The sequence below is a fragment of the Eptesicus fuscus genome, unplaced genomic scaffold, assembly GCF_027574615.1.
Source record: "Eptesicus fuscus isolate TK198812 unplaced genomic scaffold, DD_ASM_mEF_20220401 scaffold_77, whole genome shotgun sequence".
Lineage (NCBI taxonomy): Eukaryota > Metazoa > Chordata > Mammalia > Chiroptera > Vespertilionidae > Eptesicus > Eptesicus fuscus.
In genome coordinates this window covers 1-103047 of record NW_026557640.1, presented here as the reverse complement: position 1 = coordinate 103047, position 103047 = coordinate 1, and the positions used below count along the sequence as shown (strand labels likewise).

The following is a 103047-nucleotide window of genomic DNA, read 5'->3' as shown; positions in this document are numbered from 1 at the left end:
GGTGACATTTTGGTTCATTGGATAAAACTAGTGGCCCATTGCATGAAATTCATACACATTAAAAGTGAATTAATTAGAGAAAATATTTTAATATTTCTATTTGCCCCTTTCTCTGTAATAGAAGTGTCTGACCGGCCCCACCCCCCATTAGGAGACACCAAGACCTGGCCGGCTCCACCCCCATCAAGCCCAGTCTGTGGGGGACTCAGCCTCACATCCTGGCACCAGGGCAGGGGGCAGGACCCTCAGTCCCCCCAAGCCCCAGTGCCAGGATGCAGGGTTCAGCCTCAGGTCCCCAGGCCCTGACCCTTGCCAAGCAGCTTCACCAGACCTACCACGCCATGGGACCCATCAATGCACCTTCTGGTGACCCATTGTTTGGTCATTATGGATGGAAGTAAAGTCATGCCTTGTAAGCATGCACATTCATTTTCAATGCCTGATTTGTCTAAGTTCTCTAAATTGCAAAATAATCTTCGATCTTCAGCCAGATAGCATCATAATGCCGAGTTTGTTATATAATGACACATACCATTCTCTCCACTCAGTATTGTTCATTTTGAATGGATTAAATATTTATGACTCATATGATAGACACTGCTGCTTGCTCTTAATAGAGGAAGCATTAGCTCATTACCTAATGCCATAAAGTGGTTTAATAAATGGAATATACAGACTTGAAGAACATAAGGAAAATAACAAAAAACAAAGTTCAGTGCTGTGGACAGCAGAATCCTCTCCCTTTCCCTTTGTGTTTATGCTTTTTCCCAGGAACCTATTTGGGCTCTGTCTCAAAATCAACACAGAAGACAAAATCAGATGCTGTAATCTGCATTGTATAGTGCCATTTGAGTACAAAGAGGTGTTTTTTCAATCTTTACTTTTTTTTTTTTTTTAATCAATGCAGCTCAAACTTGCTTCTATGTTCCAAAAGCCAGGCCAACATGGCTGTGTGGACACACCTTTGCTAGGTGCAGTCAGGCTTCAGGGCTGGGGCAGGGAACATGCCAGGTGTTGTGGGACACAAATCCACTCTTCCTCTCTACATAGCAGGAATCTTTTCATTATGAAATGCAAAGCACCAGCCACTTTCCATTACCCCTCCATACCCCCATCCCACCCCCCCTGAGGCTTAGGAAGGGGCTGGGAGGATATTTACTCTCAGCTCTTTGATTTCTCTTATTCAACTGAGCCCAGTGACAGCTGCTTCTCTGGAGCACATCGCCAGCCTCTCAGGGCTAGCCACACCTGGAAGGCAAGCAGCAGAGCTGACCAGGGGCTTTGACCAAGACTGAGCACGCAGGTCACAGCAACCTGGGCAGGTGGGCTGCTCCCAAAGACGCTAGGCCCCTCCCAACTCCGCACCCTCAGCTCCCTGCTCTCCCCCCTTTCACCCACACCACAGGCAACCACAGCATGGTGTGCCCCGAGGCTTGGTGTGCAGATGCCAGGGTTGCAGGTTCAAGATGCTCTGCCTCCTCCTGGCACTTTGAGCCCTTAAGTCTCGCAGGGGACCTTTCCACTGGGTCTTGGTCTTTGGTCACTGCTGAGGCTTTCTGGACTCTCTAGGCCAGGGACAGCCAGGACCTTTGGCTCTGATCAATGCCCTGTCTACAGCCTGCCTATAGTACCCCCAGCTCCAGGAAGGTGTGGGGGCGTGGCCAGCCTGGGTGAGGGGCCTAGAGGGGGTGTGGGGGGTTGGCTAGCTGCACCCACACTGATCAGGAGTAGGGCTGGAGGAGGGGCTGGGCAGGGCATAGGAACTCGAGGATCAATTTGCCCATATTACCTCTTTATTATATAGGATGATATGTTAATTTCAAATCCATTTGTCTCTCACAGCCAAGTAGTGACATTTACAATGGCACTCATCAAAGGGGAGGCTTTAATATTTTCCATTGTCCATGATCTCAAAGGTATTGTCACTAACAACAGATGTTCCAAATTTGGGCAGTGATTTTATTTTCTTGATGTATCAGTAGAGAGGTTAGTTTTCACTTCCATTGATGGAATGGAGGAGGGTATAACCGGTTCAGAGATAATATTTTAGATGTCATTCTTCTACTTTTGAGAAACATAACAATTTGTTTCTAGTAGTATCCCATTTTAATACAAGGGGCTTCTGAAGAGAATGACAGGCCATGATATATACTTAGTGATAATTTATCGGTAGGTATTTTATTCCTGGTAAAGTAGCTCAGTGTATTTCCCCCGCTTTTCACATTTATTACTACTTTAAACATCATGAAGAAGAAATATAAATTGTTCTGTTACTACATCAACAACAAAATCTCATGATTTTCTAAGAAGAGCTCTGTAAATTTTATCTTATTCATCATTAATTTTTTGAAACATAAGCTTCTTTTGTGTTTTATATCCACATTGGAGAATAACTACTATGGATTGGTGCAAGAGCATGAATTGTGGAGTCTGAAAACCTGGAAAAAATCCTGAACTTGCTTATCTTTATAAGCCCTCCATTCTAGATTGCGATAACTGAATGACTTCATTGATGGATGTAGGAGTGCTTAGGAAAATGCTTGGTTATTAATTATTAGCAGAGGGTAGTTTTTATAACTAACTATAAAAGTATAAGGAAATTGGAATATCTATGGATTAATATTGGGGGCAATATAATTTTAGGAAATTTAGTTTATCCTAATATAAGCATGGTTAATACTCTTACTGTGGGATAGCTATATGTTCAGACTGTAATCTCAATTTATAAGTGTAGAGTTATTAATCTTTTACTTAAATGCATTCTGGGCTTGTGATAATTTAGAAAAACTCTCCCTAATTCCGAGACTCTTAAAATTCTCTTGTGATTTTTTTCACTTAAAATTCATAATCTTATATTAAATTTTTGAACTTTGGAGAATTTATTTATGATTGGATAAAGTTAGAGGTTAGGATCCAACTATATTTTTCCAGTGGGATATGCACTTGTTGCAACATTTTATTATAAAAATAGGTCATTCTTTAGTTTCAGAGGCTATCGTGACATGTCATTTCAATGTTTTAGCTAAAAACCTCCTTTGTATTACTTAGGTTTCTGAGAGTTCTGACAAAGAAAAAAGTCTATTGCATGAAAACCGCATGTTGTGGGAAGAAATTGCCAAGCTACGACTGGAAATAGACACATTAAAAAATCAGACCCAGGAAATGGGAAAAAAATATTTTGAGGACATTGCAATTGTCAAAGAAAAGAATGACTGTCTTGAAAAGACAATAAGAGAAGCAGTATTTCAAGACAATGCGCAGCTTGAAGTTCTGAGAGCTGAACTTACAATGCTAAACTCTAAACTGGAGAATGAGCAACAAAAAAGAGGAAGACTGGAAATAGAAGTTGAATCATACCAGTCTAGACTGGCTGCTGCTGTACATACAGGATCATGAGCATTGTCAGGCATCAAAAAGAGACCTACAACTTGCTTTCAAGAGAGCACGAGATGAATGGCTTTGTTTATGGGACAAAATGAATTTTGATATGTCCAACCTAAAACATAATAATGAGATTCTTTCTCAACAACTTTCTAAAAATGGAAAGTAAAAGCAATAACTTAGAAAATGAGCTTCATCACACCCAGCGAGGCTCTCCAAGAAAGGACATTGGTTTTAGAAAAGAGTCGTCAGTCAAAAACAGTGTCAACAGGAGGAAACTGAACATGTGTATCAAGAGGAACAAGGAAAAGTGGATAAAGACGTTGGAAAGCAGAAATCCTTACAGGAGAAGCTATCTCATCTACAGAGTATAAATAAGTTGCTTCGACAGCAACTGGACCAGGCTCACAACAAAGCTGACAGGGAAGGAAGACAGTAATTAACATCCAAGATCAGATTCAGGATAAAATAAGCATATTTAATGCTGAAAGTATAAAGCAAATTACTATGCTGAATGAAATAATTAAGAAGCTAATCAACGAATGGCATCATTTTAAAGAAAGAATACATCGGCATGAAAATGATCATGTAGAAAGAGATGTAAGTATCCAGGCAGATAAGTATTTTTCAAATTTTCTAAGAGAAAATTCAAAGTAACATTTAATGATGGCTAAATGTTAAATCTAGTTGAATATTAAAAATGTATAGATTTTAAGCTCTATCAGCTTAAAAGCAGACATTGTATCCAGCAAATGAACATTGGACCTAAGAACGTTGTTTTTTTTTTTTTTTTTTCCTGAGTATTTATTACCGTTATTTTTAATATAATTTATTTAATTATAGTTTTTCATTCATTTTTAATAATGGCTGCAAAATTCCTGAAAATGTAACCACAAGGTCTGACTGAGCAGGCTCTGGCCTTCATGGTTCACGGCTACCATATTCCCAGTGTTTACTACTCAAAAAGTGCTCATTGCATATGTGTGGGAACAAAGTATAACCCTGCAGTGACCTCACTCCTAAGCATCTGCTAGTCCAGAGGCCATCTAGACTCTCCTGCAAAAAGATTTTCCTACAGATGGAATTTTTGAAAGCTACAGAAAATACCTATATCTTTCATAAAACACATTATCTTTGAAAAGGGGGTGGGTTTTTAATTTGTAGTATCAGCTCAAATGTAAGAAACTGTCTGATAAATTCTCCTTGAGGTATTTCTTCCACAAAAACTCTTCGGCCCTGGGAAGTTCATTTGAAATCCGTCAACAGTCTGATTTGCTTTAGACCACTGTGGCATTATTCCCAGGGTGCTCCTTAGTTCTGGCTCCAGCTCTGGAAAAACAGAGCCCAATCAGTTCCTCCAGGCCCCAGAGAGCACTGAGCTGGTACTGAGAACAACTGGGAGATCTTACTCCCTGGATTTTATTCCGGCTCCCTTTGGGTCCTCTTTCTTTCTTTTTCTTTTTTTTTGGTTCTTAATCTTCATCAGAGGATATTTTTTTCCCATTGCTTTTTTAGAGAGAGTAGAACGCAGGGAGGAATGGGCAGAGAGAGAGAGAGAGGGCAGGAGGGAGAAAGACAGAGAAAGAAAGAAACATTGATGTGAGAGAGATACATTGATTGGTTGCTTCCCACATGTACAGCAACTGGGGCCAGTAATTGAACCTGCAACCCAGGTACATGCCCTTGACTGGACTCAAAACCTGTGACCCTTTGGTGTGTGGGCAGACACTAACACTGAGCCACCGGCGAGGGCTGGGTACTCTTCCTTAATTTTATTTCTATTCTTTTTTTTACATTGCTACTGCTACCCTCCCTGTAAGCTTCTTCATCTGGACTGGACTCCTCCTTGTCTCCCTATTGCTTCCCCTTCCTAAAGCTGGTTTTGGTCCTTGGCTTCCCACCATCCACCCCACCTCATCACTAATACCCCTACCTAGATAACGCTCATCTCTACTTACTATCCTCATGACAGAGCATAAAGTAACCAGCATCTGCAGTGTCCTTCAGACCACACTGCATCTCTAAGCCTTTGACAAGCACAAGCATGTCCCACTGTCTCCGTGAAGAATGCAGATGTTTATCTTCACAGTCTCTCCTTATCTCTCTATCTGATCAGTGTTCTCCAAAGGTCTCTGGCATCAAGTTTCATTCTCTCTCTATTTTCTATCACCCAACATCTTGTCCTATTTCTGCTCATGTCACACCTGAACATCACCAGTTGCTCAGGTTAGGCAAACCATGAGCTGTGGGCCAAATCCACCCATCCACCCAGAACCCCACAGCTCAGGCTGCCACAGCACCTGCTTCCTGCTAACCCCCGGTGAGCCTCTGATCTAGGTACAGGGCTCCTTGGGGTGATTTGCAAAGAAGGAATTTCTAATGTGCCATGCAGACCTCCAAAAGCAAGGTCTGGTGAGGCAGTTTAGGGACGCGGGAGGGGAGGGGCTCATAGGTAAGTGATGCATGCGGCTGCCATCAGCTCACCCTCCGCCTCATGCTGCTGTGTTCACCCCGGGCCCTGAGTACCATCTCTGTCCAGCCCTGACCACAGCCCAGCAGCCCCGCAGCATTCGGCATGGGCCACTGCTTAGAGCGGGCAGCCCCTGGCAGCGGGGAGGCTGTGCCTGAGAGTTGTTTTGTTTTAAGTAAAGACAGTGAATTGCCCATGAAACTTTAAGAGGTTAAGTTATAGATTGTTAATAGATATAGATTGATATTAATAAGTTAGTTTTACACTTACATAATAATAATTTCAATCTTCTTTCACCACATTTCAATACCGTTAGAAAGCAGAAAATGCTCTAACTAAACTGAGTATTTTGAAATTAAGATTCAATTAAGTTCTGATTTCTCAAATGAACTGAAGTGTAGATGCTGTATCTCATAGTATCTTTCCTCTGTAGCATCTGATACATTTCAGTTGGTATAAGGTTATTTATTTTTATTTCATGCCAATTTGAATAAAATTTCAAAATATTTTAGACTCAAGTAATATATTCATATTACAGGCTCAGTGCACAAAATTCATGCACTGGGGTGGGTGTCCCTCAGCCCAACCTGCACCTTCTCCAATCTAGGATCCCTCGGGGGATGTCCCAAGTCCCCCCCCCCCCAACTGCCTGTTTAGGCCCACAGGGATCGGGCCTAAAACACCAGTCGAACATCCTTTTCAAATTCAGGACTGCTGGCTCCCAACTGTTCGCCTGCTGCCTGATTGTCCCTAATTGCTTTTGCCTGCCAGCTGATCACATCACACCCTAACCACTCCCCTGCCCACCTGATCAATGCCTAACTGCTCCCTGCCAGCCGGATCGTCCACAACTGCCCTCCCCTGACAACCTGGTCACCCCCAAATGCCCTCCCCTGCATATTCCCTCTTTATTAGATAGGGTTTTTTTCTTTAACATATCGGACAGCTCTAACTGTACTGTTTGTTGTGTGTCAGTGGATGGAGCATTGGCCTGTAGACTCAAGGGTCCCAAGTTCCATTCCAGTCAAGGGCATGTATCTTGATTGGGGACACATACCAGTGGGGAGTGTGCAGGAGGCAGCTTATCAATGTTTCTCTCTCATAAATTTTTCTAGCTCTCTATCTCTTTCCCTTCCTCTCGGTAAAAAATCAATAAAAGTATATATATATTTTTAAAAAGAAATATTTAAGATTCCTCCATATCTGCCTGGCTGTTGTGACTCAGTGGTTGATACCCCAGGCTGCCGCCGCTAGCAGGGGGATCATGCTGTGGGGGTGTACACCCCTCCCAGGCTGAGACCCTAGGCTGTTGCTGCTCAGAGGGATCGCGCAGTGGGGAGTGAATTTTTTTTAAAGGGTCAGGAGGGCCTCTTGGCAGCATTCTGCCAGGACAATTATTCAGCAGGCTCTCAGCAGTAGCCCTCCCTGAGACTGGGGCACTCAGGCGGGGTTTGGAGAGGACTGGGCATCACCATCTTGTGGCTATGGGCACCGCCACTTTGTTTTGGAGTGATGGTTAATTTGCATAATACTCTTTTATTAGATAGGATGACTTCTCAACCTTTTTAAGGCATCTACTTAAATCATAATTTGGGACAAATGTGATGAGTTTTAGCAACTCTACTTGATTTAATCTTTCCACTACTAGTTTCAATTTTCTTTGAATATTTTTACAAAATAATTTGCTCTTATTTCTCATTTCAAGGCCTAGTTACTATCTTTTGGAGATAAATTTTTCCAAAACAAAGAGAATTGTAGCTCTCTGTGATTTCCTCATTTGGCATTGGGTCTCTATTTTAGACTAGGGAGGAGTGGCAGGGTTTATGTGTAGTAAGAGTCTTGGTGAAGGCTGTTTAACTAGGACTTGAAGGCCAATTGGAATGACTTCAGTTTTCTTCTAAGATAGGAACCTATTGGGAGGATTTGAGCAGGGGATTGAATATGTGATGTTAATTAAAGCCTCTGGTTGAAAACTAAATAAAAAGAGAATAGTTTCCACATTATTGAATTTACTACCAGTTGACCCCATCTCACTTGCTCTATTGTCTTTGAGATGTCAGTAGATTTAAAAAGCTTTGAGATTTCATGGTGGGATGGGAAGGGGAACAGAGAGTGGGGCTGTCTAAATAAATACTGATTAGGCAGAAGGATTACGTTTTCTATGTCTTTAACCTAATAAAGCAAAAGCAAACAGGAGTATGTCCATATGAGGAAAAGAAGGCAAATTGATGTAGACTGTGATATTTTTCCAGTTATATATTATAACTAGAGGCCCGATGCAATGAAATTCATGCAAGAGTAGGCCTTCCTTCCCTGGCTACCAGCACCAGCTTCCCTCCAGCTCCTGGGATCAGGGCTTTCCTCCCTCCAGCTGCCAGCAGGCACCTGGGACCCTGGCTTTCCTGGCAGCCCTGGCTTCATCCTGAAGGACGTATGGTCTAATTAGCATATTATTACACTTTTACTATGGTAGATAATAATATATGACTCTAACAAAAGTACATCCAGGGTATGGCAAAAAGGTGGTTTATAGTTGTTTGTATGGGGAATAATATAATAATTAGTCAATAACAATACAAGAATAAACTCTGTAAACCTTTTGCCCAATTCTTTATGTGACTTATTACAGTATATTATTAACATAATGTAATAATAATGTGATTAATAAAATCAGTAACAGAAATATCTCACTAGGCCATTGTGAGACAACTTCAAGAAGAACTGGCCGTTGTGAAACAACCTCAACAAAAAATATCTATGATAGAGGCTTCACTGGAGGTTGAATCATGTCACCCCTGTGCATGTACAAGATAAGACACGTGACTTCAAGAAGGAACTAGATCAAAGCAAAAGTCAAGTATGTATGATATTTAATCTGTCATCAGTTAATCTATAGCTGGTTAAATAATAATAGAGTGTTTTAGGATACTACTTTGCATGGACAACTTTCTTTTGTATTTTCATTGTGCTTAATTTATTATAATTGTATTATCTTTATAATTAATGATTTCTTAAACCTAGCTATTATTCTGTCATTTGTATTTATGTTTCTTATAATATTTACACTTAGGAAAGTTGATAATTATGCATCATTCTTCATAAAAGCCAAGAGGGGTTTTTTTCTACTAAATAATAGTTTTAGTGACATCTCCATTATCATGATGAGGCATCCAGACAAAATCAGAGGATGATGCTTAATGGAATGTTCTGGAGTTGTTTTTTTTTATTTCTTCATTTTGGTGAATGGATATGCAATAGATTTCAGAATAATTTGTATGAGAAGGTATTCTACAAACCACTTGAAATAGGCATATCCTTCATTTTCTCTCACTTAGAAATATTATGAAAGCATGGAAATGTTCAGATCATTGTAATATGTACATCCACAACCAATAATTAAGAAAATTAAACCTAGATCCACTAATGGATATATATTTTTAAAAACTGTATTGATATAATTCACACATTATACAATTTGCCTATTTAAATTATACAATTCAATATTTTTAAACATATTCAGAGAGTTGTGCATCTACCACCTCAGTCAATTACATAATATTTTTATCACTCCAAAAACAAACTCCACACCACTTAGCAGTCACTACCAGCTCCTCATCGTGCCCTGCACCAGGCAAATAACAGTCTCATTTCTGTCTCTGTCTCTATTGATTAGCCTATTCTGGATATTCTGGATATTTCATGTTTATGCAACCACACAAATTAAAGTCCTTTGTGACTGGCTTCTTTCACTTAATGAAATATTTTAAAGGTTCATCCACATTATGGCACATAACAATATGTTTTATTTATTTATTTGTTTTGTTTTTATTGCCAAACAATACTTCATCGTGTGGCTCTTCCAATTATCCATTCATCACTTGATGGAACTTTGCATTCTTTTCACTTTTTGGCTGTTAGTAATTCAAAGAAGAGCACTATTGTTCCAGTCATTGTGTGAACATACGTTTTTCTTTTCTTGTCATGGGATTTTTATCCTCTGAGATACCTGGGCTGATTTCAGCATCTCTCAGACTTTACTCATGCCTGTCCATTCTGTTCTTTTTTCAGTTTTCTGTTCCTCATGCTAATCCTATATCTATTTGACCTGGCTCTCAATCTCCCCTCCATGAAGTGTTCTCTGTTCCAACTCTCATTTACCTCATTCATTTCAGCACTTGTCATCTCATCTCTGTAGAATATTTTAGCCCTTAATTCCCCATTGTCTTAATTTTCTTCACAAGAGATAATCTTGTATTTCTATGTATTAATTTGTCTGTGGGGCATATTGTTTGATACTTGAGGCCCAATGCATGAAATTTATGCAAGAGTAGACCTTCCTTTCCCCGGCTGCCAGCAACGGCTTCCCTCCAGCATCTGGGACCCGGGCTTCCTCCCTCCAGCCACCAGCAAGCACCTGGGACCTGGGCTGGCTTCCCTCCAGCCACCTGCAGGCACGCGGCACCTAGACTTCCCTCCAGACCCACCAGGTTTATCCAGAAGGACATCCAGAATGATGTCTGGAAGGATATCCAGACTAATTAGCATATTACCCTTTTATTATTATAGATAAGGGTACTTATCTTTGTATAAACTGAACATATTTGAGCTTAACTATTGTTAAGATACAATTAAAAACTTTATATCACTGGGGGTCTTGGAATTCAAACCCAGATATTTGATGAACACAATGTTAAGGTAAGAGTCTGAATTGGCAAGAAGAAGATAGCTCTAGTTTTCCCAAGCCTTCAAACAATATAATTGAGTAATACCTGTGGAAATAACGTCAGAAGATTTTTATAGATCAGGTATCTATGAAATAAGAAATTATTATTATTATTAAAGGCAAATAATTGATAATCTGACACTTGCAAAAAAAAACGTTTGCATTGTAAGAGGAAAATAAGACAGAATGCTGGTCAATATTCTAAGGGTGAAGGTGCCCCCAAACTCAGAACATAACAGTAGTACATTCAAAGTAACACTAATAAGAATCAACATAATATGGACAGGATTTGTTTATCTATCAGGACGATCATGTCATTCATGGTTTATGAGTGTGTGGTTGAGGATATTGTTTATGAAGAGGCAAGAAGGGAGAAAGAAAAGTACAGATGGACCGCAGTTAAGGGGGTCAAGGCCAGAAATGTGAATAGGGAATCTGGTTTGAAGTGTTGAGATTTAAGGATCTCTGAGAAAATTATAAGAAGGGAATAGACTGCTCTCTAGAAATCTGAATCTTTTTTACTTGAGTCTGAGGGCCAACGCTCTATCCACTGAGCCTAACTGCTTAGGGCTGAAGCGAGCACATTTTTAAAAATATATTCATCATTTGATGAACCTTTGGGTTACTTCCACTTTTTGGTGTTGTTACTAATACTTCTATAAACATTCATGTCCAAACTTTTTATGTGAACATATGTTTTCATTCTCTTGGGAATATAATTCCAAATGGAATTGTTGAATAAGATCGTTAGCCTTTTGAGAAACTGACAGAGTGTTTTCCACAATGGCTGTGCCATTTTGCATTTTCATTGACAGTGTATGAGTGTTCCCATTTCTCCACATTCTTGCTAACACTTGCCATTACCTGTTTTTTGATTGTTGTCATCCTAGTGGGTGTGAAGTGGCATCTTATTATTGGTTTTGATTTTGCAATTTTTTTAATGATTAATGATGTTGACCATCTTTTCACATGCTTATTATCCATTTGCATATATTCTTTGAAAAACTATCTATTCAATTCCTTCACCCCATTTTTTATTGGATTGTCTTTTTATTATTGAAGTGTAAGAGATGTTTAAATATCCTACATACAAATCTCTTATTAGATAAAGAATTTTCAAACATTTTCTTCCATTCAGTAGCTCACCTTTTCATTTTCCTGATGGTGCCTTTTAAAGCACACAGAAGTTTTTTATTTCGATGAAGTCCAGTTCATCTATTTTTGTCTTTTGGTTTCACATCTAAGCTTGAAGTAAGGCAGAGGAAACATTGTATTTAAATGGTGCCAAATCCAGTCATGAAGATATACACCTATATTTTCTTCTAAAGGTTTTATAGTTTTAGCTTTTATTTTTTGAGTTTATTTTTATTTATGGTCTGAGGTAGAGGTCTAATTTTATTCATTTGCAAGTGGATATCCAGCTGTCCCAGTATAATTTGTTAAAAAAGACTATTCATATCTGATTTAATTGTTGGGCACCATTGTCAAAAAACACTTGGCCATAAAGGTGAGGGTTAATGTTTGAATTCCCCCTTCTACTTCACTGATGAATAAGCTTTCCTCATGCCAGTAAAAAATCAAATTTTATGAGTATCTTTCCCAGTCATCTTGCATAGTACCAGCTGTTCTATGTAATAATAATAAAAAAGTCAGTGTAGTGTAGTGGAATGTTTCTACCTCTACTTTTATGAGATGTCTTGTTTCTTGATAAAGCCTATGGCCAGCTTATGTTTTGCTGATTCTGTGACATGATGGGAAAGTAGGCTTACAAATATAATACCAAGCCTTTTTTCTCCATTCAAACCCTTAAACCTCTAACCCTGTGCCTCCCACTTCACTTCCATTTCCATGAAATCTTGGTCACAGGATCTGCTGGCTTAGCCATTTTCTTAATTGTGTTTAACTCATAATTCATAGACTTGCCAGTAGATTTCACTGCCTGGGGAGGAGTAGGTTAAAATCTGGACTGCTACCTTTCCTCTTTAGAAAGACCTGAACTTGAAATCTCAAATCGTTATATATATATATATATATATATATATATATATATATATATATATATATTTCAGAATAAGAGAGAGAGAGAGAAACAGCAATGAAGAGAGAGAATCATTGATAGGCTATCTCCTAAACACTCCCTACCTACTGGGGATTGAGCCTGCAACCCTGGCATGTGCCCTGAATTGAACCTGGGAATTGAACCTGGGATCCTTCAGTCTGCAGGCTGATGCTCTCTCCACTGACCCAAACCAGCTAGGGCTGAAATCTCAAAATTTTAAGCCAATTTGTTTCCCATGGAGAAAAACTGTGGTATAACATAAGCAGGCTTAAAATAAGATAGAGGAGAAAATGTATTTAAATGGTGCCAAAAGGCATTGCAGTTGTTTTGCCACTGAGATGAAAATGATTTTATAATCTTATGTTTCCTCACTGAGGAAAGGAAAGCTTACTCCTAACTTTGGAGTGCTTCTCTGTAGCCCTTGGCTTTTGGCTCTGAGACTCTGCTTTGTTCTTTTCATAAGAAACTAGTGGCCTGGTACATGAAATTCATGCACATTAAAGGGAATTAATTAGAGGGAATATTTTAATATTGCTATTTTGCCTTTCTCTATAATAGAAGTGTCAAGATGGAAGAAAATATTAGTAAAATGTACATGAAAATCTCCCTCCTGTCAGAGTCTAGGGTGCGCTGTGGTACCTAGAGTCAAGGACGGGCTCACCAGCCATACTTGCTTTGAAAATGCAGGTGACCCAGACCTGGCCTGCCTCACTCCCATTGGGTCAGACCCAGGATGGCCTGCAATCCCTCTACCTGCCCAGGCTCCATGCAGCCTCAGGTCCCTGCTGTTTGGTCGTGACGATACAGAGTCCCAGATAATTTGCATATTCCTCTAATATATCGATAGATGACCTGTGCTTGCAGCTCTTTTTGCAGCCTGCTTCCTCCCTGTGGATCATCTAAGGCCCACAGGCTCTTTTGATTGTGTATTGTCCTTGGTCTCTCTTAAAGAGGCGGAGCTAGCAGGCAGGGTTTCCCTTACTAAAATTCTCTTAGAAGCTTTGAGTGTCCAGTTAATTTTTTTGGATTCATGGCATTCGAAAAGCTACCTGACAACTAGTTTTCAGATAAGCTCTTCACCTTGGGCTTCCTGGAGGTGTTATAGCACAGTGTCTTTAACATCCTTACATTCTGAAAATCCTTAAAGGACTTTGAGGCACTACATAAATGTTTTCTGAGGTTTTAAGGAGTTTTGTAAATGTTGGCTTCATCCTGAGACCATGTTTTCCTGGAACACCCTGGATTTGAATGTTACCCCAGAGCCATTTCTTTATTTTAGCATTATTTGACAAATGGACAGTTGGAAGAAGGTATAAATGGGAAATGGATATTTGAAACCCATAAATCCAGGTTCATTTTTTTATAATTGTCCTTCTTCAGCTTATCTTTCTCCTTGATTTCACTTTAAACCAGCTTCCTAGCGAGAATACCTGTCACCTTCATTTCATTGTCATTGTGTTCACTTGCCCAGAAACCCTTGCTGTCAGCCTCCTCGGGAGCCATCAGGCCTCCACTCAGCGTTTCTTAGAGGCCCTTTTTGGTTATCATTCTCACACTTCTCTACATTATGTCAGGTTCCCCCCTGCCTCCTGTTCAAAGGGACTCCCACACGTGTGTGTGTTTCTTTTTAGTGTCAGCACCCTGTTTTTAATGTCAGTACCTGTGCCAGTTACTTATTGCTGCTTAATAACCCCCTCCAAACCTCGTGTCTTAAAGCAGCATTTACTTGTTCACAAACTGCAGTGAGGCCAGCTCATTCCTTTTCCACTTGCCAACCAGCTGGGATGACCTGAAGCTGGGAAGTGGAATCATAAAGGCTTGTTCATTCATGGGTTTGTCAGGTGCAGCAGGCTTTTATCTGGGAGGTTCGCTGTGCAGTCTCAGCTGGACACAGTGTGAGGACTGCCACGTGGCATGGGCTGCTTCCTTCTTCACAACACGGTGGCTGGGTTCTCAGGGTGAGCTTCCTGAGAGAGAGAGTCAGATGGCATCCAGACATAAAAGTCACACAGCAGTCACCATATCCTATACACCAGAACCCAGTTAGCACTGAGGCCAGCACCTATTTCGTGGACAAGTGCCAAAGAATCTGGAGATGTGCTTCAAAAACTTGGCATCCCTCACCTTGTCTTATCAATAACCATTGTATGTGAAGGAAAGTAGTTCTTCCCAAGTCATGATCACTAACATTCCAGCAGGTTTGTTGTTGATGATGATGATGTTGTTTTGTTTACTATGTTCCCTTATTTTGGGAAGTAACAGAGGATTTCAAGATAGGACTATTGGATTAAGCCCCCACCCCCCTTTTTTTTTTATTCTAAAAAATGTAGGGCTCATCTTGCTGGAGTTTTACAGTGAAAAATGTGATTTATCTGTAGCCCAGGGAATCCTTTCTTCTTGGAATGCAATTCAAATGAGCATCAAACATTTGTAGTTCAGTACAAGACTTACGGCATTAGAGTCTATATTTATAAGACTAATTAATTATTCTCCTTTTGAAAGTCTTTCTTTGGGAGGCCATGTTGTGTTGATTCAGTCCTGAATACCTCAACATGATTATCCTAAAGCTTTTTTTAAAGGTTACAAAGTGTTAAGATGGGGGAAGAGGAAAGGGACTTTCTCCTAAACGGCCGCATATACATATTTTGTGGAGGAAAGACATGAAACAGTCATAGAAAAAAAAATTATAAAATTAAGTGCAGACGTTTTGTGGCAAAGATGACAACAGCAAATATACTTTTGTGACTCCTGGTCATTTTAACTTTGGTCTTGATTCTGAATAATTTAAGGTTCCACATTTGAAGACTCTACCAATATACAGGTAACATTTTATTGCAACTGAATTCATTTCAAAATTTCATACTTACTGGTGTCCACACCTTCATAATCAAACTATATTCTTTTATTCATGCAGAATGACGAGCTTTTAGAAAAACTGCAACCTGCATCTTCAAAATGTATAGATCAGGATGAAGAAAAGACACCTCAACAGCAGTTACAATGGAAAGCACTTCTAAAGGAATGTGAAGAACTAAAGAATACAGCAGAGAAATGGAACAAGAAACAGTAAACCTCAGAACACATATGGAAACGAATATGGTAGAATCCTGTGAAGCAGAATAGTATAAAAAGAAGATTGAAGAAAGAGCAAGACACGGATGTAGCAGACAATTTTAAACAAGTCTATTCATTTTTACAGGTTAATTTATTGATTTAATGTGCTTTAATTCATTTCACTGCAAATTACCTTTGGATAAATACAGTATTTTTGCCTTTCCTCTTCTTCCATTAATAGCAATTTATTGTGTATATTTCTGGAAGGAAGGTGGCATTTGTTTTTCCTTTACAGTATTTCAGTTTCCATCCTTATTATCACTAAATTGATATTTCCAAATGATTCGAAGTAGGGGATCATTTTATTTTTAAGACCAGTTGATGTAAAACAAGACTACCAGGAAGAATTGGTAAAAAACGTGATTAAGTTATATTATATGTTCTACTTTTAAAATTTTAAGCTAATTCTATTATTCTTTGAATGATCAGATTACATGTGTACTAATAGAAGAATATTAATTTTATAGCTCAGATTACATTCAGTGGACATTGTTGATAACTTTTTAAAATTTCAGCTTTGTTCACACTTAAAGCTGATCTCTGAGTCATTGACTCAAAACTAAAGAAAACAACTGTAACTGGACAGGGTATACTTACTTTAAAAACGTATCCTTTTTATTTGCTCTAGACAATAAGAGAATCTCAAGAAAGTCAGAGCAGATGATAAATAAACAGGCTTCAATAAGAAGACCTTTGGAACTCAGAAATAAAGAACTGGAATTAGAACTCTCCAGAGTGCAAACTTCTCGAGATGATAGCAAACTAGAATAGGAAATACATAAGCAACTCTACCAAGAACAGTTGGAAAGAAGAAAGCGATTGGAAAACAAAGTAACTGAGTAAGTCAAACTCAGAATCAGAGAAAATAAATTTAGCTCATTAATTAGCTTCTAAACTTAAAATATAATTACTATTGTGCCAGGTTCATGAGATGAGCAGGACATGAAAGCTAACTAAATAGTTTAACTTTAGAAAGGGATGTTAGTAAATAAACTTACCTTTCAAAGGTTATTCTAAGTCAAGTTTTATCTCTCCCCCTTTTTTGCTTTTACATGCCTTTACTTTTCCCCTTAATATTTCCATGTAGTTAACCGGGTCAGTGTCCTGAAGCTCTAAAATTTAGAAGGTGATATTACTATAAAACTGCTTGTCACAAGGCCCCTAAATAGAAATACTTAAGATAACAACTTAAACACAAAGAGTTAAGTGACACCAACACATTCTGCACTTGGTAATTTTACTTTCTTGATTGTGCCCTTTGTTATTAACACTAGAGGACACCTTTAGACAAACTATCCTTTATAGTTTTTCTACTCTATAAAAAAGACATGCATGTTAAATTGGAGGCCTTGTGCCCGAATGTATGGGAGGAAGGAACTCGGGAAGTTGGCTTGTAGACTCCATGCGCCCCCTCCCCATACCCCCATTGAGGGGAGAATTTGTATATTAGGCTTTTATTATATAGGATAGAGAAATATTCACATAGGGGTGAGGGGCAGTGTAATTGACAAAGTATCTAAAAATAATGTGATCTGTAGGAGGAGGGTGTGGGGAAGACAGAAAGGGCAGATCCCACCTCCATCGCTTTGGTAACAATGTTATAAGCATTGGCCTCTGGAGCTGTTTTTGGTGATTTGATCACCAGCCAGCCTATCTTGTTCTCCCTTAGAGGCTCTTGCTCTAAGTTATGCCTTGGTGTCAAATGATTACTATCTCCAAGGTAATGAATGTATTGTACAAGGTGGTGAAGGCAAATCTTGGCAATGTCTTTGAGGGATATTTTTTTTCATCTCTAAAGTGGCTACTAAGTGTGTCCAAGGGCATCTTCAAGGGTCTTGTAAGTACAGCCAGCCCTTCCAGAGGCAGCAAGTATTACCTGATAAGCAGTCTGCATCACTGATAGCATTCTACTTTGGCTTCCTTAGCTGGGACCCCAACTTCCTACTGCCTGGAACATAAGTGCTTTTTAAGAAAAAATGAAAACCTATACTTAAATTGAGTAAGTCTGCTCTGATACATTTTCATTGCTAAAATGCTACTAAATGGGAAATTCCACTTACTATCCTGGCTACTTTAAAATAATGCAAGTCACTTAGGGAAAAATAAAATACTAAGCATTTGTTGTTCACAGTTTTCACTGGACTAAGGAGAGGCTAGCTGAGGTCAGCACCGAACTTCTCCAAAAGGAACAGCAGAACAAACTTTTGCTCAACGCTAAGATGAGGCCAGTTCTGGAAGCACCTCCTGTTGGAAATCTTAACACTAGTTTTCTGCCCAGGAGAAATTCTACTAGAAAAGAAAACTTGGACAGTCTACCTCAAGATCATATACTTTAAATTACCAAAAGGTTAGCTATATTATCTGTTTTCCCCTTGGATTTTAGATTTCTGATATAATTCTTGTGTTTAATTGGGGGAAATTTTGAGTTGCTTAATTGACTTAAGTAAAATTGCTGAAAGTTGCTTAAATAAAAATCTTAATTAATGTGCTAATATAGAAAGGAGATAGAAATTTCATAATCACTTTTAAATCCCTGGATCTCTCATTTTCAAGAGATATCTATCAGTAACTTTATTCAAGAAAATAAGACTAACATGACACAATTTAAACTTCTTAAAAAGCTGCATTTCAGTTTGATTTTCAAAATTATGTATTACTAGAGGCCCCGGTGCATGAAATTTGTGCACTTGAGGTGGGGGGTGGGGGTCGGGGGTTCCTCAGCCCAGCATGTGTCCTCTTGCAGTCTGGGAGCCCTTGGGGGATGCCCTAAGGATGGAGGGGAGTGGGCCTACACTGGCAGTAGGACATGTCTCTTTCATTCTGGGAACACACTCGCTCCTTACCCTTGCCTGCTCAATACTCCTTACCACTTGGCTCGCTGCTCCCTGAGTCCACTGGCGTATTAAACAGTGTCCCTTCTTTTCTTTAAAGCATGGCTTGGTTTTTCTTTGGTCTTCTAAAACAGTTTCTCCTTTCAGTTGAATTGCATATTAGCCTTTTATTATATAGGACTAGGGGCCCGGTGCACGAAATTCATGACTGGGGGTCAGGGGGTCCCTCAGCCCAACCTGCCCCCCTCTCACATACTGGGAGCCCTCAGGGAATGTCCTACTGATGGCTTAGGCCCATGCCCCACGGGGAGCAGGCCTAAGCTGCAGTTTGGCCTCCCTTTGTGGGAGGCAACCGTGCTGATCAGGGGAAGGCACCTGCCCCATCACCCCGCTGCTGCAGCCATTGCCAGTCACCACAGCCACCACGGTGTTTTCATCAACACGGACTCCAGTTCCTTCATGAAAAAATGACAACTTTCTTTAGGCATTTTCAAGATGTGTCTTTCATAGGCTATGCATTTATTTATTTATTTTTTTATCCTCACCTGAGGATATGTTTCCATTGACATTTAGAGAATGTGGAAGAGAAAGGAAAAGACAGAGAGAAACATCAAAGTGGGAGGAACACTTTGATTGGTTGCCTCCTGCATGAGCCTTGATCTGGGCCCCGGGCCAGTGAGGAGCCTGCATCCTAGGTACATGCCCTTGATCAGAATCACACCCAGACCCTGCGGTCTGCAGGCCCAGGCATTATCCACTGAGTCAAACTGGCTAGGGCAGGATATGACATTTCAAAGCCTTCCAGCAGCTGACCTTCATTTTTTTCTCCAGAAGTGTGGTGGAAAAAACCTAGATCACCTTTTTGGATTCTTATTACCCAAGTTACAAAGAATATTACCAATGGAAAACAGAAAGGTTAGCCAATGTGCAGTCAGAAAAGGTGTTTGTTTCCTCTGTAGTTCACACCAATCACAGCCTCTGGCCGAAGCTGTAGGCTGGGCAGGCCCCTCAAGCTGCCTCTGATTACCGGCTAAGCCTCTGTCCAGGCCTGCCCAGACCGAAAGCCTCTTGGGCAGGAGCGGACCCCCAGCTCCCTGTGATCAATCGCAGGGGGTCCCCTCCTGCCCAGGCTGAAAGCAGACCCCCAGCTCCCTGCCCAGGTGATTAATCGCAGGGGGTCCACTGTGGCACCAGGCCGAAACAATCCCCAGCTCCCTGCAATCAATTGCAGGGGTCTGCTCCGGCACCAGGCCAAAAGTCTCCGCCAGAGGCTTTCAGCCTGATGCCACAGCGGACACCCAGCTCCCTGCGATCCATCGCAGGGGGTCCACTCAGGGCACCTATGTATGCAAATTAACTGCCATCTTGGTTGGGTTAATTTGCAAACTCACCCTGATTGGCTGGTGGGTGTGGCTTTGGCATAGCGAAGGTGGGGTCAATTTGCATATTACTCTTTTATTAGGTAGGATTGTCTAATAACCAGTGGTATACTTGGAGATGCTTTGGTTTACTTCCTAATGGATTTTAAATTGGTGATGCTTCCTAACAATTTTTAAGTTTTGCTGAACCCTGACTTTTCCCCTCCTAAGCACAAGTGCATGATTGACGTCTAAATACTTACCCAAACATGGATGGTTGCTACTTAAATGAAATGGAGATAAACCCTTTTTATGAATTAAGTAAACTTGTAGCAATAAAAGGATTACTTTCTGTCTTAAGTGAAAATATTTGTCACCATCTTAGTTCAGAGAACAGTGTTAATTGTTATTTACTTCAGCATTTTTATTTCAATTGTTATAAAATGTCTTGCTGAGCAGCTGTACATTTCATAAAATAGTTAATTTAGCAAATATTTGGATTTTATTTTAAAATTTATGTATTAATATTTGAATTTTTAAATGAAGTTTACTTATGTCTGTTTATGTTGACAGCACTTGAATGATTGATGACTAAGATGGCAATGATAGGGAGTCTTGAAATTGCAACTAGCTTTCATTGTGTATCAGTTCTATTAAAATATTCCTTCTTCATCTTATTGTTGAGTTCTTCAGCAACAGAATTCCTGTTTGGTTCTTTTTTATACTTCTCATCTGTTCAGTAGAGTACTCCTTCTGTTCATTAATTTTATTCCTGAGCTCATTGGACTGACTTTTGAGTTTTCTTATATCTCACTGAGTTTCTTCATGACTATTTGGCTATTTTGATTTCTCTGTTCATTTAGATCACAATCCTCCATTATTTTGAGATTCTTTCTGGAGAATTGTCATTTTCTTTCTGTGTTAGTGTTACTACGGTGGTCCAGCCTGCTTGATGCGTTGTTCCTCTGCTGGCACATTTGAAGTGGTGAACACTTTTCTTACTTAGGAATGTGGTGATTTTCACAATTCGGCAGGTTGATAGTTTCAGGTCTTTCTTTTATATTCCAGTAGATGGTGGTATAGCGCATTTTTTCTTTTCTCTTACCTGTACTACTGAAGCTTAGGAAGGGTGTGCAGTGAGTCAAGGTGTGTGAGGCTTACCCTTGGACATGGGAATGGCAGCCTGGGTAACAGGGTGGTGGGTGCCAATGCTGCATTCCAGTCACCTGGGCCTCAGGGCACCCCATAGTAGTAGGTGCGGGTGTGTCTAGTTGAGGGGAGCCAGTTTGTGAGCCCACTGAGCTGCTACCTCATTCTCTTTGGCCACTGGCAGCATTGTGCTGTGGCCTAGAGGCTGGAGACTTGGCTCTGCTGCTGCTACTGGTCTGTGGTGGTGTGAGCACAGCTGTAACTGGGGAGGGACCTGGACTTGGGGAGCAGGAGGGAATGCTGCTGGGCAGTGGTGTGGGCACTGCACCCTGCCTCCCTCACTGCTACTGTGTGTGCTAGGGCTGTACCTTCAGCCTTGTCGTGGGAGAACTGCAGTAGGGGCCTGTCCTGCTCTTCTCTCCATCCTCTCCTGCACATCCCAAGACGCCCACTTTCCAGGTTGAGCAGAGGAGCCTTTGTTGGGTTCTAGATGTCCACTTGTTGTAGATTTAAGGGGAGACATACTTTGTCAAGATGCTGATGTCACATGCTAAAATATCCATTTCAATCAATGCACGATGGTTTATGGTTTTAATGATGTTTTTATGGTCTTTTTCATGCAGAGAAAGGTAGCACAGGCCTGTGCTAAATGAGACTTCAACCAGTTTTTTCATTTTGCTTCATCATAACATATCATAGAAGAGCAAAGTTAAGAATTTCTAGACAGCCTTTTGGGAAAAGAAGGTCTCAGTAGTACCAAATTTGTGAAACTGGGCTACTGGGTACAACAACAACAAAAAATCAAATGGTTTTGTAAATTGTTAATCAAAACTATGATGCAGAGCTGAAATGTTTTCACCAGAAAATGTGTCGTTTTACAAAATGAAGAGGAATGAGTATGTAGATGTAGAAGCAACGCAAGGGAAGACTTTTGTGGATTTTTTTGTTTGTTTGTTTAATTAATTTTTTGGGAGGAATGAGGTGTTTACTTTTAGTATTTCAATATACATTGAAGAAAATAGTTGACTTTAAACGTAACATTGTAGTTTAAAGATAGACATAGATTCCTTGAAGGGCATTGGTTTGCCAAATCATGCTAGACTCAGTAAGAGAGAGTATGAAGCACCAATCTAACAAGATATAAAGATGGGTCGACAAAATTTCTATAGCAATTGTTGTTTACAAAATTCTTAGACCTAAAGAAAGGAGGTTTTTTTAGAGTGGCTGGAAATGTTATTGTTGCCATTAGGAAAACAATGAATTATATGAGAAGTGGTAGCATGTTGTCTAAAATAATAAAAAGGGGTGGGTTTTGGGTTGGGACATTGCAAAACAATAGATTTCTAAAGATTTTTAAACTATGGTTCTAAAGAATAAGTGTTAAAAATACATCAATGTTAAATTTGTTTATCAATCCCCTTTATTTGCAAAGTTTAAACACTTTGGATTATTCCTACTGTGGAGTTCTGTGTTATTCAGCATTGTTTTTCTAACTTTAAGAACAATGATTTGTATAACAAAGTATCGCTCTAATCTGTGATTTCAGCTCTCTCCATGTTCATGAAATTTAGGTTTGTTGCCTTTGTCATCATTACATGAAGTTTAGCCTTGCCCGATTGATTCCATTGTACTGATTCCATTGTACTGATTCCACTGAATCTGTACTGGTATAGCTTGCTACATATCTGTTTTGCTAATTCTTACTGTTAGTTTTCACATTCTAGATTAATTCTTGATGTTTGCCCAATACATCAGAAGTGATTTGACAGTTTTATATAACTGTGTTATTTAATGACCCTATATAATAAAGAGCTAATATGCTAATTAGACCAAACAGTGTAATGACAGTCTGGACATCCTTCTGGATGAACATCTGGAAGACCTTCTGGACTAAGCCGGGCTGCCAGGGGCGGTGGAGGCTGTGAGGGGCTGGGAGAGCCGGACCCCTTGCACAGTTTCCGTGCATCGGGCCTCCAGTATTATGACAAATTACAGAAGTTAAGTTAGCTTGAGCAGACATATCACTAGATTTTCTTGCTCATAGAATTGTTTCCTTAGAACTGAAAACGTAAAAATTTATTCCAGACAATTTTATAACGATACAGTTCCTCTAATTTCAACATTTTTTATGTTCAAAAATTTTCCTGTATTTGTGTTCCTAACACAATGTGTGTCATGATAGTCTCTCATTGTTTTTTTTTAAATCTCTATTGCATAGGGAGACTCAATTTTACATGGATTTTGGAGTTTTGGTCCATTTCTAATACTTTCAGAGAATATTAGAATTCTAATGATTTATTTAAGTAATAGTTTTCCAGTTCTCAAATTTGTATTCAGTTAGCAATTCTTTGTATACAAATACATGAAAGCTAAAACAGTACTATGCCTAAGTCTATAACTTTGTACGTGGCAAATAGAACATTGTGTCTCACAGAATCTTGAGTCTCAGTGCTACCTGAGGAAACACAGACCTCATGTTTACATCACCAAGGCAGTGCCTTTCTACTCTGCATTTTACCTCTATTCACTCTCTCACAGCGGGTATGCTAGTTTCTCAGAAGGCAGAAACAGAGCTTAGTAAACTTTTTTATCACATCAATTATACACTCTAGATAATTCCTCATGTCTTCACTTTATTTTGTCCACTTAAAAATTGCTCTATAGTCATGTTATCTTTTAAAGGATACAGATAATTGCTCAATTTCTTTCTATATATTTTTTTCATTGTTTTTTTTTTTCTGTACTTAACTTTTCAGCTCTCTGGTCAGCAAATTTATCCTCAGTTCTTTTCTCTGCAGCAAAATACATGTTTTTAACATTACAAATTGATAATGTATTTCCTTCACTCATTAACATATTTACAGGTGGATAATGAATTGCTATGGTGTAAATGGGCAAATGTACTTGTCTTTTTTATGTTTATATTGCATTTAATTTATAACATTTAAGAATATCAAAATTTAACTTAAAAAATCTATATTTACTAAAAATATAATAAATATGGGAATGTGCATGTGTGTGTGGTTTGTATGTGTTTATCAAACTGGTCTCAAAAAGCAAAGGCAACATTATTTTCTAACCTGTAATATCAAATATAATTGGATGGTAGCCTATTAATAAATTAGTCTTAAATGAATGACATATATTTGTATTTGTTGTGTTTTGCTGTGTTGTTGTCTTCTCTACATTTTTCTTTCAAAAATATAACTTCCCCTCTTTAAAGTGGGGGTTGCTTTGAACAGTGTGCATTAAGTATAAAGTCAAGGAAGAAGATGTTTCTGTAAGTGTAGAGTAGTCACCTTTCTTGATGGAGCTGTGGTGGGGTAGGGGGCAAATGACAGCCCTGTTTCCCTTTTGAGATTAGATCAGAGGAGTCAGGCAGATGAAGATGGACTTACTAGCTTGCTTACTCACACATGGTAAGGCATAGGAAAATGGGGTTTAGATGTGGGGTCACAGGGCTTCTGAACATTCATCCCAAATCTGTGAGTGGAGGAAAGAAATACCTGACACCTGTCCCTGGTCAGGCTGCTTCCTGCAAGGAGAGAGCAGACCCAAATTCATGTGACTGTGGGCAGACATGTCTTTTCAAAGAAGTGTTTTGGAGCTAAGCAAGCATCCTTAGTTCCTTTTCTCAAGTGCACACATCAGGTAAATCTCGTGTCCTCTCATGAGGAATGTAGAGAGAATCTAAGGCCTCATGTGGAGACTGCAGGGCAGAGAAGTGAAGGTGCTCCTATACTTTGTGATGGGGTTAAATCATAATGGAAATTAAGTTCATGGCTTGTGTACAGACCAACTAAGGATGAAAGAGGGTGGGCAGAAGTATGCTAGATGGTAAAGAAAATCTGTTTTGTGTTTTAAATTTTGCTATAGATAACTCCCAACACAGTTAATTTATTTGTTGATTGATTTTGGTAAGCCACGTTTTATTTGGAGGGAATAGATAGTTCCTTTAAGGAAGAATTTCCTTAGTTTAACTAAAGATTTTCTCCTTCAAGTTTCTTGTCCTGTGGCTAAATAATTTGTGCTTTATAAATTGAGTGTAATGACTGCTATTAATAGGATTTATGATATTAATTTCTGTTCCTTAATTTTTGCTCATTGCTTTAAAACTTGAAATTGACTTAGAAGCTATTATTTTGCATCTCATTCAAAACATTGAGCTACATGACAGTTTTTCATATTCTTTTTCTCTGAGTTATAATTAAAAATTTGTTATTTTTCTTGAATATGAGGAAGGAGCTGGCACAGAACCTTATGCTCAGGGAGAAGCCTTAGTGCCCACTTTGGGCCTGCAGCTCATTGGTTTGTGACCTCAGGCAACCTCTAATCCCTCTGAGTCTTTGTTGCCTCTTAGGTCAAATTGGGCACTTGGACTAAATCAGTGATTTTCATACCTTAAATTTTTTTCAGACTAGAACTTTTATTATAAATTTTGCATAAAATATTTTATATAATTAGACAAATCAAGCTGCCTAACTGAAGGGCGATGGAGACTCTGAAGCTCTGCAATCCTGCAGGTGTCCTCAGGGGAAAACAGATTCCTATGGGACAGAGTTTGGGAACTACCAGTTCTGAGAAAATTCCTTCTAATGACAAATCCTTTGAATTGAAAATTGCTGGCACATTGTTTTCACGTGTATACTGTTCTCCCCTTTCTATATTGTTGAAAATGACACAATAGAAATAAAATGTCAGATGTGTTCTCCTTATTATCGTTGGAACTTCAGGCTCTTTCCTCCATCTGGACACAGTCCTCACCTAGAAATAAGCATAATCATCACAGAAGTAAATATTTCGGAAAGGAGCTTTTGTGGGAACAGATAATAATGTTCCATCGGTAGTTTCTTTCTTTTTTTTTTTTAATGTGCCTCAGGCATGAAATAGCTCTGGCCACTGACACAGGCATCAAGCTAGGATGAACTAAGGACTGTACATCTGTTTTGCCCCTGATTGACATAAGAGCAACATCACCAATCAGATGTCTCCTTGCCCCCATCGGTAGTTTCTTAATTCAAGTTGTATAAAAATGGGCTGCCACTCCCATGTCCAATAAAATAATACCTATTTTGTTAATGGTAACATAAAATTGATTCAATAAAGGCCTTGGTCTTTATCTGGTATGGAGCTATTTATTTTACAAAGTCTGTCTAGTGTTGTTATCACATCATCCATTTAAGAAGTCCTGTCTATCATGCTATCGTCAAAAAAGTGTTATGGAAACAGTCTTTGAAAACACTGGGGAACATGTTAGTCAACAAATTTGTCTTCACGCCTAACATTTGTAAAGGCATTGGGTATCACATGATAATGATCACCACAGTGTTTAATGTTTAGTGTATGATTTTAAACCCTGTGTCGGGCATTGAGTGAGAAGGTACCTTTTATAAGACATTTTTTTTTCTAGATCAGGACAGTCTGTAATAATAAAAGTGTAATATGCAAATTGAACAACTGAACACCAGAAGGACCATCCGGACGATTTTCCAGATGACCACGCTATGACACTCACTGGCGCCAGGCCAGCCAAGGCAGGTGCGATGAGATGGCTCCAGGGACCCTACCATCTCCCCAGGATCATCCTAATGAGGGAGACCCAGGCCACCCAGCTTGTGGCGCTGTGGCATGTGAGCAGGGCCTCCCTCTGTGGGGCTATCCATCTGGGGGCCCTGAAATCGATCTCCCCACAGAGGGAGGCGCATGACACCAGCCCAGGACACTGTGGAGGGTGTGCAGGGTTGGCCAGCCACTGACTCGCAGAGGGAGGCGAAGGCCAGCCAAGTGATCCAGCGCACACCTGTTGCCTGCAGAGAGAGGCTACAAGTGGTGCTGAAGCAGGAACAGTGCAGCACAGATGGCAAGCAGTGGCAGCGGCCAGGGTGGGGCCAGCTGGCGGCAGCCAGGGGAAGGAAAGCCTCAATAGGCCCTAATTGCTGACCAGGGCTAGGGACCCTCCCCGAGGGGTCCTGGATTGTGAGAGGGTGCAGGCCAGGCTGAGGGACACCACCTCTCCCCTCCCCACCACCCACTTGCATGGATTTTGCATATTGGGCCTCTAGTTGTAATATAATTTGAAGTATTCCCACACATTTCATAATTAAGAAGACTGTAATTATAATTGGTTGAGTTTCCAAATTTAGTTCTCATTTCCAGAAATGAAACAATATTGCAATTACAGCATTATATATTGATTTTTGTTGTTGTTGTTATTAATCCTCTCCTGAGGATATTTTTTCCACTGCTTTTCAGTGGAAGGGAGGAAGGAGGGGGAGAGAGAGAGAGAGAAACATCCATAAGAGAGAGACATATCCACTGGTTGCCTCCTGCATGCAACCGGACTGGGGGTGGGGGGCAAATCTGCAGCCCAGGTATGTGCCCCAGACCAGGAATGAAACCTGCAACCCTTAGATCAATGGACCGATGCTCTAACCACAGAGGGAAACCGGCTGGGGCTATGTATTGATTTTTTTATTCCTCAAATCAAACATTTTCTGAAACCTTTGTTGTTCATATGAGTAAAGAAATGTCTAGGCATAATAACAGACAGCAACATAGTTTTAGTTGTGTTTTGCCAGTAGAATTCTCATGTGATTTTATGAGAGTACCCCTTTTCTCATTTTAGGTTGAAAAATTAATAGCATAGAACATACCTTAAGATTTTAATTTTCTAAAAATATAAGAATAGAAAGCTCATTTTAAAGAAAAATCAATTTAAGTTAAAAAAAAAGCTAAGCTTTTATGAATAGCAGTTTTTATTGGAATTGCAAATTAATGCATTCAGTGTGAGATACGACTTGATTTGCTTAAACTTCTTTGAACCAATGGTATCAAATATCACTTTTCTGAAGTTATGCTTATTCAATAGACCAATAACAATTTTATTTTTATCAGATTAATCTAAATAGCATTATATATGCCTATTCTCTATAATTAAGATGCATATGAATTAATTTTATTTATGTGATTATTTTTCTATTTGTTCAATCCCGATTGCTCTAGTCCCTAAAAGTGGTTTTTAAATGACACATTTCATAAGGTATATATATCTTTCCTCTAGTAATGTCTCTTATTTAACTTAAATACTACTAATAATATTTGACCTATTTCAGATGTTGCAGGAGTTTGAAGAAATTCTAACTAGAGAATTAAAAGAAGGTATGTGGCCAAAATGTATTAATAATTTTAGATATCCTTGATTTTGTAAATAAACTGAAAATAGGAAATGATATATCTTTCCATGTTTGGATAGTATATACTGCATTCAATATTTTATTATCCATGCAAATTAAAAATGTGAAATGTAAACAGTCGTGAGGAAGAATATATTTATTCCACATGGAATCATCATGTTCTACATCTCTAAAGATCTCAGAAATCCATGTATCTCTCTTCATTTCTGGCTATTTTCTTCCTTCCTTCTGCTCTTTCTATGTACTGTTGACTTGCACACTGAAACTATGGTCAGAAAACTGGCTTCATCCACTTCTCATGTTTTTTTCTAGTGACATAAGGCCAAATAACCAGACTCATCTAGTAATACTGAGTCAAGCCGTTACAGTTCATCTAACTGCCCGCTGAGGGGCAATATTTAAAACTCCAGTCATTGACTTTGTCATTGTTTTACCTTTTACCCTCATGAAAGACTCCAAATTCCTTTGCATTGGCGTAAAAAACACTGAAATCCACTTAGTTCTTGGCAAATAATTCAGCCTTATCTTTGCTACTTCCACTACTCTGTCCCTTTGCTCTAGAAGCTAGCTAAACTAGACATTTTTAGTTCCACAAATGTTCTTCTTCACATCTAGTCCTGGCATCTGCTTCATCTGTTTGTTCGTCAGATATCAACTTACATATCACATCCACCAAAAACCAACACAAAACTGTGGTATCTCCTCTGTGTGCTCCAGTAGTGCCCTGTGTTATACTTGGTGGTGGTATCTATGACTCTGAGAGAAACTGCCTGTTCGTTTGTGTTTTTTTTCTTGCTGTTGCTCTCTGCCTGCAGCTGCCATGCACCATGCAAAGGAAGCCCCAATGCCCTGCAGTGTTCTCTGTCTGCCAGGCCTGGGGGCTTCGCCGACACCAACACACTAAGGAAGCCCCCATGCCCTGTTGTCCCAGCTCTGTGTGCCTGGCCTGGGGCTTCCCTGCTGCCACTGTGCTAAGGAAGCCCTTATGCCCTGTTGTCTGTGCTCTGTCTGCCATGTCTGGGGACTTCCCCGCCACTGCCCCACTAAGGAAGCCCCCCAAGCCCTGCTATCCAGGCTCTGTCTGCTGGCCCTGGGGGTGTTCCCGCCACCTCTGTGCTAAGGAAGCCCCCATTCCCTGCTTTCTGGGTGCTGTCTGCCAGGCCTGGGGGTGCTCCCGCCACCAACATGCTAAGGAAGACCCCAAACCCTGCTGTCTGGGCTCTGTCTGCAGGGCCTGTGTCTTCCCCACTACCGCCACACTAAGTTAAGCCCCCAAGCCCTGCTGTCTGGGGTGCACGAATTGGTACACGGGTAGGGTCCCTATGGGTGGCCTGCAGGGATCACATCACCTGCAGCTCCTACCTACCCCTCGTGCTCATCCCAGCCCCACTGTGCCTGCTCGGGATCGTGCCCAGTCAGTTCTGATCAGGAGAGGCTCATACTGCAACAGCAGCGCTTGCCAGCCATGAGTCCCGCCTCTGGCACCCTTCCAAGGGTATCAGACTGCGGGATCAGACTGAAACTGACTCTCTGATATTCCCTGAGGGGTCCCGGATTTCAAGTGGGTGCAGGTGAGGCTGAGGGACCCCACTGGTTCACGATCAGGCCAGAGAGGGACTATGGGAGGGCTCCAGGGTGTGTCCCGCCCATCTTGCTCAGTCCCAATCAGCCGGACCCCAGCAACAAGCTAACCTACCAGTTGGAGCATCTGCCCCATGGTGGTCAGTGGAGGTCATAGCGAATGGTTGAGGAGCCTTCGCATTATCAATAGCATATTACACTTTGATTGGTTGTTCTGTTGTTCTGCCATTTGGTCTATTTGCATATTACCCTTTTATTACATAGGACTGGAGGCCTGGTGCACAAAATTTGTGCCCAGGAGATTCCCTAGCCTGTACGGCTCCCTCTCACAATCAGGGACCCCCTGAGGAATGTCCAGCAATCAAACATCCCTCTCTCAATCTGGGACCTCTGGCTCCTAACCACTTGCCTGCCTGCGTGCCTACCTGATCACCCCTAAACACTCTGTCTGCCTGCCTGATTGCCCATAACTGCTTGTTTGCCTGTCTGATCACCCCTAACCACTCTACCTGCCTGCCTAATAGGCCATAACTGCTCACCTGCCTGCCTGATTGCCCCTAACCACTTCTGCCTTGGCCCCCTTCAGTGGCTTCATCCAGAAGGACATCCAGAATAACATTCAGAAGATCATTCAACCAACTGGGATAATTAGCATAGAATGGTTTTATTTTTATAGATGACTGTTCAAGGGCTGTGTCATCTTCATTTTGTAACTCCAGTGCTTATCAAATTACCTTCATTCATGGTGTTTAATTATGAATGAAGGACGGGAAAACCAGAATGTCTGATACTTAGCCATGATAACAAGTAATTCAGTGTGCAACCATTGGCAAATTATATTTCATAGTATTCTTGTATTGTGTATTGTAGTCAGATATAGATGTTTTTATTCTCTTTAACACTTATTCTTAGTTGTAGTTTAGACAAAGAATATAATTCTTTATCTTTCCAGATGCTGCTAACTTTGAAGCTGAATCCTATAGAGCTTGTCCTGTGGCATCAACCTATCAGTCAAGTTCATCCCAAGATCTACTTTTGAAAACACAAAAAGAATATAAAGAGATTTTGCTGAAAAATTACCAGATCTAAAACATAAACATTAAAGTTTATTTACCAGACTGTTGGCATAGCATTTTAATTCCATTATACACATGATGTGAGATATTTATTAAAGAAAAAATTTTGATCATATGTGTCTGATGAAAATTTATAGAGTATTTTAAACTGTGTTTTTTGGGGGGCATCTAAATAAGTTTTAAGCACATTTTGTACATGAAAGCCAGCACTATTGAGTTCTACATACTCCAACTGCCCAAATGCCAGCTGTTCAAACAATACCCAAACAAACAACTTGTCACTTATACTTTAGTGATACTAGTTGATTTTTTTATATATTCCAATTTTATCACAATATTTAGTCCTAAATATTTTGATATCTTCTGCTATGGCTACTAAATGGATGCATTAAAATTATTATAGTGCCATTAGACTTAAGTAATTTTAAATACTGATTCCAAAATTTTTCCTCTGGGAGAAATAAAGTTTGCCTAAGGCTTTTCTACTTTTCCATATACTGATCGATTTTTTTTAGAAAGAGTCTTAAACGTATAGAAAGATCCAAGTTTCAGTAAAAAGAGCTCTTTTTCCCTGAACCATTTGAGAGTAAATTGTTCACACCATGCCACCATTCCTTATTCCTTTAGTATATTCCACTTGTCTACCATACCACCTTCACAGTCAGAAAATTCACCCTAATATATTCCATAATTTCATCCTCGCATTCTTTTCAATTTTTGTCACTTGTCTGTAGTATCTGTTATAGCATAAAGACCCTGTTCAGATCCATGGGCTACACTGAGCTGTAGTGTCTATTCTCCTTCAGTCTGGAACAGGTCCTTAGTATTTCCTTGACTTTCATGACCTTGAATCTTTTGAAGAGGAAGTTCCACTAATACATGTAGAATGTCCTACAATGTGGATTTTCCTGATGTTTCCTATGATAATATTTAGATCAGACATTTTTAGCAAGAACATCACAGAAGTAGTCCTACACTCTCCTCATTGCATCCTGTGATGTGACCTGCAATTTTGATTTGCCATTCTTGGCGATGTTAATGTTGATCAGTGAAGTACTATCTGCTGGGTTTCTCTTCTGTAATGTTTCCTTTTTCACTTCACAAGTTTAGCTTTATAGGGAAGTTTATGGAGTCAGTGTAAATATCTCCTCTTCATTAAACTTTTGATTTATTTATTAATACAAACTCAAGGTTTATTTAATTTAATGGGTTGTAATTTGTTAAAAATAATTTTAGAATATTTCTTTTAAGAATATTCTGTATTGGAAATTTCAGTCTTATAGAAAAGTTACAAGAATAGTACAAAGAATTCCTGGAAACCATTCTCTGAAAGTTAACATTTTGCTACATTTACTTTATCCTTTCTCCCATCTTGTCTATTACCTAAATAAATGTAAATGAAGGTTGGTTAGATATAATATATGAACCTTTTGCAAGTTGCAGACATGGTATTTCTTTACTCCTAAATACTTTAGTGTTCATTTCCTAAGAAAAGGGGATTATTTTACATAATTGTGGTATAATTATCAAAGTCAGGGAATTAAAATTGGGTCAGTATTAATATTTAATCTTGGATCTTATTCAGATATTTGCTATTGTCTCAATAATAACCTTTATCATCCAAGTAAATCCAAGATGATGTGTTATGTCCAATTGTCCTGTTTCTTTAGTCTCTTTTAATCTGGGGCAGTTCTTCAGGTTTCCTTTGCTTTTCCTGAGATTCACAGTTGGAAGAGTATAGGCCAGTTATCTGTAGACTTTCTGCTTAGGTTTATTTGAAGTTTCCTCATGTTGCTTCACGTTATGCCATGTGGGCAGGAATGTCACACAAGCAATGCTGACTTCTTCCCATGCAGCAAATCTGTAGGCACATGCTCAGTTCCCTGACTGCCAGTGTTGACTATGATCATGTGGTTAACAAGTGTCTGCTACGTTTGTCCAGAGTAAAGGTACTATTTACCTTTGTGTGTCACAAATACCTTATGTGGAGGTACTTTGAGGGTCTGCAAACATTTTGTTACACCTCACAATTTCACCTACTAGATTTAGCAACCAGTGATGATCCTTACATGAATCAATTATTATTATGTTGTTTGCCAAATGATATTATGTTGTTTGCCTTGTTATAAGAATAAATGCAATAGAATAATAAGAAGAATGCAATGACAAAAAATAAGGTTGATTTAGCTGGAGGAAGCAACAGATTCCTTCATGAGAAAAGCTAAGAGTTTGAGGTTCAGACTCAGCAAAGTGAAGGGGGATTGAGCTCTGTAAGGCCAGGATAGACACATGTGAATGATGCGCCTGCTTTTAAACAGGGTTTGGGGAAATGAGTTGTGTTTTCATTGTCACTAGATCAGATAGAGTTCCTGGGCCCCATCAAATTTAGTGAGGAAGAGAGGCAGGATCCCAGCTGCCTAGAGTGATCCCTACAGGGTGTGTCTGAAAGCTGCAGAAAGACTCCCTAGTGAGAGCAAGGAGGGCCCTCCAATCACTTAGTGGGACAAAGACATGAATTGGCTACAGAATATCATGCCAGGTTTGAGAGGGAAATCAGGATAGATCAGTGTAAACATCCAGAAGTTAAGGACTTCTAAGGAGATCATCACTCATTGATTGGAAGAAGGCACAGGAAAGGCAAGCTATAAGGAAGGAAGAGAAAAGGAAGACTATCATATTGATTGGTTATTGTTTTTGTTATGGATGTTGGTCTGATGGAATGGTCTCTTCTGGAGGGATTATCTAACCCAGGTCTGACCTAATTTATTTTTAAATTCAATTTAATTTTTTAAAAACTTAATGAAATTATAACAGAATCAAAAAATTTAAAGTACTCTCACTACCCATTCCAGTATTAAGTCATATCAACTATAGGAAAGATAAATTCAGTAGAGTAATTATGTTAAAATACACTACTTCCACTTTTGTCAATATTTCACATTTATGTATATATTCTATAGCGGAAGCAGAAATTCTTTCTAAAAACATTATCTCCTTAAAATCTTGAGTTGCATATTATAGCCACAGGCAATATTTGACATATAAAACTGCAGTATAAGCCTTTCAAATTAGGCATTTCACTGGTACAATACAATGACCAACATATATAATCACTGTACAGTGCCTAGACATTCCAGTAAGAACCATTATTTTCTTTAATGTAGAATGATTAAAATATATTCTACAAGTGGCCATGAGGTGAGTAATTCTATAGAGTGTATCCCAACATAATTTTAAAATTGTATAATAACACAACTTTGTTAAGGCCCTGTTTTATTTGCTGATTAATGGACAAAAGGCAATGTAATTTATCTTCAAGTATTTTCTTGAAAGTCTGTGCTCATAAAAATCATGAAAAGTTGGAAATACTGTTAAATCACTGAGACTTTAAATCTATCATACACAATCTTGTTTGTACAAAAGTATAAGTTAAACATAAAGCCATCATGATAATTTTATGCAAATCTGATTTATGTGATCTTTGTGTTTTTTATGAAAGTTTCTCAGTTCTGTTGAGAAAATATCAATACCAGATTAAATTGCTATATTTTGGCCAAGGGCCCTAAAATGCTTACTTTAGCATTAATCTTTTATGTGGTCAAGTGCATTGCCTAATTGAGATTACCTAAACACTATGGGGGAAAAGGGCAGTATGTCTATAAACCAACAAATAATTTGGTTGTAATGTATCAGAAAATAAAGAAACCCCACACATCTGTACAATGAACATTATGTATCACACACTCACCCACACCGGAGTATACCTGTGTGCATGTACAGGCACACGTAGAGGCAAGGGCACACACCCAGTCATAAAACAAAGCCTAATGAGGTGCTGTTTCCAGTTCAGTATTCAGCTTTGCATTTTTTTCTTTCTTAATCACATGGATAGTTTTTTGTCACCTTCTCATTCTTGAAGACAGTATGGAGAAGATCATTCCTCATGGTCTCCTCTTCCTTCCTCAAGTCTAACAAAAGCTGCTGCTGGTGTTTTATGTAAAGACTAGAGGCCCGATGCGTGAAATCTGTGCAAGGGTAGGCCTCCGTAGCCCCAGCTGCTGTCTCGCAGCCCTGGCCGCCACTGTGACTGCATAGGCCCTTGCAGCCTGGCTTCATCTGGAAGTTCATCTGGAAGGTCGTTCGGAAGGACGTCTGGATGGTTGTTCTGCTGTTTGGCCGTTTGGTCAATTTGCTTATTATGCTTTTATTATTATAAAAACTAGAGGCCCAGTGCATGTATTTGTGCATGAGTGGGGTCCCACAGGCCCGCCCTGATCAGGGCTGATCAGCTGGGCCGGCCAGGGGGTAGGACCGTGGGTGGTTGGTGAATTCTGTGTTGAATTCTGTGTTGAGGGGACAATTTGCATATTAGCCTTTTGCTATATAGGATAATTGACCTTTTTGGAACTTTTGTTTGGATCAGCAACTGGGTCCTTTACTAAATTATTCCCAAGTCCATTGGTTACCACATAACTACAGTTAAAGGAACAATTCAAGAGATCTCTTGTTAAGTTTTGTAGCAAAGATCCACCAGAATCGAAGGCAACATTTTCAATACTCCATTGGTTTTGCTTCAGGCCTTCTACAATCTCTTGTAAAGTATTAATATCTAATCCATCCCCTTGAATAACTTGAAGATATGGTGGCAGCAAGTTGTAGCCCTTTGAGTTCTTATTAATAGGGGATTTCTTACTTAAAGTATCCACAACCTTTAATACAGTGTCAAGAGGATTTCCAGAATTAGGTCTGATTATTAGTGGTGCCTCTGAACTTCTTGATACTATTAAATGTCTTAGATCTTCAACCCATATTTTCCCACACCCATTATAAATGTCATAACTATCGCTGACCACAGATACAGGCACTGATGAAAACTGTGTTACTATATGTTCAAAAGTAACATCTTTTTCATGGTCTTTCCCCCAAGCTGTTATGGTACTATGTTCTGCTGTTGGAATAAAATACCCTGGAACAGGATCTCTTGTTCCCAGTATGTATTATTGATTTCAGAGAAGAAGGGAGAGAGATAGAAACATCAATGATGAGAGAGACTCATTGATTGGATGCCTCATACAAGCACCCAGGCATGTGCCCTTGGCAGGAATCAAACCTGGGACCCTGTGGTCCACAGGGAAATGCTCTATCCACTGAGCCAAACCAGCTAGGGCACAGTATTTTTTAATTAAAACAATTCCTGTTACTCTATCCATTCCTTTGAAGTTAACCAAATAAGCAGAGCTCCTATGCCAGCAGTCTCTTGGGAAGAGATTTTCTGTAGCCAAAATACATGCAACTTGTATTCCAGACCAACTAAGTTACCAGATGTTTCTAACAAATATTTGGCCAATATTTTCTTCAGCTCTCTAGAATTTGTGGCCACGGTGATTGGATACCAGGACTGAACAAGAATAGTCTCAACCCAATGTGTAAGCCAATTACACTCTGGATCTGTGTTTTCCACTGTGAAGAGAACATTTCCTCTGGGAATGACAGAGCCCTCAGGGACAGCTTTTACTTCTACTGGAAGATGCCCATGGTATTTCTCAAGAATGCAATTCCATCCTTTTCATTAAATGCATCATCTGGGAAATGCTCTATGGACACGTCTTTGGCTTCCTGGATCTTCTCTTTGGTCACTACTTTATCTTTTAAGTACTTATTAAGAAGGTACTGCAACCCATAAAATACTGTTTCCTTGCATTTCACCTTCCTTATTTTGGAGTTTTCTGTCTTCTTTTCACTGCATTCAGAGTAGGAATAATCTTTGCTTGTGTTGGGTGGGTATTGTTTATAGTGAGTAACCTTGTAGGAGTCGGTGGCCAGGAGGATGTTGAACTTGGCTTCTGCCTCAGCATTCACCTCTGGCCGGATAAAGGGGGCTGCCTGGCACTGCTGCGAGGAGGGAGAAAAAATGGGCTTCACTTTGCTCTGTCCCTTAAGTCACTGCTGGTCAGAGGGAGAGGTGAGGGGGAAAAGGAGCTCAGAGGCAAGGCCTGAGGAGGGCCAGTGGCTTGAGGTGACAGGGGTGGCAGGGGCTAAGGCGCATGCAGCTGGCAGTAGGATGGCCTCACCTGAGCTCCCTGGCCTAATTTTTAGTGACCAAATGCATTGATGATACATATTTGGACCAATGGATTTTGATGTGAGAGTTGGAAACATTCATAACATTTTTTTCAGTTTTTACATGGCTGCTAATCTTTAAAAAACTACCACTTGTTATGTTTTATTTTATTTTATTTTTTTTTAAGTATACTTTTTTTTTTTTTAATTTCTTTATTGATTAAGGTGTCACATATTTGTCCTCATCCCCCCATTCCCATCCCACCCCTCTCCCCACGCATGCCCCAATCCCCTGTTGAACTTAACCGTTGGATAGGCTTATATGCATGCATACAGGTCCTTTGGTTGAACTCTCCCCCTCCCCCCCACCCTCCCCCTACCCTCCCCTATCCTCCCTCTGAGGCCCGATAGTCCGATCGATGCCTCCTTGCTTCTGGTTCTGTTCTTGTTCCTCAGTCTATGTTGTTCATCATTTCCCCTAGATGAGCGAGATCATATGTCACTAGATATATACTAATAAGCACTGAATGTGAGACGAGCAATAATAGTTATGCTGACAGGCAAATGAATCAGTCTGTAGCGAGCTTCCCCCTGGACCAACAGTTCTTTTGAGACTCAATATCAATGTCCAGTAGTTCCTTATGTGTACATGTCAGCACTGACCCCCCAGCTCTGGATGGTGGACAAATGGCGGTAATGGAGGTCCGACTCCCTCTGGTTTGGTCTCGGCCGAACCCAGGGGCACGGCGTCACCCGGACTAAGGGGCACGTGGCCTCACCCATACCCAAGGGGCGCGTGGTCTCACCCGGGCCTGGGACCCAGCCTCACCCGGATGGATCCAGGGGCACACGGCCTCACCCGGACCCAGGCTCTGGCTTCACCCGGACCCAGGGACACTTGGCCTCTCCCAGACCCAGGGCCACTTGGGCTCACCCGGGCCTAGGTGCATGAGGCCTCATCTGGATCCAGGGACACATGGTCGCACCCGGACCCAGGGACGCTTGGCCTCTCCCAGACCCAGGGCCACTTGGGCTCACCCGGACCTAGGTGCACGAGGCCTCATCTGGATCCAGGGACACATGGTCGCACCCGGACCCGGGAACGCTTGGCCTCTCCCAGACCCAGGGCCACTTGGGCTCACCCGGGCCTAGGTGCACGAGGCCTCACCCGGATCCAGGGACACATGGTCTCACCCGGACACAGGGACGCTTGGCCTCTCCCAGACCCAGGGCCACTTGGGCTCACCCGGGCCTAGGTGCATGAGGCCTCATCTGGATCCAGGAACACATGGTCTCACCCGGACCCAGGGACGCTTGGCCTCTCCCAGACCCAGGGCCACTTGGGCTCACCCGGACCTAGGTGCACGAGGCCTCATCTGGATCCAGGGACACATGGTCGCACCCGGACCCAGGGACACTTGGCCTCTCCCAGACCCAGGGCCACTTGGGCTCACCCGGACCTAGGTGCACGAGGCCTCATCTGGATCCAGGGACACATGGTCGCACCCGGACCCAGGGACGCTTGGCCTCTCCCAGACCCAGGGCCACTTGGGCTCACCCGGGCCTAGGTGCACGAGGCCTCACCCGGATCCAGGGACACATGGTCTCACCCGGACACAGGGACGCTTGGCCTCTCCCAGACCCAGGGCCACTTGGGCTCACCCGGACCTAGGTGCACGAGGCCTCATCCGGATCCAGGGACACATGGTCGCACCCGGACCCAGGGACGCTTGGCCTCTCCCAGACCCAGGGCCACTTGGGCTCACCCGGGCCTAGGTGCACGAGGCCTCATCTGGATCCAGGGACACATGGTCTCACCCGGACCCAGGGACGCTTGGCCTCTCCCAGACCCAGGGCCACTTGGGCTCACCCGGGCCTAGGTGCACGAGGCCTCACCCGGATCCAGGGACGCATGGTCTCACCCGGACCCAGGGACACTTGGCCTCTCCCAGACCCAGGGCCACTTGGGCTCACCCGGGCCTAGGTGCACGAGGCCTCATCCGGATCCAGGGACGCATGGTCTCACCCGGACCCAGGGACGCTTGGCCTCTCCCAGACCCAGGGCCACTTGGGCTCACCCGGGCCTAGGTGCACGAGGCCTCACCCGGATCCAGGGACACATGGTCTCACCCGGACCCAGGGACGCTTGGCCTCTCCCAGACCCAGGGCCACTTGGGCTCACCCGGGCCTAGGTGCACGAGGCCTCATCCGGATCCAGGGACGCATGGTCTCACCCGGACCCAGGGACGCTTGGCCTCTCCCAGACCCAGGGCCACTTGGGCTCACCCGGGCCTAGGTGCACGAGGCCTCACCCGGATCCAGGGACACATGGTCTCACCTGGACCCAGGGGCGCTTGGCCTTTTCCAGACCCAGGGGCACGTGGCCTCACCCGGGCCTAGGTGCTCGAGGCCTCACCCGGATCCAGGGACACATGGTCTCACCCGGACCCAGGGACGCTTGGCCTCTCCCAGACCCAGGGCCACTTGGGCTCACCCGGGCCTAGGTGCACGAGGCCTCATCTGGATCCAGGGACACATGGTCGCACCCGGACCCAGGGACGATTGGCCTCTCCCAGACCCAGGGCCACTTGGGCTCACCCGGGCCTAGGTGTACGAGGCCTCACCCATATCCAGGGACACATGGTCTCACCCGGACACAGGGACGCTTGGCCTCTCCCAGACCCAGGGCCACTTGGGCTCACCCGGACCTAGGTGCACGAGGCCTCATCCGGATCCAGGGACACATGGTCGCACCCGGACCCAGGGACGCTTGGCCTCTCCCAGACCCAGGGCCACTTGGGCTCACCCGGGCCTAGGTGCACGAGGCCTCATCTGGATCCAGGGACACATGGTCTCACCCGGACCCAGGGACGCTTGGCCTCTCCCAGACCCAGGGCCACTTGGGCTCACCCGGGCCTAGGTGCACGAGGCCTCACCCGGATCCAGGGACGCATGGTCTCACCCGGACCCAGGGACACTTGGCCTCTCCCAGACCCAGGGCCACTTGGGCTCACCCGGGCCTAGGTGCACGAGGCCTCATCCGGATCCAGGGACGCATGGTCTCACCCGGACCCAGGGACGCTTGGCCTCTCCCAGACCCAGGGCCACTTGGGCTCACCCGGGCCTAGGTGCACGAGGCCTCACCCGGATCCAGGGACACATGGTCTCACCCGGACCCAGGGACGCTTGGCCTCTCCCAGACCCAGGGCCACTTGGGCTCACCCGGGCCTAGGTGCACGAGGCCTCATCCGGATCCAGGGACGCATGGTCTCACCCGGACCCAGGGACGCTTGGCCTCTCCCAGACCCAGGGCCACTTGGGCTCACCCGGGCCTAGGTGCACGAGGCCTCACCCGGATCCAGGGACACATGGTCTCACCTGGACCCAGGGGCGCTTGGCCTTTTCCAGACCCAGGGGCACGTGGCCTCACCCGGGCCTAGGTGCTCGAGGCCTCACCCGGATCCAGGGACACATGGTCTCACCCGGACCCAGGGACGCTTGGCCTCTCCCAGACCCAGGGCCACTTGGGCTCACCCGGGCCTAGGTGCACGAGGCCTCATCTGGATCCAGGGACACATGGTCGCACCCGGACCCAGGGACGATTGGCCTCTCCCAGACCCAGGGCCACTTGGGCTCACCCGGGCCTAGGTGTACGAGGCCTCACCCATATCCAGGGACACATGGTCTCACCCGGACACAGGGACGCTTGGCCTTTCCCAGACCCAGGGCCACTTGGGCTCACCCGGGCCTAGGTGCACGAGGCCTCACCCGTATCCAGGGACACATGGTCTCACCCGGACACAGGGACGCTTGGCCTCTCCCAGACCCAGGGCCACTTGGGCTCACCCGGGCCTAGGTTCACGAGGCCTCACCCGATCCAGGGACACATGGTCTCACCTGGACCCAGGGACGTTTAGCCTCTCCCAGACCCAGGGCCACTTGGGCTCACCCGGGCCTAGATGCGCGAGGCCTCACCTGGATCTATGGACCCCTGGCCTCACTCGGACCCAGGGGAGCGCGGCCTCCCCCAGACCCAGGGGCGCTTGGCACCTCCGCAAGAGTCCCGCCTCTCCCCGCAGGCATCTGGGTCTCCCACGGGTCCCCAGAAGCTGGATTTCAGTGTGATGGAGAGCTAATCTCCCCTAGGTTTGGAACAAAAGCCCCTTTCCCCCGCCACCAACCAGACCCACGCGCCTCCACACCTCATCCCCTCCGATTTCGCTGGTTTCCTCTTCCCTCTTAGCTATAAATCTACCATTCAGCCATCTCTCCTGTAGTTCTGGATGGCAGAGGCTCTGTCCTCCATTCGTGCCCCTGAAATTGCTGTGCGCGGTGGAGTTCGCAGTTCCTTTGTTTAACTTAGCCGCCTTCTTGATTCTCCTCTGTCAAAATGGCTTAAAGGGCTTGAATGTAAGATGAGAACTCCTAAGAATCCTCCAAATCGGTGTTGGCGGCCTCCGGGGCCTCGAGGATCTCACTGCGCAGTTCGGCCAGGTCGGTGGCGCGGATGCGCCCCTCCTGCAGAAAGATGGTCTCTTCCTTCACAGAGAGCCGCTGCGCCGAGTCCGCGGCCGCCGCCACCGCAGCTGCTGCGGCGCCCACGAGCCCATGGCCCCGGCTGCGGTGCTGACTGAGAGGAGCAGCCGCCCGGTCTGGGGAGACGCGAGCAGCAGTCGCCACCCTCACTAGTCCATGTTCCAGTTGTATTTCCGAAACTGCCATGTGAGGCAGCACATCAGCCTTCACCTCCGCCGTCATCTTTTTCGAATTCCCCAATTTGTTCTTCTTAATCCCTTGAATTCAGTCAACTCTACTGAGGTCTAGTGGCGCTGGGAGGTGCACGGAGAGGGCGCCCGGGCCTCCGTCCGGTGTGCGGGGCGCGGCCCGCGGAACCAGGCGCGCGGGGGCCTCGCGGCGGGGATGGGCGCTGGGCGGCCGCCGGGCTCCGGGCGCCGCTGCCGCCGCGGCGTCCCCAGTGCCCCGGGCCGGGCGGCCTGCGGGGGCGGCGCAGTTGCGAAACTGAGTGAGTATCTACAGTTAAGTCTTGATTGTTGTTGGTGTCACTAGGAGGAATTGTCCTCCAGGCCAATTGTCCATGAGGACCCTCTTTGTCTATATAGGAAGAGTTGCTGTGCAGGAGACATGAGGCTCCTGTGTCTGTGTCCCTCTGTATTCTTTGCAAACACCTCTGAGAGAAACGCGCCCTGGAGTTTCGCCCGCTGCCTGGAACTGGGTTTCAATGTAGTTGGAACTGGGTCTCAGCGCAGTCTGGCGCCTTTGTCTCCTTCCCAGCAGGGCCATTCAGTGGCGCAGGCAACAATCCCTCCTCTGCGCGCCCTCCCGTGTGCGCCTCTGGAGCCGCCGCTCCTCTGTGCCTCTGCCCCACAGGCCAAATTCATTCCCCCAGCATGTGCCTGGCTTCCCAGGGTTTCGCCCGGAACTGGGGTTCAGTGCAGTCGGAACTGGGGTTCAGCACGGTCCGGAGCCCTTGTCTCCTTCCCGCTAGGGCAGTTCAGTGGCGCAGGCAACAGTCCGTCCTTTGCGCCCCTTCCTGCGCGCGCCTCTGGAGCTCTGCCTTCCGCCGCTCCTCTGTGCCTGCGCCCCACAGCCCAGATTCATTCCCCCAGCCTGCGCCTGGCTTCCCAGGGTTTCGCCCGGAACGGGGTTCAGTGCAGTCGGAGCCGGCGCTCAGCGCAATCCGGAGCCTTTATCTCCTTCCTGCCAGTGAACGCCGGCCAGGCCGTCAGCCGCCCCCTCCTCTCCGGCTCCATCCTCCCCGCAGGCGCGCGTGCTCGTGTCTCCGTCCGTTTCTCCATACCTCAGGCTTTTGCGGCTCCCCCGACTGTCCCCGTGGCCTTCTCCTTCTCCCCAGCTGTGGGCATTTCAGTCCGCCAGCTTTCCTGTGGTTCTGGACGATGACCGTTCTGACCTCTAGTTGTATTTTTGAAATTGTTGTGCCCGGCTGCGGGTTAGGTGTTTAACCTATGGCACCATCTTGGTTTCTCCACTTGTTATGTTTTAGTGTGGTATCAAAGAATATCCACAATGATCTGAAAAGGCTATTAAAATGCTCTTCTGTTTTTCAACTATGCATATGTGGGATGTGGCAGAATTTTCTTTATCTACTCAAGCACAACAGAAAATTACAAAAGATTAAGTACAGAAGTGGATATGTGAGAATCCACTATCTTCTATTAAGGCAGACATTACAGAGGTTTGTAGGAAAAATGTCACCTTTTTCAATGTGGCACATGTTAGGGTTTTTGGCCAGTGATGCAGACTGTGACGGAATTCACAACTAAAAGAAGTAGTTTTTACATTTCCCAAAGGGAAAGAGCCCTTGTATTATTAATCAATACATAAGCAAAGAACAAACACTTCCCTCCCCAACCCCTCTTCCCCTCTTTAAAGCCTTGTCTGCTGTTGCTAGGTGACAAGGAAGGGTTTGGGCTGAAATTGAGCATTCAATAGGGGCATTGTCCATTGATCCTTCAGGAGATAGTCCAGATAGATGTCTTAGGGAGGTGTCTTATCAGTATTTTCCCTAAGGCATAGGAACCTCCATCTTGTATAAAACTGCTGTTTGAACCTCTCTGGTATTGTTAGATAGTCCCTTAGTACTGTAAACTCTGTCACTTTAAGACAGTCTCTTTCTATAAAATGACTTTGTTTTTAGTTCAAATAATAGAAAATGATAAACTTAATTGTGTGACCTTGCAAGTTAGCCATCAAATGTAATAGACTAATATAGAATAATACTGATAATAATTCCCATATTCTTATGACAAGTACTAACTCATTATGTATTCAAGGTTACAACTGTCTGTAACAATAACTCACATAGAGCACTTTGTAATATCTGCAAACAAAGAAGCTCAAAAAGTATAAATACGGGAGACTTCCTGTGTGTGTTGCTCAGAGATTTGGAAGAGACACCTCCCTCTGGGCCACCTGAAATAATCGACTCCTAATTAATTGGCTCATTAAGGCGTCTGTATCTCCAAGTCTATAAAACATGCTTAGAGTAAAAGTTATAAAATGTTCAAAGGCAGCTTGTTTGAAGGAGAGGGGAAAGGGAACTTTTTAGTAATTATCCCTGTGTTATAAACCAGCAGGGAGGAGATGTATGCAAGAATGTAGCCTTGAGAGTAACTTGTCTTGCAGTTTGAACAGAGGGGTTGTTTGAATCAGAGGAGCTACAATCTTGGGGATTAATTACAAGGTGCTTCTCATAAATTGTGGAAAGCTACAGTGTTACAGAAGACCAGAGAAAAACCAAGTCACGCTCAGAGAAAGAGAGTTACATTTTATTATGTGCAGGGCCAGAGAAAAATGTGCCTTTCAAATTCTGAGCCCCCCACATGGAGGAAACTTTTTCTATTTATACGTTTTCTAGATCTTTTGTCTCACACATTTGGAATGAGACTTCCAGGCCTTCTAAGAAAGAAGGCTTGCATGCTGTGAAGGGGCCATAAGACCATATCTCGGGTGAGGCCTAGTGCACCTAGGCCCGGGTGAGGCCACGTGCCCCTGGGGCTGGGAGAGGCCAAGCGTCCCTAGGTCCAGGTGAGGCCACGTGCCCCTGGGTGTGAGAGAGGCCACGCGCACCTGGGTCCGGGCGAGACCATGTGTCCCTGGATCCGGGTGAGGCCTCGTGCACCTAGGCCCGGGTGAGGCCACGTGCCCCTGGGTCTGGGAGAGGCCAAGCGTCCCTGGGTCCGGGCGAGACCATGTGTCCCTGGATCCGGGTGAGACCTCGTGCACCTACGCCCGGGTGAGGCCACGTGCCCCTGGGTCTGGGAGAGGCCAAGCGTCCCTGGGTCCGGGTGAGACCATGTGTCCCTGGATCCGGGTGAGGCCTCGTGCACCTACGCCCGGGTGAGGCCACGTGCCCCTGGGTCTGGGAGAGGCCAAGCGTCCCTGGGTCCGGTCGAGACCATGTGTCCCTGGATCCGGGTGAGGCCTCGTGCACCTAGGCCCGGGTGAGGCCACGTGCCCCTGGGGCTGGGAGAGGCCAAGCGTCCCTGGGTCCGGGTGAGACCATGTGTCCCTGGATCTGGGTGAGGCCTCGTGCACCTAGGCCCGGGTGAGGCCACGTGCCCCTGGGTCTGGGAGAGCCCAAGCGTCCCTGGGTCCGGGTGAGACCATGTGTCCCTAGATCCGGGTGAGGCCACGTGCCCCTTAGTCCAGGTGAAGCCGTGCCCCTGGGTTCGCCGAGACCAAACCAGAGGGAGTCGGACCTCCGTTACCACCATTTGTCCACCATCCAGAGCTGAGGGGTCAGTGCTGACATGTACACATAAGGAACTGGTGGACATTGAAATTGGGTCTCAAAAGAACTGTTGGTCCAGAAAGAAACTCACTACAGACTGATCCATCTGCCTGTCAGCATAACTATTATTGCCTCGTCTCACATTCAGTTCTCATAAGTATATATCTAGTGACATATGATCTCGTGCATCTAGGGGAAATGATGAACAACATAGACTGAGGAACAAGAACAGAACCAGAAGCAAGGAGGCATCGATGGGACTATCGGGCCTCAGAGGGAGGATAGGGGAGGGTGAGGAGAGGGGGAGAGTTCAACCAAAGGACTTGTGTGCATGCATATGAGCCTATCCAATGGTTAAGTTCAACAGGCGGTTGGGGCATGCGTGGGGAGGGGGGGGGATGGGAATGGGGGGATGAGGACAAATATGTGACACCTTAATCAATAAAGAAATTAAAAAAAATAAAAATAAAAAAAAAATAAAAGACAACAAACATGCAAAAAAAAAAAAAAAAGACCATATCTCGAGGCCTGGCCTGGTGTCAGCACTGACAACTCTGTCTGAGGCATAGTTTATGGCCTCTCTGAAATGGGAGTAGTCTTATTTTCCTTATTATTTAAGCAAGCAAGCATTTACAGAAGCCAAAACAGCAGGGTTAAAATTTCAAGCAGTTTTTATATAAGATGGATGCTTCAACAGCAAAGGAAAAGAAAGGTCATTTTTTCTGTCCTGACAGTACCTATTCAACATTATTTTCTGTCCTTACAGTACATATACAATATTATAGCTGAATATTACTCAGCCACAAGAAAAGATGAAATACTGACATTTTCAACAACATGGATGGATCTTGACAATATCATGCTAATGAAACAAATAAACAAAGAAGACAAACAGAAACTCATAGACACAGACAATAGTAAGGTGGTTACCTGATGGAAAGGGGAGTTGGGGAAGTAGAAACAGGTAGAGCGGTTCAAATGTGTGGTGACAGAAGGAGATAACTTTGGGTGGTGACCACAATGCAGAATGCAGATGACCTATTATAGAATGGTACACTTGAAACATATACATTTATTGACCAGTGTCAACCTAATAAATATAATAAAATCTTTAAGTGCCATCTTTTTCAATGTTTTTATTTTTCAAATATAATTATTTTTTTCATTAAAATAGTAATCATGCCCTAGCCAGATTTGCTCAGTGGATAGAGCGTTGGCCTGCGGACTGAAAGGTCCCAGGTTCAATTCTGGTCAAGGGCATGTACCTTGGTTTCAGACACATCCCCAGTAGGAGGTGTGCAAGAGGCAGATGATCGATGTTTCTCTCTCATCGATGTTTCTGACTCTCTGTCGCTCTCCCTTTCTCTCTGTAAAAAATCAATATAATATATTAAAAAGAAAAAAGTCAGATTATTATAAAAAATAAAATAAAATAGTAATCATGTTAACACAATAGTTTTATAATAAATTTAAATGAATTACTAAAATAATTTAAAAAGTTTTCATTTTAGCTTTTAGTATGCTAAGTATCAGTAGAAATGATTGATGTAAAAAATATCTATTGGGTATTCTGAATAATTCATTTTTTCCATTTTTTAAAATTACTTTATTGATTAAGGTATCACATATTTGTCCTCATCTCCCCCATTGCCATCCCAAACCCCTCCCCACGCATGGCCCCACCCCCATGTTGTCTGTGATCACTGGTTAGGCTCATGTGCAAGCACACAAGTCCTTTGGTTGATCTATCTCCCTTATTCCCACCCTCCCTTACCTTTCCTCTGAGGTCTTTTTTTTAAATTACTTTATTGATTAAGGTATCACATATTTTTCCTCAAACCGCCCCCATTCCCATCCCAAACCCCTCCACACTCATGCCCCCAACCCCCTGTTGTCCGTGATCACTGGTTAGGCTCATATGCAAGCACACAAGTCCTTTGGTTGATCTATCTCCCTTATCCCCACCCTCCCCTACCTTCCCTCTGAGGTCTGAAAGTCTGATTGATGCTGTTCTTGTTCATCAGTCTATGTTGTTCATCTTTTCCCCTAGATTAGTGAGCTCATGTGATACTAGAAATACACTTATAGGAACCGAAAATGAGACAAGCAATAATGGTTATACTGAGAGGCAAATGAATCAGTCTATAGTGAGTTTCTTTCTGGGCCAACAGTTCTTTTGAGTCCCAATTTCTATGCCCAACAGTTCCTTATGTGTACATGTCAGCAATGATATTTCAGTTCTGGATGGTGGGCAAATGGTGGTAATGCACATCCCACCCTCTCTGGTTTGGTCCTGGGCAACCTGCAGTGACACACAGCTGCTGACTGCTAGTATGGCAAGGCATCGACAGTGTCTTCCATCTCTGGACTGTTTCCTCTTCTGTCTTCATGGCTGGAACACTCCTGTCAATTCCTTTCTGTTGCAGAAATCCACATGGTCTCGGAATTGTTTTCTGAAAATATACAAACATATTCTCGACCAAAAGTTAATAAAGGAATCTTTTCTATAAATTTGACTTGCGATCCTTTTTCATTTTTTGCCCAAACGATTTCCTTTGGCTTGTTTTGATACCATGTATGTTTTACCTGGGTGTCTTGCTGTTAGCATTACAAATGAAAGTTAATTTTCTAAAGTAAAAATTTTCTAGATGTAATTTACTTACAGGATATTTTTCCTTACATGATATTCTTCTACTATCTCCCCTTTTTTGGTTTAAATATTAGGAGGCTTTTGGAAATTTTATGCTGTAATCTTGATAGCTTTTAAATTTTACTTTTTTGCACTAAAATGTGACTGCTTTAGGTTCATTATAGGTTATGCAATTTTACCATGAGATGAACTACCAATAAAAATTTTAGTTAACACTTTAGGAACAGCTTTTTTGTCCAGTACAATTGATTTTTCTAGAATATCCGCTTATTTTGATTAACCAATTTAAATTAGTCTGAAAACTTGACTACTATTTTACTGTCAAATTTAATACTCTAACAACCATCTTATTTTACCCTGTAGATATTAATGGAAAGGATTATTTGCCTTCTTGAGTAGGCCCTGAGCATTCTTGGTGCTAGGCTGGGTTTAGATATCAAAGACTCCAGTTCCCCGCATCATGGGTACAAGACATCTCCATCAAGTCTTGTTTCAGTGAGAGGGCATCTGCTGTCGTCCAAGTCTCTGTTACCTGGGTCCCGATTTGAGCTGGGCATGGGAAGCTAAGCAGCCATGGGGGCAGGGGACCTCCCTCAGCAGGGGTGAGGGTTCAGGCCCCTGCAAACTTGGGGGGTGAAGGTCTGTGCCCCACCTCTGTTGACCCCCAAGTTCTCTCCTGATGGCCCCTTTGCAACTGTGCCTGTCTTAGGTTGTTCCTTCCTTGAGGAATCTTACCCATCTCTGGCTAACCAAGCAGGGTGATGTGAGGTTTAGTTCTGTCTCCTTGGTCGCCTATGCCCCCATGGCCTCCACGCCCAGCACCTGCCTTGGGATCCCCTCACCTGTTGACAGGGTCCCAGCACTGATCACATATCTTATAGAACCCAGGTTTCTTCTCCAGGTAGGCCCAGCTCACCCCATTAGGTGAGAGACAGATCCATGGTACCAGCCATCACGAGGCTTCAACCTTGGCATGAACAGAAAGCTCAGGCAACAGCTGTGGACAATTGGATTGTGAGAAGAGGGTCCCTCTTGGCCAAAAGGGCAAGAGGGGCCAATATAGAATGCTCAGGTACCTTCCCTAGGGGCCCTCTACACAATGGAAGGGATTACACCCTTTCATGTCCTTTTTAAATTGCTGCCAGACATTCAAAGAATTAGTTTGTAAGTTTGTTTGGGTTAATTATGTATCATGCTGTTGTAATCCTAAAATATCTACAGATGTGTTACCTTTGTCTCCAAGCACCAAAAAGATGATTTTTTATTGATACCTAAGGGTGCGAGGTACTATTATAGGTAGTGGGGATAACACAAATCTGGGAAAAAAATTATAATGACATTGTAGAATAATATCATGTAAGGATATTCTTTGCTCTAGGCCATGGCAATTCCTTTTCAAACTGGCTGCCAATTTCTTTTTGTATATACAAGGCCTTAGTTACATTTTCTGCACCTCTCCCAGGAGCAAGTAGTGATAGTCCCTTTCTTTGTTATCCACACAAGCCAGAAACCTCTCTTTAATTTTACAAACAAAGGAGCAATGGTTTGATTTGGTGTCATACAAAAGGGAAGCTGGTTGGAGACCCCTGTGTAATTATACTTCCTTGCCCCAACCATGGTCCTCCTGGATGACCAAGGTGTTTGGTATTATTGGTGACTACATTAGGATGTGGATCATCCCTCATAAGGGCCCTTACCCATGAAGAGTCAGGAACATAAGTCCAAAACACTTCCCCATTTGCCCCAGGTAATCTTACAGTACAGCTGGTGACTACTAGCATGGCAAGAAAGATGTTCAGGCATCCTTGGGGTTCTGGTTATCTCACAATTTCTTTTTTAATTTTTTATTTTTATTATTTTTTATATGTGTCCTTATTCCCCCATTACGCCCCATCCCCAATTCGTGCCCCACCCCCCTGTTGTCTGTGTCCATTGATTAGGCTTATTGCACGTACACAAGTCCCTTGGTTGATCTCTCCCCCTTTCTCCACCAACCCCCTCCTTCCCTGAGGTTTGAGGTTCTGATCCATGTTTCTCTGTCTCTGGATCTGTTCTTCTTCATCAGTCTATGCCGTTCATTATATTCCACAAATGAGTGAGATCATGTGATATTTATCTTTATCTGCCTGGCTTATTTCACTTAGCATAATGCTCTCCATCTCTATCCATGTTGTTGCAAATGGTAGGAACTCCTCCTTTTTTACCGCAGCATAGTATCTCTTTGTGAAGATGTACCACAGTTTTTTAATCCATTCATCTGCTGAAGGGCATTTGGGCTGTTTCCAAATCTTAGCTATGGTGAATTGTGCCACTATGAACATAGGGGTACATATATCCTTTCTGATTCATGGTTCTAATTTCTTGGGATATATTCCTAGGTGTGGGATCACTGGGTCAAATGGGAGTTCCATTTTTAGTTTTTTGAGGAAATTCCATACTGTTCTCCACAGTTGCTGTACCAGTCTTCATTCCCACCAGCAGTGCAAAAGAGTTCCTTTTTCTCCACATCCTCGCCAACACTTGTCATTTGTTGATTTGTTGATGATAGCCATTCTGACAGGTGTGAGATGGTACCACATAGTTGTTTTGATTTGCATCTCTCTGATGATTAGTGACTTTGAGCAGGTTTTCATATGTCTCTTTGCCTTCCTTCTGTCTTCTTTTGAAAGTGTTAATTAGATCCATTGCCCATTTTTTGAATGGGTTGATTATCTTCTTTTTGTTAAGTTGTATGAGTTCTCTATAAATGTTGGAGATTAAACCTTTATCGATGTCATTGGCAAATATGTTCTTCTATGTAGTGGGCTTTCTTGTTGTTTTATTGATGGTTTCCTTTGCTGTGCAAAAGCGTTTTATTTTGATGTAGTCCCAGTTGTTTATTTTCTCTTTAGCTTCCATTGCCCTAGGAGCAGTATCAGTGAAGAAGTTCTTTCGGCATATGTCTGAGATTTCTCTGCCTGTGGATTCCTCTAGTATTTTTATGGTTTCCAGTCTTATGTTTAAGTCCTGTATCCATTTTGAGTTTATATTTGTGTATGGTGAAAGTTGATGATCTAGTTTCATTTTGTTGCATGTATCTGTCCAATTTTCCCAACACCATTTGTTGAAGAGACTATCTTGACTCCATTGTATGTTCATGCCTCCTTGTCAAATATTAATTGGGCATAGTGGTTTGAGTTAATTTCTGGGTTCTCCATTCTGTTCCATTGATCTATATGTCTGTTCTTGTGCCAGTACCAGGGTGTTTTAAGAACAGTGGCTTTGTAATATAGCTTGAAATCTAGTATTGAGATCCCACCTACTTTGTTCTTCTTTCTCAGGATTGCTGCAGCTGTTCGGGTCTTTTTTTATTCCAGATGAATTTTTGGAGAGTTCTTTCTAGGTCTGTGAAATATGCCATTGGTATTTTAATGAGAAGTGCATTGAATGTATAGATTGCTTTGGGTAGTATGGACATTTTGATTATGTTGATTCTATCAATCCATGAACATGGTATGTTCTTGCATCTGTTTATGTCTTCCTCTATCTCTTTTTTCAGTGTTGTGTAGTTTTCCATGTATAGGTCTTTTACTTATTTAGTTAAGTTTATTCCTAGGTATCTTAATTTTTTTTGGTGCAATGATAAATGGGATTGCTTTTTTAGTCTCTCTTTCTGTAAGTTCACTATTGGTGTATAGCAATGCCATAGATTTCTTGGCGTTAATTTTGTATCCTGCTACAGTGCCAAATTCATTTATTAAGTCTAATAATTTTTTGATGGAGTCTTTAGGGTTTTCTATATATCATATCATGTCATCTGCAAATAAGGACAGTTTTACTTCCTCCTTTCCAATTTGAATGCCTTTTATTTCTTCTTCTGGTCTGATTGCAATGGTTAGTATTTCCAGCACTATGTTGAACAAGAGTGGTAAAAGTGGGCATCCCTGTCTTGTTCCTGTTCTTAGGGGAAATGGTGTTAGTTTTTCCCATTAAGTCTGATGTTGATTGTAGGTTTGTCATATATGGCCTTTATTATGTTGAAGTATGATCCCTCTAATCCCACTTTGCTGAGAGTTTTTTTCAAGAAAGGGTGTTGCATTTTGTCAAATGCTTTTTCTGCATCAATTGATATGACTATATGATTTTTATCTCTCAATTTGTTTATGTGATGTATCACGTTTATTAATTTGCGAATATTGTCCCATCCTTGCATCCCTGGGATAAATCCTACTTGGTCATGGTGTATGATCTTTCTGATGTACTGCTGGATCCAATTTGCAAGAATTTTGTTGAGGATTTTGGCATCTATGTTCATTAGTGATATTGGCTTGTAATTCTCTTTCATTGCATTGTCTTTATCTGGTTTTGGTATTAGGGTGATGCTGGCTACATAGAAGGAGCTTGGAAGTGTTCCTTCCTCTTCAATTTTTTGGAATAGTCTGAGGAGGATAGGTTTTAGTTTTTCCTTGAATGTTTGGTAAAATTCCCCTGTGAAGCCATCTGGCCCCAGTCTTTTGTTTGCTGGAAGCTTTTTGATGACTGCTTCAATTTTTCCAGAGTTATCAGCCTATTGAGATTTTTAGAATCTTCCTGAGTAAGTATGGAAGGTTGTATTTTTATAGGAATATGTCCATTTCCTCCAGGTTGTCTAGTTTGTTAGAATAGAGTTGTTCATAGTATTTTTTAACAATATTTTGTATTTCGGTGGGGTCTGTTGTTATTTCATCTCTTTCATTTCTGATTTTGTTTATTTGGGTCCTCTCTCTTTGCTTCTTGGTGAGCCTGGCTAGAGGTACATCAATATTGTTTATCCTTTCGAAGAACCAACTCTTGGTTTTGTTGATCTTTTGTATTGTGTTTGTTTGTTTGTTTTTTTGTCTCTATGTCATTCATTTCTGCTCTGATCTTTATTATTTCCTTTCTTCTGCTCACTGTGGGCTTTCCTTGTTGCTCTCTTTCTAATTCTTTGAGTTGTTTAGTTAGATGATTTATTACCATTTTTTTTTTGTTGTTTTTTTTTTTTTTTTTTTTTTTGAGGTAGGCCTGTAGAGCTATAAACTTCCTTCTCAGGACTGCTTTCATTGTGTCCCATAGGATTTGCAATGTTGTGTTATTATTGTAATTAGTCTCCAGGATGTTTTTAATTTCTTCTTTGATCTCATTGATAACCCAATCATTGTTTAGTAGCATGATATTCAGCCTCCAAGTGTTTTGTTGTTTTTTTTGGGAATGTTTTTGTTGTAGTTTATTTCTAATATTATGCCATTGTGGTCTGAGAAAATGCTTGATAGGATTTCAATCTTTTTTAGTTTGGGGAGACTTTGCTTGTGACCCAATATGTGGTCTATTTTTGAAAATGTCCCATGTGCACTTGAGAAGAACATATATTCCGTGGTTTTGAGGTGAAATGCTCTGAAGATGTCCATTAGGCCCATTTGATCTAGTGTGTCATTTAGAATTGCTGTTTCTTTGCTGACTTTTTGCCTAGAGGATTTATCCAGTGATGTCAGTGGTGTATTAAATTCCCCTACTATGATTGTATTGTTGTCGATCTCTCCTTTGATATCTTCCAGGAGATTTTTAATGTATTTTGGTGTTCCTGCATTGGGTTCATATATGTTTACTAGAGTTATATCTTCTTGTTGAATTGCTCCCTTTAGTATTATGTAGTGGCCTTCCTTATCTCTTATTATGGTCTTTACTTTGAGGTCTGTTTTATCAGCAATAAGTATCGCAACCCCAGCTTTTCTCTCATTTCCATTTGCCTGAAAAATGTTTTTCCATCCCTTCACTCTCAGTCTGTGTGAATCCTTTGCTCTGAGGTGGGTCTCTTATAGACAGGAAATATATGGGTCATTTTTTCTTATCCATTCAGCTACCCTATGTCTTTTGATTGGTGCAAGTAATCCATTTACATTTAATGTTATTATTGACAAGTACATGTTTGTTGTCATATTTTTCCTTAGTGTTTGTGTTTCTTCTTGCCTTTCTCTTTCTTCTTTTTACAGCAGTCCCTTTTATCATTTCTTGCATTGCTGGCTTGGTAGTGATAAACTCTCTTAGCCCTTTTTTGTCTGTGAAGCTCCTGATTCCACCTTCAATTTTGAATGATAGCCTTGCTGGGTGTAGTATTCTTGAATTCAGACCATTGCTTTGCATCACTTTGTATATTTCATTCCATTCCCTTCTGGCCTGGTGTGTTTCTGTTGAGAAATCAGTTGGTATTCCAGTAGGAGATCCCTTCTGGGTAACTTTCTGTCTCTCTCTGGCAGCCTTTAAGATTCTTACTTTGTTATTAGTGTTCGCCAATTTAATTATGATGTGTCTTGGCGTCGGTCTTTTGGGGATCAAGTTGTTTGGGACTCTATGTACTTCTTGAACTTGCATGTTTTTTCCTTGCCAATATCAGAATAGTTTTCTGTCATTATTTCTTCAAACACGTTTTCTATCCCTTGCTTCTCTTCCTCTCCTTCTGGTATCCCTATTAAGCAAATATTGGTTCACTTTGTGTTGTCTCAAAGCTCCCTTAGGCTCTCCTCTTGCTTTTTAAGTCTTCTTTCCAGTTGCTGCTGTGTTTGTGAGTTTTTTCCTACTTTGTCTTCTAATTCGCTGATGCGGTCCTCAGTCTCTTCTAGTCTACTGTTTAAGCCTTCCATTGTGTTCTTTATTGCAGCTATGTCATTGTTCATCTCCTCTTGGTTCTTTTTCATGCTGGCGACAATCTCATTCAGCTCCTTAAATTCTCATTGAGTTGTGTGTACTTGTCATCCATCCGTTTAAACATCCATATGTATTAAACATCCTTTAGTAACAACCATTACTCTGAATTCTTTCTCTGATAAGCTGCTAGCCTCAATTTCATTCAACTCCCTTTCTGGTGATTCCTCTTTTTCTTTCCTTTGGGGATTGCTTTTTTGTCTTCCCATGTTTTCCTGTAAAGTTTTAGTTGTAGATCCACTTGCTTTGCTACCCAGGTTCTTTTGGGGATGGTGCTACTGGTGTAATCTCTCAGTTCTCCTGGGCTTGGTAATCTAGTGTAGCTCCCTACTTGAGCTATTTGGGTTCTCTTGATGTAGGCCTGCAAACTTGAGAGGCACAACTGTAGTGTCTAGAAGTCAGCATCTATGGAGGGGAGTGTCCCAGTTTTTGCTGTCTTGCACCCTTAGTTTAAATCACGTGTGTCCAGCGGGAACTCACAGTGGCACTGAGGAACCATCTGTTGGGAGAGCTCACAGTGGCTCCCTGAGTGTAGATGGGCTCAGGGTGCCTGCCTGTTGGAAATTCGCTTCTGTGGAGGTGTGTATGCAGGTGCAGAGCTCTGATGCGCTCTGAGGGGTGCTGGCACTGAGGTTGAGCAGCTAGGGTGAATGTGGGCACTTATTCAGGAAGATGGGTTTCAGAATTTCTGCTGCGGGGCAGCGTGTCCTTGTCTGTACACAATCACACCCAGAAGGGGCTGAAAGCAGCTCCCCAGAGGACCCTGTGGATATATGGGCTCAGGCTGCCTGCCCTTTGGAAATGTGCACGTCTGTGGTGGTGAGATTGCTGGCACTGAGCTCTGACACACTTTGAGGGGCCCTGGCACTGAAGTTACCCTGCTGCGGTGTCTGTGCAGGTGTCCAGGATGAGTGAATTCAGAATTTCTACTGCCAGGGGCAGTCTGTCTCTGTTTGTCCAAGATCACACCGAGCCAGTTCTCACAGTAGCTCCCACAAGTGCCCTATGGATAGATGGGCTTTGGAAGTCCAAGCGCGAACTTTGGAAGCGCCTGCCCTTTGGAAGTGCGTGCACGAACTGGTGGTGCATTTGCCTGCGCAGAGCTCTGACATGCTTTGAGTGGCCCTTGTACTGAAGTTAAATAGCTAGGGTGTATGTGGGAAGTTATTCAGGAGAAAGGAGTTCAGAGTTTCTGCTGTGGGGTAGCGCGTCCTTGTCTGTACAGAATCACACTCATCAGGGCCTCAAAGCAGTTCCCCAGAGGACACTGTGGATATATGGGCTCAGGGTGCCTTCCCTTGTCTGTGGCCATGAGTTTGCTGGCTTTGGAACTGGTGGTGCGTTTGCCTGCGCAGAGCTCTGACGCACTCTGAGGGGCCCTGGCACTGAAGTTGCACAGCGGGGGTGTTCGTTGGCATTTATTCAGGAAGAGGCAGTTCAGAAATTCTATGGCAGGGCTGCACGCCCTTGTCTGTGCAGAATCACACACTTGGGGGCTCTCAGTGGTTCCCAAGCACTGCCTGGGTAGTGGAGTGCCTGGGTGTCTAGGGGGCTAGGAACGCGGCGAATCCTGAGTTCTGGTGCTGGGGAGGGGGAGGTTGTACTTACTGCTGTCAGGCGGTGAACCTTTGGAGGTGAAGGTCCCAGGGTCCATGCATCTGCAGCTGGGGTGGCAGGTCTTCTACCAGAGTGGTTGTAATGTCCTGGTTTGCTTCGGAGACCAGACTGGTTGGTGACGAGGCTAGGATTCTAGTCCCAAGCTGTTCTGTTCTTCAAGATGGCGTGGTCTCTGTGCCACTGGTGTCCTCCTCAGAGTGTTTGCAGCGGCTGTGGGGTTTTTCCATCTAAGACTGCCCAGATTGGAACCCCCCTGGAAGAACTGCAGGGTCTAACTGTCCCTATTTCACTCACACACACACCCACACACGTCCACACACACCTCTATCACTCCTTCACTTGATCACACACTCTCCCTCCCTACCTTCCTGCCAGTCACCATCTTTTCCCCCTCTGAATAATTCTTAATAGTGCAAAGAGATTGTGATGATGGTCTAGACCAGTGATGACGAACCTATGACATGCGTGTCAGCACTGACACACGTAGCCATTTTTGATGACACGCGGCCACTGAGGCGGCCACATGCCGAGGATGAAACATTTGCTGCTCCTGAGGATGAAACATTTGGGACTAGAGTCTTGGAGTTAGAGTCTAGTCACAAGACTCTAGTCGCAAATGTTTCATCCTCCCCTATTAGACACTCTGTGCTGGAGGTCTGTAGGCCAAAACAACAGAAGTCCGGCATAGAGTGTCTAGTTCTGGGACTTCCGGTTAAGCCGGGATCTTTGCCCTCACTTCTGCCAGCAGAGCAGGGAGCAGCGGATCGCAGCAGGGGACACATCTCTGGGTGCCCTGCCATTACCAGTAACCAAATAACAGTTAACCACAGCAACCATTATCTACTGTTCTGGGGTGTCATGGATTTCTAATCCATCATTACTGAGATAAGTGAGGGGGAGGCTGGGAGAGGCGAGGGTTTGTGGCGTGCTATGGGTGCCATTTCCCACCATTAGAAATAGCAGCAGCCATTTTAATTCACGTAAGGAACACCATCTTGCTCCATAGTGCAGACTCCATTTCACAACTATTACTGTTGTGCATCCTCGTTAACCCCTATTTCTGCTTATTAACCCTGCCCTTTCCTAAAAGACAGTTATATGCACCATTTTGTGGTTAGTTAGGCTAGTCAACCCCTAATTGCCTGCAGGACTAACAAGCTATCTATAATTCTATCTTCTGTCACTGACCCCCTGATGGAGAACCCAAAAAATAAAAAACTAAGGTTAAGTAAAGGAAGTGGTAGTAGCAGTGGCTGACCCTTTCAAGAGACATGGACCCAGATGTATGGTTTTATAGAAAAAATGGCAGATCATTTTGCGTTCTATGTACTGAAACGGTAGTAAGAAGAACGTGGGATATAAATAGACATTTTGAAACTAATCATTCCCAGCTCTTGAAAAAAAGTGAGGATGAAAGGAAGGAATACATTTCCAGGCAGTTACACCTTTATAAGAGCCAATCTAATTCCATCCTTAAATTTATGAAAGGCTCTACAAATTTAACATCTGCAAGTTTGAGCATTGCTCACTCAGCATGGAAAAGCGCTCAGTGAGGGAGAATTTATTAAAGAAACTCTCCTAAGATGTGCACCAGTTCTATTTCACGATATGCAGAATAAAGTTGCAATTATTAAGAGAATATCTGAATTACCACTCAGTAGAAATATCATAAAAGACTGAATAATGAGACTGAACACAAACGTACAACATCAATTAAAGAGAGACATAAGGAAGTGTAAATATTTTTCGATCTCTCTTGATGAAACTACTGATGTCACATCACATGCTCAATTGGCCATTATTGGTCGATATTCTGATGGTCTCACAATGAGAGAAGAGTTGATAAAGTTAGTATCAGTGTCAACAAGTAAATCAGGAAGCGAAATATGTAAGGTTGTTATACAAACATTTCGTAACCTAAGCATTGATATCTCTAAAGTTGCGTCAGTGATGACAGATGGGGCACCAAATATGGCGGGGAAAAAAGTCGGATTTGTCAAATTGTTTACAGAAGCTATTGGACATCCGATTGTGCCTTTTCATTGTATTATCCATCAGGAGGCTTTATGTGCCAAGGCAGGATTCACCGACAAATGACTTAATGTCAGTTGTTACAAAAATAGTTAATTTAATACCTGCTCGCCCCCTTCACAAGCAAGAATTTTTGGCACTTTTACTGGTGGTTGATTCCACCTAAAGTGGATTGCTGATGTACAATAATGTAAGATGGTTGAGCCGAGGCAAAGTTCTTGAACGCTTTGTGGAGTGCTTTGAAGAAATTAAGGTATTTCTTGACGATAAGGATCTGGGAAACTTTCCCAGCTTAATGATGATTAGTGGGTCAGCACCCTGATGTTTTTTATAGATCTCTCTGTTCATATTAATGAACTGAACTTAAAGTTACAAGGTTTTGGCAAAAGTATTGACGTTATGTTTGGATACATAAAAGCTTTTGAAAGTAAAGTTAAAATTTTCAAGTGATATATATAAACTAAAACTTGTAAGTATTTTCCTCGAGTAACAAAGTATTTTGAGAAGGCCAGTGCAACTCCACAAAATGAAATGGAATTCTTGCATATGAAGTACCAGCATGTTTTAGACTCGTTACTTGACCAGTTTAGTGATAGATTTAGTCAATTTAGAAGTCTAGAACAGACCATGAAAATAATTAAGTATCCTGATGTAGTAGTCTACAGTAGTTTGGAATTAAATGGTTTCCAATGGATGCAAATTGATGATTTGGAGATGCAACTTGCAGAATTTCAAGACAGTATCTGGGCTCAGGTGTTTGTCGACTTGAGGTCAAAGCTTGAGAATCTGGAAAGGTGCCTGCTTGGAGAATCAAGAGGAGTGCCACTACGAACAGGAAATTTGGAGTGCCTGGAACCGACTACCAGACACTTTTAGCACCCTGAAAAATATAGCAATGGCTTTACTCACAATTTTTCCCTCTACATACTTTTGTGAAGCCTTATTCTCAGCATTAAATAATATCAAAACCAACAAAAGAAACAGATTGACAGATGAAGTTAGTAGCGCTTGCTTGGGCCTGAAGTGTACAAAATATCAACCTTCAATTGAAGATTTAGCCAATGAAATTCAGCAACAAAAAAGTCACTAATAGGCAGGTTAGTTAAAGAATTCCCCTCCCCCTCACTTATCTTAGTTCACGGCACCCCACACAAGCTAAATAATATCAAGACCAACAAAAGAAACCGACTGACGGATGAACAAAGAAGTCACTAAGCAGGTAAGTTAAATATTTAGTTTTTGGTTTATTAAATACAATTATGTATAGCAATTATATATTTATGTTATTTAAACTATAAATACCGTGAAATAACGTTTTTTTCTTCAAAGTGACACACTACCCGAGTTATGTTCAGTTTTTTGGCGAAGTTTGACACACCAAGCTCAAAAAGTTGCCCATCACTGTCCTACTCACAACCGTGCCCTGAAGCCTGTGAACCTATGAACAAAGACCTAAAAAGTTAAATTGACTACCTTGAGGAGGAAGGTGGAAGTCCCGCCCTAAACGAATGCCCAGAAACAAAATGCCCTTTAGCACTGCCCACATGAGTGCAGTTTCTTCTGGGTAATGCAGTTTTCTTAACCGCCCAGGGGAGTACTAGCATCCCAGCCAATGACAGGTGAGTAAAGGTTTTGTGCCCCAGCAAGTGACGCCTGGGGAGGGACTAGATGGGACCAGAGGCCTGGCTAACTGGAGCAGACTAACAGATCTCCAAGGGGAAGAAGGTGGGGAGGAATGCAAGAGATCCTCCAAAGCATATACACAGAGGGGGAAATGGGAGACATCTATAATACTATCAACAATAAAAAAAATACGTGTACTTTTTTACATTTTAAAATAATGTAACCTAGCTGTGTAGCTCAGTGGTTGAGCCTTGGCCTATGAACCAGTAGGCTATGGTACTTTTTATTTTATTCTTATTTTTTATTTTCCAAATTATTTATTATTTAAATTATTACATATAATATGACATATAACTCCTTTTTCCCCCATTGAGCTCTGCCCAGTCACCCCCACACCTCAGCACATGCCCTTACCCCCTATAGATTCTGTGTCCATTGGTTATGTTTATATGAATGCATATAAGTCCTTTGGCTGATCCCTTACCCACCCTGTCTCTCTTGAATTCCCTCTGAGGTTTGACACAGTCTACTTTATGCTTTTATGTCTCTGAATTTATTTTTGTCCATCACTTTATGCTGTTCATTATATTCCACAAATGATGAGATCATATGTTACTGGATCTTTTCCTGGTCAGGGAACATACATGGGTTGCAGGCTCAATTTCTGGTGTATAGGTGGATTCATGCATGAGGCAACTAATCAGCAATTCTGTCTCATCATGGATGTTTTTATCTCTCCCTCTCCATTACACTCTCTAAAATCAACAGAAATATATTAAAATAAGTATATACATATATGCATAGGCTATGGACGTAGACAATAATGTGGTGAGGGACTAGAAGAAGTGGGGGCAGGGTAGATGGAGAAAAGAGGGAGGAGTATGGGGAAAATTGGGAACATCTGTAATAGAGTCAACAATCCTATCTAATAATAGACAAATATGCAAATTGACCATACCTCCGACACACCCACAAGACATGCCCACAAGCCACACCCACCATCCAATCAGAGCGAGTATGCAAATTAACCCAAACCAAGATGGCTACAACCAGAGAGAGCAAGGTTTCCTAGGTAACAGAGGAGGCCAAGCCTTCCGCCTGCCCTTTCCAGGCCTAAGCCTCCACTCAAGCTACAAAGTTTCAATTATAGAAGGTAAACAAATTCAAACAAATGGCAGCAGAATGGAGCTTGAGAGAGCAGGCCAGGGTTGCCGCAGGCAACAGGGGAAGCAAAGCTTTCCGCACACCCTGGCCGGCCCCACCCACTTAAGGCAACAAAGTTTCAATTATAACCCCAACACAAATGGCTGCCGGCCTCAGAGGGAGTCCCAGGCTTGGCTCCGCTCCAGGCTACAAAGTTTCAATTGTAGAAGGAAAATAAATTCCAGATACCAGGGCCTCTGCTTGGGTTGCCAGGGGGCGTGGCCGGCCTGCAAACCACCACAGGCCCCTCGCTCAGGCCGCCCCACACCCCAAGGGAACTCCCACCTGATCCGGGACGCCCTTCAAGGCAAACCAGCTGGCCCCCACCCCTGTACCAGGACTCTATCCTATCTAATAAAAGAGTAATATACAGATTGATCATCACTGCAACACACAATATAGCTGCCCCCAAGTGGTCAAAGATCATGCCCCCATGTGGACACAAGATGGCCACTACAAGATGGCCTGCAGGAGAGGGCAGTTGGGAGGCACCCAGCCTGCAAGGGAGGGCAGTTGAGAGGGACCAGGTTTGCAAGGGAGGGCAGTTGGAGGTGATCAACCCTGCAGGAGAGGGCAGTTAGGGGTGACCAGGCTGGCAGAGGAGGGAAGTTGGGGGCAAACAGGCTGGCAGCAGAGTGGTTAGGGGGTGATCAGGCTGGCAGGCAGAATTGGTTAGGTGCAATCAGGAAGGCAGGCAGGCAAGCAGTTGGGAGCCAGCAGTCCTGGATTGTGAGAGGGACGTCCGACTGCCCATTTAGGCCCGATCCCGGTGGTCGGGCAGTCGGACATCCCTTGAGGGGTCCCATATTGGAGAGGGTACAGGCTGGGCTGAGGCTCAACCCTCCTCCGTGCACGAATTTCGTGCACCGGGCCTCTAGTAAAAAATAATAGTGTGCACAGCCAGTGGGGTTCAGTGGTTGGGCGTTTACCCATCAACCAACATATTGATGGTTCGATTCCATATCAAGGCACATACCCAGCTTGTGGGCTCCATCCCAGAAAGGGGAATGCTAGAGGCAGCCTATCAATGATTATCTCTCATCATTGATGTTTCTTCCTCTCCCTTTCTCTCTCAAAAATCAATAAAGACATTTAAAAAATGAACAGTGTTAAGATTGATTTGACTCAACAACAACAAAGTGATTGTGGGCCGCCATGTTTTCTTCCAAGTCTTGTAAGCAAAATCATGCCTTGTTCTGTCTTTATACAGGATGTCCCAGGCATACCTTTTAGGTAACAGGAACCAGCCTGGAGCTGGTCTGCCTCAGATTGGCTTATAGTGTTTGAGTTCTTGACTTCATGTAGAAAATATTTCACAACAGGAGTTCAGAGATTTTGAGGAACATTTATTAAAGATGGGGATAATGAAAAAATCTAGGGCTTAGAATAGTACAAGGAACAGCAGAGAGACTAGGTGGGGCTCCTTTGGTTCTCTAGAAACACTACTGTGAGCTCACTGGAGAATCAGAGAAAAGAAGCCCTTGAACACAGGTACAGGGGTTTAGCCTGGGATGAGCTGTTGTTGCTCATTGATACCTAGGTGGAAGGTCAAGTGGGATCCCTTAAAAGCTTAGGAGATCCTGGCTGATGTGTCATTCAGTGGTTGACTATTGACATATGAAACTGGAGGTGATAGTTGCATTCCCAGTCAGGACACATGCTCAGGTGGTGGGCTGGATCCCCATTGTGAGGCATGCAGGAGGTAGCTTGTCAGTGATTCTTTCTCATCATTGATGTTTCTATCCCTCTCTCCACCCTTCCTCACTGAAATCAATAAAAATATTATTTTGCATATATGTTTTAAATCAATTATACTTACATCAAAGTTTAAAAAATGATTAAAACTTGCCACTTTCCAATTATTTTACTATTTTATTATGGAAGTTCTTGAGCATGTTTATACCTAAAGTATCAATAAGTTGGAAATAAAATACAATTATTTACTACTTAAATATCTCATCAGCCCATGTTCAGTACTATCACTTTGGACGTTTGAAAGTGATAATGATGAGAATATTTACACCAGAAAAATTGAAAATACTACAAACCTTGACTTCACTTAATATACTGTTGGGAGAGAAACTAAGATGGCGGCATAGGTAAACACCTAAACTGCTGCCTTGCACAACAATTCAAAACTACAACTAAAAGACAGAAAGGTCATCATCCAGAACCACAGGAAAGCTAACTGAGTGTAAATTCTACAACTAGAAGGAAAGAGGAAAGCACACTAAGACTCAGAGGATATGCAAAAGGCTGAGGTATGGAGACGCACAAACAGCGAGGACTGACTGCTAAGTGCGCGGCTGGCTTTCTCAGGTGGGAGGGAGACAGACGATCCCAACTGTGCTGAACTCCATTTCCGGCCAAGACTCTGGGGACCCAGACTCATTCAGGGAGAAACTAAACTGTCTGGCAGTGGGCAAAACTTGAGGGCGACTTTCTCTCAGAGGTACTTGAAGTGATTACTGAGCGACACTGAGTCCCAGGGGCCTCCAAGGGCAGGGCTGACAGGAAGCCAAGGCTGTCTTCTCCGCCCTGAGACTCTGCCCCATCCAAGCTGAGCACAGAGGCTTTTGTAATTTTGCAAGTCTTGTCTCATAAGGGTGTCTCCAGGACAGAAGTTCTCCCAGTGTAGTTTGGCCTGGAGATCAATTCTGCCCAGTGATACCAACAACAATCAAGACATAACTACAACAAGACTGTGCACACAGCCCACAAAGGGGTGCATCAAGAGTGTCCACCTCAGGTAACTGGGGAGGCTGAGCCACTGGGTCCTATAGGACATCTAGCACACAAAGCTATCCTACCAACTCAGGGAAGCAGTGAAAATGCAGAGACAAAGACACAGGTCACAAATGAAAAAAAATGGAGGAAAACAAATGACTGGATATAGAGTTCAAAACCACAGTTGTAAGGTTTTAAAGAATTGCCTAGAAAAGGCCAATAAATTTAGTGATATCCTCTAGGACATGGGTCCTCAAACTTTTTTTTTCCAATTTTTTATTAAGGTATTATATGTGTACATATCTTACCATTGCCACCCCCCACCCCACCCCCATATATGCCCTCACCCCCCAGAGTTTTCCATCCGTTGGTTATGCTTATATGCATGCATACAAGTCCTTTGATTGATCTCTTATCTCCCCCACCTCTCCCTAACTTTCCCCCTGAAATTTGACAGTCTGTTTGATGCTTTACTGTCTCTATATCTGTCTTTTTGTTCAACTTTATAATGTTCTTTATTATCCATAAATGAGTGAGATCATGTGGTATGTTTCTTTCATTGACTGGCTTATTTCACTTAACATAATGTTCTCCAATTCCATCCAGGTTGCTGCAAATGATGAGAATTCCTTCTTTTTTATGGCAGCATAGTATTCCATTGTGTAGATGTACCACAGTTTTCTGATCCAGTCATCTGCTGACGGGCACCTAGGCTGTTTCCAAATCTTAGCTATGGTGAATTGTGCTGCTATGAACATAGGGGTGCATATATCCTTTCTGATTGGTGTTTCTAGTCTCTTCGGATATATTCCCAGGAGTGGGATTACTGGGTCAAATGGGAGTTCCATTTTCAGTTTTTTGATGAAACTCCATACTGTTCTCCACAGTGGCTGCACCAGTCTGCATTCCCACCAGCAGTGCACGAGGGTTCCTTTTTCTCCGCATCCTCGCCAACACTTGTCGTTTGTTGATTTGTTGATGATAGCCATTCTGACAGGTGTGGGATGGTACCGCATTGTTGTTTTGATTTGCATCTCTCAGATAATTAGTGATGTTGAGCATGTTTTCTTGTGTCTCTTGGCCTTCCTTCTGTCTTCTTTTGAAAATATTCTATTTAGGTCTGTTGGCCATTTTTTTATTGGATCATTTATCTTCCTTTTATTAAGTTGTATAAGCTGCCTGTAGATGTTGGAGATTAAACCTTTATCAGTGATGCCATTTGCAAATACGTTCTCCCATGCAGTAGGCCTTCTTGTTGTTTTGTTGATGGTTTCTTTTGCTGTGAAAAAGCTTTTTATTTTGATGTAGTCCCATTTGTTAATTTTCTCTTTAGCTTCCATTGCCCTAGGGGCAGTGTCAGTGAAGAATTTCTTTTGGCATATGTCTGAGATTTTGCTGCCTGTGGATTCCTCTAGTATTTTTATGGTTTCCCGTCTTATGTTTAAGTCCTGTATCCATTTTGAGTTTATTTTTGTGCATGGCGTAAGTTGGTGATCAAGCTTCATTTTTTTGCATGTATCTGTCCAATTTTCCCAACACCATTTATTGAAGAGACTGTCTTGACTCCATTGTATGTTCATGCGTCCTTTGTCAAATATTAATTGAGCATAGTGGTTTGGATCAATATTTGGATTCTCTATTCTGTTCCATGGATCTATATGTCTGTTCTTGTGCCAGTACCAGGCTGTTTTGAGAACAGTGGCTTTGTAATACAGCTTGAAATCTGGTATTGAGATCCCTCCTACTTTATTCTTCTTTCTCAGGATTGCTGTGGCAATTCGGGGAATTTTTATTTCCAGATGAATTTTTGGAGAGTTCTTTCAAGGTCTGTAAAATATGCCATTGGTATTTTAATGGGGAGTGCATTGAATCTATAGATTGCTTTGGGTAGTATGGACATTTTAATGATGTTGATTCTACCAATCCATGAACATGGTATGTTCTTCCATCTGTTTACATCTTCCTCTATCTCTTTTTTCAGTGTCCTGTAGTTTTCCGAGTATAGGTCTTTTACCTCCTTAGTTAAGTTTACTCCTAGGTATCTTAATTTTTTTGGTGCGATGGTAAATGGGATTGCCTTTTTTAGTCTCTCTGTCTATAAGTTCACTATTGGTGTATAGAAAGGCCATAGATTTCTTGGCGTTAATTTTGTATCCTGCTATATTGCCGAATTCATTTATTAAGTCTATTAGTTTTTTGACGGAGTCTTTCGGATTTTTTATGTACAATATCATGTCGTCTGCAAATAAAGACAGCTTTACTTGTTCTTTTCCAATTTGGATGCCTTTTATTTCTTCTTCTTGTCTAATTGCAATGGCTAATACTTCCAGTACTATGTCAAACAGGAGTGGTGAGAGTGGGCATCCCTGTCTTGTTCCTGTTCTTAGGGGAAATGTTTTTAGTTTTTGTCCATTGAGTATGATGTTTGCTGTGGGTTTTTCATATATGGCTTTTATTATGTTGAGGTATGAGCCTTCTATTCCCACCTTGTTGAGAGTTTTTATCAAGAAAGGGTGTTGGATTTTGTCAAATGCTTTTTCTGCATCAATTGATATGACTATGTGATTTTTATCTCTCAACTTGTTTATGTGATGTATCACGTTTATTGATTTGTGGATATTGTACCATCCTTGCATTCCTGGGATAAATCCTAGTTGGTCATGGTGTATGATCTTTCTGATGTACTGCTGGAGCCGATTTGCTAGAATTTTGTTGAGGATTTTGGCATCTATGTTCATGAGGGATATTGGTCTGTAATTCTCTTTCATTGTGTTGTCTTTATCTGGTTTTGGTATTAGGGTGATGCTGGCTTCATAGAAGGAGCTTGGAAGTGTTCCTTCTTCTTGAATTTTTTGGAATAGTCTGAGGAGGATAGGTTTTAGTTCTTCCTTGAATGTTTGGTAAAACTCTCCTGTGAAGCCATCAGGCCCCGGGCTTTTGTTTGCCAGAAGCTTTTCGATGACTGCTTCAATTTCATCCATAGTTATTGGCCTATTGAGCTCTTTAGATTCGTCTTGATTGATTTTTGGAAGGTTATGTTTTTCTAGGAATATGTCCATTTCCTCCAGGTGTCTAGCTTGTTAGAATAGAGTTGTTCGTAGTATTTTGTAACAATCCTTTGTATCTCAGTGGGGTCTGTTGTTATTTCACCTCTTTCATTTCTGATTTTGTTTATTTGGGTCCTCTCTCTTTTCTTCTTGGTGAGCCTGGCTAGAGGTCCATCAATCTTGTTTATCCTTTCAAAGAACCAGCTCTTGGTTTTGTTGATCTTTTGTATTGTTTCTTTGGTCTCTATGTCATTTATCTCCGCTCTGATCTTTGTTATTTCCTTCCTTCTGGTTACACTGGGCTTTTCTTGCTGCTCTTTTTCTAGCTCTTTGAGTTGTAGGGTTAAGTAATTTATTACCATTGTTTCTTGTTTTTTGCAATAGGCTTGTAGAGCTATGAACTTCCCTCTCAAGACTGCTTTCGCTGTGTCCCATAGATTTTGGATTGTTGTGTTTTCATTGTCATTTGTTGCCATGATGTTTTTTATTTCTTCCTTGATCTCTCTGGTGACCCAGTCCTTGTTTAATAGCATGCTGTTTAGTCTCCATGTGTTTGATTTCTTTGGATTGTATTTATTGTAGTTGATTTTCAGTTTTATGCCACTGTGATCTGAGAAGATGCTTGATATAATTTCTATCTTCTTGAATTTGAAGAGACTTTGCCTGTGAGCCAGCATATGGTCTATCTTTGAAAATGACCCATGTGCACTTGAGAAGAATGTATATTCTGTGGCTTTGGGGTGAAATGTTCTGAAGATGTCAATTAATTCCATCTGGTCTAGTGATTCATTTAGGATTGCTGTTTCTTTGCTGATTTTTTGTTTAGAGGATTTGTCCAGTGGTGATAGTGGGGTATTAAAGTCTCCTACTATGATTGTATTGCTATTAATCTCTCCCTTGAAATCCTCCAGGAGTTTTTTTTGTGTATTTCGGTGCTCCTATATTGGGAGCATATATGTTTACCAGAATTATTTCTTCTTGTTGGATTTCTCCCTTTAGTATTATGAAGTGGCCTTCTTTTTCTCTTGTTATGGCATTTACTTTGAGGTCTATTTTGTCAGATATAAGTATTGCTACCCCAGCTTTTTTTTTTCATTTCCATTTGCCTGAAAGATATTTTTCTATCCCTTCACTTTCAATCTGTGTGAGTCTCTTGTTCTGAGGTGGGTCTCTTGTAGACAGCATATATCTGGGTCGTGTTTTTTTATCCATTCAGCTACTCAATATCTTTTGATTGGAGCATTTAGTCCATTTACATTTAAAGTTATTACTGAAAGGTATTTGTTTGTAGTCATATCTATTTTTGTGTCTGTATTCCTTCTTACCTGTTTATTTCTTCTTTTTACAGTATTCCCTTTAGCAATTCTTGCATTGCTGGTTTGGTGGTGATAAACTCCTTGAGCCTTTTTTTGTCGGCAAAGCTCCTGATTTCCCCTTCAATTTTGATTGATAGTCTTGCTGGATATAGTATTCTTGGATTCAGTCCTTTGCTTTCCAACACTTTGTATACCTCCTTCCATTCATTTCTAGCTTGTTGTGTTTCTGTTGAGTAATCATTTGACAATCTGATGGGTGTTCCTTTGTAGGTAGCTCTCTGTCTCTCTCTTGCTGCCTTTAAGATTCTCTCTTTATCATTTATATTTGCCATTGAAATTATGACATGTCTTGGTGTGGGTCTTTTGGGGTTGATCCTGCTTGGGACTCTCTGTACTTGCGTAACTTTTATCTTTCCCATATCCGGGAAGTTTTCTGTCATTATTTCTTCAAATAGATTTTCTAATCCCTGCTGCTCTTCTTGTCCTTCTGGCAGCCCTATTATACGCATGTTACTTCGTTTCATGTTGTCCCGAAGCTCCCTTAGGCTTTCCTCCTGCTTTTTAATTCTTTTCTCCAATTGCTGTTCAGATTGAGCTTGTTTCTGTACCTGATCTTCTAACTCACTAATTCGGTCCTCTGCTTCTTGTAGTCTACTGTTGAAACTTTCCATGGTGTTTTTTATTGTAGCTATATCACTTTTCATTTCTTCCTGATTCTTGCATAAGTTGTTGATTTTCTCATCCATCCGATGTATAAATTCCATGACCATTACTCTAAACTCCTTTTCGGTCATGTCGCAAGCTTCAGTTTCACTGATTTCCTTTCTTGGCGACTCCACATTTTCTTTCCTCTGTGAGTTATTTCGTTTCCCCATTCTGGCTATCACCAGAAAGCTCAAGCTTCCGTTTGCATGGACCTGGGTCGTGTGCTGTGGGGACTTCGCTCCACCCGAGTTTCACTGAAGTGCTCTGACACTAGGACGTGTGGCTGCTTTTGGTTGGTGGGAACCAGACACTGCCCAGGGTCAGTGTCCCCAGTGTTCCGTGTGGTCTCGTGTGCACACTTAGAATCAGGGGTCCTGTCTGCACCACACTGTTGGTATATGCCGAAAATGAGATCCTTAGCATGTGGCAGGAGTCAGAGTTTCCCTGTTTCTGCACCAAGACTCGAGTGTCAGAGTCTCTGTTGCCTTGTGCAATTTCTCATTGAGAATCAGGGTCCCTGTGTGTGCATGCACCAACAATTGGGTTCGCTGGCTCTTAGTGTGAATGCGCTGTGAGTCAGGGATCCCAGGCAGCTGTGTCCGGCGTGCCAAATTCCCTGAAGTGGAGCTGCGTCATGTGTGTGCTCTCTCTACTGAGCCAAACCGGCTAGGGCGCACACTCTTAATTTCCTGAAGGTGAGCTGGCTCCCTGCACTCTACCAGAGTCCCAGAAGGGGGGCGGAGTCCGTCCTGCTTGCCAAATTCCCCAAAGGGGAAGCCCCTCTGTGCAAGCACTAAGATTCCCCGAAGGGGGAGCTGTGACCCGCAAGCAAAAATTCCCCAAATTCTCTGAAGGGGAGCCCTCTGTGCGCACTGACAGATTTTCCCAACAGGGAGCTGCTTCTGTCCTGCGCGCGCGCACGCGCCAAATTCCCTGAGGGGGAGCGAGTCCATAAGCAAAGTTCTGCGGCTAAGGCGAGGGGCGGGTCTATCAGTTAAAATGGCGCTGTCTGCGCGCCTGCGGGCTCTTTGACTCACGGAATTCTGCCGGGAAGTCTGGATTCTTGTTGTTTGTTGTTCTGAAGCTGTGATAGCAGTTCTCTGTCCCCAGTGGCTGCAGGGTCCTTGTTTGTGTCAGAAAGCCAGGATCCGAGTCTCAGGCAGCTCTGTTTCTCAAGATGGCGTGGTCTCTGTGTCCACAATAGCCGCGGAGATGTGTCCGCTTTGTGTGCTAGGCTCCGCCGTCTAGGACTGCCCGGTTAGGCAGCCCCTTGGAAGATGTGCAGAATCTAACTGACCCTAGCTCATACACACACACACCACACATGTCTCCACTCTCCTCTATGGGTTGATCACTCACACTCTCTCTCACCCTACCTTCCTGCCGGTCGCCATCTTCTTCCTCTCGGTCCTCAATCTTTTTAAATAGGGGGCCAGTTCACTGTCCCTCAGACCATTGGAGGGGAATTGGAGAGTGTGGCGCACATTCCACACATGCGCACTGCAGGCCGTGACGAGTCGGCTGCTAAGCAGGACAGGCAGTGGTGGCAAAAACACCTGGTGGGCCAGATAAATGTCCTCAGCAGGCTGCATGTGGCCCGTAGGCCATAGTTTGAGGACCCCTGCTCTAGGATATGAAAAAGGACCAACTAGAAATTAAACATACACTGACTGAAATAAAAAATATTATACAGAGACCTAATAGCAGACTAGAGGACCGTAAGAATCAAGTCAAAGACTTGAAATACAAAGAAGCAAAAAAACACTCAACTGGAAAAGCAAAGGAAAAAGAATAAAAAAATATGAAGATGGTGTAAGGAGCCTCTGGGACAACTTCAAGTGTACCAACATCCAAATTAGGGGGGTGCCAGTAGAAGAGAGAGAGCAAGATACTGAAAACTTATTTGAAGAAATAATGACAGAAAACTTCCCCCACTTGGTGAAAAAAATAGACTTACAAGTCCAGGAAGTGCACTTGTAAAGGAATCCAAAGAGGACCACAACAAGACACATCATAATTAAAATGCCAAGAGCAAAAGACAAAGAGAGAATATTAAAAGTAGCAAGAGAGAAACAGTTAATTACCTACAAGGGAGCACCCATACGATTGTCAGCTGATTTCTCAACAGAAATTATGCAGGCCAGATGGGAGTGGCAAGAAATATTCAAAGTGATGAATAGCAAGAAAATACAACCAAGATTATTCTACCCAGCAAACCTATCATTCAGAATTGAAGGTCAGATAAAGAGCTTCACAGATAAGAAAAAGCTAAAGGAGTTCATAAACACCAAACACCAATAAAACCAGTATTATATGAAATGCTGAAAGGTATTCTTTAAGAAGAGGAAGAAGAAGAAAAAGGTAAAGATAAAAATTATGAACAACACATACATATCTATCAACAAGTGAATCTAAAAATCAAGTGAATAAAAAATCTGATGAACAGAATAAACTGGTGAATATAATAGAATCAGGGGCATAGAAAGGGAGTGAACTGACAATTCTCGGGTGAAAAGGGGTGTGGGATTGTGGGAAGAGACTGGACAAAAATCGTACACCTATGTATGAGGACAGTAGGGGGGAGGTAAGGGCAGAAGGTGGGGTAGGAACCAGGTGGAGGGGAGCTATAGGGGGAAAAAAGAGGAACATTTGTAATAATCTGAACAATAAAGATTTATTAAATTAAAAAAAAGATTCCATTTTATAGCCACAACAACGACTCAAAATAAAAAGAACTGGCTCACCTAACCGGTTTGCCTCAGTGGATCGAGTGTCAGCCTGTGGACTGAAAGGTCCCAGGTTCGATTCCAGTCAAAGGCATGTACCTTGGTTGTGGGCACATCCCCAGTAGGAAGTGTGCAGGAAGCAGCTGATCGATGTTTCTCTCTCATCAATGTTTCTAACTCTCTCTCCCTCTCCCTTCTTATCTGTAAAAAATCAATAAAATATATTTTAAAAATATATATATAATATACTGTTGAATGCTACAACTTAAACTGAATAGTGGATAATGTTAGCAATGTAGGTTAATCTAAGTGTATCATGCAAGTGGGCTTTAAATTGTACATAGGATACATGTTTAGAAAAACAATTTTCCTCCAAATATTCAAAATATATAGTTCCAAATGAAAAAGAAAGAAGTTGAGTCCTTGAAGAATGAGTAAGGTGAAAACAGATGTCTTAGATGGTGAAATGACTTGCTATTGATTAAGTCATAAATTCATTTTAAAAGTTGGAAAAAGTTTCTGACCATACTTTTAAGCAAAGGGAATAAAGACAGTGTAAATAAATGCCTAAAGAAATGCTCACCATAAACATTTTTTAGGAAAATGGAATTAAAACAAAACAAGTTGACACTACTGATTTTTAGACCTACAATTTAAAAATATTAAACATCGCATGTGTTCACAGGGATAATGAAAAACTAGAATTTTCATTATTGTGGGTGTCTGGGAAGGCAAAGGAAGGATCATTTTAGGTCACAGTCCTTCATGTCTTCAAAAGTAAAACACTCACCTATACTGTAATAATTAGATAAGGAAAACATACATTTATACATACATGTATAAAGAATTGAACCTGATACTCCCAGAAAATTTATTTAAAATACCTCAAATCTCCATTTCTCACTCTCTCCCTTCCTCTCTTTCTAAAAGGTCAATGACGTTACTTTTAAAAATGAAAAAAGACATATAAAATAAGAGAATAAACTCTGTGATTCGCATATTCACAGCTGTAACCTGCACAGGGGTGAAATATATGATTATTTCACATGTGACATTTTTACAGCTTCATCCATATGTCCAAGATCACCACACAATACACATTAGAAGAGTGCATTTTGTTGCATGTCAGTTATAAATAGACATAATAAAGCCTTAAGAAGAACTTCCAAATAAAGACCTGGGTATTCTTGTCTTGTTAGGAAATTAAAATCTCAACTGTATATGGGTTCTACCATCTCTCTCCTAATTTCCTGGGAGGAGCAGCCTTGCCACAGGAGCAGCAAATATTGGCAAGCAGTGAAGACTTTTGCCATCGGAATCCACAGGAAAGCTGACTGGTTACAAAAAATACATCCTGGGACTGATTATAAAATGATTCTTCCTCGGCTCAGAGTTCTTGCCAGTTGAGGAAACATTGAGGTGAGGCCAGTGGATCCAATAAACTATTTTTTTCTGCCAATGATTTCATCCACAGAAAACAGATATGGAGGCCCTGAGAATGTCTCTAAGCAAACATCACACAAGCCACAGACCTTTGATCATTTTTGGAAAATGTTCAGAAGGGCACTTTTCTTCCAGTTTACTGCAGTCTTTCCCACTCACTGTGAATACAGTCTTTCTGTCCTAATGGTGGTTCCATTTAAACCTCAGAGTCTTACAACAAATGACACCAGCCTATGAAATTTCATACTTCATGGCATATGGCTCTTTTGCAGACCGTGGTGAGGAGTTCCCCTAAACATTGCTTAAAATTATGTATTACTTACTGCAAACAGAGAATCTATAACAATAAAATGGTAATATGGCAATTATACCAGACATCTGAATGACCTTCTGGACATCTGGATGTCCTTTCTCACAAAGCCAGGTTCCTGAGGAAGCCACCAGTGGTACCAGGTGCCTGTGGCTGCCTCAGGGGAAGCCAGCCCGGGTCCTAGGTGACTGCGGGCAGCCGGAGTGAAGGAAGCCCAGGTCCCAGGTGCCAGAGGAAAGCCGGTGCTGGCAGCCAGGGAACAGAAGGCCTACTCTTGCACAAATTTTCATGCATCGGGCCTCTAGTCTTCTATATATATGAAAGCCTAATATGCTAAGTTTCTGACTATGATATGGTATGACAACCAGGGGGCAGATGCTCAGACTGGTAGGTTAGCTTGCTGCTGATGTCCAGCCAATCTGAGCTGGGTAAGACTGCCCAGATTGCCGGCTGGCAGAGAGACCCCACCCGTGCACGAATTCATACACCAGACCTCTAGTATGATTCATATTGTTCACACAAGCACAACAAAGAACTCCCACTATTTATCACCATTGAACTCACCAATCACAGAGGCACCAGGCTTCAAATTAGAAGCACAAAGTCATGCAGACTTTCTTTCAAGGCCTTGGTCAGCAATCCTATCTAATAAAGAGGGAATATGCTAATTGACCATCACTCCGTCACAAAGATGGCTGCACCCACAGCTGAGGCCAAGTTCCCTTAAGGAGCCTTAATGAGCAATCAGCAGGGACCTGAGGCTACTCCCTCCCCTGTCCCCGTGGGGCTTGATAGGGGACCTCAGGCTGTGCCCCCCGCCCTGGCGTCAGGCTGGGGGACCTCAGGCTGTTCCTCCTGCTTTGGCACCAGGCCAGGGGACCTGAGGCCATGCCCCCCACCCAGGGGGGCTTGACGGGGGACCTTAAGGTGCACTTCCCATACTGGTTCTTAGCTAGCGGACCTCAGGCTGCTCCCCCAATCCCAGCACCAGGCCGGGGGACCTCAGGCTGCACCCCTCACCAGATGGGGTTTGACAGGGGACTTCAGGCCATGCCCCCCACCCTGGCACTAGGTGGGGAACCTCAGGCCACACACCCCGTCCCAGCACCAGGCCAGGGGACCTGAGGCTATGCCCCCCTGCCTGGCAGGCTTGACAGGGTACCTCAGGTTGTGCTCCCCACCCAGCGGGGCTTGATGGGGAACCCCAAGGTGCAGCCCCAGTGCTGTGTCGGGGGAACTCAGGCTGTGCCCTCCGCTTAGCGGGGTTTGACAGGGGACCTGAGGCTGCGCCCCCTGCTAGTGGGGCTTGACAGGGACCTGAGGCTGTGCCACCTCCCAGTGTCAGGCTGGGGGACCTGAGGCTGTGCCCCCCACCTGGCGGGGCTTGACAGGGGATCTCAGGCCATGTCCCCCACCTGGAGGGGCTTGACGAGGGACCTCAAGGCACATACCCCACCCCATCTGGGGGACCTAAGGCCATGCCCCCCATCCTGGGGCTGGACCAGGGGACCTGAGGCTATGCCCCCTGCCTGGCGGGGCTTGACAAGGGTGGGACTGGCCAGGTCTGGATTTAGCCCAATGGGTGGGGTGGGGCAGCCGGGTCTGCTGGGTCTAATGTGATTTTTAGGTGCATGTGGGTAGGTGGGGACTTGACTCTGGGCCTCCCTTTTAATGTGCACGAATTTCGTGCACAGGCCCACTAGTTCAAAATGAGCCAATATTGCACAAAGAGTGATTTTCTGCCATTATTATGTGCCTTCCAAAGCACAGAAAGTTTGGGACCCCACAAATGCTGAGTTATACTAATGTACTCTCCTAAAGGAAACATAAAGAATTAAGGTGCTGCCTTGCTTGGTGGGCTCAGTGGGTTGGAGTATCCTCTTGTAAAGCACACCCCCAAAATTCGATGGCCTGTTTGATTCATTTTAAGAGCACTTAACTAACTAGGTTGCAAATTTGATCTTTGTTAAGAAAGCAAAGAGGGCCCAGCTCCTGTTGGGCCTTGGCTGGCTGCAGTCTTAGTCTGAGTGCGACTGAAGTGGCTGGCTAGAGTAAGATGAGGCTTTTGCTATTACTCCTGGTGGCAGTGTCCACGCTGGTCCAGAGAGATGCTTCAGCCAATCTGGGTGGTGTGCCTAGCAAGAGATTAAAGATGCAGAATGCCACTGGCCCTCTGCTCAAGTTCCAGATTTGTGTTTCCTGAGGTTATAGGCGGGTGTTTGAGGAGTACATGCGGGTTATCAGCCAGCGGTACCCAGACATCCTCATTGAAGGAGAGAATTACCTCCCTCAACCAATATATAGACACATAGCATCTTTCCTGTCAATCTTCAAACTAGTTTTAAGAGGCTTAATAATTGTTGGCAAGGATCCTTTTGCTTTCTTTGGCATGCAAACTCCTAGCATCTGGCAGTGGGGCCAGGAAAATAAGGTCTATGCATGTATGATGGTTTTCTTCTTGAGCAACATGATTGAGAACCAGTGTATGTCAACAGGTGCATTTGAAATAACTTTGAATGATGTACCTGTATGGTCTAAGCTGGAATCTGGTCACCTTCCATCCATGCAACAGCTTGTTCAAATTCTTGACAATGAAATGAAGCTCAATGCCCATATGGATTCAATCCCACATCATAGATCATAGCCCCAACTATCGGCACTGAAAACTCTTTTACATTACGGGATTTTTGCAAGAACAGCGTAACTGATATTATGAAGGCCTGTACTGAAGACAGCAAACTATTAGTACAGACCAGATGTTTCTTAGCAGGCTCATTGTACCTCGTGGAAAACCTCAATGCAAGACAGTTTTTAGTGCTGGCACATTTTGGAATTCTGCACATTCGTGGAGTGCAATAATACTGTATAGTAATTTTTCTCCTCCAAATCCACTGAGTTAATAGTTTTCTAAAAATGTAAACATTACTACTTGTGCCGTTTTTCCTACTCATATTTGAAAATATTGCTAAATGAGTTAAAATTTTTTTTCAAGGATCTCTGTTAAATCTGTTATGATTTTATATGAATTTTCCTTTTTTATTGTTTAGAATTGATCTTTTTGGGAATAAACTGAAGTTCTCCCTTTATAAGAGTTTATCAGACATCTCTAATTTGATCATGTCCTACTTATATAGGTTTCAAAATACTGCAGATTTTGAACAGCACATTTTACAAAATTATGGGGGGAGATTCTATATGCAAAGTACTCTAACAGTTTGTGTGTGTGTGTGTGTGTGTGTGTGTGTGTGTGTGTGTGTGTGCACATGCATGTGAATACCAGAGAAACAACTAAAAGACGGGTTGCTTTTAAAATCCTGTTATAAAAAAATAAATAAATAAAATCCTGTTATAGTTCAAGTGTCTTGCCTTGACCAATCTAATGAATTGATTAACTGGGCCTTTATACTAAACTCAATAAAAAATAAGCAGAGCTGAAACTGGTTTGGCTCAGTGGATAGAGCATTGGCCTGTGGACTGAAGGGTCCCAGGTTCAATTCCGGTCAGGGGCATGTACCTTGGTTGCGGGCTCATCCCCAGTAGGTGATCGATGATTCTGTCTGATCGATGTTTCTAACTCTCTATCCCTCTTCCTTCCTCTCTGTAAAAAATCAATAAAATATATTTTAAAAAATAAGCAGATATAAGTTAGATAAAATATTTGAATTTAATAAAAAAGAAAGCAAAGAGGAGGCAATTGATCCACGTTTCCTTTTTATTGATGTTTCTCCCCCCCCTTTATTATTTTCTCTCTAAAATTAGTAAACAATTTCCTGAAACAGAATCTAAAAAAATTAAGGTGTTGATGTTTTAAGCACAGATGGTTAAATCTAAAGCTCCCTCTCTAGAACAGTTATCAGAATCATCTGAACTCAATGGAAGTCTATCTCCTGTTATATAAGAGGCTAAAACAATCAATATCATGGATTTCAGAAAACCCCCACATTATTAGTGTCATAGTCATGATTCCCACCTTGTTTTTATTTAAGCCCTTAAATCTGATGGTTTCTGATTAAAATCTTCTCTTTATATTTTTAATTTAGGTTTGTCTTTGAGTGATAAAAATTAACTTTCCCATGGGAGAGGCTGTTACTGAGGGATTCCAACAGAACGTTAGACACCAGAGTGAGCAGAGCCCATGGTGAACTAGAAACTGTGCTTTCCCCAGTGAAAACAATGTTTTAATGTCTCTAAATATTGCCAGTGATACAGGAGGCAGGAGGCAGCCAACTTGCAGTCTGTCTTAAAGCAGAGAATCCAGTGTAGACCACGTGGAGGCTGGTGTTGGGATTCAAAAGATGATTTCTTTCCTTTTTATTTTATTTTTTTATTGTCTAAAGTTTTTTGTTTGTTTTTTTTTTTTTGCTGTTATCTTTATTTTTCATTGGTAATTCTGTACTCCATCCTTCCAACCTGAGTGTTTTTTTTGTTTGTTTGTGTTTTTTTTTTTACTTTTTTTATTGAGGTATTATATGTGTACATATCTTACCATTGCCCCCCACCCCACACCCATACATGCCCTCACCCCCCAGAGTTTTGCATCCATTGTTTATGCTTATATGCATGCATACAAGTCCTTCGTTTGACTTCTTATCTCCCCCACCTCTCCCTAACTTTCCCCCTGTAATTTGACTTTCTGTTTGATGCTTTACTGACTCTGTATCGATATTTTTGTTCATCAGTTTATAATGTTCTTTATTATCCATAAATGAGTGAGATCATGTGGTATTTTTCTTTCATTGACTGGCTTGTTTCACTTAGCATAATGTTCTCCAATTCCATCCAGGTTGCTACAAATGATGAGAATTCCTTCTTTTTTATGGCAGCATAGTATTCCATTGTGTAGATGTACCACAGTTTTCTGATCCAGTCATCTGCTGATGGGCACCTAGGCTGTTTCCAAATCTTAGCTATTGTAAATTGTGCTGCTATGAACATAGGGGTGCATATATCCTTTCTGATTGGTGTTTCTAGTCTCTTCGGATATATTCCCAGGAGTGGGATTACTGGGTCAAATGGGAGTTCCATTTTCAGTTTTTTCAGGAAACTCCATACTGTTCTCCACAGTGGCTGCACCAGTCTGTATTCCCACCAGCAGTGCACAAGGGTTCCTTTTTCTCCGTATTCTTGCCAACACTTGCCTTTTGTTGATTTGTTGATGATAGCCATTCTGACAGGTGTGGGGTGGTACTGCATTGCTGTTTTGATTTGCATCTCTCGGATAATTAGTGACTTTGAGCATGTTTTCTTGTGTCTCTTGGCCTTCCTTCTGTCTTCTTTTGAAAAGATTCTATTTAGGTCTGTTGGCCATTTTTTTATTGGATTATTTATCTTCCTTTTATTAAGTTTTATAAGCTGCATGTAGATGTTGGAGATTAAACCTTTATCAGTGATAGCATTTGCAAATATGTTCTCCCATGCAGTGGGCTTTCTTGTTGTTTTGTTGATGGTTTCTTTTGCTGTAAAAAAGCTTTTTATTTTGATGTAGTCCCATTTGTTAATTTTCCCTTTAGCTTCCATTGCCCTAGGGGCAGTGTCAGTGAAGAAGTTCTTTTGGCATATGTCTGAGATTGTTTTGCCTGTGGATTCCTGTAGTATTTTTATGGTTTCCTGTCTTATGTTTAAGTCCTGTATCCATTTTGAGTTGATTTTTGTGTCTGGTATAAGTTGATGATCTAGTTTCATTTTTTTGCATGTATCTGTCCAATTTTCCCAACACCATTTATTGAAAAGTCTGTCTTGACTCCATTGTATGTTCATGCCTCCTTTGTCAAATATTAATTGAGCATAGTGGTTTGGGTCGATATCTAGATTCTCTATTCTGTTCCATTGATCTATATGTCTGTTCTTATGCCAGTACCAGGCTGTTTTGACAACTGTGGCTTTGTAATACATCTTGAGGTCTGGTATTGAGATCCCTCCTACTTTATTCTTCTTTCTCAGGATTGCTGTGGCTATTCGGGGTCTTTTTTTTTATTCCAGATGAATTTTTGGAGAGTTCTTTCTAGGTCTGTGAAATATGCTGTTGGTATTTTGATGGGGAGTGCATTGAATCTATAGATTGCTTTGGGTAGTATGGACATTTTAATGATGTTGATTCTACCAGTCCATGAACATGGTATGTTCTTCCATCTGTTTACATCTTCCTCTGTCTCTTTTTTCAGTGTCCTACAGTTTTCCGTGTATAGGTCTTTTACCTCCTTAGTTGTTTATTCCTAGGTATCTTAATTTTTTTGGTGCGATGGTAAATGGGATTGCTTTTTTAGTCCCTCTTTCTGTAAGTTCACTATTGGTGTATAGAAAGGCCATAGATTTCTTGGCGTTAATTTTGTATCCCGCTACATTGCCAAATTCAATTATTAAGTCTATTAGTTTTTTGATGGAGACTTTTGGGTTTTTTATGTACAATATCATGTCATCTGCAAATAAGGACAGCTTTACTTCTTCTTTTCCAATTATTTCTTCTTCTTGTCTAATTGCACTGGCTAATACTTCCAGTACTATGTCAAACAGGAGTGGTGAGAGTGGGCATCCCTGTCTTGTTCCTGTTCTTAGGGGAAATGGTTTTAGTTTTTGCCCATTGAGTATGATGTTTGCTGTGGGTTTATCATATATAGCTTTTATTATGTTGAGGTATGCTCCTTCTATTCCCACCTTGTTGAGAGTTTTTATCAAGAAAGGGTGTTGGATTTTGTCAAATGCTTTTTCTGCATCTATTGATATGACTATGTGATTTTTCCCTCTCAACTTGTTTATGTGATGTATCACATTTATTGATTTGTGGATATTGTACCATCCTTGCATTTCTGGGATAAATCCTACTTGGTCATGGTGTATGATCTTTCTTATGTACTGCTGGAGCTGGTTTGCTATGATTTTGTTGAGGATTTTGGCATCTATGTTCATGAGGGATATTGGTCTGTAATTCTCTTTCATTGTGTTTGTCTTTATCTGGTTTTGATATTAGGGTGATGCTGGCTTCATAGAAGGAGCCTGGAAGTGTTCCTTCTTCTTGAATTTTTTGGAATAGTCTGAGGAGGATAGGTTTTAGTTCTTCCTTGAATGTTTGGTAAAACTCTCCTGTGAAGCCGTCTGGCCCCGGGCTTTTGTATGCTGGAAGCTTTTTGATGACTGCTTCAATTTCTTCCATAGTTACTGGCCTATTGAGCTGTTTAGATTCTTCCTGATTGAGTTTTGGAATGTTATATTTTTCTAGGAATATGTCCATTTCCTCCAGGTTGTCCAGTTTGTTGGAATAGAGTTGTTCATAGTATTTTGTAACAATCCTTTGTATTTCGGCAGGGCCTGTTGTTATTTCACCACTTTCATTTCTGATTTTGTTTATTTGGGTCCTCTCTCTTTGCTTCTTGGTGAGCCTGACTAGAGGTTCATCAATCTTGTTTATCCTTTCAAAGAACCAACTCTTGGTTTTGTTGATCTTTTGTATTGTTTGTTTGGTCTCTATGTCGTTTATCTCTGCTCTGATCTTTATTATTTCCTTCCTTCTGCTTACACTGGGCTTTTCTTGTTGCTCTCTCTCTAACTTTTTGAGTTGTTGGGTTAGGTAATTTATTACTATTGTTTCTTGTTTTTTAAGGTAGGCTTGTAGAGCTATGATCTTCCCTCTCAGGACTGCTTTCACTGTGTCCCATAGATTTTAGATTGTTGTGTTTTCATTGTCATTTGTTGCCATGATGTTTTTTATTTCTTCCTTGATGTCTTTGGTAACCCAGTCATTGTTTAATAGCATGCTGTTTAGTCTCCATGTGTTTGATTTCTTTGGATTGTTTTTATTGTAGTTGATTTCCAGTTTTATGCCACTGTGATCTGAGAAGATACTTGATATAATTTCTATCTTCTTAAATTTGGAGAGACTTTGCCTATATCCTAATATATGGTCTATCTTTGAAAATGACCCATGTGCACTTGAGAAGAATGTATATTCTGTGGCTTTGTGGTGAAATGTTCTGAAGATGTTGATTAATTCCATCTGATCTAGTGAGTCATTTAGGATTGATGTTTCTTTGTTGATTTTTTGTTTAGAGGATTTGTCCAATAGTGATAGTGGGGTATTAAAGTCTCCTACTATGATTGTATTGCTGTCAATCTCTCCTTTGATATCTTCCAGGAGTATTTTTTATGATTTGGGTGCTCCTGTATTAGGTGTGTATATGTCTACAAGAGTTACTTCTTCTTGTTGGATTGCTCCCTTTAGTATTATGAAGTGGCCTTCGTTATCTCTTGTTATGTCCTTCACTTTGAGATCTAATTTGTCGGATATAAGTATTGCTACCCCTGCTTTTTTTTTTCATTTCCATTTGCCTGGAAAACCTTTTTCCATCCCTTCATTCTCAGTCTGTATGTGTCTTTTTTGCTGAGATGGGTTTCCTGTAGACAGCAGATATTTGGGTTTTGTTTTCTTATCCAATCAGTTACCCTGTGTCTTTTGATTGGGGCATTCAATCCATTTACATTTAAAGTTATTATTGATAGGCACTTATTTGTCGCCATTTTATTCTATACTCCTGTGTTTCTTCTTCGCTTTTTAGTTCTTTTTTTTTTTTTTTTTTTTTACAGCAGACCCTTTAGCATTTCTTGCATTGCTGGTTTGGTGGTGATAAACTCCCTTAGTCCTTTTTGTCTGTGAAGCTCCTGATTTCACCTTCAATTTTGATTGATCGCCTTGCTGGGTACAGTATTCTTGGATTCAGACCCTTCCTTTGCACGACTTTGTATATTTCATTCCATTCCCTTCTGGCCTGATGAGTTTCTATTGAGAAATCAGTTGCTAGTCTGATGGGGGTTTCTTTGTATGTAACTTTCTGTCTCTCTCTGGCCGCTTTTAAGATTCTTATTTTGTCGTTGGTGTTTTCCAACTTAATTATAATGTGCCTTGGCATCAGTCTTTTGGGGTTCATTTTGCTTGGGACTCCGTGAGCTTCTTGGATTTGTGTGGGGTTTTTCTTCCCTATATCAGGGAAGTTTTCTGTTATTATTTCTTCAAACAGGTTTTCTATTCTTTGCTCAGTTTCCATTCCTTCTGGTACCCCTATTATTTGGATGTTGTTTTGTTTCGTGTTGTCCCGAAGTTCCCTTAGGCTCTCCTCATGCTTTCTAATTTTTTTTTTCTAGGAGCTGTTCTATTTGGGTATTTTTTTCCATCTTGTCTTCTCGCTCACTTATGCGGTCCTCTGTTTCTTCTAGTCTACTCTTGATACTTTCTATTGAGTTCTTTACAGCAGTGATGTCATTTCTCTTTTCTTCTTGGTTCTTCTTCATTTCCTCTTGGTTCTTACTCATATTGTCGAATTTGCCTTCCATTCTTTTCAGCCACCTTATGATCATTTCTCTGAATTCTTTCTCTGATAGGTTGCTTGTCTCGAATTCGTTTACTTGCTTTTCTGGTGATACCTGCTTTTCTTTCCTATGGGGGCTGTTTCTTTGTCTCCCTATGGTCTCTCTTCTCCGGATGTTTGGTTATATAGTTCTCTCTCTCCTGCGTTGATTTAAAGGTACAAAATACAACACAACCAGGTACAACACACAAGGCACTGAATAGAATTGTATTCACGATATTAATAACCTCCAATAAAGGTGTCCCCCAGAGAAAGACAAATTAGGGGATAGGAAAGGAATAGGAAGAGTAAAAAGAAAGAACAAAAAAAGGAGTGTGAAAATGAACTTGGGAAAAGAGAAAAGAAAAGAAAAGAAAAGAAAAAATAAGAGAGACAAGAATGATACTAAGAGAGAAAAGGGGAACAAACTATAAATATGGTGAGTAAACTCCAATCGAACAACCACTAATCCCAACAAATGCCAGCTACACGACCCTGGAGATTAATACAAACTACAACACCAACTAATATCAAGTGAGGCAAGGGAAAACAGAAGTAAAAAACAAACAAAAACAAAGCAAGCAAAAGGACCAAACAAACAAAAAAAGAATAAGCAAAACAACCTCATAAAAAAGCATACAAATTCAATCTAATCGACATTTAAGCAAACAACAACAAAAGGCCAGAAAGAATTTTTTTTTTTTTTTAGTTAAGGTAGCATAGAGAGAGGTGTGTATGGACTTCGGGCAGGGGGTTGGAAATTAGATATATAAATAAGGTGAAATTTTAGCAGAGGGTAAACCGAAAGAGTAGGGAAAATCTAAAGACAGAAAGGGTTAAGATAAACAGGAGACCAAAAGGGGAAAGGTTAGGAAGAGAGTGATGGCATAAAGTTAGCTTTGAGATAGGGTAAAACGATGCTAAAGGAAAGATGCAAATAGAATGTAGGACACTAATCCCAAAATAAAACAGAGAGAAAATTAAATGACACTTAAAAAACAAGTAAAATAATAGTAATATAATGCTGATTGAAAATAAAAATGTAATAATTAGATAGAAAAAGATGGCGGCGGAGGTGAAAGGCTGATCTGTTGCCTCGCATGGCAGTTTCAGAAATACAACTGAAACATGGACTGCTGAGGGTGGCGACTGCTGCTCGCGTCTCCCCAGACCGGGCGGCTGCTCCTCTCAGTCAGTACCGCAGCCGGGGCCATGGGCTCGTGGGGGCCGCGGCGGCTGCTGTGGCGGCTGCCGCGGACTCGGCGCAGCGGCTCTCAGTGAAGGAAGAGACCATCTTTCTGCAGGAGGGGCTCACCCGCGCCACCGACCTGGCCGAGCTGCGCACTGAGATCCTCGGGGCCCCAGACGCCGCCAACACCGATTTGGAGGATTCTTAGGAGTTCTCATCTTACATTCAAGTCCTCTAGCTATTTTGACGGAGGAGAATCAAGAGGACGGCTGGGCTAAACAAAGGAACTGCGATCTGCACCGCGCGCAGCGGTTTCAGGTGCACGACTGGAGGACGGAGCGTCTGCAGCCCAGAACTACAGGAGAGATGGCTGAGCGGCAGATTTACAGCTAAGAGAGAAGAGGAAACCAGCGAAATCGGAGGGGACGAGGTGCGGAGGCACGTGGGTCTGGCTGGTGGCGGGGGAAAGGGGCTTTTGTTCCAAACCTAGGGGAGATTAGCTCTCCATCACCCTGAAATCCAGCTTCTGGGGAACCGCGGGAGACCCAGATGCCTGCAGGGAGAGGCGGGACTCTTGCGGAGGTGTGCCCAGCAATCAGTGTTTGCTGCGCTAGAGCGCGGAACGAGGGGACTTAGAAACTTGGAAGGCAGAAGGAGCAGACTCGCAGCCATTGCGGCTCGCCGCACCATGGCCTGTTGGCGCCCTGAGACCCGCCCCGCCCTGGGACCTGCCCCGCACGTTTTGAAGACCCGCCCCGCAAGTCTTGCAGGCGCACCTGCGCTCCAAGCAACGGCTTATGCATGTGGGTAGCCTGCCCTCTGGCAGCGGACCAGATGAACTGCTGTTCTAGTCGGACTGCTCCAGGGCCACTCAGACAGGAGGAGGAAACTACAGTTCTTGCTGTAATCCCTGCTGAGTGCCTAAGGCAGTGGCTGATCTACGCCCCATTGGGGACCCAGAAACGAGGGCATCTGGTGGTCTGTGGGAAATGACACCAGACTTCAACCACGCACATAAGGGACACATCCAACAGGCAGATTCAGTGAGCACCAAAGCCTTGCTGCACCAAGACCCGGCCCATAGGAGTGTCTCCTGCACAGCAACTCTTCCTTTATAGACAAAGAGAGCCCTCCCTGTGGCACCAGCAACAATCAAGACTTAACTATACAAGGGAGGACCGGGATGGAGGCATAGGGCGGAGGCCTGGATGTTGCCTGCCACAACAACTTTGAGGCTGCGACGGGAGAGCGGAGCAGACACCACCCAAGACCACCATAGGGCTGGCTGAGTGGATGCTCTGCAGCTAGAATAAGAGGGGTATGCGGGATGATGCTGATGCAGATGACCCAAGGACCACACTTTGGGAACTGCGGCTCGGGCGACGCAGTGGCGACCTGGAGCGTGCTCGGCGCGGTCCCCCCGGCGGTCTCCGGCTGAGGGGGCGGCTCCACTTGCTGCCGAGCACGGACAGACGGGCCCCTGTGAGACGTGGGGTGGGGGACTCCGCGCTTGCTGACCTCCGAGTCCTTCAGGAATCTCGGTGTCCTGGGGGAGGCCGGGTGCGCATGCTCGGCGACCGGCCACCGCTGCGGACCCAGGGGCCGGTGCGGCGACGCCGGACCGGCCCGCCGCCACGCACCGGGTGCACCGGAGCTTCGCCGAACAGCCACCCGACGAGTTCTGCGGCGGCTGTCCTGGAGCTCTGGCAGCATGGCCGGGGGGATTGCTGGGGGGGGGTTGACCGGCGGGAATTGGGATCGGGAGGACGGGGCCCCGCTGGGACCCGGGTGCGGGCGGGGTTGCGCGCCTCTGGGCTAGGGAGTGGTCGCGCGCCTCCGGGTATCGGTGGGGCCTCGCGTCCCTGGGTCGGGGTGAAGCCGCGTGCCCGTGGGTCCAGGTGAGGCCGGATTCCGGGTCCGGGTGAGGCCATGAGTCCCTGGATCCGGGTGGGGCCTCGTGCACCTAGGCCCGGGTGAGGCCACGCACCCCTGGGTCCGGGCGAGACCATGAGTCCCTGGATCCGGGTGAGGCCTCGTGCACCTAGTCCCGGGTGAGGCCACGTGCCCCTGGGTCTGGGAGAGGCCAAGCGTCCCTGGGTCTGGGTGAGACCATGTGTTCCTGGATCCGGGTGAGGCCTCGTGCACCTAGGCCCGGGTGAGGCCACGTGCCCCTGGGGTTGGGAGAGGCCAAGCGTCCCTGGGTCCGGGTGAGACCATGTGTCCCTGGATCCGGGTGAGGCCTCGTGCACCTAGGCCCGGGTGAGGCCACGTGCCCCTGGGGCTGGGAGAGGCCAAGCGTCCCTGGGTCCGGGTGAGACCATGTGTCCCTGGATCCGGGTGAGGCCTCGTGCACCTAGGCCCGGGTGAGGCCACGTGCCCCTGGGTCTGGGAGAGGCCAAGCGTCCCTGGGTCCGGGTGAGACCATATGTCCCTGGATCCGGGTGAGGCCTCATTCACCTAGGCCCGGGTGAGGCCACGTGCCCCTGGGTCTGAGAGAGGCCACGCACCCCTGGGTCCGGGTGAGACCATGTGTCCCTGGATCTGGGTGAGGCTTCGTGCACCTAGGTCCAGGTGAGGCCACGTGCCACTGGGTCTGGGAGAGGCCAAGCGTCCCTGGGTCCGGGTGAGACCATGTGTCCCTGGATCCGGGTGAGGCCTCGTGCACCTAGGTCCAGGTGAGGCCACGTGCCCCTGGGTCTTAGAGAGGCCACGCACCCCTGGGTCCGGGTGAGACCATGTGTCCCTGGATCCGGGTGGGGCCTCGTGCACATAGGCCTGGGTGAGGCCACGTGCCCCTGGGTCTGGGAGAGCCCAAGCGTCCCTGAGTCCGGGTGAGACCATGTGTCCCTAGATCCGGGTGAGGCCACGTGCCCCTTAGTCCGGGTGATGCCGTGCCCCTGGGTCCGGCTGAGACCAAACCAGAGGGAGTCGGACCTCCGTTACCACCATTTGTCCACCATCCAGAGCTGAGGGGTCAGTGCTGACATGTACACATAAGGAACTGGTGGACATTGAAATTGGGTCTCAAAAGAACTGTTGGTCCAGAAAGAAACTCACTAGACTGATCCATCTGCCTGTCAGCATAACTATTATTGCCTCGTCTCACATTCAGTTCTCATAAGTATATATCTAGTGACATATGATCTCGTGCATCTAGGGGAAATGATGAACAACATAGACTGAGGAACAAGAACAGAACCAGAAACAAGGAGGCATCGATTGGACTATCGGGCCTCAGAGGGAGGATAGGGGAGGGTGGAGGGAGAGGGAGAATTCAACCAAAGGACTTGTGTGCATGCATATGAGCCTATCCAACGGTTAAGTTCAACAGGGGGTTGGGGCATGCGTGGGGAGGGGGGGGGGATGGGAATGGGGGGATGAGGACAAATATGTGACACCTTAATCAATAAAGAAATTTAAAAAAAAAAAGAACTAAACATATTAGGGTAGAAATGAATGCATGAAGGGTTAAAGATTTTATTGTCAATTGTCTTTTCTTATCTTTTGATCAAGAAGAATTTCTGCATTTGCATATTGCTCATTTCCTGTTACCTTTAGTGCTAAAAATTCTTCTTGTTCATAAATTTAAGCTTTCTTAAATCATTTAGTTTCTGTTTTGAATCTGCCAATTTCTTTGCAAACCTTAGTTTTATCCATTCGTTAGCACTGCCATTTTCTCTGTTTTCAAAAACAGAAGTGCTACAATTGAAATGAGGACAAGCAATAAAAATAAGATCACTTTGTTATTATTGTTAGTTTAAAGCAACTGTAATAACTATAAATAATAGATAAGCAACAGGTTTAATACATCTTATGTTAAGCAGGAAAAAAAATAAAAAATAAAAATTAAAAAGGTGAAATTTGAGTGAGGAAAAAGAAAAAAAATTAGTTTCTTAAGTAAAAGATGCACAAAATGAAAATAAAAAATAAAACATTAAAATTAAAAAATTAAAAAAATAATTTAAAATAAAAAAATAAGAATAAAATGTGCAGTAGCGGTGGTCATTCACTTCCTCTATTGTTCTGTTTGGTATGCCTGTTTCCCAGTCTGGGCTGTATTGCAGTTCCCTTCGTTCCACTGCAGTGTTTTAAGCCAGTCCTGATTTTTAAGCAGGCAGTGTCTCAATTTCTCATAATTATTTTTGATTAAACCAGAGACAATTTGTGTTTCAGCCCCTGGGTGGCAGTGTTTTTAGATTTACTTCTGGGCCTCTCTAGATTTTTTTTTTCCCTTTGGCACTCACTACCGGTTTGTGGAAGTGTGCGCCTCAGAGCTGTCTCTCCGATGGTCACTCCCAGCTCCGCTCCCCAGGTTCCGGAGAAACAACTTCCCCCTGCAGTCTCTCAGGGTATTCCCCAACTGAGTTTTCCTATGTATAGGACTTAGTAATCAGAATCAGAAAAATCCCAAGTGTGCGGACAGTGGATCTCCGTGCAAGACTAAGCAGCCTACACTCCTTTGAAAAATTCTTAGTCTGACCCTCCTCGTCAGATCAAAGTGGGTTTCTTTTAAGAGATCCCTTCTGTTAGCAGCTCAGAGGACCCCCTTCCACATTCAGGGGTCACGGCAGCTCCAACAGCCTCGGATTTTTTTAGGCACAGACTTCCCCGGTCCTGCAGTTCCCACCGTTCACGCGTTTCCCTCTCCCGCCGCCAGGATGAGAAACCTCACCTTATCCCCGCAAAATCTGACCTTTTCTTGGTGCAGTGAAGAGTTCCTTTGAATCTGCGTGTTTGTGCAGATTAGGGACCACAGTTCTGGTGCTCACAGCTGTTCAGTGTTTGCTGTTGTCACGGAAAATCAGGCCTCCAATAAAACCCTCCTTCCCTTGCAAGATGGCGAGGTTTCCTCCTCTGAGCCCACAGCTCTGGGAGGGAACCCAGCCGCTGTGGGTGCTGCACGGTTAGGGGAACCCTGCCTAGCACTCCTCCACATTCTCCCGGAGTTTAGCTGTCCCTTAGCTTGCTAACAGACACTCCCCGTGCGAATCTCAGCTGTTCTTACTCTCCGCCCCAGGACCAGTCTTCAGTTCTGTGTTTAGTAGTGTACTCAGAACTATGAGTCAGCTTTTGACTCCCCCTCCCCCACCCCAGTGTATTGGTGACACATAATCGTATTTCATGTGTGGCAGTTTCAGTTTTATCCTTATGTCAAAGCTCACCAAGTAGTATGCGTTAGAAAAGTGCCCCTTGTTGCATGTCAATTCTCATTCCTGGGTGGAAGAGCCTTGCCTCAGTGGCAGCAAATACTGGCAAACAGTAAAGACTACTGCTATCAGAACCAACAGGAATGCTGACTGGCTACAAAATACATATTCTGAGACTGATTACAGGATTATCCTTCCTCTAGCTTTGAGGTCTTCACTGTTGAGTAAATTTTGAGATGAACAAACTAGAAGGGCCAGGGGAATAAAAACACAAAAAAACTGTTAGATTATGTTTTCCTGCCAATGACTTCAGCCACAGGAAACAGGTATGGAGGTCCTGAGAATGTCTGTACACAAAGATCACACAAGCCACAGACCTTTGATCATTTGTGGAAAACGTTCATAAGAGGCACTTTTCATCTAAGTCTGTAGTTTTTCCACTCACTATGAATACAATGTTTCTGTTCTAATGATGGTTCCATCTAAACATCAGAGTCTTACAACAAATCATACCAGCATATGAAATTCCATACATTATGGCACATGGCACCTTTCCAATATGTGGGGAGGATTTCTGCTAAACATTATTAGAAATATATAATACATACTGTGACAGAGAATACAATTCACATTGTTCAGAGAACAATAGCAAAGTCCTCCTCTTCATGGAAAACATTGACCTCACCAATAAAAGAGGCACCAGATTGAAAATTATAACCACAAAGTAATGCAGTCTTTCTCTCAAGACCTTGGGCAGCAATACAAAAGAAGCTAACATTTGACAAAGAGGAATTTCCTGCTATCATGCTGTGCCTTCCAAAGCACAGAAAGTTTGGGAGCTCACCATATTTGTTTACTTCTACATGCTGACAGATCACAAGTTTTCTTTCAATTGTTGTATCATAAACCAGTGAGTGAGACACAAGACACCTTAATTAGCCAATTAATTAGGATGTGTTTATTGTGCTCGGCCCAGAGGGAGGTGTTACTTCCAAATCTCTGAGTGAAGTCACACTTGAAGTTTTTCACATTTATACCTTTTGAGTTTCTCTATCTGGAGATTTTACAAAGGACTCTGTGTATGTTATTGTTACATACAGATGTAACCTTGAATACATAATGAGTTAGTACTTGGCGTAAGAATATGGGATTGTCAGTATTAGTCTGTTACGTTGCAAGGTTAGACACTTAAGTTTATCTTTTTATATTATTCCAACTAAAAACAAAGTAATTTAATAGAATAAGGGACTGTCTTAAAGGGACATAGTTTATAATGACAGAGTTTACAGGACATGGGACTATGTAACAATAGCAGAGGATTTCAAACAGCAGTTTTTATACAAGATGGAGGTTACCATGCTTCACAATCATCCCAAGGAGTGAATAGAACCAACAAAACTAATGATAAAAGGAAAAAAAAAAAACAAAACAAACACCTTCACAAAAAGATCATAAACCAGAGCAAAGGACAGCAAGAGGTTTGCATGTTAGTGGATTGGAACCTGAAACAATTCATCACAACATGATGTGAGAAGCACAATGTCCATAACAGATGAAGCATTTCTTAGCTTAGGACAGGTGCCCTGGATGAAATCTGGTTCAGATCAATCCTCCAGTCATAGAGAAAGGAATGAAGATCCAGCCAGGAGCGCAGAGTATTCGTACTTTTCTCAAACACAACTCCTGAACATGCAGGGATTGTGAATGCTACATACTCTTCAGGGGCCAGTTGGTAGAGGTGAAATAGCTTCTGCACAAATACTCCCAGTGACATCAGTAGGCTTGTAGGCAATGCAGCTCCTTAGAGCCCCACTTGTACCTGAAACTTATGAGGACTCTAGCAGAGGGTATGTGCTGACAAAAAGGGGCTTATATTCAGGTAAATGGGTCTAAAACCTTCTGCTTCGGTGTTGTTATCCTGAGTGAGAAAGATAAAATACTCCCTGCCCAATTAAAGCTTTTCTCCTATGTGAACTCTATGGTGTTTAATGAGGTTAGAGCTATCACTGAAGTACTTCCCACAATCACTACATTCCTAAGGCTTTTCTCCAGTGTGAACTCTGTAGTGCTGAATGAGGGTAACTTTTCTCCAGTGTGAACTCTGTAGTGCCGAATGAGGGTAACTTTTTGTCTAAAGAATGTCCCACAGTCACTACACTGATATGGCTTTTCTCCCATATGATTTCGGTGGTGTTGAATGCTGGTGAGGATTTTCACTGAAAGAGAAGATTTTCACACATGAATCCCCAAAGAATGCTTTCTGTATAACAAATTCTGCTTGTAACTAAATCAGGTGCAGGGTATATTTTAACACTGAGAAACAATGCTTACAACAGAAGGGCCTTCTGGCTTGCTGGAGCTGTCTTAGAAGCCCTGATCTGTGCCTCTCCTTCCACAGATACACTCTGCTCCGAAGTTGCCACCTTTTCTTCCATTGTATGACAAAAACCTAAAAACATAGAATGATAAGGAAATGAATGTTGTCGATGGTACCATGGGGATGATCTGATAGAAACATGTATTCTACATAATACACTGTTTCCATGCAATTGTCTGAAAGTAAGCAGCATGCAGGAAAGATTAATAAGAGATTCCAGTGTCCCCGGGTCCAAGGACTAGAACAGATGTAAGAAAGTCCCAGGACACCACAATTTCAGAGGTCATAATTTCAGGCAGGCAGGCAGAGTGGCTAGGGGCAATCAGGCAGGCAGGTGAGCGGTTAGCAGCCAGCAGTCCTGGATTGAAATAGGGACACCTGACCACCAGTTTAGGCCCAATTTGACCTTACTGGCAGTGAGACATCCCCTGAGGGGTTCCAGATTGTGAGAAGGTGCAGACTGGGCTGAAGGACCCACCCCCCACCCCCACCCCATACACACATTTCATGAATTGGGCCTCTAGTTGAACATAATCATTTGCTACTGAAATATCTTATCATATCCTTGTTCAGTGCCATCATTTTGGCAGTTTGAAACTAACCACAATAAGGGTATTTATATGAGGGAAATTAACAAAGATTATGAACTTAAACTTCATTTAATGTATTATTGAATGCTTAGACTTATAAAAGAGTGGTGTAGAATGTTAACCATGCATGTAAAACCTATAAGTATAAGGTACATGTGGGTTTAAATTGTACATAGAATAAAAATTGAGAAAACCAGTTTTCTGTAGAGTATTCGAAACTTATCGTTCCATATAGCAAAGAAGTCAGTTGAGTTATGGAGGAATGAGTGAAATTCAAATATATATCTCAGATTGTGAACTGTCCTCATATTGGTTAAATAAATTATTTTAAAATAGGCAAAAATTCTGAGCCAACATTTTAACAAAGGAGATAAAGACAATATAAATAAATGTATGAAAAAATGTTCACCATCAAAAATTCTTATGGAATAGAATTAAAACAAAAGCAATTTCACATATAGGCGATTCCAGGCCTCCTATCTACACTAAAAGAGAAACATGCAAATTGACCATTACTCCGCTACACCCACCAGCCAATTAGGAGTATGCAAATCAAAAGGACAAAGATGGCTGCCACCCAGCTGCACCAGGCACTGAGTGGCCAGGCAGGGCAGGACACATGCTATGAGAGAGAGGGCAGGGGTGAGGGGTGAAGGGATCTAGAGGAGCAGCATTCTGGCCGCAGCACAGATGAAGATGGCAGACTCTGGTCTGAGTCTGCAGTGAAGATGGCAGACTCTAGCCACACTCTGCAGCGAAGATGATGAAGGCAGACCCTGGCTGGAGTCTGCAGCAAAGGTGGCAGACAAAATATCTGTGGCTTATACTGCATATAAGCAAAGAAGCGAAGGCCTGGTCCCAGGTGTCGGAGGGAAACCGGTGCTGGAAGCCAAGGGAAGGAAGGCCTATTGCACGAATCTCTTCGTGTAACTGGCCTCTAGTTTAAAAAGATTAACCATCACATGTGATGTCAGAGTTGAACAAAACTCTGGAGTGAATTTTTATATACTGCCTGGGTGGGAAGGCAAAGTGCATGAGCATTTTAGATCAGAGTTCTGAAAATGTTAAAATGTGAAACACTAGCCCTAGCCGATTGGGCTCAGTGAATAGAGTCAACCTGCAGAATCAAGAGTCCTGGGATCAATCCCAGTCAATTGCACATGCCTGAGTTGCATGCTTGATCCCCAGTGGGAGGAGTGCAAGAAGCAACCGATCAATGAGTGTCTCTCATCATTGATGTTTCTCTCTTTCTCCCTCTCTCTTCCTCTCTGAAATCAATAAAAAATATACATATATAAAAGGTTTTTTTAAAAAAGGTAAAATATTAACCTAGACTGCAAATGTTTGATTAGTAAAGATCTATAAAAATAACTGAACACAAATATTCCAGATTTATTTATAATACCCCAAATCTGGAACTAACCAATTTTATAGAGAGATCAGTAGATAAGTGCTTATCAATAGAATACAATACTACTCAGCAACAAAACAAATTCAATCGTCATATAAGCACTTGTATTTGATCTCAAAATATCTGTGGCATTAAGGAAATCAGTATTTGTAAAAAAGTATACAGCTTATACTGCATATAAAATTATGAAAAATATGAAATAATCTAAAGGATAGAAAATGAATGATTGCATGGAAGACTGGGAAAGTCAGAAAGAGAGATTATAAAAGGCCAGCAGGAAATGTAAAGTGTAGGAAATGTAGGAGTACAGTTGTTGGTATAAAAAAATAATTAATATGTAAAAATATCAGAATAAACTCTGCTTCCACTGGGCACCTCAGCTGGATGGGTGTCATCCAGTGCACTGAAACATCCTGGTTCAATTCCAGGTCACTACACAGCTCCTCCTGGGTCACCAGTAAGTGTAGTGCAGGGGGAGCTCACGTATGTTTATCTCTCACTCTCCCCCTTCCCTCCTCTTTTCCTAGAAATAAATAAATAAATAAATAGTATTTTTAATATTTTTTAAAAGCATAAGCGGAGTTGTTTGTGTACTCACAACTGAAAGTCTACTTTTGCCACTCCTTGAATACAGTGACAGATTTCACCTGTGGTGGTTTCAAAGCTTTATTTCTAGGTCAACGCTGACAAAATAACACACATTAGAAAAGTTAACTTTCTTGCATGTCAGTGCTCATTTCCTGAGAGGAACAGCTTTGCCTCAATGACAACAAATAGTGCCAAACAGTGAACACTACTGCCATGGAATCAACAGGAATGCTGACTGGTTACAAAAGACACATCCTGGGACTGATTACAGGATTATCCTTCCTCCAGCCTTGAGTTCTTACATATTGAGAAATGACCTTGAGGGGAACACCTTATAGAAATCAGGGGAATCCTCAAAACAATTAAATTATTTTCTCTGCCAATTACTTCAGCTACAGGAAAAGTTTTGGAGGTGCTAAGAATGTCTGTACACAAAGGACACAGCCTATAGGCACAGGAATATTTTTGGATTTATGTTCAAGAGACATTTTCGATCTAATTTACTGCAAATAGGCACAGGAATATTTTTGGATTTACGTTCAAGAGACATTTTCGATCTAATTTACTGCAGTCCCTCCCATCACTATGAATATAGTGTTTCTGTCTCAATAGTACTTTAACCTCAGAGTCTTAAATATCACAAGACTATGAAATTTTGTACTATATGGCACATGGCTCCTTTGCAGTCCGTGGGGAGGAGTTCCTCTAAACCAGTGATGGTGAACCTATGACATGCGTGTCAGCACTGACATGCGTAGCCATTTCTGATGACACGCGGCCGCATGCCAAGGATGAAACATTTGCTGCTCCTGAGGATGAAACATTTGCGACTAGAGTCTTGGAGTTAGTTTTTTTCCTCAAAGTGACACACTACCCGAGTTATGCTCAGTTTTTTTGTCAAAGTTTGACACACCAAACTCAAAAGGTTGCCCATCACTGCCCTAAACACTGCTGATACGTATGTAACACATACTGTGAACAGAACATAATTCCTTTTGTGAACAGGACAGCAAAATCCTCCTCTTCTGGGTGACCACTGACCTCACCAACAACCAAGGTACTGGGATGTAAATTAAAACTACAAAGCCATGCTTGCTTGCTTTCAAGGCCTTGGGCAGCAATGCAAGATAAGCAGGTTGTGGACAAAGAGTGATTTTCTGCCATCATGCTCTCCCTTCAGAAGCACTGAAGGTTTGACGTCCCCACAATATCTGTTCACATCTACATGCTGACAGATCACAACAGTGCTTTCAAATCATGGCATGCAGTAAATAGAACCAACACAAGGAAAGGTACAACAGAAAAAAACACCTTTACTGAAATATCATAAACCAGGGCCAGTGGGGTTCAGATTGGTGAACTAGAACATAAGGCAATCATCACAGCACAATGTTAGAACCACCTTAAGAGAGACTACTTCTTTGCTGTAGATGAGTATTCTGGACAAACCCTGAGTCAGGCTCATTCCTGGTCAGAGAGGAAGGAATGAAGATCCTGCCAAGAGTTCAGAGTATTTCTTTTTGTATTTATTTATGTATTTACTTATTTGCAAATCTGTGACTTTAAATTTTGCCAGTTGTTCCTTTATAAAAAAGAATTTTATTTATTTCAGAGAGGAAGAAAGAGGTAGAGATAGGAACACCAATGATGAGAGGCAATCATTGATCAGCTTTCTCCTCGATGCACCCCACTGGGGATCAAGCCCACAACTCCAGCATGTGCCCTTGACTGGAAACAAACCCAGGACCCTTCTGCCTGCAGGCCAACACTTTATCCACTGTGCCAAACTTGCTAGGGTGTGTTCAGAGTATTGAGAATTTACTCAAGCACAAAAGAGCATGCAGGGTTTGTGATTGATTCACACTGTTCAGGTGAGCCAGGTGGTAGAGGATAAATCACTTCAGCCATAAACCTCACAGTGACATCAATCACATAGTAGACCTGGGCAGGAAAGCCAGTGTAGGCAGCTCCTGAAAGCCTCACTCATACCTGAAACTTGGGGAATCTAGCAGAGTGTATGTCCTGATAAAAAGGGATCAGATTAAGATAAAAGTGTATCATAGATTCTCCCTAAGTGTTGTTATTCTGGGTAAGAAAAAGGAAATATTCCCTACACATTTAAGGCCTATCTCCACTGTGAAGTCTCAGGTGTCTAAGGCTACAATATTTGGCAAAAGATTTCCCACAATCTGTACACTCATAAGCCTTTTACCCAGTGTGAACTTGCTGATATTTATTAACATTAGTTACTTCTGAAGGACTTCCCACAATCACTATACTTATAACACTTTTCTCCAGTGTGAATTCTCTGATGTTGGATAAGTTTAGAACACTTACTGAAGGACTTCTGACAACCTGTACACTCATATGGCTTTTCTCCATTGTGAACTCGCTGGTGTTTATTGACATCACACTTATATCTGAAGGACTTGTCACATTCACTACACTTATAAGGCTTTTCTCCAGTGTGAACTCTCTGATGGCGAATGAGTTTAGAACTATGACTGAAGGACTTCCCACAAGCTGTACACTCATATAGCTTTTCTCCAGTGTGAACTCTCTGGTGTCTATTGACATCACACTTATATCTGAAGGACTTCCCACATTCACTACACTTATAAGGTTTTTCTCCAGTGTGCATTCTATGATGTTGAATGAGTTTAGAACTCTGACTGAAGGACTTCCCACAATATGTACACCGAAATGGCTTTTCTCCAGTGTGAACTCGCTGGTGTTTATTGACCTCAGAATTACTTCCGAAGGACTTCCCACATTCACTGCACTTATAAGGCTTTTCTCCAGTGTGAATTCTCTGATGTTGAATCAGTTTAGAACTCTCACTGAAGGACTTCCCACAACCTGTACACTCATATGGCTTTTCTCCAGTATGAACTCGCTGGTGTCTATTGAAATAAGACTTATATCTGAAGGACTTCCCACATTCACTACACTTGTAAGGCTTTTCCACAGTGTGAATTCTCTGATGTTGAATCAGTGTAGAACTCTGACTGAAGGACTTGCCACAATCTGTACACTCATATGGCTTTTCTCCAGTGCGAACTCTCTTATGTTGATTGAGGTTAAAGATTCCTCTGAAAACGTTCCTACAATTGTCACAATCATAAATCAGTTCTCCAGAACAGACACCGTGACATTCAACAACTTTCTGTTTCTTGCTGGAAGCTTTTTCACATTCAGCCCACTGGTGATCACTATTTCCACTGAGATATTCTTGGGAAACCTCTCACTGCCACTATGTTGCTCCTCAGTGTTCTGAGAGGTCTGGGGCTGGAGAAGCTCTGAGGAAGAATGGACATCTTCCCTAACCTTCCTGTTGTTTGAAGGAACCTCTGATAAATAGAAGCTACACCTGGTAACAAATGAGGGCCTGTCCATAGCTTCTTTCCAGGAGGTCTCTCCACTGACATCCTTCTGCTGCTGGTGAGGGTTTGCACTGAAACAGAGGTCTCTCACACATGAGTCACTGAAAAAGCATTTGTGCTCAAAGTATTCTGCTTGTAACTCAGTCAGGTGCAAAATATCTTTCAACACTGTGAAACACCGCTTACAGGAATGCAACTTCTGGATTGCTGGAGCTGTCTGAGAAGCCCTGACAGGTGACTCTCCTTGTACAGATACACCCTGATCAGAACAGGCCTCCTCCTCATCCTTTTTATGCCAAAAACCTGAAAACAGAAAAAAGGCGAGGAAATGAATGAGGACTGTGGTGACAGGGGTAAGTTCCATTACAAAAGTGTGTCGCTCATGACACCTGGGCTCCATGCAATTTTCAGATAAGAAGAGATGTTACTACCCCAGGCAGGCCACACTGAGGGTCACAATAATATCCTGGTGAGTGTTTATAAAAGTAAATATGTACCAACCCAATCTCATATTGTTTGAATTACTCTCGGCTCCAATTAATCTCAGGTCCACTCATCTTTCAAAGGACTTGGCCACTGAAAAATCATTCTCTCTCCCTGACACTCTACATGGCAACTCTGTCCTCTGCTGTGTTCTGACCCACATCCCAGAAACAGTGGCCCCAACAAGAAAGCCAGTCCTCAAGCTCACACTGTCCCTTTTGAGCTCCTACTACCATTACCAAACTGACCATGATCCCCTGTATGAAAGTGATTTACAGTCCTGGAGGATGTGTCTTAGTTGGTTATGCACTGATCCATGCACTTGTGAGGTCCAGCCTGGGTTGTGGGCTGGATACACAGTAGAGATTGTGCAGGTGGCAACCAATCCCTGTTTCTCTGTCTCTCTCCTCTCCCTTCCTTTCTACATCTAATATCAATAAAAAATATATATGTGTTTTAAAAAACATACCTGAAGGTTGCTGATTCAGCTCACTCCTCACTCCAAGCCTTGGCACATTCTGGAACCTATGTCCTGGAGGACCTCACACTCACTACACTGGTTGCCAGAAACAAGGTCCACATCATGAAGCCCTACTCCTGGCCTTAGGAGTCTGGGCTTAGTGTCTCTTCAAAGTCCCCAGGTCCAAGGGAAAGAAGAGCAGATGACAGTTCCAGGACACTACTATCTCAAAGGCCACAAGTGTGTGAGGCACTAAAATAAGTTCCGCAAACCCTTGCAGATAATCAATTATGCATTTGCAGGATTTTGTGAAAAGAAAATGGTCTGTTGAGAGCCTGGAAAACATCTCCAGGCTCTATGGGCTCAGGCTGCTCATTACCCTTGCCCAGCCCAGAGGCCAGGTGCCCTCCAGATGCCTGTATTATCTCAGGGCTCAGTCCTCAGTGCTCATGCTTTCCAGTTACTTTTTCATTTGCAGGACTCCCCCTTCCTGTCCACAGATGTTGTCCTCAGTCTTCTAGTCTGTTCTTCCTCTGAGTAATGGTAGGAAAAGTTAGAATCTGGCCTCAGAAAATGTCCCGCTTTTTTCACAACCATGTATGGCCCCAGCTTTCTGAGAGTGAAAGAAAAACTACTTGTGCAAAACTACACCTCATCTTCTTTGTTGCCATAACACTTAAACAGGCCTGGATTTCCGAATGCTCCATTTAGTTGCACCATCACAAGGTGGCATTACAGCCTTCCACCCTCTTTCCCCATCAACCATGTGTCACCCACGAGGGACTTACCAATCTGAATGCTGGGACCTGGGTGGCAGGACCTGAGAAGCGCTGGTCCCCAAGGCTAAATGGAGTCAAAATGAGTGAACAGTGTAAGCAGAGACGTGTCCAGGAGGCTCAGACACGCCAATCTCGGTATGTTGGGGGACAAGAAGCCTCAGACACACACAGCACAGCAGGCATCTGCCTCCCAGGCCTCCTCCTACTCCAGACCAGTGCCCTGAAGCCTGTGAATATTAACAGAGACCTAAACTGTTAAAATGGTCAGGGTGCATACATGGGTTGCATGGTCAATTCCCAGTGTGGGGGTGGAGTCATGCACGAGGCAACTAATCATCAATTCTCTCTCATCATTGATGTCTTTATCTCTCCCTCTCCCTTCCACTCTCTAAAATCAACAAAAACATTTAAAACAAAGTATATACATATATGCATAGGCCATGGGCATAGACAATAATGTGGTGAGGGACTAGAAGCAGTGGGGGCAGGGTAGAGGGAGAAAAGGGGGCAGGAGTATGGCAGAAATTGGGAACACCTGTAATAGAGTCAGAAATCCTATATAATAAACAGCTAATATGCAAATGGTCTTCGCACCCACCTGCCCTTGCGCTGGGGCTGGGGGACATGACATCATACCAGGGTCCCTGAGGCCATGCCCATCGTCGGGGTTTGGGGCCTGGTGACCTGATTCCGCACTGCCCCCCGGAGCGGGGCTAGGGGACCTGAGGCAAAGCAGAGGACCTGAGGCCAGGAGACCTGAGTCCTTGAGCCCATCCCTTGCAGGGCTTGACTGGGGACCTGAGCCTGCACCCCCTGCTGGCAGAGGTTTACAGCGACCTGAGGCCACGTCAGGGGACCTGAGGCCTCTCCTCTTGCCCCGGCGCCCAGCAGGGGTACCTGAGGCCAGGTCAGGGAAACCGGAGGTCGCGGCTGCATTCCCAGTCAGGACACCTGCGGGTGGTGAGCTGGATCCCCACTGGAGGCATGCAGGAGGCAGCCTATCAGTGATCCTCTCTCATCATTGATGTTTCTCTCCCTCTCTCCTCCCTTCCTCTCTGAAATAAAGAAAAATACATTTTTTAACGTGTGCTTTAAATCAATTATACTTCAATACCGGGAAGATGGCGGCGGAGGTGAAAGGCTGATCTGTTGCCTCGCATGGCAGTTTCGGAAATACAACTGAAACATGGACTGGTGAGGGTGGCGACTGCTGCTCGCGTCTCCCCAGACCGGGCGGCTGCTCCTCTCAGTCAGCACCGCAGCCGGGGCCATGGGCTCGTGGGCGCCGCGGCAGCTGCTGTGGCGGCAGCCGCGGACTCGGCGCAGCGGCTCTCGGTGAAGGAAGAGACCATCTTTCTGCAGGAGGGGCTCATCCGCGCCACCGACCTGGCCGAGCTGCCCAGGGAGATCCTCGGGGCCCCGGAGGCCGCCAACACCGATTTGGAGGATTCTTAGGATTTCCCATCTTACATTCAAGTCCTCTAGCCATTTTGACAGAGGAGAACCAAGAAGGCGGCAAAGTTAAACAAAGGAACTGCGAACTGCGCCGCGCACAGCAATTTCTGGGGCACGACTGGAGGACAGAGCGTCTGCCACCCAGAACTACAGGAGAGATGGCTGAATGGTAGATTTACAGCTAAGAGGGAAGAGGAAACCAGTGAAATCAGAGGGGATGAGGTGCAGAGGCGCGTGGGTCGGGCTGGTGGCGGGGGAAGGGGGCTTTTGTTCCAAACCTAGGGGAGATTAGCTCCCCATCACCCTGAAATCCAGCTTCTGGGGACGCGCGGGAGACCCAGACGCCTGTGGGGAGAGGCGGGACTCTTGCGGAGGTGCGCCCAGCAATCAGTGTTTGCTGCGCTGGAGTGCGGAACGAGGGGGCTTAGAAACGTGGAAGGCAGAAGGAGCAGACTCGCAGCCATTGCGGTTCGCCGCACCATGGCCTGTTGGCGCCCTGAGACCCCGCCCCGCCCTGAGACCCCGCCCCACCTTGGGACCTGCCCCGCCCTGGGACCCGCCCCGCACGTTTTGAAGACCCGCCCCGCAAGTCTTGCAGGCGCACCTGTGCTCCAAGCAACGGCTTGTGCATGTGGGTGGCCTGCCCTCTGGCAGCTTGACCAGATGAACTGCGGTTCTAGTCGGACTGCTCCAGGGCCATTCAGACAGGAGGAGGAAACTACAGTTTTTGCTGTAATCCCTGCTGAGTGCCTAAGGCAGTAGCTGATCTACACTCCATTGGAGACCCAGAAACGAGGGCATCTAGTGGTCTGTGGGAGATGACACCAGATTTCAACCACGAGCATAAGGGACACATTCAACAGGCAGATTCAGTGAGCGCCAAAGCCTTGCTGCACCAAGACCAGGCCCATAAACGTGTCTCCTGCACAGCAAATCTTCCTTTGTAGACAAAGAGGGCCCTCCCAGTGACACCAACAACAATCAAGACTTAACTATACAAAGGAGGACCAAGATGGAGGCATAGGGCGGAAGCCTGATTGTTGCCTACAACAACAACTTTGAGACTACGACGGGAGAGCAGAGCAGACACCATCCAGAACCACCAGAGGGCTGGCTGAGCAGATGCTCTACAACTAGAATAACAGAGGGGTATGCGGGATGATGCTGATGCCGGTGACCCAAAGACCACACTTTAAGAACTACGGCTCAGGCGACACAATGGCGGCCTGGAACGTGCTCGGCGCAGTTCCCCCGGCGGTCTCCGGCTGAGGGGACAGCTCCACTGGCTGCCGAGCACGGACAGACGAGCCCCTGGGAGACATGGGGTGGGAGACTCCATGCTTGCTGACCTCCGAGTCCTTCAAGAATCTCAATGCCCCGGAAGCGGCCAGGTGCGCATGCTCGGCGACCGGCCGCCGCTGCAGAACCAAGGGCCGACGCAGCGACACCGGACCAGCCCGCCGCCGTGCACCGGGCACACCGGAGCTTCGCCGAGCCACCGCCCAACGAGTTCTGCAGCGGCCGTCCTGGAGCTCTGGGAAAATGGCCGAAGGAATTGCTGAGAGGGAATTGACCAACAGGAATTGGGATCAAGAAGACGAAACCCCGCTGGGACCCGGGTGCGGGCGAGGTTGCGCGCCTCTGGGCTCGGGTGTGGTCACACGCCTCTGGGTCTAGGTGAGGCCTCACGTCCCTGGGTCTGGGTGAGGCCACGTGCCCCTGGGTCCAAGTGAAGCCAGATTCCGGGTCCGGGTGAGGCCATGTGCCCCTGGGTCCAGGTGAAGCTGGATGCCAGGTCCGGGTGAGGCCATGTGCCCCTGGACCCGGATGATGCTGGGTCCCGTGCCCGGGTGAGGCCACGCGCCCCTGGGTCTGGGAGAGGCCACGCGCCCTTGGGTCCGGGTGAGGCCATGTGTCCCTGGATCCGGGTGAGGCCCCGCACACCTAGGTCCGGGTGAGGCCACGCGCCCCTGGGTCTGGGAAAGGCCACGCGCCGCCGGGTCGGGTGAGGCCATGTGTCCTTGGATTGGGGTGAGGCCTCGCGCACCTAGGTCCGGGTGAGGCCGCGCACTCCTGGGTCTTGGAGAGGCCACGCGCCCCTGGGTCCGGGTGAGGCCATGTGTCCCTGGATCTGGGTGAGGCCTCGCGCGCCTAGGCCCGGGTGAGGCCACATGCCCCTGGGTCTGGGAGAGGCCACGCTCCCCCGGGTCCGGGTGAGGCCATGTGTCCCTGGATCCAGGTGAGGCCACGCGCCCCTGGGTCTGGGAGAGGCCACGCGCCCCTGGGTCTAGGTGAGGCCATGTGTCCCTGGATCCGGGTGAGGCCTCGTGCACCTAGGCCCGGGTGAGGCCACGTGCCCCTGAGTCTGGGAGAGGCCACGCGCCCCTAGGTCTGGGTGAGGCCATGTGTCCCTGGATCCGGGTGAGGCCTCTCGCGCTTAGGCCCGGGTGAGGCCACGTGCCCCTGGGTCTGGGAGAGGCCACGAGCCCCTG

At 43.5% G+C, this 103047-nt stretch overlaps 3 pseudogenes; 1 reads left to right on the top strand and 2 right to left on the bottom strand.

Moving 5' to 3' along the window:
* Nucleotides 1-25951: 25951 nt before the first annotated feature.
* LOC129148519 (small nucleolar RNA SNORA48) lies at nucleotides 25952-26095 on the bottom strand (annotated as a pseudogene).
* Nucleotides 26096-34759: 8664 nt separating this feature from the next.
* LOC129148518 (nicotinamide phosphoribosyltransferase-like) lies at nucleotides 34760-70276 on the bottom strand (annotated as a pseudogene).
* A 5141-nt stretch (nucleotides 70277-75417) lies between these two features.
* On the top strand, nucleotides 75418-76005 carry LOC129148517 (thioredoxin reductase-like selenoprotein T; annotated as a pseudogene).
* Nucleotides 76006-103047: the final 27042 nt, after the last annotated feature.